The sequence below is a fragment of the Rhinatrema bivittatum genome, unplaced genomic scaffold, assembly GCF_901001135.1.
Source record: "Rhinatrema bivittatum unplaced genomic scaffold, aRhiBiv1.1, whole genome shotgun sequence".
Taxonomy (NCBI): Eukaryota; Metazoa; Chordata; class Amphibia; order Gymnophiona; family Rhinatrematidae; genus Rhinatrema; species Rhinatrema bivittatum.
The window spans coordinates 1,178-137,475 of NW_021820334.1; the positions used below are offsets into that span (position 1 = coordinate 1,178).

The window sequence follows — 136,298 nt, forward strand, 5'->3', positions numbered from 1 at the left end:
TGCACACCGGCAGCCAAGGCAGGTGAAGGTATCAGGGTCAGGAACAAGTTCTTTCAGAGACTTAGAAACGAGGTACATGGCTTGCATCATGAAGCGCCCTACTCAGCCCGCCCATGGGGCTGGTCACGGACCACGACATGGCTTGCCGCGAGGTACCAGGACATTTGAAGACACAAGAACAAGGTACTAGCTTTCAGGCGAATTCAGGAACAAGGTAAGGGCTTCTGGAGACTCAGAAACGAGGTACATGGCTTGCATCACGAAGCGCCCTACTCAGCCCGCCCATGGGGCTGGTCACGGACCACGACATGGCTTGCCGCGAGGTACCAGGACATTCGAGGACACAGGAACAAGGTACTTAGCTTTCAGGCGAATTCAGGAACAATATATGGACTTCTGGAGACTCAGAAATGAGGTACATGGCTTGCAACACGGAGCGCCCTACTCAGCCCGCCCCTGGGGCTGGTCACGGACCACGATGTGGCTTGCCGCGAGGTACCAGGACATTGGAAGACACAGGATCAAGGTGCTAGCTTTTAGGAGATTTAAGAGCAAGGTACTTAGCTTTCAGGCGAGTTCAGGAACAGGGTACAGGGCTTGCATCATCTGGGGCTGAACATGGACACCAGATTAGTTGACAGACCTCAAGGCAGGAACAGGAACAGGCAAACATCAGGACTGGAACAACTGGAAACATCAGGACTGGAACAACTGGAAACATCAGGACTGGACAGGACGAGGATCTCCAACAGAGAACATGAAACACTGGACCTTGCAGAAGGCTGGAACACAGGCAGCTCCTGGAATGAAGGCTCTCAGGAGTGACCAACTCCTTGCGAAGGCAAAGACAGACTGGACGCTGAGCCCTTTTGTAGGGCTGCGGTAGACAATGCCCAGGGAGGGGACAGCAGGGGGCCACACCTGGCTGGCCCTTGAAGAGGAGCAGAGAGGTGCGCTCCCGTACCCTACGAGGCTGGAGAGAGGAGCTGGAAGCTGGTGGCATCCCTCAGCCACTTGAAGGACCCTTGGAAGCCAGGCAAGCATGGGAGCAGCCCTGCCCTGAAGCTGGAGAAGTGGCAGGCTGCTGGAGCAAGTTCCAGCCGCAAAGACAGAAGCAGGAAGAAAGGTAAGGCTTGCTGCAGGGAGCTGTTGAAGCTGAGTAGGCTGCAGGCACCGGCAAGGCACAGCCCTCCCTGCTGGCCGAGGACCCAGACTGCAGCACGGGCACCGGCAGGGACGCCCTCCCTGCCGGCAGAGGACCCCAGAAAGGCGGAGGCACGTCGGGGAGAGCCAGGAAAAACAGTGGGGTTCCCGGCCGTGTGAGGGGAGAGCTCGCGGTGGGTTGGCCCCGCTGCATGGAGGAGAAGTCAGCAGGGAGGAGCCCGGACACCGCGGAGAGACCGCGGCAGCGGCAGGAGCGGGCCTCAACTAGCCGCGTGAAGGTAAGGGCCTGCCCGCGCTCCTCGCGGGCAGGATCACAACAGTACCACCTCCTCAAGACCCCCTCAAGCCACTGGTCAAGCTTGAGAGGAAGGCGGTATTCCATACCCATCGAGGGCAAGCGAGGGTCTAAGGATAAGCTGGTACTTCTTGGCGGGAAACTGTAGTGAGAAGAATGGTGTAGCAGAAGACAAGGCAGAAGTGGTCAAGGTTCAAGCAAGACAAACATAGAACATGGACTGCAGAGACAAAGGTCAGGCAGGATACAGAATGCATAACTGCTGGATGGCATCTTGGTTCTTGGTCAAGTGGTAGAGGCTGGAGTCCTTTCAAGGCTTAACTTTGAACAGATGGCCTTAACGCTACTTAAGGCTGATGCTGTAGTGCAGGCCTGGAGTACTAGGTGAAGGTTAGCTGTTGAGTTGATGGTTCCAGGAATTTAGAAGTTCAGTGACTCACAGTGGATGCAAGGAGTCAAGGTAGCTGTTTGAGCTGTGGTGAGTAGGGGTGTAGAAGTGTCAACACGGTGACCAGGCATCCCAAGGTAGTTCGAGGGTCATGGACGGTATTATACCTGACAATGGTCATTGGGTGAAGACCTCTGGTTGGTGAGGAGAGGATGTACCCGTCTCTAGGTATGGTTAACGAGCAGGTGTGAAATTCTGGTATGCATAGTTCAGGATGGGAAGTGGACTGCTAGTCATGGCTGGAATTGAGTTTGGCAAAGCAAATAAGCAGAAGTTCTTTGATTGGTAACAGAGTCTTTAGTGAAGACATGCAGCTGATGCACAGGTGAGTACAACTGGTCGCTCAAGTAACTGGTGGTAAGAATCAGGATCAGAGTGGTGCAGAGGATGAAGCCACTAAAGTTCAGTAACTCCCAGCTAGGAGTGAGCCCTAAGACTGGGCGGAATCTTGGTGCTGCTTGGTTTAACTGACACTCACACTCGAGTGGTCCTAAGCTCATGGTGAAGCTGCAGTGGATCCCCAAAGAGGCTGCTGGACTCCGCGCTCGGGGTGGTGAGCGAGACAGCATGTGGTAACAGAAGTACTGTAGAGGCTGAGCGGGAAGAGCGAAGACATCTGCTGGTTCAGCTGGAAGAGATGACAGATAATCCAGGCCCCATTGGACAGAGGACCACAGATGGGGTGCAGGCGCCTCCTGCAGGTTGTCTGGAGAGGTGTAACACTAGGTGGCGAGTAGTAGGCATCTGTTGTAGGATGATGATTTCAGTGAGCGAGATGTGCAGGAATTTCAGCAGAGTAAGCTCTTCTGAGCAGGTACAGCTGGCAGGTTGAACAAGCATTCTCAGGCGGAAAAAATAAAAAATACTGGACAAGATAGTAGTGCAACATAGGAACCAGATGCAGCAGCGTGGATGATGGTGGTGAACCTGGGTGCAGGCGCCTCCTGCAGGTCGTACAGCAAGTGTACCCAGGCTAAGCAAAGAGTCTCAAGCAGGCAGTTAGTGAAACAGGAGCTAGGCCTCTAGCGGTGTGGGAGAAATCAAGAGTTTAAGCAAGCTGGTGCCTCCAGCAGGTCGGTAAATACAGCGAAAAAACTAGACTGAAGTTTTTTCCTTTTTAAAAAAAAAAAATTATTTGGCCAAGAAAATCCAGAACTTGGCACAGGCCCATCACAAGGGCATGGACGCCGAACACATGGCCTTCGCAATCTGTTGTGGAGTGCTCTCCGAGAGCGATCCCACTCCTGGACGAAGTGTGTCCTTGGGCCACGGCTCGACCCCAGAGGACTCTGAAGAGGGCTGCGGGAGGCGTGGCATGCCCGAGCATGGGCTGGACGGAAGCAAGACTGGAGTGATGACCAGGCGACAGGCCCTCCTGCGGACCTGCACGCTTCAGAAGACCCAACAACGCAATGTTGGTCTTGTGAACAGTCCTCCGACCGTTCCCAGCCCTTTCGGACCTGCCGCAGGGTACGGCATGAAGCGGCAGGCCGGACAGAGGCCAGGACAGCGAAGACTGGAACATAGATTCAGACGAGACTCAGGAACGAGGTACTGGAAGTGCAGACGTAGGCTCAGAAGCAGTGTACTGGAGTGCAGACGTAGACTCAGAAGCAAGGTACTGAAGGTGCAGACGTAGACTCAGAAGCAAGGTCTGGATGCGGAGACGTGGACAGGACGAGATACTGGATGCACAGAGGAGGACTCAAGAACGAGGGCTGAAGGAAGACATGGGCACTGTCCCTCAGGGCGCCCTACTCAGACCACCTGTGAGACTGAGTCGCGGACCACCCTGTCCCATGCGCGCCCTACACTGCCTTGGAGGGCAGGTCGCGGACCACGCTGAGAACAGGAGAGTGCAGGGAAGATCCAGGCGAGTAGAACTCCGATGCTGGGACAAATGACATCCGAAGCCCCGTCGGCTGGCAGGAAGGGAAGCTCCAGAGCACAGGGACGAATCCCTCCTGTTGGCTACTCCAGGGCCCAACAGGACAGAAGGCTCAGGAGCCAGATGAAGACAAAGGGCAGAACATCCGGGACTGGATCAGGAACTGGATCAGGCACAGACATCAAGGCAACAGGGAAGAAGCAGGTTGCTGCGCATCAGGCAGCCTAAAGCAGGATTGCTGCACACCGGCAGCCAAGGCAGGTGAAGGTATCAGGGTCAGGAACAAGGACTTCTCAGACACTTAGAAATGAGGTACATGGCTTGCATCACGAAGCGCCCTACTCAGCCCGCCCATGGGGCTGGTCACGGACCATGACATGGCTTGCCGCGAGGTACCAGGACATTCGAGGACACAGGAACAAGGTACTTAGCTTTCAGGTGAATTCAGGAACAAGATAAGGACTTCTGGAGACTCAGAAACGAGGTACATGGCTTGCAACACAGAGCGCCCTACTCAGCCTGCCCCTGGGGTGGTCACGGACCACGACGTGGCTTGCCGCGAGGTACCAGGACATTGGAAGACACAGGATCAAGGTGCTAGCTTTCAGGAGATTCAAGAGCAAGGTACTTAGCTTTCAGGCGAGTTTCAGGATCAGGGTACAGGCTTGCATCATCTGGGCTGGAACATGGACACCAGATTAGTTGACAGACCTCAAGGCAGGAACAGGAACAGGCAAACATCAGGACTGGAACAACTGCAAACATTAGGACTGGAACAACTGGAAACATCAGGACTGGACAGGACGAGGATCTCCAACAGAGAACATGAAACACTGGACCTTGCAGAAGGCTGGAACACAGGCAGCTCCTGGAACGAGGATCTCAGGAGTGACCAACTCCTTGCGAAGGCAAAGACAGACTGACGCTGAGCCCTTTTGTAGGCTGTAGACAATGCCCAGGGAGGGGTCAGCAGGGGGCCACACCTGGCTGGCCCTTGAAGAGAGCAGAGAGCGCGCGCCGTGCCTAGGAGGCTGGAGAGAGCTGGAAGCTGGTGGCGTCCTCAGCCACGTGGAGGACCCATGGAAGCCAGGCAAGCATGGGGCAGCCCTGCCCTGAAGCTGGAGAAGTGGCAGGCTGCTGGAGCGGCTTCCAGCCGCGAAGTCAGAAGCAGGAGAAAGGTAAGGCTGGCTGCAGGGAGCTGTAGAGCTGAGTAGGCTGCAGGCACCGGCAGGGAGGGCCTCCTGCTGGCCGAGGACCCGGACTGCAGCACGGTCACCCAGGGAGGCCCTCCTGCGGCAGAGGACCCCGGGAAGGCGGAGGCACGTCGGGGAGAGCCAGGAAAGACAGCAGGGTTCCCGGCCGCGAGGGAGAGCTCGCGGTGGGTCGGCCCCGCTGCACGGAGGAGAAGGCAGCCAGGGAGGAGGCTGGACACCGCGGAGAGACCGCGGCAGTGGCAGCAGCGTCGGCGGCTCGACTAGCCGCGTGAAGGGGCGGATCGCAGATCGCAACACCATCAGCCATCAGGCACTTGTAAGAATTCATGTAGATATCATGCACACTGACATGTAATATTTAACACAACATGAACAGCTACTGAGCAGAACTTCACCAGAGCCCCATGCCATTATTTCACTAATGCATGTAAAGCATAAATACAGTCAAAAAGCACAGGGATGGAAAGTCCACATTAATGATCATCTACTGTGATGGTGTCAAACTTTGAGCAAAGCAGCCATTGGAATTCGACAAATGCACAGTATGTTAATCATTTACCAGACTTAAATATGGAAATGTTTTTTTTTACTTTTCTTTTCTTATTTGCACTTAAAATCTTGATAGCTGCTATATAGTCCATGTGAGTTCTCATCTAAATAATAACATAGTTATTTCTCTATGGGCAGTCATGTCATAAGACTGGTGAAACTGCAAATGTCTCTGATATTAGCCCGACTGACCCCTGATGTAGACAATAACCCTGTTGAAACACTGACAGTGTCGGGCAGTGGTCTTCATGACTTTGGTCAGATAACAAGATCACCCGAAACAGAGAACTAAGAAGCTAAGTATTATATAATGCAATACTGTTTTAGAGTACCAGTCATGTGGTTGCTGTGTATTAACTGACTTATTGGAGAAATAACTATTTCTTATTTTCACAATTACTCACAAGGACTATATAGCAGCTATCAAGATTTTAAGTACAAATAGGAAAAGAAAAAAAAAGCAATATTACAAGTATGTAAGTCTGGTAAATGATTAAATTACTGTGCATTTGCCAAATATCAATGGCTGCTTTGCATGAAGTATGATACCAGCAAGTAGAAATCATTCATGTGGACTTTCCATCCATGTAGTTTTTGATTATTGTTATTTGGAGGTACATTTGGCCTTTTTTTTATGTAAAGCATAACTACAGTACCAAAAGCTGAAGAGCAGATCTCCAGTGCCTCATTCTGATTTCTCACTGATACATAAAAAGCTGGAATATAGCATAGAAACGTGCTGAGGGGACATGGAAGAGACAATGGGAAAATTAGAAAGCATGGGGAAAGAAAGTATGAAGGAGACGGACTGACCTAAAAGTTAGTGAAATGGATTGAGAACCAAACTCCGCTTCTTCCACTGATACTCCTTATGACCTTAGGCGAGTCACTTTATCTCCTACTGCCTCAGGTAGCCACTTTGGCTGTTTGAGGCAGGGACTTCTTGTACCTGAAAAAGTATTAATATCATACAGTGCTGTGTATATCCAATAGTGCTGACAAAATAAGTTTATTAATTATTTGCCAAATAGCTCTATACATATAAATTAATGAATCAATTCCAACCGGTATTTAAGGCAGCTTTTGAAGCTTAGAGTAATATCTGGAACCAAAATATTTGTGAAAAGCATTGAAGACTGATATTTAAGGCAGCACTTGAAGCAATGAAATTATGATAGGTAGGGGGATCATTAACTATGATATTATTATCAAAGCATTGTCAAAATTGGGTAAATTAGAATATCGTTGTTATATGTCTCTTACTATTAAATATATATATTTTGCAATGGAAAATTAATGTATGCTTTTTTAATTCTTGAAAACCACTCTGATCAATGGAGATGTAATATATATATAATTTAAAAATAAATAAACAAAATAATATTAAAAGTGAATAGAAAATCACCAAGACAATGATATTCAAAAGATATGTTCAGCTACCTTTTGGAGTTAATCAGAAAATAGCTTGAGATTCATATTTTTCCCCAACAGCTCACACAGGTAATATCTTTCTACCTTGCTTAGGCAACACTGATAATTAGCACTATCCTGAGAAAGCTTCCTAGGAAATTTTGGTTGGATGAAGGTTGGCCTAAAGTTACTCTACAGCAGACATTCAGCCTGGCCACATTCAGGTTGAATATCTGGATAAAGTTAGCTGGGTAAACTTCTCTGAGTAACTAGCTGGTGAGGTCAGCTGAATATTAACCTCCAAGCATAATCTAAAATTAACATTGCTGTAATTATGTCATGTTAATAAGCTTCTCAGGAAATCTGATTTACCACTCTCTGATTTACCACAGTGATAACGTGGGAACTGTGGGAACTAATTTAAGTTTTTTATGATAAATATTAAAATAATAATTGTGGCATTAGGTTTACTCAAGCCAAATTAAATATTAGAACGAGATACTACACTTAGAGCTATAAATATTACATTTTAGATCATTTATTTATGTATATATTTATTTGCTTACTTAAAATTAATTCTAGCCTTTGCTCTCCAAAGTTCGGTGCAGATTACATAAAAGAACATACACAATTATCAAAGCATACATCAACAAATTATATCTGCTAATAGATAATTAACCTTACTTTTTTAGGATGTTATTTAAACCACTTTATGTTTTGGGGCTTTTCGGTAAGTTTCCTGCAAGATTATTCCACAAATCTGATTCCTGGGGTATAAGTGAGCACCGGCTGTATAGAGTCTGCCAGACTGAAGAAAGGATCCATCAGGGTCACTGAGCTCATGAAATCAGTCTCCCGTACTCTACAGAATACAGCATGAAACAGCACACCCTCCTCAATAGCAACAGAACTGGTAGGATAAAGAGACCGGACAGAATGGCACAAAGAAAAGTCTTAAAAATATAAACAAAATGAATTGTATTTAAGTTAACTGAATATTTACCTTTTTAATTATTTTTATTGAATAAGACAAGGAATATACAGCCAGAGAACAATATTCTCACTACCAGCAAGATCGTAATAGTAAATATGCAAACCGACATTAGCAGAACAAATGTCTTATATTCCCATTGTATATTTTACAAAATCACCACCTTTCCTTTCCCAAAAAATGTCCCTTCCCCTAACTGTCTCCACCTAGCAAGCTAGTTATCCTTTATAAAGAAAGAGATTCTAATTCAGAAATCTGGAATGCTTTGCTCTTTAAATGTTGGGACTTTTTTTGTGCAATCAACAAGTCCCCAGTATTCATTTCAGGCAATCTGACTCCTTGCATGGCCAGTGAGCCACTTCACTTTACTTCCTTGCTCAGTTGTGAGCAATCATGAAGCTGGATGTTAGCGCCTGCCTCTCTAATCCTAACCTGACTCTAAACGTCTATTGGAGTGATAGGATGAAGTTATCAACTACTCCAGGACATTATTTTTTTTAAAAGAAAACATTTTATACATTTTGCATTGGTTTAGATGAGAAGTGGACACATTTTCATCCATACTTGATGATGAATTAGTCAAGAAATTAATTAGTTACCATAGATCACAATTACATCACAACAGAAAATATCATGACAAGATCATTCACTATAAGAGCTTCTAAATATTCTGACTCATATAAGAAAAGATTTGTACCTGTTGCAAAGAGAAGGTCCGGTCCATAATGCACCCTCCTGGCCAATGGGTCCCACCTCTCTGGAATAAACAGCTTGACGAGCCTGATGTCTGTTTAAATTCACTTACACTTCCTCCATGGATTTGGACCCTGGAGACACAGAGATTGTTTTCTGTTTTGCCACATTTAAAAATAATAATGTTCACCTTAACCCATTCATGAAATAATTTGTAAATGTTCTATGTACTTTCCAGCAGAGGACCAAACATCCACGCATACTTTTGATCTTGCGCCCAGCTACGGCTTTGACATTCTGTGGGCACATAATATAAGAACGCGTTTCTCATGATTTTGATATTTATCTATAATTTTATCTATTTATTTATTTATTTATTTACTACTTATTTAACAGTTTTTCTATACCGACATTAAAATACACATCATATCGGTTTTACATGATAACAAAAGGTGGAAATACAAATAACAGGGGGGGAGAGCTAGGAGTAACTGGGGGTCGGAACGGGACCCCAACAAAAACAGAAGAAGGAGAGAAAACGAGAGGAATGGTAACATCTAAGTATCTAAGTAACACAGGTTAAATATAGTTCAAGTGGAAAACTATATATTGGTTAAATAAAGGTGTGGGGGTGCAAAAATACAAGGGGTGCTTGAGTCCAGAATTAGAATGTACACAAATATATGGAGAGATTAAATGTGGGAGTACAAATATATGCAGGGGGTGCGGGAGTACAGAGTAGTGATGAGAACCGGAGGGTCGTGGAGGCAGGTATGGAAATATACATGCTTAGTAAAAAAAAGTCACAGAGAATTTAAGATCATCCAGGTATAAAATCTATACCTGAAATCTAATATGAGAACATACCTTAGGCAGATCTACATTAAAAAGAAAACAGGATCTGTTTTATGCACATTCAGTATATTTTTTTTTTGTGTAAATATCTTTATTGAAAGAGGCAGTAGATAAAACAACAGAGATAGTAACAGTAAGAACATCGGTAAATAGCCTTGGAGATGGATCACCTTAGTTAGTAGCCAACAAGTAGGTCAACCATCCACTCCATACTAACAAACAACATGATACCGAATACACAATACATCTGACTGTCTCCCATTTTCATTTCTTAATACCCAAAGTGTAAACCCCCCTCCCCCCCCCCCACCCACTCGAAAACACTGGCATCAACTAGGGAGGAAAGAATCAAATGCAATAAGCATGGTGATGAACGAGGCATCAACATCAGGGAAGTACAAAGCCGTTGAGATACAGCTCGGGCAAAAAGAAGGCAGAAGGTTATGCAATCCTAACTTGGTAAGACTCCTGAATCCTCAGTTGGCAGAAGAGTTATATAGTCTTGCCACAAAAGTCGTACCTTCATATGTCTTGCTGAAGAAAATAGATTTGGCCATCCACAATTCCATATGCATAAGTTTATGAAATTTGGCCCTCCACACCTGATGGTACGCTGGGGTTGGTTGTATCCACTGGGATAGGATCGCATCCCGGGCAATGAGAAGAATCTTCCGAAAGAACCGATATTGGATACCCGTAAGTATTGAGTCTGTCAGCCTAGAAAACCCAAATAACCAAAGGAGAGGGTCCAAAGGGAGAGAGATTCCCCACATAGAATGAACCAACTGCTGTAAGGTAGACCAAAAAATCTGCACCATAGGACACAACCAGAAGCAATGGTAAAAATCAGGGCGCCCAATAGTACATCTCGCACAATGCTTATCCACCGTAAGTCCCATATAATAAGCTTGACACGGAGAGTAAAAAGCTTGGTGCAAAAACTTGTAAAACTGATCACGCAGTAGAACATTCGCTACCAATTGGGGTATGGAGAGAAAACATTCTTGCAAATCCGTAGGAAGTATATTTTGGGGGTAAGCTCTTATTCCATAATGCAACAAACCTTGTCCAGAGTCTGCGGTTGAGGTAACTTCGTGAAAGCCAGATAGTATTGCGATGCTGACTGACGTTTCCCATCCTCTCCTAAGAAAAACTCCTGCAGTTTATGGCCGTGAAAGAAAGCCGGGTTCGTCTTCTGCTCTTCTAACATAAAATGTCGGAGCTGTAAATAACCATAAAAGTCCTTTTTTGGAAGGTCGAACCGCACTATTAAATCTGGAAACTGCAAATCTGGAACTGATTGTTTTCTTGGGTAAGTAATTGTAGCATACTGTTTCAAGCCTTTGGATGACCACTGCCGAAAGATCAGTTGGGTCATGCCCGGGGAAAACAGCTTATAGCCCAAATAGGTAGACAGGATGACGATCCCCACGGTACCTGAACTTCTTACAAAGGGAAATCCATAACTGTCGCATAGGTCGCACCACCACACTGCCACTTATCAATTTAGAAAGGAAAACGTCTGGGAGATGCAAAGCGGCACTGGGAGCATGGGGCGATAACCAAGCTATGTAGTGGTCCAATGGAGTGTAGAAAGACGTATGACAAATCCAGTCGTGAAGATGGCGTGCTAGACAAGCGTGGTTGTAGCGTTCGATGTCCGGGCAATTGAGACCCCCCTGACCCTTAGGTAACATTAACATTTTAAGGGGTATGCGGGCCTTCTTGCCAGACCAGAGATATTGTTGTAATCCCCTGTTGATGTCTTTAATGTCCTGTTTCCTTAGCCAGACCGGTAGCATGTGAAAAAGGTACAACCATTTCGATATTTCCAACATTTTAACCAACAGGAGTTTCCCTGAAAGAGACAATGGGAGATCCCGCCAGGCCAAAAGGTGTTTAAGCATTTTCTGTTTCATAGGAATAACATTTAACCCGTACAACTGGCTAGGAGAAGCAGAGATATATATACCTAAATAATAATGTGTACCCTCTAATCTCAATTTAGTCTACCCTTTAATTTTTTTCTAGATATTTATTCTCGCTATAATCATGCCGAGCATTCACCTACGTCCTGTTGACGAGTTACTATTATTATTATTATTATTATCTATGTAATATTTAATTTAATCTATTATTAATATCCATATGTTATAGGTTATATGCTAAATGCAATATGTTATACGTTATATGTTAAGAAACGCTGTTCCATGTAACGCCTTTTGTGCGAAAGTTTTGTTATATGTAAACCGACCTGATTCGATACTTGTATTGAGAATGTCGGTATATAAAAATCCGAAATAAATAAATAAATAAATAAATACTTTAAAGAGGTTGTGACCCATTTTAATGGAAAAACCCCGTTCCAAGTGGATTTTAGGGTCCCCAGTATATCCAGGGCTTCAGATTTTTCCACATTAATTTTTAAACCCCGCAAATTCCCCGAACAGGGCTTGGAGGTGTAAGACCTGGGGCAGAGAGACAGCTGGGTTGCACAGGAAGACCAACATGTCATCAGCAAAGGCCGCTACTTTAAACAGCCCCTTCTTAAAATGAAGACCTTGAATGAGGGGAGATTCCGCCAATTTCCGCAATAGAGGATCTAAGGACAGAATGTATAGGAGAGGGGACAAGGGGCACCCTTGCCGTACCCCGCGGGCAACACTGAACGCTTCCGAGATGGTATCATTTGTTACGATATGAGATAGCGGCTGCTTATATAAAATGGAAATCGCTTGAATAAGCTGGTTGGGGAACCCAAAGCGTCGAAGGACAGAAAACATATAGTCCCAGGAGACCCTGTCAAATGCCTTTTCTGAGTCGAACCCCACAGCCATGGATTCAATATTATAATAGTGGGACGTTTCTATGGCTGAGAGCAATCTGATGACATGGCCCCCTGCATTTCGGCCCCCAACAAAGCACGCCTGATAGGAGGAGATTATAGAAGGCAAGACAGAGTTAATTTGCAGTGCCAAAATCCTAGCATACAATTTCAAATCGCAATTTAAAAGCGATATGGGGGGCTTTAGGAGGACGCTAAAGTGGCATCCTTCCCTGGCTTAGGTAATACAGTAATGTACGCCGTATTAAAATGCGGGGGGAAACTGTTCTTTTCGCAGGCCTGATTATAGAAGGCCGCTAGGGAGTCTACCAGGGAGGAGCTAAGAATTTTATAATATTCTAAAGTAAAACCCATCGGGCCCCGGGACTTATGAATCTTCCCGGCCTGAATGACCCCACGGACCTCACCAGCAGTAATGGGCCTACTAAGAAAATCCCATTTATCCTCCGGCACCTGAGGCAGTGTGAGACCCTGGAAGAATGCCTCTTCCTCAACCATTCCCCCTCGTCTGTCTTCCGTATACAATGTTTCATAAAACTTACATAACACAGCACAGATATCCTTACTAGAAGTACAGGATGGCCCAGATGGTTCCTAAGACCCCCAATAAACGTCTTCCTTCGCTTTATGGCCACCATGCGTGCCAACAGTTTACTGGATTTATTCCCATAAATGAAAGAAGAATTGGTCCGAGGCCTTAAACGACTTCTGCACTCGGACATGCAGCTGTGAATTAAGGGCAAGAAGGCACGCCTTATAGGCATCCTTATGAGACTGAGAGGGGGAGTGCGCTAATAAACGCTGCGCAGCTTGTAGTTGCGAGTCTAATTGCAGAATACTAGCATTAACTTTTTCCGCTGTGCAACCGAATACGCGATCACTTCCCCTCTGAGAACTGCCTTGCTCGCTTCCCAGAACAGAGTGGGATTGTTTCTGTGATGGTCATTCTCCTTCGTAAAATACTCCCATTTCTGTTGCAAGTAAGTATGAAAGTCCTTGTCCGTATACAAAGACCCAGGGAAACGCCACGGCTTTTTGCCCCCCTTAGAGGTAGATAATCAAAGATCCACCCACACCGGGGCGTGATCAGCAATCACAATAGACTCTATATTTGCGTTATCCACCCTATCAAACACGGATCTGGGAAGCAGTATGTAATCTATTCTTGATAGGGTAGCGTGCACCCTAGAGACATGTGTATACTCCCTATCAGCTGGATGGAGCAGCCGCCAAATATCCAAAAGGCCTAGGCGCGCTGAAAACTGACAGGACCCCAGAATCAGCATTGGATTTAAAACTTTTAGGGATATGAGATTTATCCAATTCAGCTTGAAATACACTATTAAATCACCAGAGAGAAGAATATCACCCTGTGCATTAGTTAAGATCAGATTAACCACCTTGGTGACAAATAGAGGATCTGGGACATTTGGGGCATACAGAGTGCCAATAGTTACCAGTTTACCCGCTAAGGTGCCTATTACAAGCAAGAACCGACCTTCGGGGTCTTTTACTTCCTGAACAAAGGTAAAGGGCACATTCCTGTTAACTAAGATTGCCACACCGCCTTTCTTTCCCTTAGCCTCTGAAAAATAGCAAGCAGTAGCCCCATTCCCGGCAAAGTTTCTTACTTTCTGCCACATTTAAGTGGGTTTCTTGAAGACAGGCTATCCCAACCTTTAACCTTTCAAATGTTGGAAAATTTTCTTTCTCTTAATAGGGGTGCCCAAACCATCTACGTTCCAGGAAATTATCCGGCATTTACTACCCATTATTGCCAGGAAAACCCATATACCATGAGAACATGTTAAAGCGCAGAAGGGTAAGCTCCCAGCCTAACTCACCCTCCCTAACCCGTGTTGGGACTCGCCAAGTGGAAAAAAGCCCGTACATCAACACACCCTAAGGAAAAAGAATAGAAAAGATGCAAAACATATACACAACTAGTAATACCAGTGCCCCCCCCCCCACCCCTTCCCCCTCATCCCCAACAACAAAGTAACCCCCCAGACACATAGGTCAGGGTAGTGGAGTCAAACATGAGTGCTCGGTCTCCCAGGACTCCTCCGCCTCCTCCATAATATAGGAACACCGCTGTGTAACATTATTTTCAAGAACTGGTATTCAAAGAATCAAGAAATTTTGTAGCTTCCTCGACAGTTGCACATGTACGCCATTTGCCATCATGATTGATTCGCAGCTTGGCTGGGAACTGCATGGTGAAACGCAGGTTTTTCTCAATTAACTTGCCACATACCGGAGCAAACGCCCGACGCAGGGCTGCCACTTTTGCTGAATAATCCGGCGCTACACGGACGCCTGCGCCCTGGAACTGCAAAGAATCACGTTTCCTCGCGGCTTGCAGAATCAATTGTTTGTGATGGAAATTCAGAATTTTCATAATGACCACCCTGGGCCGCGTCTGGTCCGGGCTCCTAGCTCCCATGCGATGCGCTCGCTCAATGTCCAACACCCCCTCCAGCTCCGGTAGGCCTAAAGCCTCAGGCAGCCATTTTAGAAGGGAGGGCCGAAGTAAGTTCTCTTCCACCGTTTCAGGGATCCCCAGGCCTTGGATATTGGACCTGCGGGCTCTGTTTTCTAAGTCATCAGTCTTAGCAATCTGGTCCTGAAGCAACTGATCAAGTGTACTCACTTTCCCTTGTAAGGTTGTGAGGTCATCCTCCATCGTGGACGTCCTTTCTTCCACGTGGCTGAGTCGTGGTGCAAAATCAGTAAGGACTTCCTGGAGAGCCCCGATTTGGTCCGAGATCCCTGTTAATTTGCAGTCCAGAGCTGCTAAAACCGCATCCTTTATTTCAATAACTGTTAGGGATGGCGCTGCGGTAATCGGCGATTTCCCGTCCGGCAGTTTTTCCGCCGCCGCGGGCGCCATCTTGGATTCGGGTCCCTTGCTCTTGTCCTTTGTCGCGTTTCGCCAGTTTAGGGAGGCATCGGTGAAGGCGATTTGGACATGAAGGAGGTGATCGACATATGCTACGTGGGGCAGGTCGCAGCAACGGCTGGGTGACGAATTGGAGCGGCTAAAGGAGGAGAAGAGGAGCCTGGTCGACCGGAGCGTGGTCAGAGACGTCCGATCCCGTTCACCACATCACGTGACTCCCCTCAGTATATTTTAAAGCATGCACGAGCAATTAGAATCACTATTTTGCTAATACCTCTCTACCAGTTCACCCCTTCTGATAATTGAGAATCCCCTAGTTCTTCACTGTGAACTCCCCACATTTCATCCAGAGCCCCCACACAACCAGTAGAATAGACTAGACTATCTGACAGCAAATACAGGAGATACTTAGCAGATGTAAACTTACTGTAAAAAGTTCCCAAATTTAAGCATTTCAGTGTCTTATAAAATAGCAACTTGCGTGCTTACTTTTTTTTTTGGCCCTGCCCCTTATTTGCATGTGAAAATGTGCATGCAAGATCAAAAATACACACCATCGACAGTAACTTTCAAACAGCCACACGGGTGCACATGTACACGCGTGTGCTGGCTCATGCCCAGAGATGTGGCCATTTGATAACATGCACGCATATATGTGTATCTGATATAAAATCTGCTATACGTGGGCACGTGGGCACAATTTTATAGAGATGCGTGCATGTGCATGCAAATATTGGCTCTACCATGTAAGTTGGGGGAATTTTATTAGATATGCACATTGATGTTTGCTCCCAGTTCACCAGTTATCCCCTTAGCCTCCCTTTTACCCTTTTAACCCCATCCCTTAAAACCACACTGACTTGCCTAGATTTTTAATTGTAATCCATCCATAATCTGCCATCCATAGCAGAAGTTAAGTTATGTGTAAGTGGACCCCAGTGCATGCTTGTGTGCATAAATACTTATGCTCACATTTCAAAAGTAACTTCCTGGAAGCCATATCCTGCCCATTCTCCACCGAGATCACGCCCATGCCCCCACCCCTTTTTAAAGTTTTTGATTTCTGTGCATATTGGGAGATACACATGAACTCAAACACTTTTGAAAATGTGCATGGTGCATGCCAGCCCAAGACACGCACATATCTCCTAATTTTCATGCACGTAGGGCATTTAAAATCAACCTTATAACTTTGATGTTTATAAAATATATGTGCAGTAGAAAAAAATTAATTTCACTTCAAAATTCATTTTATGGGGACTCCAATTTGTTTCTATAGTTTCAAAACAAAAAAAATATTTTTTGTTTGATTCATTTTCTGTTTGCCATTAAACTCAATAGGGACACTATAGCCCTAATTGGGCTTCAGAATAGGGGTTTTCTAATCATTGTCTGAAAGCTTGCAGCAAGAAAACAACAGAAGGGAAAAAGATATCCAAGATTCCTAGAAATACTGTGGATACTGGATAGAGGCACCAAAAGTGGTATGAACAGCCTAAGACTCCATAAAGGGGAAAGGGGATACCAGAATTGGTAGGGGTGTGCATCCGTTTTCCACGTATTTGTAATCCGCAACTTATTTTTTGCAATCTGTTGAATACATGGGGAAGCGAAACGCATCCACGACTCCCCCGTATTCAAAAGATATCCGTTGTATTCGGCCTCCTAAATAAACATTTAAACCCCCCACCCTCCTGACCCCCCCAAGACTTACCAAAACTCCCTGGTGGTCCAGCGGGGAGTCAGGAAGCCATCCCTGCACTCGTTTGTGGTTTCCTCACAGCGCCGATAGCCTGTGTCACAGGGGCTGCCGTGTGCCATTGGTCAGCCCCTGTCACATGGTCACTGGCGCCATCTTGTGCTCCTACCACGTCACAGGTCATGTGGCAGGAGGGTCGCTCCGGGACCCTGGTTGCACCCAACCGGAACTTTTGGACAGCTTGGGGGGGCCTCCTGACCCCCACAAGACTTGCCAAAAGTCCAGCGGGGGTCCGGGAGCGACCTCCTTTCACGCCGTCCGTCCGATCCCGATACTCAAAATGGCGCCGATCGCCGCCATTTTGAGACTCAAAATCGCCGTCCCACCAATACTCAAAATGGCGCTGGTTGGGTCCAACGAGGGTCCCGGAGCGGACCTCCTGCCACATGACCTGTCACGTGGTAGGAGCACAAGATGGTGCCGGTGACCATGTGACAGGGGCTGACCAATGGCAACGGCAGCCCCTGTGACACAGGCTATCGGCGCTGTGAGGAAACCACAAAGGAGTGCAGGGATGGCTTCCTGACTCCCCGCTGCACCACCAGGGAGTTTTGGTAAGTCTTGGGGGGGGGTCAGGAGGGTGGGGGGTTGTAGTTAATTTAGTAGTAACGTATTTACAGATCGACAACTTATTGAATTCTCCATACGTTCGCATAGAACGGAATTGACCCCCCACGAATACAGATCGCGTACGCAACGAAAACTTTTTGCCTGCACATCTCTAAGAATTGGCAGGATTTCACCAAGTCACTGTGAGAGGAGCAGAAAAGCAGACAAACATCCCAAAGCTCCAAAAGGTTTGGTTGGTCATCATAGTTAGGGATTCAATTATTAGGAATACAGATAAATGGGTGTCTGGTGGGCATGAGGTTCTCCTGGTAACTTGCCTGATAGGTGCAAAGGTCGCGGACAATCATGCATCACCTAAATAGGATTTTAGACAGTGCTGGGTAGGAGCCAGCTGTCGTGGTTCATGTGGGCACCAACGACATAGGAAAATGTGGGAGGGAGGTTCTGGAAGCCAAATTTAGGTTCTTAGGTAGAAAGCTGAAATCCAGAACCCCCAGGGTAGCATTCTCTGAAATGTTACCTTTTCCACGCGCAGGTCCCCAGAGGCAGGCAGAGCTCTGGAGTCTTAATGCAAGGATAAGATGATGGTAAAAGGAAGAGAGATTCAGATTTGTAAGGAACTGGGGAACCCTTTTGGGGAAGGGAGAGACTTTCCAAAGGGATGGGCTTTCACCTTAATCAGGGTGGAACCAGACTGCTAGAGCTAACCTTAAGGAGATAGAGCAGCTTTTTAAACTAGAACAAAGGGGAAGCTGACTATTCTGGGTTCAGACCATGCACACTGTCATTCTGCCCAGAGGCTCTGACCTGGGGGATAGGGATAATCTCATTGAGGTCTACACTGGGAGCTACCTGAGGGGCTTATCACCTGCATGCACACAGGAGTATTTTAGGGGCTTACCCAAGATACTCCCCATATAAATGCACACAATTACTGGGATTATACCTGGGGCTTGAACCCAGGAGCTTATTCATAAGAACATAAGAAATTGCCATGCTGGGTCAGACCAAGGGTCCATCAGCCCAACATCCTGTTCCAACAGAGGCCAAAACCAGGCCACAAGAACCTGGCAATTACCCAAACACTAAGAAGATCCCATGATACTGATGCAATTAATAGCAGTGGCTGTTCCCTAAGTAAAATTGATTAATAGCCATTAATGGACTTCTCCTCCAAGAACTTATCCAAACCTTTTTTGAACCCAGCTACACTAACTGCACTAACCCACATCCTCTAGCAACAATTCCAGAGCTTTATTGTGCGTTGAGTGAAAAAGAATTTTCTCCGATTAGTCTTAAATGTGCTACTTGCTAACTTCATGGAATTCCCTACACAAATAACCACATACAATCTTTTATCAGTAAACCATGTTCTGGGTACTTAGGATTGTAAGTTTATTTGAGCAATAGGAACATAGAACCAAATAAAATCAGACCATACAGAAGTAATGGTAGATAATAACAATTGCTACATATATATATATATAAAGCTTACATTTCCAAAGGATCAGCCTGTGCTATCACAATCCAGAAGTACACTCTCCCCCTTTCTGTAGCTATTATTACTCCTTATATACTAAATGCTTGGGAAAAAGCAGCGATGTTTCCCTTCAATTTTCTCAGTAAAAAAGGGTAAACAGTGGAGTGCCTCAGGGATCTGGTACTTGGACCGGTGCTTTTCAATATATATATATATAAATGATCTGGAAAGGAATACGACGAGTGAGGTTATCAAATTTGTGGATGATACAAAATTATTCAGAGTAGTAAATCACAAGCAGACTGAGATACATTACAGGAGGACCTTGCAAGACTGGAAGATTGGGCATCCAAATGGCAGATGAAATTTAATGTGGACAAGTGCAAGGTGTTGAATATAGGGAAAAATAAACCCTTGCTATAGTTACACGATGTTAGGGTTCCATATTAGGAGCTACCACCCAGGAAAATGATCTAGGCATCATAGTGGATAATATTTTAAAATTGTCAGATCAGTGTGCTGCAGCAGTTAAAAAGCAAATAGAATGTTAAGAATTATTAGGAAGGGAATGGTTAATAGAACAAAAAATGTCATAATGCCTCTGTATCACTCCATGGTGAGACCGCCACAGGGGCTATTCAGTGTCATTGGTCAGTCCCCTGTCACATGGTAGGAGCACAAGATGGGGCCCATCGTCCATTGCTCCTACCATGTGACAGGTGCCGACCAATGGCACCGGTAGCCCCTTTGACATAGTAAGGGCAAAGACTATCGACGCCATTTTGAATACCGGCAGCCGAAGGTGCTCAAGGTTCTTATGGTCAGTGAAGATGGTGAACTTGTGTTGCGCCCCTTCCAACCAGGGACGCCACTCTTGAAGCGCCAACTTGACTGTGAGAAGTTCACGGTCACCAACGGTATAACGTTGTTCTGTAGGAGAAAACTTATGTGAATAGAAAGAGCAAGGAATTAGCTTACCCTTGGGGGAATACTGGCTCAAAATTGTCTCCTGCGCCAATTGCAGAGGCATCAACCTCTACAATGAATGGACGTTGAGGGATCCGGATGCTGTAGGCAGGGCCGAACAGAAAGCACCCTTGATTGAAAGGCAGCTAGGGCTTGGGTGTCCATACTTGGGTGTTGGCCTCTTTCCTAGCCATTGCCGTGAGTGGGGCAACCAGGGATGAGTAATTAGCAATGAGCTCTGGTAATAATTGGTAAAACCAAGAAACCGTTGTAAGGCGTGGCAGCCTACTGGCTGAGGCCAGTCACGGATCCCCTGGACTTTCTCAGGGTCCATAGAAATCCCTGTCAGAAATGATATACCCTAGGAAGGGTAGGCGATTACACCTCAAACAGAATTTTCCAGTTTGGCATACAAATGGTCCTCTCCTCAGAGCGTTGAAGGACGATCCAAACATGATCTCGATGAGATTCAAGGTCCTTAGAGAAATCAGGATGTCGTCGAGGTACACGACTACGAAGGAATGACAGAATATCCCAGAAGATTGTTGTTCAAAAGGTGTTGAAATACTGCTGGGGCATTGGTATAGCCCAAAGGGCAATCACAGTGTATTCATAGTGACCATCCCTTGTATTAAATGCGGTTTTCCAAATGTCATCAGGCTGGATGCGTACCAAATTGTACACACCTCTCAGGTACAATTGGAAAAGATCCGTACCCCTTCAAGGCGATCAAACAGTTTACTAATGAGGGGCAGCAGGTACCCGGTCCTTGCGGTTATGGTATTGAGCCCCCTGTAATCAATACAAGGGCGTAAACCATCGTCCTTTTTCTTAACGAAGAAGAACCCTGCACTTGCATGGGAATCAGATGGGCAGATTAATCCTTTTTCTAGATTCTCCTTAATATACTCAGAAATAGCTTGAGTTCTCGTTTGAGACAATGGTAGGGTCCTGCCTTTGAGAGGTGTGGTGCCCAGCAGGAGTTCAATAGGACAGTTGAAATTACGTAACGGAGGGAGGGTATCTGCTTTTCTGCTTCAAGAAAGACATCACTGAAGTCAGAATACTGTGGAGGCAGCCAGGTAGGGTAAGAGACTTCAGGACAGGAACTACTGGAGAAACAGAATGCAAACAAGTTTTCTGGAATTTGGAGCCCCACTGCACCAACTTCAGGGGAATGCCTATCGAACTGGGTTTGTGGACCTGGAGGCAGGGCAACCCCAGGGATAACTGGATGGGTTGATTGCTTCAATATGTAGAAAGACATCTCTTCCTCGTGGAGAGTATCCACTGTGAGGCAGTGGTGAGTAATAAGTCCTGGAGATGATCTCCTTGGATGGAAGTTATGTGAAAAGTCACCTCCAAAGGCTGGAGAGGAATGTTCAGGAGTTTGACAATGTTCAATTCATAATGAAGCTGCCACTGGCTCCGGTATCAACAAGTGCAGTGGTAGCGAAGGTGTGGGCCTGAATACCCAGATATACAGGAAGTAAGAGTTGAGGGCCAGTACAGTTGCACCCAAGCTCGTGACCTCCGCCGGACTCAGGTGTAGCAGTTTCCCAGCTGCATTAGGCAGGATTGTAAATGATGTCCAGAAGTGCTACAGTAAAGTCAAAGGCCCTCCTTCTGCCTACGGAGATGCTCAGTCAGAAAGAAGCACCCACATTTAACCTCCAATAGGTTCCACCACGAAGGGAGATGGTGGTGATGCTGGAGTAGGAGGGCGTGAGGCCTTTTCTTCTAGGTGAATTTGCCGGAGATGATGATCAAACTTTTCAGCAAGGGATATCAGTCTTCTAGAGATGTGGAAGTCTCACGGATGTGTAGAATATGGAGGCAAAGAAGACACTTCAGGCAGCTTTCATGGTGGGCAGGTAAAAAGGACTTGAGCACTATTAAGCGCTGTCTTTTATTGTACATTCATACAAAGGCAGATGATGTGTCATTACATGATTGGCTACTTTCCCATAGCAACAGACGAGTCCCTACACTATTGGCTTTGGCTCAGGGGGTGTGCACGGATCATTTCATTGGCTGCTGAAATCTATACCTCCTGACTTTTGTCCTGCCTCTGACTAGGGAACACCCAGCCCTACTTTCAGGCTATCAGGATTAATTATAAGCCAGAGAAATACATGAAGTCAGGTATCCTTTCCTAGGCAGAGAGGCTTAAGCACAAGTGATGCTTTTATTCAGGCAAATGTCAGGGAGAAGGGAAGTTAGTGTAAAACCCTGATGAAATGGCTTGCAGGCAAGCGCATATTTCCCACATCTCACCCTTTCTGTTTTTGTTTAAGCAGCTCAGTAAAGCTTTAGACCCTTACTGAAATCTGTTATGTCTTGGTATGGGCTGGAAATAGGGGAAGGGGGATATGAAGAGAAGAAAGCTGATTCGACGTGGTGTGCCAGCTGCCGATGAGCTCCTGAATCTCCATATCACCCAGAGCTGGTGCAGGTGGTGTGCCAACGCTGCAGGGCTCAAGATTCCCTATTAAGCATCTTACAAGACATCTTTATATCTGGGCTGAGAGCAAGGTTTCAGTATGGATATGAGGTTGGGTATGCACTGAATACAGCATCACAGGCAAACAATTAAGACAAGTATGGTCATTATAATAGAAATCACCCCTTTTGAGACCAGAAATATCAGGGAGCCAGGACCATAGCCAGTCCCATGGAGAAGTAGGTATTCTGCCTGAAAATGGTGCATCAGCAACCATGGTTTCTATCTGCTCTATGGTATGTGTGAGGTTTGCTTTATAGTCTGATATGTACACACAGCAATGAGATCCAATTAATGCACAAACACCACCCTTTAAGGCTAAAATAGTGTCTAAGGTGTAGCTGTTCTGTAATGCTACTTCTCTAATCTGAGAAACTTCTGTTGTGAGTAGTTTTAATGCATGGACTGTCTGATTAAATAGGGCAGTCGTCCAGTTAGCTAGGACATGTAAGTCTCTGTAATTCATAGCTGTTCCCATTGGGGGAAACAGGCTTCTAGCTATCTGAGTTTCTGTATACTTTTCTATGGGATTATTTATCGCCTCCCTTTTGTTACGGAGCCTTGCTTTGGGTAAATTTTTGATTGCATAGTATGAGGGGAGGATGTAGCCTAAAGTGCATCTGTCTCTCCATCTTGGGGAAATGTACATATATGCTCTACCGCCCACATAACATCCATATGTTTCCTAACAGATTAGTGGACATGTCATTGGTTATCATTTGGGCTATATAACTACAAAGGGTAAATCCTTCATCCCCTCTATACTTTCTGTACTTGCTTGGGTCTCCCACTGCACATCCTGAAATCTGCCAATTGCATACATATATGTGGTATAATTATGTAAGTGTTCAGTGATTAATACAAAAGTTCGGTTACAATATGGATATTTCCCACCTGAAGTCCCTTTCCATCCCCTGTATCATAGTCCCAACAAAGAGCGGCAGTCTCTTGAATACGGCTGCCGATGTGTAGTATGGTATTATTAACTGGAGAGTTAATGAAAACCTCTCTGTAAAGGATAATTAGTCCATACTGTAAGGTTAAATGGTACAGCATGCATCAGTAGTTCTCCGCAGGTATGGGTTGGCATGTGTGGCAGATCCAACAGTCTGTTCGATTCAACAGGTGTGAAAAGTTCTGTGCATCGACGATGTACATGTTGTCCTGTCAGAGTCCTTGTTCTGAAATCGCCATAGCTGGAGAAATAAGGCAAAGGATGAGGGTACAGAACACAATTGTTAATGAGTTGGCATTCAGGCAAGAAAAGACGGCTAATAAGAAGTTTTCTGGAGTTTTCTCAAGGCCTTGCTGTTCTAAGAGTTGTGCAGATTGGTTGGATAGGGCCTTGATCTGTCCCCAGGTCATGTGGTGCTGCTTTTTGCAAGGAGTCCGGTCTCTGTCCTTCTGAGGGCTGTGGAGGCTCAGGGAGAAGTTGGGGATCGGGTCCTGTAGACCTGGACACCTTTCCATCTCTCCACGGCTTGATATACCTTTGGAAACAAGCAGAGAAACATATCCTCGTTCCCCATTTTAAGGGAACAGGACCGTACCAGACATTAAATATTCTATACAAAACTGATGGCTGTGGGTGACTAACCCTAGTCCCATAATGATTACTCATGGCTGTGTTCTTAAATTTGATATGTTTGGATGATTTAAAGTGATTTAAAACAATACTTTGATTTAAAACAATACTTTGTTCTTGTTCAGCCAGTCCTTCTTAGGGGAAAATCCAGGGGCAATCCCTCCTTTTTGTTTTTGTTTTCAAGAGCTCTTAAGGGTATGATTGGCTCTCTCCACAATGGCTTGCCCTGTGGTGTTGTAGGGATGCCAAATAAGTATTAATGTTCAATTATTGACAAAATTCATGTAAAGGAATGGCTGCAGTAAGCAGAGCCACAAACAAGTATTTCAGACATTACATTAAACATATGTTACACAAGACTGACACATATTCATCCATCCTGCAAATATTCATTCATAGTCTTCTTGACATCAAGACAGACAACAGATAACACATAATTTGAGCTAAAAATCTTATCAAAAAGTTATCAAAAACAAATTAGATCAAGGATCAAAAGTCAAAAGGTGTTAGAAAAATGTTTGAAAATGTTAAAATAAACTGCAAAGTGTTCATCTTCACATCTCTCATGGCAGGAAGGCTGTAAATCTGGAAAATATTAAAAACTGGCATACAGCAAAAAATTACTAAGGTAAGGATTAAAGTGAAATTCTTACTTTCTTAACCTTGGAGAATCAATTCTATCATTCAATTTAATAAAATCAATTTGGATTTGCAAGAAAAGGTTTGGGCGGGATTGCTTTAGATGTAGCAACCTCTGTCAGCAAAAATTTTAAGGTTCAGAATTCTGTATAAATTTTGTGGAAAAAAAAAAATAAAACTGAAGTTTCTTAAATACAGAAGGTCTGTAGGCCTAAAAAAAAAAAACTATTATACAACAGAATTATTAAAACAATAATATAATATAACTTGTAGAATAACATACTGCCTCCTAGTGGAGACCCCATCATTACTTTATAGATTGCAACTATTGTTCCAGGTTGCAATCAATAATACTCTGAGCTTACTTTCAATGTGGAATATCAGAATAGAATTTCTTCATAATATTATTAGAATAGGAAATTAAACATGCTGTTTGCTCTGCTCTGTCTGCTGCACGCTAAAGTTTGAAAGTATTAAAAGATTAACTAACATATAGAATCTAGAGAGAGAAACTGCAGGACTAAGTCCAGTTTTTTTCTTTTTCAAAAGTTCTCCCTCCCTCCCCCATGAGTGGCAAGCAAGAGTTATCAGAAAGACAGTAAAGGGGGGGGAGGAGCAGTGTTTCTCAAAAAAGAACTGCACCCCAAGGAATTAATCCTTCAGTCAATAGGAACTTAAAGATAGCTTTGTTTAACAATTTAGATAACATCGACCACAGACAATGGCTGGCGAGGCATTTGCTGATTCCTTGCAGACAGATTCTATTTTTTCTCCTGTAGGGAAAATTGCAATAAGAATCTGTGCGTTGGCAATTCAAGCAATTGCTTTAAACTTAAATCTCAGAGAAATGGAGTCATTTTAAATGTGAGCCAAATAAACTTTGCAAAAGGGAAACTTTCACATGTAATTTATACAGTATATTCAAATTTCAGTACAGTTTTAACATAAGGCTATGCATACTCTTTGTGGGGAAAATACTCTCAAAGTTTGCAGATTTTTTTGTAACTGAATTCAAAGACTAATAGAAACCATTTTTTCCAAATTTGTACTGTCTGCACAGTTACTTTGCCGCCTAATCTGGTCTGCAATAGGTCATTGAAGTGTATATGAAATCATTTTTTTTTTTCATAGTGATATTTTCTTTGCTTGTAACGCAGGAGTCTAATTAAATCCTTTTTTTCATAGTGATATTTTCTTTGCTTGTAACGCAGGAGTGCAGCTGCTTGGCCCAAGGTCTTACACGCTGATTTCTTTGAAGACCTGGGGGCATAGCCACTGCTCATGGCACTCAACTCTATTGCTGCCACACCTAGTTCTTTGTTTCTTTCTGTAATGGGAAAGGCTTGAATCCCTTTCAATAATTCCTCCCTTGTGAGATTTCCATGTTCTAGGTGAAATCCCATGCTGACCGCGCACATAAATTGTTACCGGGAGCAGTGGTTTGAGATGAAATTTACCTGGACAAATTGATGATGCAGAATTAATGACTGTCTCAGGCAATGGCAAATGGGGATACAGGGAGTGGTTGGTGGGAGAAGGGGGTTGCAGGTAAGATGGAGGAAGGCTAGTTTTTCTGACCTCAGTGTTTTCAGTTTCCTGGGGTCTTTCTCTGAGGTGGACGCAGAGGAAGCCACAGGAGCCATGTGAGTGTGTGTCCCCAGATGTTCTATTTCATTTTCTGTCCCCCTTTGTTCATGGTTCTTTTCTGTGATGGGGAAGGCTTGAAGTCCTTCTAATAATTCTTCTCCTGTAAAGTTTTCTTTCTGCGGTTTCTGCTGAAATTCAATGCTAATCGCCCCCCAGGCCAGGTTTTGGCTCAATTGTTCTCAAGGACTGCTTTTCTAAAGAAATGGAGAAGGTGTGAATGGGCTTGGGTGTGGGTATGGAGAGCTGATACAAAGAATTTGCTGTCTCTGAGGAAGACTGAGCATAAGATGGGGGAAGGGTATTCTGATTGAGTCTGCCTGCTTCTAAAAGCACATGGTTTGAAACTGCTGTCTTTAAACTTTTTTTTTCTATGTGTTCGATGGCCTCTGTACATTTTTGCCAGATTAATCTTTGCTTTATGGGAGCTCTGGGAGCCGTATGAAGACAATTGCCGATTAAAATCCAATCTTGGATATTTAGAGTTCCAGCCTGTAAATACCAAGGGCAACGGCAAGCTATTTCACTTATTAATTTTTCTAAGTCCCCCAGGCTGACTTGCGCTATTTTTCTTCTGGTGATGAAATAATGATTATTGATTATTTTCTGCAGCTCCCTGGCATGTAGCCTCTGCTGTACAGTCAAATCACTGCCCATGCTTACGAGTGTGGGGAACAAACTTGCAGAGAAATACTTTAAAAATTACTAAATAGTACTTTTTAAAAAAATATTACGATTGCAAAGTGTACCTTAAGCTATGACCAGCCGAAATAAGCATGGAGTTTATCATCACGTCGCGGGGGTCACCAGATGTAGAATATGGAGGCATCGAACACACTTGAGGCAGCTCTCATGGTGGGCAGGTAAAAAGGACTTGAGCACTATTAAGCGCTGTCTTTTATTGTACATTCATACAAAGGCAGATGATGTGTCATTACATGATTGGCTACTTTCCCATAGCAACAGACGAGTCCCTACACTATTGGCTTTGGCTCAGGGGGTGTGCACGGATCATTTCATTGGCTGCTGAAATCTATACCTCCTGACTTTTGTCCTGCCTCTGTCTAGGGAACACCCAGCCCTACTTTCAGGCTATCAGGATTAATTATAAGCCAGAGAAATACATGAAGTCAGGTATCCTTTCCTAGGCAGAGAGGCTTAAGCACAAGTGATGCTTTTATTCAGGCAAATGTCAGGGAGAAGGGAAGTTAGTGTAAAACCCTGATGAAATGGCTTGCAGGCAAGCGCATATTTCCCACACGGATGAAGATCTCATCTTTGAGAGCACAGGAGAGACCATCTAGGAAGATGGCTTACAGACATTCTTCTTGCCACCCATCTCCATTGCCAGAGTACTAAACTCCACCGTATACTTGGAGAGGGTCCTTGTCCCTTGACGGAGGTGGAGTAAATCATGACTGGCCACAGCCTGGCGGCTTGGGTCTCCGAAGGTCTGCTTGAAGGGACAATGAATTCCGGTAACTTGGAGAGGATGGGATCAGAACGTTCCCATAAGGGAGAAGCCCAAGCAAGGGCCTTACCTTCCAGATGAGACAGGATGAAGGTCACCTTGGTGATTTCCTTCAAAAACAACAAGGGTTGCAGTGCAAACTGCATAATGCACTGATTAAGGAAGCCACGACAAGAACGTGGATCCCCGTTATATCGAGGAGGTGCAGGAAGTGCCAATGATGCTTTGGGAAGCATTGTTGCCAAGAGGTCCACAGGATTGGCCAAAGCTGTATCTTGTAGCTGGGAACTAAGTTCTTCCACTGAAGAAGCCAACGTTTCCAAGCCTTGATGATGTTCTTTAACTGTAGCGGCCAAACCCGGTAGGGCCCGGGAGGCAGGAGACTCTGCCGAGTCCATGGCCTTGGCAACCTGTTGCACTCAGGGGTGGACCCTTGTCCTGAGGCAGTGGAGAAGTGCCTCCTGGTTGGGACCAGGAAGCAACTGACCCCAGGGGGTGGAGCACTGGAAGAGTCAGAGGTTAGGTAGAGCTTCACCACTGGAAGCCTGAGGTCCCCCCAGGAGGAGCCTATAGGGACTTAGGTGGGCCTTGCAGGGTCTCCTGGGAAGGTGAAAGTCTGGTGTGCCCACAGGCAGAAGGAAAGCATGGTCAGATTTGAAGTAGGAGGTCCGATGTAACAAGGAGGACCAGAAGAGCATGGGTGATGACAAGGCGAGGAACAGAGCCAGAATCTAGGAACGTGGTCAGGCAGGCAGAGGTCAAAGTCCAGGAGTCAGTCCGAGGAGTGGTCAACAAATCAGGGTTCAGGTTTTGGAGGTCAGATGAGGTCACAGGCAGGCCAAGGTCAGGAGGCAGGCAGCAGGCAGGCGAGTCAAGGGACGGACTGGAGTCAGGAAGCAGGCAGCAGACAGGCAGGCAGGTCAAGGAACAAACTGAAGTCAGAAGGCTCCTGGAACGAGACTTGGAACAAGACAGGAGCAAGCAACAAACTCAGTGACAGTCTAGTACAAATGCCAACCCAACTACCAAGGCAAGGAAGTTCAAGCAATGACTTCCTTATAATAGGGAATCAATCAGGGTGCGCCGTGGAGCTAGGCCCCACCCTTGGCCCTACAAGAGGCCGGGCGGTCTGCGCGCGCGTAGGGGCATGGCTGACACAGCCGAGGATGCCAAGCTTTGGTGTGAGGCCTGGTGCACAGTAGAAGGCCCAGCGACTGCCGCCGCAGGATGCTGGGGCCTGGAAGCGGTAGCAGCAGCCGCTAGGGAGGACGACCCAGGACCTGCCATGGAACCATGATGGTGAGTAGGCCCGGATGGGGTGGTAACAACCCATGCTTTTCAATATATTTATAAATGATTTGGAAAGGAATATGATGAGTGAGGTAATCAAATTTGCAGATTTACAAAATTATTCAGAATAGTTAAATCACAGGTGGATTGTGATAAATTACAGGAAGAATCGTAAGATGGGAAAATTGGGCATCCAAATGGCAGATGAAATTTAATGTGGATAATTGCAAGGTGATGCATACAGGGAAAAATAATCCTTGCTATAGTTACAGAATGTTAAGTTCCATATTAGGTGCTACAACCGAAGAAAGAGATCTAGGCATCATAGTGGATAACACATTGAAATCGTCGGTTCAGTGTGCCACAGCAGTCAAAAAAGCAAACAGAATGTTGGGAATTATTAGAAAGGGAATGGTGAATAAAACGGAAAATATCATAATGTCCCTGTATCACTCTATGGTGAGACCGCACCTCGAATACTGTGTACAATTCTGGTCACCGCATCTCAAAAAAGATATAGTTGTGATGGAGAAGGTACAGAGAAGGGTGACCAAAATGATAAAGGGGAATGGAACAGCTGCCCTATGAGGAAAGGCTGAAGAGTTTGGGCTGTTCAGCTTGGAAAAGAGACGGCTGAGGGGGGATATGATAGAGGTGTTTAAAATCATGAGAGGTCTAGAACGGGTAGATGTGAATTGGTTATTTATGCTTTCGGATAATAGAAAGACTAGGGGGCACTCCATGAAGTTAGTATGTGGTACATTTAAAACTAATCGGAGAAAGTTCTTTTTCACTCAACGCACAATTAAACTCTGGAATTTGTTGCCAGAGGAAGTGGTTAGTGCAGTTAGTATAGCTGTGTTTAAGAAAGGATTGGATAAGTTCTTGGAGGAGAAGTCCATTACCTGCTATATTAAGTTGACTTAGAAATTAGCCACTCCTATCACTTGCAATGGTAACATGGAATAGACTTAGTTTTTGGGTACTTGCCAGGTTCTTATGGCCTGGATTGGCCACTGTTGGAAACAGGATACTGGGCTTGATGGACCCTTGGTCTGACCCAGTATGGCATGTTCTTAAGTTCTTATGTTCTTACTTTCACCATCAGCCCCAGCTCCCTCTTTCTGATGCATCTGTGATTACCTCCTCTACTGAGGTATCACTGTAACCAACAGGAATGTTGAGGATTTATCAACCAGTGCCATATGCAGTTCACCCTTCAGGTGACTCTCTTCCCTACCAATATAAGCCAGGGTAACCTTCATTCTATTCCCGCTGGGAGGAACCACCCTTGCCTAGGATTTCCTGCTGTAGATGCAGGAAGATATGATTTTGGAAAATCTAGATCATTTTCTTCATGAATTTCACCTCATCTTCAATGAACCAGGATGAGTATCTTTAGCTAATTCTGACCTTTCACAGATACGTCAGGGTTCCTGAACTGTGGGGGAATATGCAGCCCAGTTTTGGACAATAGCCTCCGAAGTGCAGTTATGTGATGACACCTGGTGGCAATCTTTTGGCAAGGCCTATCAGAGGCCATCAAGGATGAGCTAGCAGGATTAGAAATACCTGAGTCCCTGGAGGAGCTCATTCACTTGGCCATCTGGCTAGACCTTCACTTCCATGAGCATGCTCTGAAGAGAAGCCAGACCCTTTCTCCTGGAGTGGCTAGCACCATAGTTTTAGTAACCCATGGTTCCTTTCTGAGCACAGACACTGTCTGATCCCATTGAGAAACTGATGCAGGTGGATTACCACAGACTCACCCCCAAGGAATGTCAGTGATGGAGAAGATTTAACCTGTATTTATATTGTGATTTTCATGGTCATTAAGCAGCCCAATGTCCTAGTGGTATCCTCCATCTCCAAAGAACCCATGCTTGGCTGCATCACCAAGACCACATCTCTGCTTCTCATGTGTTCTGGTCTTTTCATCAGGATAATATCTGCCTGCATGTTCTACCTAAAACTGTGAAAGCAGTAATCCTTGACCCACCTTCGCTCTCGACATCAACCCCACATTTAATGGGGATCTTTGCAACTCTCCAAGTTGCAAAATACCAACTGCCAGAAACAATGAATGTCAAGTATCCTGGTCTCTTCTCTTCAACTTTGTCACTCTACTCCTACCTTGCCTGGGTTGCCTGCTCCTTATCAAGACTTTGCAGATGCCTTCAATAAAAAACAGGCTGAAGTCTTACATCTATGTCAGGTCTCCAACTGTCCTGTTGGCTTGTGTCATTCTTTCTGACTTTCCATGGGTTGAGAGCACATTAAAATATTCCCCAACACAGCCAGTGCTTCAGTAAACCATTTTCCTCTGCAGGATTCTTTTATATAGCATGGCAACCTCAAAACACAGCAGATGCTTTAAACCTGTAGAGAGCTTAAAGACCGGGAGTAAAATACCTCCATCTACTATAACATTCCAGTTCATGGCAGGCTTCTGAGAATAGGTCTGGACTTCACTGCATGGTTGTTTTAGTAGAAGAAGCATTTCCCATATTAACACAAAAGGAACAGTTGGACAGCAAAGAAGAGAACTAGGAGAGAAACGTACAGAAAATACAAATGCTTCCAGACACCCCAATAGAATCTTGTTATTGAGCATGTCAAAAGCTGAGGATATATCTAACAAGACCAGGAAATACTTGACCCCAGCATCAAATGTCATGCAATACTGTCAAAGCTGGACAACAATAGAGATTCTGTACTGTGGAGTGTACAGAATCCAAATTAGGTATTATCCAAAAAATAGTTATTATTCAAGAATCTTTGCAACTGGCCCAAAACAATCTTTTCAACTACTGTAGAAAGGAGTGGTAGAGATGAGTTTGGGTGGTAATTAGTTGGATCTGATGACTCTAGGTTTGCCTTTTTAAGTAGGGTTGGACTTAAGAATTGCAGGAAGAAATCAAAGCCCTGGATGGGGTAGTTATTATAAATAGAACGGCTTTAGACATCTTATTGGCAGAAAAAGGAGATATGCCAAGTGATCAATGTCTCCTGCTGTGCATATGTAGACAATTCTGGACAAATAGCCAATTCTATAAATACTTAAAGATCTGTCCCATAAGGCACATGAAATATATGAACATTTGGAAAACAATGACTATGACTTCTTGAAAATAGGGGTGTGGTTTGGAGGTCTTGTAAAAAAGAATATTGGGTGGATATTGATTATTATAGTGGAATTAGTTGGTCCTATTTTTCTGTGTGGGTTGACAATGTATTCTGTCAATGTGTAGAAAGACTGTGACCTCTGTATTTCTTATCATGGCAATAAAAACTGATGAGATAAATACCGATTGTTCTGAAATGAATGAAGATATTGACATGGGAGAGATCAGGGAACATGGGGGAAAAAAATGAAGAGGATCAGTGTTCAAATTGTGGCATGTCAATATCTGGTTTAATTGAGCATTATGTTCATTGTGGGATATAGCAGTCCAAAGATATGGAGAACTAAGTAAAAGGAGAAACAGTAAAATTTATAATTGAAAGATCTTTATTTTGTGGGTCTTGAGGTTTCAATTTTCATAGGTCAGCTATATAGAATAAAACAGTGGAAAATACATACATATATTGTTTGAAGCTTAGCAAGTCTGCTGTTTACTAAGTTACTGATATCTTATGAAATGATGTTCAAATCTTAGAAATTGGGTTATTTTTATATCTGTACCTAGACCCATGGTCATAATACAGTGCTAGCAGTTTTGTTTTTTTAATATCATGAAAAACATTACAAAGCATTGCTTTATTATTGCATCAGACACACCAGCATAGGTTGGCTGATTAAATCTAGACTAGAGGGAAAAGGTTGTTGTTTCAGTATTAGGACATAAGTATATGGGGCAATTACTGATTGGGCATAGACCTTTGATTAGTTCTGTGATTGCACCAACTGAATGATATAAAAAATAGGAATGCAATGAAAGAAAGCTTGGTATCAAAGAATAATGTGTTGATTGGATATTTAATCTTTTAATAAGAAATTAGAAATATATTAGCCCCAGTTTAGTGGGGATAGAGCAACTTGCCATTTAAGCTTATTTTATTTTTCTTTGAATAAAATCCATTAAGATAAAGTATTGTTTCTTTTAAGTAGAATTACCTTTATTGCTAAATTAGGAGGCAATTTATCAAATTGCATTAGGGCCCTAACACCTGTAAAAAATACCATATATTTTGAGAGAGAGAAAGAGAGAAAGACAACAAATCTGTATAGGCTCACATATTAGTCAACTTTTTATTTCACTGTAAAAGGGGGCATTCAATACTCAGAGTAAGGGTTTGGTGGTGGGCTAGTTTTTGGGGTGCAGTTTTACATGCACTGTCAGAGGTATGAATAGCACAGTAGATATAAGTATTTATTTATTTATTTTATTTATTTAAGGTTTTTATATACTGGCAATCATGAGAACATATCTTGTTGGTTTACATGAAACGGGAGTGCATTAAATACAACAAACTAGAACTATGGTGATCGAAGGAAACAGTTACAATAACAAGGGTCGCAGAACTTGGAGAAGAAGGAAGATAGGAAGAATAAATGGTTAGGCAATGTACAAATTAAATAAAAAACTATGTACAATGGCATGGTTAATGGCTGAGTGTTTTAAGGAGTCCTTAGATTGTGTCCTTGGATTGTGTGATTAGATTGTGTCTGGGAAGGCTTGCTTGAATAACCAAGTCTTAAGTCTTTTCCTAAACGTTAGAGGCAGGGTTCCAGTCTGAGATCTGTAGGAATGGAATTCCATAGAGAAGGGCCAGCTGTGGAGGTAGCACGATCTCTTAGGGTAATGTGTCTGGTCGTTTTCGCAGGGGAACTTGGAGGGTTCCTCTGTAAACATCTCTGGTGGGTCTAGTCGAATTGAGTACTTGGAGAGGGATTTGTAGATCGAGGGAGGTGCGTTGATGTATAGTTTTGAAGATGACACATATGGCTTTGTACATGATGCGGAAGTATACGGGTAGCCAATGTAGCTCTTTCAGGATGGGAGATATGTGGTCTCTCTTTCTTGCGCCTGTTAGTAGTCGGGCTGCTGAATTTTGAACCATTTGTAATGGTTTGAAATAGGATGAAGGCAGACCTAGCAATAGGGAATTGCAATAGTCTAATTTTGAAAAAATGATTGCTTGGATGATCGTTCTGAAGTCTTGAGCATGGAAAAGAGGTCTAATCCTTTTCAGGACCTGGAGTTTATAGAAACAGTCTTTGGTTGTTTTGTTGATATGTGCTTTGAAGTTTAGCCGGTTGTCTATTATCACTCCTAAGTCTCTAACTTGTGAGTTAGGTAGGTTGGTAGGAGGAGTAGTGTTAGAGTTATTGTTCTCAGGAGAGATGAGTAGGATTTCTGTTTTGGAGGAGTTTAAGATGAGTTTGAGTGAGGCTGGAGACATAAGCGAAGAGGGCTTTGGCGTCAAGACCAAGTTGTGAATCTTAGATGCATAATCTTTTTTTGATTTTGAGGTGAGGGATTTGTACTGGTATAGTGTAGATTTGTATGAAGAGATGGTGGTGTCGCAAGGGGTTTTACGCCAAGTTGCTTCTTTTTTTCTTAAATTTTGTTTTAGTTTCCTGAGTTCATTGGAGAACCAAGGTTGTCTGCTGGCGGCAGCATTGGTGTGAGATTTTTTTGTAGTTGAAGGACAGAGCTTGTTGGCTATATTTTCTGTTATGTTATTCCAGGAACGAATGGCAGTGTTCGGGTCGGTGAAGTCTAATAGGGGGAGCTGTGAGACCAACTGGGTGTTAAGGTCTTCTAGGGAGCATCGCCTCTTGTATTGGAAAGAAGGTGAGGGGATGTTAGAAGTGTTGGATTCTTTTAGCGCGAAGGAGGTAGAGATGAGAGTGTGGTCTGACCATGGAACCTTTTGTTCTTCAAATTGGATGTAGTTGTAATGCCTTTGTTGATGAAAATCAAGTCCAGAGTGTGACCCGCTTTGTGTGTGGGTTCGTTGACAAGTTGTTGGAATCCCATGGCAGACAAAGCTGTGAGGAGGGTTACGCAGCTGTTAGATGGTGAGGGATTGTCCATATGCAGATTGAAATCCCCTAAGATGATTGCTGGAGTATCCAGGTTGATGAGCATGGTGGTGATTTCAAGGATGGGGGAGACATCGGATTCTAGAAGCCCCGGGGGGGCGTAGACAAGAAGGATTTGAAGATGTTGTGAGGTAAAGAAGCCGATTTCCAGTTTTGAGTTGGAGCTGAATGGATGTTGGGAGAAGTTCAGGCTTTTTTTGGTGGCCAGAAGGATTCCACCTCCTCTTTTTTTCAGTCTCGGGAGTGAGAAGACGTCATAAGTCTGTAGGTAGTTGGTTTATTAAAGCTGTATCTGAGGGCTTAAGCCATGTTTCGGTTACTGCACAGATATCTGGTTTGGCGTCGGTGAGATAATCATTGAAAATTAGGGATTTTTTTGTTAGGGATTGTGCATTGAAAAGAGAGAGTGAGAAGAGGGAGAGGCCTAAAAGCTGGGTGATTGGTGTAATCAAGATAGGGGTGAGGGTTTTTAAGTTGTTATGAAGGGCTCGTCTGGCAGATGTTCTTTTAGATGGGGATCGGTGTTGTACAATTGGTATTGGAAGAGCTAGAGACATTGTGGGTTGTGAGCTGGCAGGCACCGTGGGTAGGCTGATGGCAGAAGGGAGGAAAGATTGGGATTAGGAGGTAAATAATTAGTTGGTTAGGGCTCTGGATGAGTGCAGGATGGTTGCTTGCTGAGTAGGGCTCCGGATGGTTGCTTGCTGGATGTGAGCTGGGAGGAAGTGCGCAGGATGGCTGCTGGATGAGGTCTAGTGCGGTATTGGTGTGCTGCAGCTCAGTGCAGCGAAGGTTGAAACGAAGGGGCGAAACAAAGGGGCAGGCCCCTTTGTCGCGCTCCTTCGACGCGTGACGCTCGGCGCGTGACGCCTAGCTTAGTTTGCCTTTTATAGTTGACACTTTTCTTTCTTTGTCGCTCATCAATGATGTCATCCATATGAGACTAAACATCCAGCACAGAGATTTAGAGGTGGATTCGTTAGTCGCAGGGCAGGCTTCCAGCTGGGGAGGGGTTAACAGCCACGAGGTGGAGGAGGAGGAGGAGAGGGGTCCAACGGAGGGCTGACTGCAGGAGAAAGCTTAATCCAAGCCCTGGATTCGGGCTTGCAGAGCAGGAGCACAGACAGAAGCAAGTGGAAATGAAGTTCCTGCGCAGAGATTTAAAAGTACATTCGTTAGTCCCGGGCAGGCTTCCAGCTGGGGGAGGGGTTAACAGCCACGAGGTGGAGGAGGAGGAGGAGGAGAGGGTCCAACGGAGGGCTGACTGCAGGAGAAAGCTTAATCCAAGCCCTGGATTCGGTCTTGCAGAGCAGGAGCACAGACAGAAGCAAGCCAGAATCCAGGGCTTGGAGCGTGCTTTTTCCTGTACTCAGCCCTCCGCTGGACCCTCCTCCTCCTCCACTCGTGGCTGTTACCCCTCCCCCAGCTGGGAGCCTGCCCTGCAACTAACGACTCCACCTTAAATCTCTGTGCTGGATGTTACGTCTCATATTGATGACATCATTGATGTGCGACGAAGAAAAAGAGTCAACTATAAAAATCAAACTAGGCTAGGCGTCACGCGTCGAAGGAGCGCGACAAAGGGGCCTGCCCCTTTGTCTCGCCCCTTCGTAGAGCCCCGAGGAGGCCCCGAGCCATACCCGCGGAACAACCGTTTCTTTAACAAAGGCAACAGCCAGCAAAGATACAGATTTAACCGTTTCAGCCGTATGGAATAAAAGTCCGCCTCTCCAGCAAGCTCTCCAGCAAGCGTCCCACTCATCCAGCCTCCCAGCAAGCGTCCAGCACCATCCAGCCTCCCAGCAAGCGTCCAGCACTCATCCAGCCTCTCCAGCAAGCGTCCAGCACTCTCCAGTCTCTCCAGCAAGCGTCCAGCATCATCCAGCTCTCCAGCAAGCCACAAACATTCATACAACTAGACCCCACAAATGGCCCCATTTTTCACAATTCCAATTCTCCAACATAATACTCCACCTAAAAGAATTTCTTTCCGACATGCCCAACAACACAACCTTAAATCCCTCTCTTCAATTTTAATCACTCCTTCCACACAACTTCTAGGCCTCACCCTTTTCTCTTTAAGCCTCTTCAATGCTCAATCCCTTACGAAAAAGTCTGTAATATTGAATGACTACCTCATCGATGTGAAACCGGAGATATGTGCAATTACCGAAACATGGTTAAAACCATCAGACACAGCAATAATTAATCAACTACCTACAGAGGCGTACGACTTCTTCTCGCTACCTCGTCATAAAAAAAAGGGAGGAGGCATTCTCTTAGCAACTAAAAAGGACCTCAGATTCTCGCTACAGCAATCCAATTCCAACTCAAAACTTGAATTCGGCTTCTTCACCTCAGACAAGCTACAAATCCTTCTCGTATATGCCCCCCAGGACTCTTGGAATCAGATGCCTCACCACTGGTTGAATTAACCTCTCCCTCATCAACTTTGACTCGCCAGCCATCATTCTAGGGGATTTCAACATGCACGTTGATAACCCTACCCCCTCACCTAACTGTGAAACTCTCTCTCACAGCTCTCACAGCGCTAGGCTTCACTCAATTAGTTAATAAACCTACCCACAAAGCCGGCCACACGTTAGACCTGATCTTCGTTAACACTGCAATCAAGCCCGTATCTATACCTAATTGCACAAAGGTCCCGTGGTCAGATCACTACCTCATAACACTACTCTTCATTCTCTATAAAAGATACCAACCCGGCTTGCATTCCTTTGCCCTCCTTCAAATATAGGAAAACTTGCTCCCCAGAAGACCTTAATAATCACCTATCTCCACTACTCCACCAACTGGACCTTACAGATCCGAACGCAGCACTTCGATCTGGAACACAATCACCGAAACTATAGCCAACAAGCTATGCCCTCTTATTACAAAAAAACCACACCAGAATTCCTCCAAAAGACAGCCATGGTTCTCAGCAGAATTAAGAAAGCTCAAACTCCAACTAAGACAAAATGAGGCTAAATGGCGCAAAAACCCAGGAACCAACACCCTTTCAATCTACAAATCATCTCTGCATCAATACAAATCAAGCACCCTAAGATCCAAGAGGGACTACTACGCCTCGAAGATACACGACCTTGTTTTCGATGCCAAAGCCCTCTTCAGCTATGTAGCCAACCTCACACAAGTAAACCAACCAGAGATTACACATGACCAAGCTCAATCGAAAGCAGAAGAATTAGCTCTATTCTTCAACAAACAAAATCAATACTCTCCTATCGCAGCTCCCCACGAACCCCTGTTCCACTAACCACTCCTCAACCCTCAATCAACTACACTCGGTTAGAAGAACTTGACACAACTTCATCCGCGAGATCCAAGGAATTCTAAGGAAAATGAAACCATCTTCTCATCCCTCGGATCACATCCCAGCCAAACTACTACTAGCAATTCCAGAATCCATCTCCAAAACCCTGGCAGACATCATAAATTGCTCCCTCACACAAGGATTCTACCCGGACAACCTCAAACTTGCCTCACTCAAACCCCTTCTCAAAAAACCAAATCTCGACCCAAACGATCCTAACAATTTTAGACCGATAGCTAACCTCCCATTCATAGCCAAGATAATGGAAAAATTGGTAAACTCACGACTCTCAAACCACATTGAAGACAACAACCTTCTATTTCCATCACAATACGGATTCCGTAAAACCTTAAGCACGGAAGCCCTCCTCATCTCTATGACTGACCACATCATCCTAGGCTTAGACAAAGGACAAGCCTTCCTTCTGATACTACTCGACCTCTCGTCTGCATTTGATACGGTCAATCACTCCCTTCTCGTCAACCAATTATCAGCCATAGGTATCTCAGGCACTGCCCTATCATGGTTCAGAACCTTCCTCAGCAACAGAGGTTATAAGGTTAAGATTCATAATAAAGAATCCTCTCTACACCCTGCATCAGTAGGAGTTCCTCAGGGCTCATCCCTGTAGGGATGTGCAGAGCAAAATTTTATGTTCATATTTTTTATGTCCGAAAGGGGGTCCCACTTGCGGCCAATATGGACATAAAAAAAATCCAATGAGTTGGGTATATGTACATATGTGCAAAAAAAAAAATTAAACCCCCTCACCCTCCTTATTCCCCCCCCAGACTTACCACAACTCCCTGGTGATCGAGCGAGGAGTGAGGACGTCATTTCTGCAATCCTTGGCGAGAAGCATGTTACGTCGGTGGCACGTCGAGTGACGCGGCGTCACGTGATTCCCGGCTCGTTCGCGCCGGACGGCTCGTTCGGCCCAAAAAGAACTTTTGGCCAGCTTGGGGGGCCTCCTGACCCCCTCAAGCTGGCCAAAAGTTCTTTTTGGGCCGAACGAGCCGTCCGGCGCGAACTTGCCGGGAATCACGTGACGTCGCGTCACGTGATTCCCGGCTTGTTCGCGCCGAACGAGCCGTCCGGCGCGAACTTGCCGGGAATCACGTGACGTCGCGTCTGAGTGACGCGGCGCCACGTGATTCCCGGCTCGTTCGCGCCGGACGGCTCGTTCGGCCCAAAAAGAACTTTTGGCCAGCTTGGGGGGGTCAGGAGGCCCCCCAAGCTGGCCAAAAGTCTTTTTGGGCCGAACGAGCCGTCCGGCGCGAACGAGCCGGGAATCACGTGACGCCGGCGTCACTCGACGTGCCGCCGACGTCACATGCTTCTCGCCAAGGATTGCAGAAATGGCGTCCTCACTCCTCGCTCCCATCACCAAGGAGTTGTGGTAAGTCGGGGGGGGGGGATTAAGGAGGGTGAGGGGTTTATTTTTTATTTTGGCTCAACAATCGCGATTTCCCACATATCGAACATATCTATGTTTCGATATGTGGGAAATCCGATCGTTTATGTCGAATCAATTTTTTAAGTAAAAAAAAAATATGAGTTGCGTTTACTAATGCGGTCAATCGAATGCACACCCCTACATCCCTGTCTCCCACCTTGTTTAACATTTATCTGTTCCCTTATGTAAACTTCTCACTGACCTCAATCTCAACATTTCTCTCTACGCTGACGATATTCAGGTCCTGATCCCATCGAAGAGTCGCTCGCAAAAACACTGTTGCACTGGGAATCCTGCCTCCAAAATATCAAACAACTTCTCTCACAAGTCTCAACCTGATCCTAAATTCATCAAAACAGAACTTCTACTCATCACACCAGAAAACAGCTCCATCACATACAACCATCCTACCGTACCAAACACTACACAAGTGAGAGATCTAGGAGTTTCAAATTGACAATCACCTTAACCTGAAAGCTAACATCAACAAAACCACCAGAGACTGCTTTATAAGCTCCAAGTGCTGAAAAGAATACGACCTCTCTTCCACAAACATGACTTCAGAACGATTCTACAATCAATCATTTTCGCAAAGCTGGACTATTGTAACACCATCATGCTTGGTCTCCCTTCATCACACACCAAACCATTACAAATGGTCCACAAATGCCTCCGCCCGTATACTTACCAACACCAGGAGAAGAGAACACATAACACCATCTTGATGGACCTCCATTGGCTGCCCATCCACTTCAGAATAATCTACAAGGCCATTCTCACCATTTTCAAAACATCCATCAATTAGCCCCCAATCGATCTCCATATCCCCCTCCGATTACACCATTCCACAAGACCGACAAGAGATGCTTACAAAGGATCACTTCAAGTACCCCAGCCAAGACTACCAGACACATCACGCTTAGAGATCGGGCATTCTCCACAGCCGGTCCAACATTATGGAACTCCATTCCCCCAGATCTTAGAATGGAACCCAACCTCAACATTCAAGAAAACTCAAAAACCTGGTGTTTACGCAGGCCTTTCCTAACTCCAACTCCATCTAACTCCCTTCATTCAACACGCTCCGCTAGTATTAATAACACCTCTCACAATGTTATTTATACATATATATAACTATCTGATCTTCATTTCCCTTCTCATTCCAAGTTATTTATTTCCTTGTTACATGTAACTGCTTTTCTGCACTTTGTTTAAATGGTAAAGTTTTTTATAATTACACCCTGTTTCATGTGAACCAGCATGATGGGACCACCGTCTTGAATGTTGGTATATAAAAAAAGTTAAAAAATAAATAAAATAAAAATAAGTGAAGATTTATGTATTTGGAGTGATGAAAGGTACACAAAGATGAGATTTGTAGAATGTACTTTCGATCTAGCTTGATAGCAGCTAGATAGAGAGTACATCAAGCTAGGTTGAGATTATTTGTACAAATCTAATCTTTTTGTACCTTTATTCCTCCAAATCACATAAAATCTTCACGGATGTCTTCTGTGCTCTTCATAACTCTAACTGTGCATGTAAAGCTGCACCCTAAACATAGCCCACCACCAAAACTTCATCCACCCGAGCTAACAGTTGCCTATCTTCAGTGATATAAATGTTTAAATATAGGTGACCTTATAAAGATATCTCTCTCTCTCTCTCTCTCTCTCTCTCTCTCCTCTCTTCTCTCCTCTCTCTCTCTTCACTCTCTGTCTCTCTCGCTCTCTCTCACAGTGATGTGAAAATAGCATGAGTGTAATAAGTTGAACTTGTATTATGCTAAAATACAGTACCAGTAAAATTAGACTAACCACACCCATTTTTTAGCACAGGCACTATTTTCGTAAAACATATAGCAAAATGATAATTCTAGGCTTAAGTTCACCACAACCAGTTGCTCAATGGAGATAAGAAATACATTTCTGGTCCTCTGAAAGCTGCTATTAAGCTGCTGGTGTCTTTTTAGACCGTAAATCCGAGAAGTGCCTTTTGTGAAATGTTTGTCATTGTACTGCAAAATCATACTATTGTGTAAACTCTGCATGTGCTGCAAGTGCAAAACATGTGTATTCTGAAGGGTTTCTGGAGATATTCTTCCTCAATCCTTACATCAGTATTGCTCTTTTTTTAATGTATGGATAGTTGCAAAACATTAACTTGTGTTACCACCTTTGGATGCAAAGTGAAAACTGAACCACAAACTGAATCTTACAGAGACAGTAAAAGATTTAAGGCAGAAATTAAATCAAACAATGAGATGGTGAAAATGCTGAAATCAATTAACTATTTAAAAATACTTCTTTAGTCACATTAAGATCCCGAGTTTAGTCATATTTATACACTCACTAACCTTATGAAATTATCTGTCCTTCCCAGCTACTTTCTTGGAAATTTTAGAATTAAAATTAATTGGCAAGAGTAATAGTGTAGTATTTCACCCATGTCAACATTATCTTTTAACTCTATGTGACCACAACATGATTAATGGCAGCTTTCTCTTTGACAGAGTAGAACATTTAACAACATGCCATACTGGTTTCCACTGTTTCCAACACTGGCCAATCCAGGCCATAAGAACCTGGCAATACCCAAAAAGTAGTCTATATTCCATGTTACCATTGCTAGTAAGCAGTGCCTTTTTCTATGTCAACTTAATTAATAGCAGGTAATGGACTTCTCCTCCAAGAACTTATCCAATCCTTTTTTAAACACAGCTATACTTACTGTAACTAACCACATCCTCTGGCAACAATTCCAGAGTTTAATAGTGCGTTGAGTAATAAAGAACTTTCTCCGATTAGTTTTAAATGTGCCCCATGCTAACTTCATGGAGTGCCCTCTATTTTTCTATTATCTGAAAGAGTAAATAACTGAATGACCTCAAATGATTTTAAACACCTTTATCATATCCCCCCTCAGCCATCTCTTCTCCAAGCTGAAAAGTCCTAAACTCTTTAGTCTTTCTCATTTTGGTCGGCCTTCTCTGTACCTTCTCCATCGCAATTATCTCTTTTTGAGATGTGGCGACCAGAATTACACAGTACTCGAGGTGCAGTCTCACCATGGAGCGATACAGAGGCATTATGACATTTTCCGTTTTATTCACCATTCCCTTTCTAATAATTCCCAACATTCTCTTTGCTTTCTTGATTGCCGCAGCACACTGAACCGACTATTTCAATGTGTTATCCACTCACTATGACGCCTAGATCTCTTTCTTGGGTAATAACCCCTAGTGAACAAACTGAATAAGATTGCAATATTTTTTATTGGATGCTACAAAAAGATTCTCTTGTCAATACAATATTTATGTGGGTCTTATGTTCTGAGCATTCTCTAAGAAATACATATGCAGTTCCACCAAGCATTAAGCAAACAGATTCAGTTTAGTCCTGCAGAGTTACTAGAATCCATCAGGTGAGCAGTTCTTACAAAAGTATTTAGTGGCTCACAAATGTTGGCTTCTGCTTAAGGCTTTTTTCAGGGCTACTTTTAACCTCTTTGCTCTCAAGCTGTAAATCAGGGGGTTTAACAGTGGGAGAGTGAATATGTACAGTGCAGTAGGCAGCTTGTTTGATTTAGTAGAGTCCCTGGAACTGGGCTGCATGTAAACTCCTAACATCATCCCATATAAAAGAATGATGACTGTGAGGTGGGAGGAGCAGGTAGAGAAGGCCTTGCTTTTACCCTCCGTGGAACGATTCTCAGGATGGTGGAGATGATAAGCACGTAAATGTCAGGGTTAGGAGAAATGAGGAGAAACCTGAAATTATCACAGCAGCAAAAGTCATAGCGTCAATGACAGAGGTTTTCACGCAGGAAAGTTTCAGCAGGGCAGTGATTTCACAGAAGAAATGATTTACTTTTGAGTCACAAAAAGAAAACTGGGATATGACAATAGTGTGTGGCAATGGCTCTAATGATCCTGTTAACCCTGTGACAGCTGTTAGAAGAGCACATACCCTCTTATTCATGATCATGCTATAATGCAGGGGAGTGCAGATTGCAACATAACTATCATACGCCATGAAAGTGAGAAGCAGAATTCTGTAGCTATACAAATTATATTGCAGTACAGCTGCAGTTGCATCCACTGAAAGATATGTTACTGCTGCTTTTGTCAGGAAGATGAGCAGAAGTTTTGGCAGAATGGTGGTCAAAGAGCAGATATCTATAATGGATAAATTGACGAGGAGAAATACATGGGGATGTGCAGGTGTGGATCGGACATACAATGCAGATAATGAGGAGGTTCCCCAGCATGGCCATCAGATAGAGCAATAAGAAGAGAGAGAAAGAGGGAGCTGCAGCTCCGGGAACTCCGAGAAGCCCAGAAGCAGGAATTCTGTCACGCTGGTGTGGTTTTCTGGTTCCCTGTACTCATGCTCCATAGGGTGCTAAATTGAGGAAAGGTAATCCACGTTTATGTGATCAAGTTTTGGATTTAAAGAAAGAAGATTAATCATGTATGAGAAATAACAAAATTAAGCAATATACATCACAAAATATTCCCGTATATACTGAAGTAATATGTCAGAACCAGCCAGAACATAGAAAGGTAAATATGTCTGTTTATATCCATAGTAGCCAGCAAGATGCCATCGGGGTATTTCTCCTCTCTGTTTTTTTGGTATCGTCTTGTAATCAATCAATATATTTTATCTTTATTGAAGTCAATATTCAAAGCCATTTGGACAGATAACACAAAGGTTTTCAATCTAAATGGCAAAATTCTGGAATATTGAATTACTTGTTCAGTTAGATTTTACCCAGTATGTCACTATCGGCTAATATCTGGCATTACGGAGGCAATCTGGGGAGCAGTTAAGTTATACGCCTAACTTAGCTGATTTTTAACTATAACCATCTAAGGGCCATTGTGTGACTATGGGAAAAATACATTAAATGAGCTCCTAAGTTACCTGGATGACCTTAGACCAGTTTCAGAGCAGGCATAAAATTATCCAGCCTTAAGAGGATAAATTACTACTTAACTGGATATCTTCAAATAAATATCTAGTTAAGTACAGTGTAAAGAAAAAAAAATAAAGGGGACTACAGAATGAGTCTCTCCCTGCCAAAAAAAACCCAAAAAACAAATTATATTAGCCATGACGGGCTCCTCCCAAGCTACTCTTAAATTAAAGAAAACTGTTGTGGTCTGCATGTGGGGCCCACTTGTTCCCATTTTGAATTATAGCTTAATCCTGTTTCCTCCCTGGACCATTCCATCAAGGCGTGGCCATTTTAAACATCTCTGATGTGGCATGTGGATACTAGATAACGACACTGATACTTCCTTTAATGCCCATGGTGCAGATTCAGATGAAACATAAAGTAATGTTGGGTGTGGGTGCATAAGGGACAAATTCTTCTGCTACTGCCAATGCTTCTAATTATTAAGGGAAGTTCCTTTTTTTAATGCAGTTAAAAACAATTTTGAAAAAAATTAAGATTTATGTGGCACTTTATGCATATCTGAAAAATGGACTTATGATTCTTTATGACCCGGGCATTTCATGCAAGAAAAATCATCTGTACATATGGGTGTTATGACGGTCCTTCTGCCAATTTTTCTGTTTGCAACGCTTGTGTCTTCTCTTGTTGAACTTTCTATAAATTGAGATATTCAATTATATTGAGACGTATAACAAAAGCCGCATTGTATTCTATTTGGCTGATTGGACCATTGCATCAACCCACAGTCCCAATTGCCCAGATTTCTGACAGAAAACTCGCTGGAGCACCAGAAGCAGGTGAGTTTAGACCTCGCTCCCAGCAGGGGTGGGGTGTGGTGCTTGGTATCCTGGGGATGGGATGAGGGGAGTCGGGAGGTGGGAGGTGGGTAATTGGGTTTGCAGGTGAATGGGAGGGTCCAGGGAAGAAGCAGGATAAAGCCCACAATTCAAAATTGGGGAATGAGTGTGTGAGAGAGGGGGAGGGGAGCAACCTGCAGATCACAATAGTTTTCTTTAATTTAGGAGAGGATATGGAGAGGGGAGTTCATCACCTGACAGAGCTCTGTATAAATGTTGAACTAGGACAGATAATCAGGTGTCAGGCCCATCTCACTTTTGTGTTTTGTTGTTTTGACAGTGCTACTTGACAGCAAGTTATCCGGCCTCACAAGGATAATTAAAAAAGCTTCAGAAGATACAGTTATTATAATTTTCAGTTATTCGGCTTCACGCAGCCAGAAAACTTTAGGAAATATTTTCAGCAGCAATTTATCTCATTGAATATCTAGGACAAGTTATCCGGGTAAACTTACCAGGATAAAGTATTCATTCATCAGCTGAATGAATGTTACCCCCATTTTGTCCTACCTGTTCTGATTATTAATCCAAAAGTGGGAAGAGTGCATAACTCTACAGCTCATGAGTTTCTCACTTCTTTTGAGCACTGCCATTAACCTTTTCAGTCTAATTGTGATCACAGGGACGTTATGGATTTGCAGGGATTTTTCCTTTATTTCCTTTCATTTGGGGGGCGGGATTGGGGATTTTTTCATTATTTTTTTCAAGACAATGAAACAATGCTCTTCTGGCATCAGTAGCAGGGGATCTGTATAATATTGGGGTCCTGCCTGGTACTCGTGACTTGGATTGACCTCTGTTGGAAACAGGATGTTGGGCTTGGTGGACCCTCGGTCTGACCCAGTATTGCAGATCTTATGTTCTTATGAAAAAGCCTCCTACCCCCAGCTCCAGGCTGAACAGCAGTTTGTTCTGAATGAGGATTGCTCTGTTCACTGTCAGTGCAGAAAATAAATGAATAATTAAGAACGATAGGCTCTTATCATGCTGGCCTATAATATTCAGTACGTGGGGGCAGAGGAGGTAAGACTGTGTCCTTCTCCTGCTGGATAGGGGGATTTTGCCACTGCACAAGGGGGAAGGAGTTTGAGAAGGGAAGGGAATGGACTCCTGCACTTAGGAATTTATTTTTAATGAAGATGGGGAGGGGAGAGGAGGTTTTGGCTGCTGTATTTCGGGTGTGTGTGTGTTTGGGGGGGGGGGAGATAAGAACAAGGATAGGGGGCTCAGGAGGGGGTGGTTTGGGATGTAAATGCAGGGGAGTCAGAGGGACTGCTGACTGGTTTTCCTTATTTAAACAAATGGTTATTCCTGTTTTTCAGTGCCAACTGACTAGAATTGCAAATCTGGCCAGGAAGTGCACTGGAATATTCAATTAAGAATAACTTTCAAATTAGTTGGTTATCTTATCTGTAAAGCAGGATATTGAATATTGATCTCTTTGTGAAAATTAGGGGGACTCAATTTACCCATTCAGCCTTATCAGATTTTCAAAAGCTTTACTCTTACCAAATAATATGGATGCGCACTTGTTTTTCACAAATTAGGCAATCCCAATGAAATTGCCTAATTCGGAATGGTTCGGGAGAACCGAAAAATGATTTAATTTTTTCCAAAATTTCAGAAAAAAATAATTTTTGAGTTAGTGAGCACTAACTCCCGATAGTCCACACTAACTCTGCCAGGATAGTGCACACAAACCCAAAAATCGGGCCCCTGAAAAAAAAAAAACCCTGAACCGCGGAAAAACGAAATTCCTGCAGGGGAGGGGGGGGGACCCGTAACGAAGCCCAACATTAAATAAGTCCTTCCCTAGTCATCTAAATCCCTTTAGGAACTGATTCCTTGAGTGATTTCATCAGCTTCCCATGCAATCATCACATCAATATATGGACTCCATGAAGTTAGCAAATAGCACATTTGAATCAAATCAGAAAACATTACCATTCATTCAATACACAAATAAGCTCTGGACTTTGTTGACAGAGGATCTGGTTAAGGCAGTTAACTTAGCTGGGTTTAAAAAAAGGTTTGGGCAATTGCTGGGGGAGAAGTTCATACACTGTTATTAGTCAAGATGACTTGGGGAATAGTCACTGCTTATTACTGGCATTAGTAGCATGGGATCTATTCAATGGTTGAGTACTTACCAGATACTTGTTTCCTGGATTGGCCACTATTGGAAACAGGATGCTAGGACTGATGAATCTTTGGTCTGAATCAGTATGGAAAATTCTTAGGTTTTTATTTTCTTATGACTGCATGAATACGACATGAAGAGCTGATGTTCATCAGACCCCTTGCAGGTATCACAGACACACTGTATATGCAAAGCATGAAGAAAGCTTGCACAAATGAAGAACAAACATTAATCAGAACCCCAAACAGGAATCACACTGATACACGAAAAGCATGAATACAACATAGAAAGCTGAAAAGTGAAAGTTTACCAAGACATTGTGGAGATGCCAATCCAATACATGAAAAACAGGGATACTAACTGGGCAGAGTGGATTTTAATCAGCATCAAGCATCACAAAGATGCTATAGCGCAGGTATTCAGGAGAATTCAAGCAGGTATCACTCATATTGACATGAACATTGCATGAACAGCTGCTGAGTAGATATTCATCAGAGCCCCATGCAGTTATTGCACTGATGCATGTAAAAAATGAATTTAGTACCAAAATCTGAAGAGCAGATCATCCCGGGTGCCCCATTCGGAATTCACACTGATTCATATAAAGTAGAATATAGAATGGAATCCTGGGGAGGGGACAGGGGAAAGACAATTGTATTAATTAGAAAGAATGTGAAGGAGGATTTCCTGTAAAGGATTGAGAACTATTAAAATCAGAGTTCAAATCCTTCTTCTCCCACTGATATTCCTTGTGGCCTTAGGCAAATCAATTTACTTCCCATTGTTTCAGGTACCTACTTAGACTAATTGTTTTAGCAGGGACTTATTGTACCTGAATACTTATTACTAGAGATGTGAATCGTGTCATCGATCGTCTTAACGATCGATTTTGGCTGTGGGGGGGAGGGAATCGGATCGTCGCGGTTTTGTTTTTTTAAATATCGTGTAAATCGTAAATCGGGGGAGGGTGGGAAAACCGGCACACTAAAACAACCCTAAAACCCACCCCGACCCTTAAAATAAATCCCCCACCCTCCTGAACCCCCCCAAAATGTCTTAAATTACCTGGGGTCCGGGGGGGGGGTCCCGGTGTGATCTTCCACTCTTGGGCCACGGGTGCGTTGATAGAAATGGCGCCATTTTGGTTCCTGTCCCCCGACGTCACGAGCATAGGAGATTGCTCCCGGACCCCCGCTGGACCCCCAGGGACTTTTGGCCAGCTTGGGGGGGCCTCCTGACCCCCACAAGCCTTGCCAAAAGTCCAGCGGGGGTCCGGGAACGACCTCCTGCACTGGAATCGTGTTGCCGTAATGAAAAATGGCGCTGGCCATATTGCCGTATTGCAAAATGGCGCCGGCCATATGGCCGGCGCCATTTTTCATTACAGCAACACTTTCTGAGGATTAATAAGTGGTTCATTCTTAATATTCTTTTCACTAATCTTAAATTTCTCTCTAGTGGGTCATTCTTTCCTTGTATAATGTTCTGCCTTTGCTCGGCTATCCCAAAGGCACAAGAAACAAGGCAATTTTGTGTAACCGTTTTGTTGTCCTAGAAGCATCGCTATAACCTTCTGATTGCCACATTAAATCCAGCAATGATCATTATATTTGATTTTTTGGAGAATGATTCTCATGGATTCATAAGTTTCTTTCATATTTACTGATTTACCAATAGGAAAGGAAGCTAATTTATTAGAGATGTGCTTCATTTAAAGCTTTTGGGTCGGGCTTTGGTTTGGGCGCTCCGCGGAAAATTTTGTTTTCCTAGGGGGTTGATTTTTTATTCCGGCAATTTTCGACGAAGTGCATTAGTGTGCACTAATGGGCCTTACTGCACACTAACAACCAGTTACTGTGTACTGTCTCAGCATTAGTGTGCAGTACACTAAACGAGATAGTGTGCACTAACTAGATGTTAATGCGCATTTAGGCTCATTTGTGCACCCTAACAAGTTAGTTAGTGCACCCTAATAGAACTTACAGTGCACTAAGAGGCTTATTTTTTTAAAGCCAGTGCAGGTGAAAAGGGATGTGTGATAGCTAGCTCAGGGCGGAGTTGGGGCAGAGTCATCCCCAGAAGAGGAGTCGGGGCAACACCAGGGCCGATGTTGCAGAGACATTGCTTGCAGCGAAAGGTAAGCTTCTTATCGCTGCCAGTTTCGTGCCGAATAACTATACCTTTTATGGTGTAGTTATTCGGTGCAACGCCAGCAGCGATCGCACATCTGCAATCACTGCCGGCTATCGCAGGACTATTCCCCACCTTGCCACCCTGCCCCCCGTTACCACAGGATTTTCTAAGGTCTTCGACCTTAGAAAATCCCGGCCTAAGTATGTAGTAGTGTACTGTAACTAATGTTAGTGCGTACTAAAAAATGCAACGTAAAAATTAAAAATTATTAATTTAGAGGAGTTTGTTAGCTAGAAAAACAATGTGTACTAATTGGTATTACTGCACACTGATATGTAATGCATAGTAACTCCGTTAGTGCAAACTAACGCAAAATACACTTCATTTTTCGGGGCTACCAAACAATAACAAATTAGACAATATGGTTGTCATTGTCTAATTCATGAAAGACCAATGCACATCCCTATAATTTATTGCCATTGTGAAGCAACACACACTTTAGACTTCTCTTTGAACTGTCAATAAACAGCCTCTATTCGTCAGCTACATAACTATCATATCCCATTAACTCCTTTGACATCAATGCTGTATACAAGCTCCTCGTCCATGTGGAAATATTTCAGAAGATCTTTCTCTCTGTTACAAAACATAAATGTGGTACCGGGAGCCAACAGGTTCTTTTCCTTTAGCCTTCAACCCAGTAACTCTGCTGATGACTTCGGCAGATCAAGATCTCGTACCAGGTTATTCAACTCAGCTTGAGTGAATGGCTGGCACATTCTGGCATCAACTTCTGAGGCCATGAAATCTTCATCATCAGATCTTTGGAAAAATTGGAATGACAGAATTTATCGTCAGAGTCTTTGGAAAAATTGGAATGACAGAATGTATTTTTGTCAGAATTTTCCAAAGTACTGAAGATAGTTACAGGGACTTTGTCGCAGTGTGCAACCGGTCTTATAGCTGAGGGGAGATTTGGGTACTGGATGGAAGATTTTGTCTTTGTGTTCATGCCTGTAATAATTACCATGCAGAAGTAGCAGTCATCAACATGGTTTTGGGGCTCTCACCACACCATTGGAGCTCCAAAGCTGAGACTTTTTCTTTGACCTTTAGTCCACTGTCTCAGGTTTTCAACACATGTCCTGCATACTTTATGTGGTGCCCAAGGTTTGTCCTGGACACCCAGTTTAACCCTGAAATATACATGATAAGCTTTTCATACAAAGTCAGATATATTTGTCCTTTGTTTGGGTGTTGTAAAACAACCACAAATGTTACAGAATATATCAGGATCATTCTAGCACTGTCCATGAACTATTTGAGTGTTGGATGACATATTCAACAAAACAATTTTAACATAATTAAATTTGCTACAACTTCTAAGCCTATTGAACTACTGAATGCTGCCATCTGTTTTCATGCTACTTATATAGCCATAAAATGCCAATGTCAGCAGATTTAAACTGTTTAATAAGAAGTCTTTCTATTGGTTATACGAATTGCATAGTCAGCATTTCTTTTTGCGTATTCAGCATGTCTTTCTGCGCATTAATTATCTTTTTGCATATTCAGCAGCATATCTAAATAATGTTACGTTATTTCTATAAGATTTTATGAGTAGACAGCATTTTACAGAAAAACTGGATGTGACTGGAGAAAACGGATGCAATTTTTGGATTTAGCACACTAAAATACATAAAGATCACATGTTATCTTGTAGTCAGCAAAATTGATGTAAACCAGTGTAATAAGTACTATCCAGAGAAAGGTAACTAGGTTGGCCTAAGGCTAGCAGTCAGGCTGAATATCTGGATAAAGGCAGCTGGGCAGAATTCTCTAAGTAACTAGCAGGTGCAGACAGGAGAAAATCAACCTCCAAGTATGCAAGATGATATTCTGATTAGTATAAAGTTCCATTGCTGGTATTAAACAAAGTTAATAAGCTTCATAAGAAGACCATGTTATTAGTAATCTGCTGTCTGATTTATCACAGTGGTGCAAGGAGAACGTAGGGACACATACTAGTTTTCTATGATAAATATTGAAAAAGATTTTGGCATTAGATTTCCTCAAGAAGCGTTAATTCTAAGTCTGAAGACATTAAAGAGATCTATAAATATTTACGTTTTAGATAAGAAGTTAATAGATAACTTCATTTGCTTTGTCTGTTATTTAAACAACTTTTGGATTTTGGGCTTTTAGGTAAGTTTCCTGCAAGACCACTCCACAAATGTATTCATCTAACCACTTGTGTGTAAGTGAGCACCCGCGACACAGAGTGTGCAAAACAGCAAAAATGATCCCCCAGTGTCACCAAGCTCATGAAACCAGTTTCCCATACTTTGTATACTTCAGAAAGAAACATCACACCATCCTCAACAGAACTGGCACAAATCAAGATTAGTTCATTGATCAAACTATAAGATGAACTGTAGTTTACTCAAGTGAATATTTGCCTTTAGGATTGGCATCATTATAATAAAGACAATCTAATTCAGAAATCAGGAAAGGCTTGCTCTGTAAATGTGCAATCATAATCTCAGTTTTCTTTTTCAGGAGATTGGAAATCATTGCATGACTAGTCAGCACTTTCCTTTCCTTACCCTCTAGAAATAGAAGCTGCTGATTTGTGCTGATGTTCTGTTGAATGTTTTCTGGGTTAGTTGTGAGCCACGAGGATCTACAAATCTGTTAATGACTCTTTAGTCCTTACCTGATTCTATTGTTTACTGTAGTGATGGATCAGTTTGTCAACCACCCCCAGGACACTACTTAAAACACAAAGCAAAACATATTTTACAAATTTTACCTTGGTTTAGAGGATAAGGGACACATTTATTCTGATCTCTGATGTTCAAGAAATTAACTTGTTACCACAGATCATCTTTATATCAAGTTTACAATCACAACAGAGAATATCATGATAAGAGCATTCACTATGAGCTTCTAAATTATATATCTCACTCATATTAGAAAATATTTGTGCATGTTCAGTCTAAAGTAAACAAAGCTCTTATCACATCACTTACCTTCTTGGCTAATGAGCTCTGCATCTGTGGAATGAAGAGCTCGGTGCCTTAGGTCTGTTTAAATTCATTTACTCATTCTTTTGGGATATGAACCCTGGAGACATAGCTTGTTTTTGAAAAATGTTCAATAGCAGCCAGCTGATTGGGCTCAGTCATTATTAGAAGACATCATTTCTTGATGTTTATCTGGTTAAGTTAGTTGGAGAGTTGACTCCATCCTGGAATGCTTTCATTCCTCTCCTGACTTATCCAGCTAACATTTTAGCCAGATAAAATGAAAGCTGGATAATTACACACTGCTGAGCATGGCCACATATTGAAATGGTATAGTTTGCCTAAGACTTAGCTTAGCTGGATAAATGGCACTGAATATGGAGCTCTGAATATTGTGCAAGAATTATTGGCTTGTGTCTACTCAAATAACATTAGTGCCAGATATATCTTTTGGAAAGACAATTGCAATCTATTCAAAAACTCAAAAAATGAGAGAAAGAAAGAGAAGGATGGGTTTTCTGCATCATAAACTACTATATTTATCCAACAATCTGAGGGAGTCATCATGAGATAGAGCAGTGGTTCCTAATCTGTGATCCCTGTACAGTTTTAGGTCCACCAGACTATAACAGGGGTCTGCAAAATGTGGTAGGAGACAGGGAAACCTGTGCCTAGAAGAGGCCCTGCAAGCCCCAATAGACCCCATTCCACAGTGGCCATGAAAAAGATGACCCAATAGGCTGCCAGCAAATCTCATCCCACTGGTGTACCCCATCTCACCAATGACAAAATACTGCAGGAGACTGCGGGGGCCCCCGGCTCACCCCATGCCGCTGGTGGCTGAGGAATGAAGAAGGTCACATGGCAACCACTGTACCCCATTTCTTGGCATCTGAAGACTGCTGCAGCTTCGGGGCCACTGGTTCACCCCATCCTGCTGGCAGCCTGAGTGAAAAGGAGGCCAATGGACCTCTCGTCCCTTGCAGATTGTAGGACAAAGAGAGGGAGTGGCCTGGGTGAAAGAGAGGGTGTGTGAGCATGTAAGCCTGTGTGAATTAGAGCGAGGGAGCTTGTATGTAAATGTGTGTGTGTGTGTATGAGGGAGAGAGAGAGAGAGAGAGAGAGATGAATCCTGTGTGTGAGAAAGGGTGCATTCATATGTGTGAGAGAACATGTATGTATGAGAGAGAGGGAATATGTGAGATCATGTGTGCATGAGTGAGAAAATGTGCTTGTGTGTGTAAAAGCATGTATGTATGAGAGAGAGAAAGAGAGTGTATGTGTATGTGTGAGCTTGTGTGTGTGACAGAGAGAGTATGGGTTTCAAGTTGTGAAAGAGGGCCCACTTGTGTAAGGCCACAGATAGACCTTTTCTGAATGCAACCTTCAGAAGCAGCTATAAGAAATAAAGTGGCATTACTAGAATTATTTCACATCAAATTAGGGCTTCAGTGAAAACCTCTTTGTGGTTTTCACTGAAAAAGAGAGAGAAAAAATAGGAAATGTTAGCAATCTCTGCTCTTCCCTTACAAATCCAGACAGACAATAGTATACATTTCACATATCATTGGAGGCATGTAACAGATAGTGTATGAAACCTACCTCATCCCATATTAAAATTTATTACACCAATAGTGGGTGGGGTATTGTGGAGTAACATATTGGGTTCAATATTTTGATCTCACCGCGAGTGGAGATTTTTTTGAAAGATTATTGTAAGAGAGATGAAGCATAGCTGTGAGTATGAAATAGAAAGAGTCTGTGTGTATGAGAGAGGGAGCATGTGTGTTTTTGTGTGTGTGTGTGTATGTGATAGCATGAGTGTAAGAACATGTGTGTGCATATGTGTGTGCGAGAGAGTATATATGTATGAGAGAGGAAGGATATGTGTGAGCGTGAAAGAGAGAACCTGGGTGTATGTGGGAGGGAACCTGTGTGTAAGAGAGAGCATGTTTGTGTGAGAGAGACCATTTATTTATTTACTTAATTTATATACCGTCATGCCAAATAAAGATCACAATGGTATAAACATAACATACATATAATGGCATGACTTAAACAATGACTAAATGCATGACTAAATTTAATCACTTAACATTCATAATATACATAGGCATGATCACTGTTCTCTTGTTACAATGTAAAATAGGGCAGCTCCGGCTCTATTCAACCTGTTTTCTGGAAACCGATGTGATATCTCGATCGAATGTCGGTATACAAAAGAAATAAATAAATAAATAAATAAAATGTAATCAAGTGAGATATAGGTCAATGGTATGTTCTAGAGTTTTAATTAAAGGAATTGGAATAAGAGATTAGTGGTTTATAAGATAAGATTTTGATTTTTTATTTTGATGCCATTGGGGTGTGATGGACTGTTTAGTTCTATTGTTGGTTTATTAATGTCTTTGACCTTATTAGTGCTTGTTCTGAGCACAGGTAGTTTTAAATTGTCCTTATTGGTGTTTGCTCTGATTTCAGTTAAGTTTTGTAGATTATAGGCATTTTTACATAACCATGTTTTCAGTTCACTTTTGAATTTCTTTATTTCTGGGGACAGTTGTAGTGTCTCAGGTAATGAGTTCCATAGTATTGTGCCAGCAATGGAGAACACACAATTTCTTATTTTGTCAGAAGAGTATTCAGTAATGTTGGCATAGCTAATAATCTTTATTCTGAGATCTTCGTGATCTCTGTGGCTTGTATGGTTGTAGTCCTACGGTTGCCAGACCTAGGTTATCAGAATGGATGTATGTATGTATTAGTGTTAATACTTTGTAGTGAATTTGGGATTGTACAGGTAGCCAATGTAGTTATTAGTGAGTGCATGATGTGATCACATTTTCTTGATCCTATTAAGATCCTTGCTGCGGCATTTTGTAGAATGTGTAGCTTTTTTAATAAACAGGTGCTCCTGGTAAAAGAGAGTTACAGTAGTGTATGTTAGAGAAGATGAGGGTTTGCAAAACCATGTAGAATTCTTCATGAGTCAGCAATGTTTTCAGTTTATGTGTGAATGTTTTGCATAGCCTGTTTTAATTCATTTATTTATGTGCTTTTCCATTGTGAGGCTTTCATCTATCTGCATTCCTAAGTCCTGTACTTGGTCAGAGGGTGTAATTTTAAAGTTACCGAGGTCTAGTGGCTGGGGTGTAACTGTGAGTGTGTTTCTTCTTAGCAGTATGATTTCAGATTTTTTTGTGTTTAAGGTTAGTTTGAGTTGGGATAGTTCATGCTGTATTGCCTTCATGTTTGTCGAGAGTGTCAGTGCTGTATTTTCAGCAAATTTGGTGCATAGTATATAGAACTGAATGTTTTCAACATATAGGTAGAAGGTGTTTCCTGATAGTAGTTTGCATAGAGGAAGCATGTAGATGTTGAATAGAATTGTCGAAAGCGCTGAACCCTGGGCGACTCCTGCATTGATTTGGAGGTGTCAGACATATGGTTGCCCAGTTTGACTTTGAAAGTTCTTTTTGATAGGAAGGAGGTGAACCCCTTGATAATATTGCCACTAATCCTGATGTTATTCAGCTGATGGCATAGGAGTATACGTTCAACAGTATCTAAGGCTACTGTTAGGTCAATTAGCATCAGGATATTTGATTCATCATTGTTAAATCCTCATAATAAGGGATCCATCAAGGATATGAGTAAAGTTTTGGTTGAGCGATTGTTCCTGAGCCCAAATTGGTTTGAATATAGAATGTCAGCGTCATCTAGGTAGACTTCAAGTTGAGATAGAACAGCTTTTTCAAGGACTTTTGAGAGGAAGTCCAGGTTGGATATTGGATGGTAATTCTCCCAATTGTTAGAACTGCAAGTTTTATTTTTTAGAATAGGTTTTATCATTGCTTGTTTCACCCCATATGGGAGTACTCCTTCTGAGAGTGATTAATTGATTATGGATGTGATTGTTGGAGTGATAACGTTGTGTATTAGTTTTAAGGAGCTAGCTGGAATTGAGTAACGTGGGTGATTTGCAGGTTTTATTTTAGAGATGATTTGACTGATTTGAAGTTTGGATACTCTGTCAAATGTGGACCATTTAGGTAGTTCATGTTTTTCTTCTAGTTCTATCTTTGATGAGCTGGAAAGAAATTGTATTTTTTTGTCTAATTTTTCTAACAAATGAATGGCATATTCATTGCACACATTGCATTGCAGTTGTTGTTCGAGAATGAGGAGGATGGGTTTTTGATTAGGTGTTCAACGACATCAAATAGGAGTTTGGAGTTAAGAATTACTCCATGAATCTCTTTCTCATAGTATTCTTTTTTGCTTTGTTGATTAACATCCAGTATTGAGCTAGGACTGATCTGTATTTTCCAAGTGATTCTGAGGTCAAGAATTTCTGCCATATTTTCTAAAATGTTCTCAGAGATTGTTTAGAGCATCTTAATTCTTCATTTTTCCATGATTTCTTTTGTTTAGAAGTATTTTGTTCAAATTGGATTGTTTTAGTCTGGACTGGGCTTAGGTGATCAGTTATTTCTTTGAAAATATTTTCCCAGGCATCATATGCTGCAGCGATGTTAGCATGGTTGGAATTGATTAGTTTATTTTTTATTGATTCAGCAAGTGTAACTGTCTCTATCATTTTTCTGAAGGTAAATGCCTGGTTGTTATTAATGTTTTAAAATGTTGAGTTGAGGAAGGATATGTCAGCTTTTATTAGTTGGTGATCAGACCAATGCAGTATAATATGAGAGGTATTTATACTACAATTATTGTGATTGTCAAATATAAGTGTTGCATCCATCGGTCTCCGACAACTTCAATCTCTGTGCCTCTCCTTTCTGCCTTCTCTCTCCTCAAGTCTTGGGAAGACGGATGCCTTAGCATCTAAATGCTGCTCTCTCTAGCGTCCCTGGACTGGCAACGGTAATGGCGTTCATCATGTTTCTTCAAAGGGCCTCCTAGGGTGTGCACGTGCGCGCCACCCACGTCTATATCCACATCAGGGAGGGAACCTCGGGGGCGTCCCCTCCGAGTGACATCACCACATCCGGGTATTTAGCCTGCCCTTCTTTTGCTAACAGTTTGAGTTAGCAAGGATTGGATTCGCTCCGGTCTAAGCTACTCTGCCGCTTCCAAGCTTCCGCTGAAAGCTCTCTCTGCCCTTCGGGGTTCTGCTAACTTGGGTACCCCCTCCTCGGGGGGCCCTATATTCTCTATTTCAGGTACTATCTAGGATAACGGGTACTCGCTCCTCGAGGGCCTGCTCTTCCTATCTGGTGCCTGCTAGGGATGTGAATCGTTTTAGGACGATTAAAATTATCGTCCGATAATTTTAATATCGTCTTAAACCGTTATGGAACACAATACAATAGAGATTCTAACGATTTATCGTTATAAATCGTTAGAATCGTGAGCCGGCACACTAAAACCCCCTAAAACCCACCCCCGACCCTTTAAATTAAATCCCCCACCCTCCCGAACCCCCCCCCAAATGACTTAAATAACCTGCGGGTCCAGCGGCGGTCCGGAACGGCAGCGGTCCGGAACGGGCTCCTGCTACTGAATCTTGTTGTCTTCAGCCGGCGCCATTTTCCAAAATGGCGCCGAAAAATGGCGGCGGCCATAGACAAACACGATTGGACGGCAGGAGGTCCTTCCGGACCCCCGCTGGACTTTTGGCAAGTCTTGTGGGGGTCAGGAGGCCTTCCCCAAGCTGGCCAAAAGTTCCTGGAGGTCCAGCGGGGGTCAGGGAGCGATTTCCCGCCGCAAATCGTTTTCGTACGGAAAATGGCGCCGGCAGGAGATCGACTGCAGGAGGTCGTTCAGCGAGGCGCCGGAACCCTCGCTGAACGACCTCCTGCAGTCGATCTCCTGCCGGCGCCATTTTCCGTACGAAAACGATTTGCGGCGGGAAATCGCTCCCTGACCCCTGCTGGACCTCCAGGAACTTTTGGCCAGCTTGGGGGGGGCCTCCTGACCCCCACAAGACTTGCCAAAAGTCCAGCGGGGGTCCGGAAGGACCTCCTACCATCCAATCGTGTTCGTCTATGGCCGCCGCCATTTTTCGGCGCCATTTTGGAAAATGGCGCCGGCTGAAGACAACAAGATTCAGTAGCAGGAGCCCGTTCCGGACCGCTGCCGTTCCGGACCGCCACTGGACCCGCAGGTTATTTAAGTCATTTGGGGGGGGGGTTCGGGATGGTGGGGGATTTAATTTAAAGGGTTGGGGGTGGGTTTTAGGGGGTTTTAATGTGCCGGTTTTGCGATTTTACGTTTTTTCGATTTTTCACGATTTTTCACAATATTTTACCCCCCCTAACGGCAACAATACGATTCCCTCCCCCTCCCAGCCGAAATCGATCGTTAAGACGATCGAGGACACGATTCACATCTCTAGTGCCTGCCACTATTCAACTTCTGCCTGCCAGGATTTCCATCATTAAAGCTCCTGCCTCAGTGAGTACTAACTGCAGTTTATTCTCTCCAACTTCAACGCTCTACATCCGGGACTTGTCCCTTCTTCATTGCGCTGTCCAAGCATATACTCTATATAAGGATCCCTGGATTACAACTGCTGAGGTCATCTGCCACTGCTGCCTGCTCTGCGGGCATACCATCAAGCTGTATAATAAAACTCAATCTCCCTGTGTTTGCATGTATAAGAGTCTAGCCTGGTATGGTGGTTTCCCATGGGCCTTTTCCCTGTGGGAGTGGCCATCACCACAGTACCTAGAATTCACCTCATGACCACAACAGATTGCTAATTCCATGGATTTGTCTCAGCTCACAGCTTTGCAAGCCATTCCGGGCCTGGCCCAGCGAATCTCAGAAAAAAAGAATTTGCTAGACAATTTGACTGTTGCCTTTAATCAGCTACACGCACAGATGAACTCACCGACTACCACAGGTAAAGAAGTTGCACCACCAGAAGTGACGGTCCAGTCTACAGTTCCTCTGCTCCAACACGCTTCGTGGGAGAAGTGTGGAAATATAGAGGATTCATTAATCAATGTTGCATGCACTTCACTTTGCAACCTAACCATTTTCCTACAGCATATGCCAAGGCCACTTACATCCTTTCGTATTTGGACGGAAGAGCTTTGGCTTGGGCCTCACTGCTGTGGGAGCGCATTGACCCTATCCTAATTGATCTTGCCGGGTTTCTTGAACTGTTTAAGTCAGTATTTGATGACCCTGCCCGGTACTTGAGAGCAGGATCAACTTTGGTTCATCTAAAACAAGGTAACAAACCTTTACCTGACTTCGCCATAGAATTCAAGACATTGGCTTCTGAATTACATTGGGACCCTAAGTACTTGAAGACCCTATTTTTTGAAGGCCTGAACTCCCAGTTGAAAGATGAACTGGTGACTCATGAGATGCCTGAGACCTTAGCAGAACTTATGAAGTTAGCAGCGAAGATTGATCACCAAATTTGTGACAAAGTCCAAGAGGTCAAGAGTCCCAGAAGACCAGTCCAGGGAGAGGTTCGTGCCAAGCCTGTATCCAAGCCTACACCCCTAGGGCTTGTTGCTGGTGAAGAAGAACCAATGCAATTAGGCCACAGCTGTCCGACCTCTAAAGAGAGATGATACAGAAAGAGGTTGGGACTATGTATGTATTGTGGACAAGCTGGTCATGCTATATAAAGATGTCCTATATGTCCGGGAAACTGGCAGACCTAATTCCTGTGGGAGGACTCTCCTTAGGTCTAACTGCAGCCTCTTCTCCACTCTCTCTTCCAGTATCTTTAATCTGCGGGCCTTTGGAATATCAGACCCTTGCCTTAGTGGACTCTGGGGCAAGAAGAAATTTTATTTTGAAATGTTTAGTGGAACAAATGCAGATCCCTACCACTACTATGACATCTCCATTATTACTGTCTTCTATTCATGGAGAGCACTTACTGGGTGAAGAAACCCTACTTACGGAACCAGTGAGCCTGTGCACTGGGGCTCTTCATATAGAGACTATTCCTTTGTGCTAGAGAAGGCCATGCACCCTTTGGTACTTGGACTACTGTGGCTACAGGAACACATGGACTACGTTGCAGCTTTCACGTTGGGATTGCCATCCCGATTGTCATGGCAAATGCCTGAAAGAGGTCTGCCCATTACCCTGCATGCCTACAACTCCATCGTTGCCTGGGTTGCTGCCTCAATATGCAATTATCAGATGTATTTTCAAAGGAAGCTGCTGTTTGCCTACCTCCGCACAGATCTTATGACAAGGGGTAGACAAGGGGTAGACCCTAAAGGAAGGGTCTACCCCTTGTCCATAGTGGAGAATAAGGCAATGTTGGACTACATCCAGGAGAATCTCCATAAAGGATTCATAAGACCCTTTAAGTCTCCCGCTGGTGCAGGATTTTTCTTCGTGGGAAAGAAGGATGGAACATTACGTCCGTGCATTGACTCCAGAGGTCTGAATGAGGTCACAATAAAAGACCGCTACCCTTTACCACTCATCTCAGAGCTATTTAACAGACTACAGGGAGCCAAGATATTTTCTAAGCTCGTCCTTAAAGAAGCATATAATCTAGTTCGCATCCACTCAGGCGATGAATGGAAGACTGCTTTCAATACCTGGGATGGACACTTTAAATACCTGGTGATGCCATTCAGCTTGTACAATGCCAGCTGTCTTCCAAAATATTATGAACGACATTCTGCGGGACTTACTCTACCAATGTGTCATTGTCTACCTAGATGACATCTTGATATTTTCTCAGGACTTGCCATCTCATCATGAAGATGTCAAAAGAGTTCTGCAGAGACTTTGTGAGAACTGTTTGTACACCAAGTTGGCTAAATGTGAGTTTCACAAGGAATCCGTGCTTTTTCTAGGCTACACTGTCTCTAACAAAGGTTTCTAAGATGGTGCAGGCCATCCATTGTTCCTACCATGTGACAGGGGCTGACCAATGGCATCGGTAGCCCCTGTGACATAGTAAGGGCAAAGGCTATCGGTGCCATTTTGAATACTGGCAGCTGACGGCCCAAGTGCAGGAGGTTGCTCCAGGACCCCCGCTGGACCACCGGGGACTTTTGGCAAGTCCTGGGGGGGGGGGGGGGGGTCAGGAGGGGGGGGTTGTTCTTAACTAAATTTAAAGGGATGGGATGGGGTTTTGTTTTCTTTTCCCAACTTTAATGATGGACGAATCGGGATTCCCCCTATGAAAACGAATGCAACGTATTTGGCTCCCGATGAATACGAATACTGAATCGGACAAATCCATCCCTTCTGCACATCCCTAATACAGAGGCATTATGACATTCACTGTTTTATTTGACATTCCCTCCCTAATAATTCCTAACATACTGTTTGCTTTTTGACCACCACCCTCCTCAATAGTCACAGATTTAACCAGATAGAGAGGTCAGGGGACACAGAAGAACCAACCCAGCCTGATCTCTTAAACAAGGTTTCTAGGATATCTCTAATGAATATGCATGAGATGTATTTGCATGCACTACCTATGTATGCAAGTATTTATCACACATGTTCATAGTTGTATCCTAAAAACTCAAATGGCTGGAGGAGGGGGGAGTCAGGACTGGTGTGAGTTCCCTGTCTTACACATAAAAATGTGATGGCAGAAAAAGTCCATATAGCCTAAGCAGTCTGCCCATTCTCAGCAATTATTTTAAAAATGACTCCGAAGGGGCTTAGACCCAAACTTTGAATCACTTCAGCCTGCTCTGAGCTCAATGCATTATTCATTGCACCACAGAGATTCAAAAGGATCCTTTCCCTTTCTGTGTCTTTGGCATCACTTCCTTGATTGATTGTTACTTTAAATTGTGATTAGAGCAATGGAACATTTGCCTATATATTTAAGCAGCACATTTAAATGAACACCAATTCTAGTTCCAGTCCTCCCTCCATCCCCAAGCAGTCCTTTCCTCTTTCTTCCCTTCCCCCTTTCCCTAAATGTTAAATTACAGTTCTATTCTATATATTGGAATTCCTCATCACTGCTTTGATGGCAGCAAGGCAGAAGATATGAGACTGCAAATGGATCAATGATCCCCAGGCTCTATCCTGGAAAGGAGTCATGGAAGGCACTGCAGGACAGACACTGCACTTCTCGAATGTCAAGTACGATTGTCTCTTATTGGTGAAGGACCTGCTGATAGCAAAAGTCCGTGAACAGGAGCACCAAAGGCAGAGACAGATTAGGCGTGAAGCAGAGTTGGAAACAGCGGGCACTTCAGAGAGTTGTGCTGCTAGCTCAAGCAGGAGCAGCACTGTGTCAGCGACAGATAGTACCTCCTCCAGAACGCCAAAGGCATGTTGCCCATAAAGATTCATCTGTTGTGCAATAGGCGAGAGAGAAAGCAGCTGGTATGAGTAACTCTTAGCCAGCCCAAGCAAAGGAGACACCAGCACAGCTGCCAAAGACACGGTATCACTCAGAGACGACAGAGAACATGCAGACAGATCCGCTGGCATATTGGGCACACACGTCCACTGTCTGGCCACACCTAGCCAAAGTGGCTCAACGATATCTGTCATGTCCAAACCAGTGTGCCCAGTGACTGTGACTTTTCAAAGACAGGGGATATCATGAGCCCTCAACGCTCAAGGCTGGCACCAGAGTTGATGAAAATGCTAGTGTTTTTGACAGTAAACCTGACTTTGCTTGGGTTTCCAAAATTTCCATTTGAAAGGCAATATGAATAAAAGCAATTGAAAGCCTAGCTGCAGCTCCAACTGCCGCCTATGCTCCAGATAGTATAAGCACTGTACCACATGTACCTGACCTGAAACGTTGTGCCTGACCGTCCACTGTCCAGGCCATTCGACCCTAAAAGGGCCTTACCTCAAATGCTGTGCCTGTCCATCCACTGTCCAGGCCATGTGTCCCTACAAGGGCCTGACCTCAAACACTGTGCCTGTCCATACAGGCCTTATGTCACTATATAGGATTCACCTTTGTCATTGACTGCTTTGCCTGTTCATCCAGGCCTTATGTCCCTACAAGTGTTTGACCTCGATTGCTGTGCCTGTCCGTCCAGGCCTTATGTCCATACATGGGATTCAGCTCTGTTTTCGATTGCTGTGCCTCTCCGTCCAGGCCTTATGTTCCTACAAGTGTTTGACTTTGATTGCAGTGCCTGTCCATCCGGGCCTTATGTTCCTACAAGTGTTTGACCTCAATTGTTGTGCCTGTCCTTCCAGGCCTTATGTCCCTACGTGGGATTCACCTCTGTCCTCGACTACTTTGCCTGTGAGTCCAGGCCTTATGTCCCTATAAGTGTTTGACCTCGATTGCTGTGCCTGTCCGTCCGGGCCTTATTACCCTACGTGGGATTCACCACTGTCCACGATTGCTGTGCCTGTCCATCCAGGCATTATGTTCCTACAAGGGTATGACAATGATTGCTGTGCCTGTCCATCCAGGCCTTATGTTCCTACAAGGGTTTGACCTCGATTTCTATCCCTGTCCATCCAGGCCTTATGTTCCTACAAGTGTTTGACCTTGATTGCTGTGCCTGTCCATCCAAGCCTTATGTCCAAAGGTGGTATTAACTCTCTCCTGTATTGCTGTGCCTGTCTGTCCAGGCCTTATGTCCCTATGTGGGATTGACTCTGTCCTCAACTGCTGTGCCTGTCCGTCCAGCCATTATGTCCCTAGGTGGGATTGACTCTGTCCTGTATTGCTGTACCTGTTCATCCAGGCCTTATGTTCCTACAAGGGTTTGACCTCGACTGCTGTGCCTGTCCATCCTGGCCTTATGCCCTAGGTAGGAATGACTCTGTCCTGTATTACTGTGCGTGTCCATCCAGGCCTTATGTCCCTACATGGGATTCATCTCTGTCCTCAATTGCTTTGCCTGTCCATCCAGGCCTTATGTCCCTACATGGGATATACCTCTGTCCTCGACTGCTGAGCCTGTCCGTCCAGGCCTTATGTTCCTACAAGGGTTTGACCTCGATTGCTGTGCCTGTCCATCCAGGCCTTATGTTCCTACAAGTGTTTGACCTTGATTATTGTGCCTGTCCATCCAAGCCTTATGTCCAAAGGTGGTATTGACTCTGTCCTGTATTGCTGTGCCTGTCTGTCCAGGCCTTATGTCCCTATGTGGGATTGACTCTGTCCTCAACTGCTGTGCCTGTCCGTCAAGTCATTATGTCCCTAGGTGGGATTGACTCTGTCCTGTATTACTGTACCTGTTCATCCAGGCCTTATGTTCCTACAAGGGTTTGAACTCGACTGCTGTGCCTGTCCATCCAGGCCTTATGCCCTAGGTAGGATTGACTCTGTCCTGTATTACTGTGCGTGTCCATCCAGGCCTTATGTCCCTACGTGGGATTCATCTCTGTCCTCAATTGCTTTGCCTGTCCGTCCAGGCCTTATGTCCCTACAAGGATTTGACCTTGATTTCTGTGCCTGTCTGTCAAGGCCTTATGTCGCTACGTAGGATTCACCTCTGTCCTTTGACTGCTTTGCCTGTTCGTCCAGGTCTTATCTCCCTACAAGTGTTTGACCTCGATTGCTGTGCCTGTCCGTCCAGGCCTTATGTCCCTACAAGTGTTTGACCTCGATTGCTGTGCCTGTCCGTCCAGGCCATATGGTCCTACAAGGGTTTGACCTTGATTGATGTGCCTGTCCATCCAGGCATTTTGTTCGTACAAGGGTTTGACCTCGATTGCTGTGCCTGTCAATGCAGGCCTTATGTTCCTACAAGTGTTTGACCTTGATTGTTGTGCTTGTCCAATAAGGCCTTATGTCCATAGGTGGGATTGACTCTGTCCTGTATTGCTGTGCCTCTCCATCCAGGCCTTATGTCCCTAGGTGGGACTGTCCTGTATTGCTGTGCCTGTCCGTCCATAGGAAAATGTGGGAGGGAGGTTCTGGAAGCCAAATTTAGTAGGGATGTGCAGACCAAAAGTTTAAGTTCATAAGTCCATAAGTCGAAAGGGGGTCCCATTTGCGGTCAATATGGACATATGGAGAATTCCATAAGTTGAGTCTATGTCCATATGTGCAAATAAAAATTTAAACCCCTCACCCGCCTTAATCCCGCCCCCCCCAAGACTTACCAAAACTCCCTGGTGGTCCAGCGGGGTCAGGACGCCATTCCTGAACTCCTTTTCAAGGAGCACGTGACGTCAGCGTCACGTCGGAGTGACGCAGCGTCACGTGATTCCCCTCGGGTTCGCTCCCGGACCCCTCGTTGGGCTCAAAAGGAACTTTTGGCCAGCTTGGGGGGGGCCTCCTGACCCCCCCCCCCCCCAAGCTGGCCAACGTGCCGGCATAAACTGATCATCAGGTGCACACAAGGAAGGGATTTTGATTTTGCAAAAAATAATTATCTCTAAGATGACTTCACAGCAGCAAAGGCAAAACCTGCCAAGGCTATACATTTTAGGTATAATGTAAGATTGTATTTGTTTTGTGAATATTTAATGCAATCAGTTATATGTATTTCCTGTTTATGTGCTGTAATTTACTTAGTATGGTTTTTCCAATATAGATGGATGATAAGTATTTTAATAAATGGAAAAAATAAATAAAAATTAAAGGCATGAGCCAACATTTATACTGCCAGAAAGAAAATATCTAAACAGACTGACTGTAGCCTATCTAGGAACATTTGTTAATGAAAATAATGATGCAGGGAATTGAAATGGAATGAGAAAACTGTTCAGGTGCTTCATGGCAAGGGAAAGAAAGCAAGATCAGGCTGCCTTGGATAAACTGATTCTACAATCTCAGGAAATACGATGGAGCTGGGAAACACAATGTTTGAAAGCAGAGCTTCTGTTGATAAAAAGAACTATCAAATAATTAATGTTTAATGATTCTGCTTTAAGCACGACTAAGACCCTGGGTTCAGGCAATGTCAGGGATCTTAATCCCACAAAAACCATGCGTCCTTAAAAACCCAGCTAGGTTCTCGGATATCTTGGTGAATGATTTAATGCTCAGAGCAGAGGTAGATTAATGATTATAATGATAAGCAAACAACCAGGGTCAGCAGGATTTAAATCCCACTTCTCCCACTGACATTCCTTCAAACCACTTCATCTCCAAGTGTCTCAGGCACACACTGATAAGTATTTTGGGCATAGGAACTTATTGTTTCTGAATTCTAATAATGCTGTTTCCTGCCTGTTATGATTTACCTAATTCTAGAAGCAAAATATATTAATGGTAGCCATTTACTATGCTACAAGATTGTTTTTTTTGGGGTTGGTGAGAGCATAAAAAAGAGAACAATCTATTTATTGGACAATAAAAATCTATACTCTCAGAGATAAAATATTTCAGGCAAGTCTTGGGTTATGAACTTTCTCCAAGAAATATGTGTGCGGTTCCAGCTTTAGAAAGTAAATTTCCTGTATTCCTAGGAAAGTCTTTAGAATCCAAGGTTGAACAGGTATTTTAAAAATGTTAATGTCTCATAAATGTTGACTTCCTGCTGAAGGCTTTCTTCAGGGTCCCTTTTAACTCCTTGCTTCTCAAGCTGTATATCAGGGGGTTTAAGAGTGGGAGAGTGACTACACACATTGCAGTAGGCAGCTTGTTTGATTTAGTAGAGTCCCCTGTCTCAGGATTCATATACACTCCTATTATAGTCCCATATAACAGAAAGATGACTGTAAGATGGGAGGAGCAGGTGGAGAAGGCCTTGCTTTTCCCTTCCTTAGAACGGATTTTCAGGATGGTGGAGATGATGAACACATAAGATGTCAGAGTTAGGAGAAATGGGGTGAAAGTTGCAAAGATCCCTTCAGCAAAAGTCATAATTAGAGTGAAAGATGTGTCTGTGCAGGAAAGTTTCATCAATTCTTCAGTTTCACAGAAGAAGTGATTGATTACATTGGAGTCACAGAAAGAAAACTGGGATATAATGACAGTGTGAGGCAATACCTCTATTGAACCTGTCAACCATGAGGCTGCTGCCAGAAAAGCACAGACCCTCTTATTCATGATAATGGTATAATGCAGGGGATTGCATATTGCAACATATCGATCATAGGCCATGGAAGTGAGAAGGGTACATTCTATTCCTAGAAACATCATATAGCACTGCATCTGCAGGATGCATCCACTGAATGATATGTTACCATTGTTTGATAGGAGGATTGCCAGCAGTTTTGGCATGATGTTGGTCAATGAGCAGATATCTAGGACAGATAAGTTAGCCAAGAAGAAATACATGGGGGAGTGCAGGTGTGGATCAGCACATACTATGCAAATAATGAGGAGGTTCCCCAGCATGGCCATCAGGTAGAGGAAAGAGAAGAGAGTGAAGAGAGGGAGCTGCAGCTCTGGGAACTCCGAGAACCCCAGGATCAGGAATTCTGTCACACTGGAGTGGTTTCCTGGTTCCCTGGTTTCAAGCTTCATGGAGACCTAATGAGAGAAGAATCAAAAGAATAGCAAAAAATGAACCCAATTTAAGCAATTCAAAGTCTGAAAAATGACATCACAGAATATTTCTAAAAATGCTGAAGTAAAAAATCAATGGAACCAGGACCAAGTATAAGAAAATCATTTCTGTTAGAGGTGGGAAAAAGAAAAGATTTGTTTTGTTTTTCATTTCATTTTTGGAGGTTTGATTTCCCATGAATTTTATTTTGTCTAATGTTTATTTCATGTATTTAGTTTAAAAAAATGAAATAAACTTTAAAACAAATAACAAAAGGTAAAGAAAAAGAAATTGGGCCTTCGAGGCCACTCATCACCCCACCCATCTTTCCATCCAAATAAATATCAGAGCCAGAATACAACTTTCCCCCACTTATCCTGTATTGAGGGATTGAATACCAAGGAATTGGCTCAGACTGAAGCCTTGGCTTTGCGCAGGCCTAGGTGGCAGTAGGTTGCTGGGACCTCAGTCTAGGCCTTAAGCAAGGCCCATGATTCAAGGCCTGGACCCAAAATCTGGGCCTTGACATAGTCCATGGCCCGGGCCCAGGCCTGATACCATGACCTGGTCTGGAGACCTGGTCCCCAATGATAGGGTCTCAGCCTGAATACAGGCCCAACATTGCAGCCCAGTCTGGAGACCAGATCTGATGCCAGAGCTTCGGCCTGAACCCAAGCCCAATCCTGTACCTGTCCCAGAGGTTGTGTCCCACTGCCTGGGCCTCAGACTGACACCATGGCCTGGTCCAGAGACCGGGTTCTTGCGCTGATCTCTCAGCCAGGCCCCAGGCCAGACCCCAGGTTCTGGATCAAAACCCTGGCACCAGGACCCAGTCTCTGGACCAGGCTGAGGCCTTCGAGTCAGGACCTGGCTTTGGCCCTGGGCCTAGTTCCTATTGTTTTCAAAATAAAACATGAAAACTGAAAGATTTTCAACGGATTTCCAATCATTTTGCTTTGAGAATGAAATGAAATGAAATAGGAAATTTTGTCTCATTTCCTATTTTGTTTCTCCCCAGTGTCCATCCCTAAGTGTGGAAAGATGTGGGGTTTTTTTTTATTGGACTTTAGATTTTTGCTTCTCTTGGGCATTACTCTTATCTTTTTGAAATGGGAAAAGCATATATTCAGCTTTTTGTGCAGAGTTCATAGGCCCTTGAGAAATCTGCAACATTGAGACCCAGAATCTCATTTTTAAAGAAAACACCCTGAAGATGTTTCCCTTTGAAATGTTTTGGCAAGCAAAGGAATGAAGCTGCCCCAAATACAAATTATGTGCCTAAATGTGTCCTTTCACTGCCCAATCTAACTCCCCCCTTTTATAAGCAGAAAAAAGATTGCCTTTTGTGAAAGAGTGCACGCCAATGGAGGGTTAACCATGCATTTTATCTGTGTAGAACATATAACGGATATAGCCTGATCACTCTTCTGTGTTAGTGGATCACGTGGATGAAGATTGACACATTTAAGATGCAATATTCAAAATTCTAGGACAGCAGTGGAGTCTGGGGACACCTCTTGGCTGTACTACTTACTCCAATTTTCACAGCAAAAGCACTTTCGCTGTGAAAATTGCAGTGAGTTCAGAGTATCTTCAGACATTTATGCTGTATTTTCTGAGGATAATTATTTATTTGTAATGGAAACTGCACATCTAGATGCCATCTACAGACAATTGTCCTCCTTTGACCTGAACACGTCCATGGGAATATCTCCTCTTAATATCACAGCAGGCATGCCTGCTATGGAAACCCCATGGACAATAATAAGACACATGCAAAATTAAACAATGAGTCACGTACAGAGAGTTACATGGACCCAAAGTCCTGCAGGATGATAAAATTAAACAACGAGACACATACAGAGAGTTACATGGACCCAGAGTCCTGCAGGATGATAAAATTAAACAACGAGTCACTTACAGAGAGTTACATGGACCCAAAGTCCTGCAGGATGATAAAATTAAATAATGAGTCACTTACAGAGAATTACATGGACCCAAAGTCCTGTAGGATGATAAAATTAAATAATGAGTCACTTACAGAGAGTTACATGGATCCAAGGTCCTGCAGGATGATAAAATTAAATAATGAGTCACTTACAGAGAGTTACATGGATCCAAGGTCCTGCAGGATGATAAAATTAAATAATGAGTCACTTACAGAGTTACATGGACCCAAAGTCCTGCAGGAAGATAAAATTAAACAGTGAGTCACTTACAGAGAGTTACATGGACCCAAAGTCCTGAAGGATGATAAAATTAAACAATGAGTCCCTTACAAAGAGTTACATGGACCCAAAGTCCTGCAGGAAGATAAAATTAAACAATGAGTCCCTTACAAAGAGTTACATGGACCCAAAGTCCTGCAGGATGATGTTGACAGTGACCCCCCTCCAAGGAATCTCTCTTGTAAATTCCATGGCAGCTGTATAGCAGGGGTTATTTCTGTACCTGCCTTAAAAACCCTGTGCTTACCTCTGTGAGCCTGCTCAGAGCCATCACAGCTTTGCCCCTTTTCCCTGTGGGTCAAATTAAATGCATTGCTGACAGCCTGCATCCTCTGCCCTGTGCTGCTGGAAGAACAATTGTAAATCTTTATTTTTTTCCACCCTCCAGATAAACACCATTTTTTCCATAATAATTCCCTTGAAAAATGTCCTCTGTATAAAATGAATAAGTAGGACACAGCTGAGGAGCAGTTTTCCCTCAGATCCCCGTTTAGACATTCAGACTCAAACGTCAATTTGGAATACAGCACTGACCACTGATGAGTGGATATCGGAAGAGCAATAGTAAACACTGAATGCATGAGGAGACAGGAATATGGATCTTTGTCTGTGAAATAAATCTGGAAATGTATAGATTTTTATATCAATGACAACTGGACAAATAAAGTGAGCAGAAAGTCAAGTTGATATTTTGAATAATCTGAAGTTTTCATTGCTGATACTAAAATAATGTTATTAACTTTCTGAAGGAGTCTTTCTTATTAGCTCCCTGGTGTCTGACTTAGCACAATGGTAAATTATAAATTGCCAGGGTATGCTCAGGAGTTTCTGTTGTAAATACCATCATTGTAATAGATTGTGGTCTCAGGACTCCTCTCGGAGGATGAAGCATAAATTCTGAGGCACCAGATGACACAGCTATGAATGTTCAATTCTTAAATCATTTCCTTTTACAGAAAGCAATTAATTGTCTTTGGGATTATTGAAACAACTGTTGGATTGGGGGATTTTTGGTTTGTCTCCTGCAAAACTGTTTCACAAAGGCATTCACCTGATGACTCAAGTGAATGAAAGCATAAGGTGAATGTTTAAATATAACATACTATTGTAGCAATGTTCAAACTCCATTTAGGCTACAAAGGGGCCGATGCAATACAGTGCACTCAGCCAAGCGCACTGTATAACCTGCAGTCAGACGCAGGTTAAATAGGCGCTAATCCAGCCCCTAATGCAATAGAGGGGATTAGCGCCTATTTAACGAGCGTCCAACGCGGAGTGAATGCATTAGTGCTCATCACCTGCACGTCAGTGAGGCTATTCCTCATTCACTCTGTATTCCCAAAACAAAAGTGTGCATCTCAGACGCACATTTAGCTCTTAATTATGGAGCAGGCGTCTATAGCTGAGCGCATGTAAAAGAAGTACAGAAAAGCAGAAAAAACTGCATTTCTGTACTTCTTAAGTAAAAAAAAAAGACAAAATAATACCTCGGCAGAACGCCAAGTTAGGAAGACCGGTAAACTCGGCGTCCATTTTCATTACTGGCACCGAGTTTACTGGTGCTGTTTTTCGTAACCGACAGCCACCGCGGGTTCGTGTAAGCAAGGAGGCTCTCGGGGAATGCAAGTGACACTAGCGCCTCCTTGCTAATGTGACCCCCTAATTACAATATAGAATGGAGCCCCCCTTGCGGGTGCCATGTGTGTGTTAAGAAAGCGGGCGCTGAATTTTCAGTGCCCACTTTCCGCGCTTTTTCTTGCATCGGCCCCTCAGTGCACTTACACAGGTAAATCCTATTGACATTTCAATGGCACATATTGCAGCAATTTTCAAAAGCCCACTTACATGGGTAAAGTTCATTTACACTTGTAAAACCTAATTTTATGTGTGCAAATGCTTTTGAAAATGAGGCCCATAGAGGTTACAATTAGGGATGTGCAGAGCAAAATTTTATGTTCATATTTTTTATGTCCGAAAGGGGGTCCCACTTGCGGCCAATATGGACATAAAAAAAATCCAATGAGTTGGGTATATGTACATATGTGCAAAAAAAAAATTTAAACCCCCTCACCCTCCTTAATCCCCCCCCCAGACTTACCACAACTCCCTGGTGATCGAGCGAGGAGTGAGGACGTCATTTCTGCAATCCTTGGCGAGAAGCATGTGACGTCGGTGGCACGTCGAGTGACGCGGCGTCACGTGATTCCCGGCTCGTTCACGCCGGACGGCTCGTTCGGCCCAAAAAGAACTTTTGGCCAGCTTGGGGGGGCCTCCTGACCCGTCTGAGTGACGCGGCGCCACGTGATTCCCGGCGAGTTTGCGCCGGACGGCTCGTTCGGCCCAAAAAGAACTTTTGGCCAGCTTGGGGGGGTCAGGAGGCCCCCCCAAGCTGGCCAAAAGTTCTTTTTGGGCCGAACGAGCCGTCCGGCGCGAACGAGCCGGGAATCACGTGACGCCGGCGTCACTCGACGTGCCGCCGATGTCACATGCTTCTCGCCAAGGATTGCAGAAATGGCGTCCTCACTCCTCGCTCCATCACCAGGGAGTTGTGGTAAGTCGGGGGGGGGGGGGATTAAGGAGGGTGAGGGGGTTTATATTTTTATTTTGGCTCAACAATCGCGATTTCCAACATATCGAACATATCTATGTTCGATATGTTTGAAATCCGATCGTTTATGTCGAATCAATTTTTTAAGTAAAAAAAAAATATGAGTTGCGTTTTACTAATGCGGTCAATCCGAATGCACACCCCTAGTTACAATGTTGTGCAAGGGAGTCCCCACTCCCCAGTGTTAATGTAACCAGTCTCCTGTACTCTAGATGATTCAATAGGAAACATTACACCCAACTCAATAGCAATAGTCCTGGCAGGATAGATTGATCGGTTGCAGAGCATCACTAGATCTCTCTGATTTTACCTGAGCGTGTCCCTGACGCAATCTAAAAACCATGCAGAGTCCCAGAATTCACTGAGCTTCTCTGTCCAGTGGCTGCATCTCCTCTTCTGTGTCTGCGTCACCAGATAACTGAATATTAAAATAAATTGTGCTTAAGGCAACTGAATGTTTCTCTTTTCAGTAAAAATCTTCAGAAGGAGAGCCCTGTTAGTCTGGAGTAGCAAACATGGCAGGCGTCGGGGGGGACCTTAGGCTTCAATAAATTGATTAGTCTGTAAGGTGTCACCCGACTCCTGTCTTCTTTTCTGATAGGCATCAACTTATAACAAATGGATTCTTATCCAGAAATCTGAAAAGGCTTCCTTTCTTAATGTAATCACCTTTTATATAATTCCAGATACTATACTACATTTACATGAGATATAAAATCATTGTATAGTCAGCGAGCCACTTCCCTTTTGTATCCTAAGCTGCTGATGAGTGCATACAGTGTGTGCTGTTGGGGTTCAGTTGTCAGCCATCGGGAAGCATAGTTCATATCTTAGCTCTTATTCCCAGATCTGATTCTAATAATCTACTCATCAGCTATTCCAAAGACATTATAAAAAAAATCAAAGCACCTTATTGTGAATTTTGCATTGGTTTTGATCACAAGGGGAAAGAAACATTTTTGTCTGCAGCTGGTGATGAATTAGTCAAGTTGCAACAGATCATCCCCACATCAGTTTTACAACATATCAAAGAATTTCATGATAAAGAACATTTACCGTAAGAGTTTCTGAAGAATAGGTCTGACTCTGCATCATACTGGAGAGCATTAGTACAAATAATAGTGTAAAATAAAGAAAGATCTGATCCCATCACTTACCTTTTGCACCAATGGTTCCTGTCCCTGTGACATGAACCGCCTGATGAGCCAGGAGTATTTATTCATTCATAGGTCCTTTTGGGATCAGATCCCTGGACACACAGGCCATGTTTTTGTTTTGTAATGCCAAAGAATAATTATGTTCTCATTAATACATCCATGAAATAATTTGATAAATGTTCTGTTTAATTTATTAGTGATATTGTGTAAAATGTATGGACTTGTGTCTTCTAAGATAGCATTAGTGCCTGATATCTTTTGGGAAGACCTTTGTAATCTGTGCCAACAGTGAAAGAATGAGAGGTAAAGAGAAAGAAAGAGAAATAGGCTCAGGATGTGGTGCTGCTTTATTCCTCTTTGAGGTCTTTAAGCATTTGGGTTTCTGCAGCATAAACTGCTGAATTCACCCCACAATATCTGAGGAACTCATCAAGAGATAGAAAATTGATAGGGACCTTCATTTTCAGTGTTTATTTTATTGTTCCTGAGAATTTCAATGTAATAACAAAAATATCAGTGCAAAAAATGGCTCTGTTATAAGAAAAAGGAGAACATTATTGGGAAAGCAATTTTTCCACTAATTTTTTTGTTGTAACATTGAAATTCCCAGGAACAATAAAATGAAAACTGAAAATAAAAGTCCCTAATAATTTACATAATGTTTCACTTTTGGGGGTTTCAGGGAGGGAAACTTTGCCACCTCACTAGGGGAATCTTTTGAGGTAGGGAAAGCAGAAAGAAGGGTTGGGAGCCTCGACTGCTAAACTTGGGATTTCTTTTTTATGAAGAAGGAAAGGATATTGGGCTTGAAAGACTGGGTGCTTTGGTTATACATTGTCTTTACTGATCTGTATCAGCTAAATTAAGTCTATCACGTCTAGGGTTGCCAACTGGCTCCAAATTTTCAGGACAGGTTGATCCAGTCCTGGTTTTACCCCTTTGCATGCTAGGATTTATTTTGATTTCCCTATTGCATTTCCTAAGAAAAATAAGACTATAAATACCTGCATGCAGGGGAATAAAACCAGGACTGGATCAAGCTGACATGAATACCTGGAGTCAGTTGGAAACCATAATCTAGTCATTGATGATCAATGAGAACCAATGTGGAAAGTGTGTATTCTCATTGAAATTTCTAATGGAAAGGTCATACTTTTTGTTTTTAATACAGCTAGAAGTAGTCCATGGAATAGAAAATGAGCAGAGAGTACTGATCTATAAAGTCCAGTCCTACTGTTGCGTCCATCGGTCTTCGACAGCTTCTCCTCGCCTACACCTCTCTACTTGTAGCTCTTTCCGCTCACCTTGGACTGATGGCCACTGCGGCGTCTGCTTGCCGACCTCTCCAGTGTCCCTGGACCAGCTATGGTGCTACCTCCCGCCATTCTCCTTCAAGGTACCTCGAGAGTGCATGCGTGCATGCCACCCTCAGCTTTATTTCCACGTTCACACGAACCTCAGTGGCGTCCCCCTGTTCTGACATCACGACTCCAGGGTATATCTGCCTACCACATTTGCTAGCTCGTTGATTTAGCAACAGGATTCGTACGGATGGGATTCACTCTCTGTTCCTAAGCTACTCTACCACTCCAGCTCTACTGGAACTCTTACTACCCTTCAGGGTCACTAACGGGAACCCGCTCCTCGGGGGCCTCTCTGCTTCTTTCAGGTGCTATCAGGAGACCGGTACTCGCTCCTCGAGAGCCCATGTTCCCTGTGTCACTGCCTGCAACCTCTATCTTCTACTTGGAAGAACTAACTACAGTCACCATCTGTGAGTACAGAAAACATATCTCTCTCTACAGTACTGCTTCGCCGGAATCAGGTACTCGCTCCTCGAGGGTCTGCCCTCTGCTCCGGTGCCAGACCTCTCGTCTAGTGGAATCTCTGCTACTGCTAGTGAGTACAACGCTACTGAGTCTCCCTGCTCTAAGGGATCAGGTACTCGCAACTCGAGGGCCTGCTCTCCCTGTCTCAGAGCTCTCCTGTTCTACTTGGGAATCTGAATGCTAATTCTACTGTGAGCTCATAACTCTCAGTTTCTGTTCCACTACAGCACTGCCTACAGAGGATCCGCTGTTCCAGCATCCTGTGAGAGACACGCCCAGCCGGGCTCTTGTACATAATATTCTGTACTGAGGGCCAGGGACACAAGAACACTTAGACTCAGTAAAAGGTATAAAGTATATTTTATTTGGCATTATAAGTGTTCTTGGGAGATGCTGGATACTGGGTGCCCTTAGTCTTTCAAAACTGACCAGCATCTCATTGAATACAGGAAGTGACCCTTCTTTTATAGTTAAACATACAGTATTGTTGAAACTTCTAGACTTACGTGACTGCCCAAAGACTCATTTACAGAGTCACATCATGCTGTTGACATGAAAACCAATCCCTGAACTGCCCTGACCAGTCTTCCCAGAAGTAGCCCATTTGCCCTCACTCTCCAGATAATCCTTTTGTTCTGTTAATTATCTTGTCCAGTGAGATTTCAACAGAATAGTGCCTGAAGCTCCCGCCGTTGGTTTCTCCTTTGTGACCCAATGACTAGGCTCACCTTTCTGGTGCCAGCTTGTCTACCTGCTCAGGGACATTCTGCAAGTCATGCTCAGAAAGTCACTCAGAGTTCATTCAGCTCTGACAGGCCAAAGAACAGCAGAGGCGTCTGGGTATTTTCTTCTCCATACTGCCACCTCTGGTGGTTCCATATACTGTTTAATAAAACATTCAATCTGTTTGTCTGTCCGCAATTCATTTTAGGAGATTAGAAATGATTGCATGACCTATGAACCACTTCACTTTCCTTCCCCTCTATAATTTTAAGTTGCTGATGTGTGCTGGCATTGTGTTGACTGTTTTCTGGGTCAGATGTGAGACATATTGTAGCCTCTCTAATCCTAACCCAATTCTCATGATTTTTGGAGTGATAGAATCAACTTGCCATCTACCCCAGGACATTAGTAAAAAAAAAATAAATCCTAAAGCATATTTTAAATAATTTTCACTGGTTTAGATCAAAAGGAGACACATTCATTGTCATACCTGCTTATGAAGTAGTCAAGAAATGAACTAGTTCCTATAGATCATCTAGTTCCTATAGATCATTTTTGTATCACTTTTACAATAACAGTGAATATCGCGTCAAGAGAATTCACCCTAAGAGCTTCGGAATATAATATCGGATTCATATTGTAGAATATTTGAACATATTCCAATCTAAAATAAATAAAGATCTGATCCTATATCTTACCTTCTTGGTCAAATGTTCCTGCATCTCTGGAATGAAGAGCCTACTGACTCAGGACTGATTGCATTCCTTTATATATCATTTGGGATGTGATCCCTGGACACACAGACATTGCTTTTTTGTTTGCTACAATTAAAATTAATAATGTTTACCTTATTCCGTCCATGTGCTTTTTTAATGGTATTGCATAAGAAATATTGACTTTTTTTTTCTACTAAAATAAACAGGGCCTGGTGTATCTTCTGGAAATAAAATTTGTAATCTATGCAAAACTCAGAGAATGAGAGACAAAGAGAGGGATGAATTCAGGATTTGGTCATTCTTTCTCTCATTGTGAGATCGTTAAGCATTATGGGTTTTCTACATTATGAACTGCTGCATTCATCTCATAATGTCTGACAAACTCATCGTGAGATAGAAAATTAACTAAACTTACACTTTGGGGGGGTTCAGTGAGTGGAAATTTGCTAACATACCAGGATGTTTCATAGGTAGGGAATGGGGAGGAGAGGGAAGCAGGGGCTTCTATCCTTGAGGATTTTGTTATGAAGAAAGAAAGGTGATTTGTGGGGCAGGGGTGCTTGGTTATACATTGCCTTTATGAGTTTATTGCTGATCTGAGTCAGCTAAATGAAGGTTATCATTGATGATAAGTCAGAACCCATAAGAAAAGCATATATTTTCATTCCAATTCCTAGTAGAAAAGCTGTATTTAAAATAGAGAGCTAGATGTGACCCATGGGATAAAAATTAATATGGAAAACAGCAAAATTACATCAAGAGCTGCACACACAATCCAAACTTTTCCACTGAAATATTCAAACAGCCATGTACTATTCCATGTGTTGCCTCTCTTAATCTACCTGAAAGGCCCTCAATAGCCTTCTTAAGTGCTAGATCAAAGACTTTATGCACAAATTCAATTTTATCAAATGGGAGTCCTTGATTTCATCATCTATAGCAGAATCACCTGGCATGCTCATAAAAATGTGATAAAGAAAACATATATTTACTAAATAGAGACAACTTTATAGGTAGAATTTCTGATATTAGATACACTACAGAGATAGTGAATGGTAATGGAAATCAAAAGGACGAGGGATAAACACCAAAGATCCCTAATGGCTAAAGGATGGAAATAAAGAAATGGGATTACCTGTGTTACCTAGAGGTTACCTGCAGTTACTACCATTAGCAGAAGGCACGGAGAGTTACCTGCATAGAATGGCAGTAATTACCCTTAACAGAAGGCATGGGGGAATAACCTGCGTACGGTGGCAGTTACTACCTATGAAATAAATCTTGCTGGGCAAACTGGATGGACCACTCAGGTCTTTTTCTGGTGACATTTATTATGTTACTATCTGGGTCATTTATCAAAAAGCATTAGGGCTCTAACGTGTCAAATGGGGTCTATCGCACAATGCAAACGTGATGAATAGTAGAGATGTGCATTCGTTTATCATGAATTAGTCAATTTCAATTAAATTGCCTAATTTGTAGTGAGTCGGGGGACCTGAACTATGAAACGGATTTTCCCTGAACTTTGGGGAAAATTCGTTTTTTGGGTTAGTGCGGGGGGAGGGGGCACATTTATTTAAAATAAAAAAAAAAACCAACCCTTCACATTTACTTTCTTACAACTCCCCCACCATCCCGATCCCTCCCCAAGATATACTAAAAGCCATGGTGGTCTAGCGGGGTCCCGCGAGCGATCTCTCCCTCTGTGCCGACAGGCTTTCAGGCCTGCTATGAATCAAAATGGCGCTGATGGCCATTTGCCCTTACGATGTCACAGGGGCTACCAGTGCCATTGGTCAACCGCTATCACATGGTAGGAGCAATGGACGGCCGGCACCGTCTTGTGCTCCGAGCTTGGGAGCCGATGGCAAATATCCTGGACAAAGAGATGCTTCTTCAATTTCATCAGATGCATCCTCACAAACCTAACCCTGGTAAAAGGGCTGGAGGCCGTCCTTTGAAGGGGGTTACTGTTGCGTCCGTCAGTCTTCGATGGCTTCGCCCCGCCTACACCTCTACTTGCGGCTCCTTCTGCTCACCTTGGACAGATGGCCGCCACGGTGTCTGCTTGCTGACCTCTCCGGTGTCCCCGGACCGGCTATGGTGCTGCCTCCCGCCATTCTCTTTCAAGGTACCTCTAGGGCGCAACGTGCACGCCACCCTCATCTTTATTTCCACGTTGGCACGAACCTCAGGGGTGTCCCCCTGTTATGACGTCATGACGCCAGGGTATATCTGCCTACTACATTTGCTAGCTAGTTGAGTTAGCAACAGGATTCATACGGATGGGATTCGCTCTCCATTCCTAAGCTACTCTGCCACTCCAGCTCTACTGGAACTCTTACTACACTTCGGGGTCACTAATGCAAACCTGCTCCTCGGGGGCCTCTCTGCTTCTTTCAGGTGCTATCAGGAGACTGGTACTTGCTCCTCGAGGGCCCATGTTCCCTATGTCACTGTCTGAAACCTCAACCTTCTACTTGGAAGAACTAACTATAGTCACCATCTGTGAGTACAGAAAACATCTCTGTCTACAGTACTGCTTCGCTGGAATCAGGTACTCCCTCCTTGAGGGCCTGCCCTCTGCTCCGGTGCCAGACCACTCATCTAGTGGAATCTCTGCTACTACTGGTGAGTACAATGCTACTGAGTCTCCCTGCTTTAAGGGATCAGGTAATCACTCCTCGAGGGCCTGCTCTCCCTGTCTTGGAGCTCTCCTATTCTAATTGGGACTCTGAATGCTAATTCTACTGTGTGCTCATAACTCTCAGTTTCTGTTCCACTACAGCACTGCCTACAGAGGATCCGCTGTTCCAGTGTCCTGTGAGAGACATGCTCATTCGGGCTCTACAACACTACTCACTCCTGCCAACTCTGATGGTTCCATATACTGTTTAATAAAAGATTCAATTTGTGTTTGTCTGTCCGGAGTTTAGCCTGACACTGTGGTCCCTTACGGGACTGCCCCCCATGGGTGTGGTCTGCTGCCACAGTGTCCAAGGATCCACTCAAACACCAATAATCATAACACCTACAGAGCAAATACTGCACCAATCAGTCAACTATTATTACACAAGTTGCCTCTCCAAAACTATCTTCGTGGACCCTTAATAGTCCTCTTAATTTCTTGATCCAAAATTGGACAAAATAATTCCAATTTATCTAATGACAGACATTGATTTCATCAACTTCAGCAGAATCACTTGATGTGCCAATGAAATTGTGCAAAATACATGTTTAATAGATATTGGTCACAAACTTTATAGGTAACATTTCTCAATTTAGTTTGCTGGGGAACATTCCAAAGGCATTGAATTTAGGTGGCCATTTCAGCTGGACGCAGAACCAGCTACTTTTTGTTTTAAGGACTGCACGTCCTGCAATCTGGAAACACAATCAGTTTTTCCTGCCAAAGATGTAGAAGCTCTGTTAAATTTCTGTTGTTACAGTTATCTCTTCCCACTAGGGGTATTTTATTCAGAATATCTTTAACTCAGCCATGAGCCCACAGACATAATCAGTTCAATATAGAGACATGCTATTTTTAACCATGAATAAGGCCCTAGAAAAATGAAAGAATGAACTCTAGATATTTTTGGTGAAAGAAAAATTGTGGAACGCAGGCATGAATATTTCAAATGCTCACCCTGTTTGACTGGGCTTCATATAGTACACTGCTGACGTCAGCTTACTCAGCAGCAGCATGGCAGTAGAACTGCATTGCATCAGAAAATGAAGTAATAAACTCTGGATGATGTGTGCATGATGGTATTATGCAATATTACATCATTCTAGGCTTATTTACAGTCCTACTGGATACATTTACATGACTAAACATAGAAAGTGAACTATATTAAATATCTTCAAAATAAGAGCAATAAAAACTTTTTATGGTCATATTTGTGTTCAGCACATCAAGATACTACAGAGTAGGACCTTTTTAGGTCAGTAACACTTTCATTGTTGCCCAGTGTAATTTGACTTAGGCCATGCATTGAATAATCTATTGGAGTTGTTGATGTAAATCTGCTAGGAGTTAGCAATCTGATGTAATGGATCTGATGCTAGGAGTTAGCAATCTGTTAGGAAAGCTCTGTGATGGAGCTGTGAGGTAGCAATATGATGTAATGGCTCCTAAAGGTGGAGGAGCCAGCATTCTTGTAGTGTCTCAGATATTGGCTTGCTAAGGAGTAGCAATCTGTAAAGAATCTGATATAGTTGTGGGTGGATCCCTGGGCCAGTGGCAGATAACCATGCCCCCGGGAGGATATCCCGAGAGGGACCATCGGCCAGGCTTGAGTATGGAGACAGACACACATTAGCTCTTTTATTAAACAGGTTTTTGAAACCACCAGAGGTGGCAGTAGTGAGCTGATATGCCCGGCAGGGCTGTAGTCCTTCAAGTACTGGAACAGCGATCCCAGGATGGCTGAGCTGTTGAGAAACTGTAGAAAGTGAGTAGGCAGAGTAGTCAGAGTTCATGAACAGAACTAGATGACAAAACTCACATAAGGTCTCAAGGAAGCTCAGGAGCTGGAAAGGTTTAGACCCTCGAGGAGCGAGTACCTGGTTCCAGGGAAAGCTCTGAGAGAGTGATGGAAATTCACAATTGTTTGTAGCAGCGATAGCTTCCCAGCAGTAGCAAATCTTCAGTGTCCAGGAACATGAGCCCTCGAGGAGCGAGTACCAGTTCCTATCTGTAATCCGAAAGAAAGAAAAAGAGTGAGGCCCCTGAGAAGTGGGTATCTCTGGTAAGTCCGAGGAGGCAGAGTAGCTTGGGAGGTGTAGCCGAAGCAATCCCCAAGGCAGAGTAGCTTGGACAGCCGAAGCGAGTCCTTGCTAACTCAATTTGTTAGCGAAATAGAGACCTTTAAATATTGGAAGCGGATGACGTCATCTCAGAGGGACAGCCCTGAGGTTCGCGCTCTCTCTGGTACTTCAATCAGAGCGCACGCGTGCCCCCTAGGTCTTCAGGCAGCATGGCGGATCTGCAACGTCGAGCCGGTCCGGGGACGCCGGAGGGAGACGGCTTGGAGACGCCACGGCAGCCAGCCATCCATTAGACCCAGAGGGAGTTGCCACAGAGGTAAAGAGGGCGGAGTGAGAGCGTTGAGCAGCGACGGTCGCAACAGTTGTTTGAGGGATCTAGGAACAAATAGATAGAGGTGATCATACTGTTGGAGTTCCAAAAATCTTTTGAATAGGTCCTTCAACAAAGGCTTTGCCACTACTTAGCTGGATAAATTGGAATTTATCCAGATAATTGCAAAATGTATTCATGCATCATTTTTACATGTCTGCACATGTTGCAGGGTGCATTTACGAGTATGTAATAACCTGGGTATATCTTATATGTACAAGTTATAAAATACAGGAGTAGATATCTGCTCATCCTTATATGGGTGCGTGCACATGTTGAAAGTTATCCTCATGGGATAACTTTCAAAACTGCTCACGTGTGACCATATGTGTGTATGTATATGGGTGCACGAAAAGGTGCTACCATATTTTATAACCTGTGTGGAAATGATATGCTCAGTGTTTGAATTGTGAGTTTGCAAAGATTACTTACTATCTAAGAAGGTGAGAGGACTGGTTCCTGGGCAACTAGTCACTAGTTTGATTCCTACCCTGCAATCCACCCCTATCTCATTTTTGCTATATAAATTATCCTCCCTCTAGGAGGAAAGCCTTCAAAATAGTCACTTAAAATAACATTGAATTAACCCTGATTTATATTGATTGATTAATTTTAGTCCTGCTACTAGTCATTCACTAGCATTAATCAACCATTTAACAATTTAAAATACTATAGATTTAAAAAAAAAAAAAAAACCTAATAAATAAAATTAAATCCTTAATCATATGCAGCAATTCTTAAATTGAGACATATCTACTCCTTACCAGCTTTTATCATTTCAACAAATTAAGAAGCAAAGAAAAGCCCAGCAATCAGAAGGGGGCTATCCAGTATTTTGTAGAGATGTGAATCGTGTGAGCGATCGTCTTAACGATCGATTTTGGATGGGGGGGGAGGAAATCGGATCGTCGTGTGATTGATCGTCTTAACGATCGATTTTGGCTGGGGGGGGAGGGAATCGGATCGTCGCGGTTTTGTTTTTTTAAATATCGTGTAAATCGTAAATTGGGGGAGGGTGGGAAAACCGGCACACTAAAACAACCCTAAAACCCACCCCGACCCTTTAAAATAAATCCCCCACCCTCCCGAACCCCCCCAAATGTCTTAAATTACCTGGGGTCCAGTGGGAGGGTCCCGGTGTGATCTTCCACTCTCGGGCTACGGGTGCGTTGATAGAAATGGCGCCAGCGCTACCTTTGCCCTGTCATATGACAGGGCAAAGGTAGCGCCGGCGCCATTTTGGTTCCTGTCCCCCAACGTCACGAGCATAGGAGATCGCTCCCGGACCCCCACTGGACCCCCGCTGGACTTTTGGCAAGTCTTGTGGGGGTCAGGAGGCCCCCCCAAGCTGGCCAAAAGTCCATGGGGGTCCAGCGGGGGTCCGTGAGCGACCTCCTGCACTCAGGCCATCGCATGCCAGTATTCAAAATGGTGCCGATAGCCTTTGCCCTCACTATGTTACAGGGGCCAACGGTCGGGGGGGGGGGGGGCAGGAGGGTGGGGGGGTTGTACTTAATTCAATTTTAGCTGGGGAACGAATATGAAATAACACATGTACGTACCGGGGGCCCCCCCTTGCCGAATGCAATGTATCTGCCCCCCCAACGAATACGAATCCCGAATGCAACGTATGGCGTCCCTCTGCACATCCTTAGCTGAGACAGAAGAAGAGATGAACTAGACAAGACTGAGGACCAATCAAAGTAAAGCTGTCCCGCTCCTGAAGATGCACCTCGGGGACTTGAGAGAGGTAACAGCAAGGACAGAGCTGACTCAGAAGAAGAGAGCAAGTAGACAAGACTGAAGACCAATGGAAGTAAAGCTGCCCTGCTCCTGAAGATGCACCTTGGGGTCTTGAGAGAGGTAACAGAAAGAACAGAGCTGAGGCAGAAGAAGAGAGTAAGTAGACAGGACCAATCGAAGTAAAGCTGTCCCGCTGTTATTGATCTGCTCCTCCAGAGGGGAGGAGTCAGCAATTGGTTAAGGATCTTGCAGGGAGTCAGCAATATGTTATTGATCTGCTCCTACAAAGGGGAGGAGTCAACAATCTGTTAGCAATCTGCGCCTTCATAGGGGAGGAGCTAGCACTCTGATATCAATCTGCTAGGGAGTAGCAATCTGATATTGATCTGTTCCCCCAGAGGGGAGGAGCTAGCAATCTGTGATACTCCATAGGCGGAGTTATAAGTCTGTTAGTGGACTCTGCTATGAGTTTGCAATCAGATAGAAAACTGTTATGGGTAACTATATGGTTCCTGTTGGAAGTAGCAATCTGTATGATACAGTTCCTGAGGAAAGAAATGTTAGCAACAGTTGAGGTTAAGACTGCAAGGTAGCAGTTACTTGTGCTCAGCTCTTGAAGTGTGAGGAATGAGCACTCTAATAGGAATTGGTGAATCCTTGGGCCGATGGCAGATGACAGCGCCCTCAGGAGGATACTCTGAGAGGAACCACCGACTAGGCTGGAGTATGGAGACAGACACAGATAGTTCTTTATTAGACAGGTAGTAGGACACCAGAGATGGCAGTAGTGAGCTGATGTGTCCAGCAGGGCTGAAGTCCCTCAGATACTGGAACTGCGATCTCTAGGTTGCTGAGCTGTAGAGAGAGACTACAGATAGTGAGTAGACAGGGTATGCTGGATACATAACCAGAAGTAGATGGTACACTCACAATTGTATATCTCTGTAATGGCTTCTATGTAATGGAGAGTATTCAGTATATTCAGGAACAGGAGCCTCTAGGCGAGTACTGGTTCCTATATGCAATCTGAAGTAAGGACTCAGAATATCTGTGCATGTGATAGCCTCTGAAATAGAGAAGAGTCTTTGGAGGGTTTTAGGAACATGGGCCCTCGAGGGGCGAGTACCGGTTCCTATCGGCAATATGCAATAGTAACTCACAAAGATATGGATATGCAATAGCTTCTGAAGATAGAAGGGAGTCTTCGGAGGATTTTAGGAACATAGGCCCTCGTGGAGCGAGTGCCGGCTCCTATCTGCAATCGTAACTCACAGTCTCCATACCTGTGATAGTGTCTTAGACAGAAGAGAGTCTTCAGTGTTCTAGGAACATGGGCCTTCGAAGAGCGAGTACCGGTTCCTATTGGTAATCTGAATAGAAACTCACAATGTTCACGTTTACGATCGCTTCAGGCAATAGGGAGTCTTCTGAGCATTGAGGGTCATAGGCCCTCGAGGAGCGCGTACTGGATCCTGACTTAGCAATCTGAAAACAAGAGAGAGCGGGGCCCCCGAGGAGCGGGTACCCCTGGTAAGTTCGTGGAAGCAGAGTAGCAGGTGAATGAAGCGGGTCGAGATGATCCCCACAATCAATCCCTTGCTGACTCGATTCGTAAGTGTAAGCGAAGACCTTTTGAATTGGAAGCAGATGACATCACTACGGGAGGATGCCCCCGAGATTCATGCCGTTGCTGGTACAAACTTCGGAGCGCGCGAGCGCATCCTACATCATCAGGAACATGGCGGATCTGCAGCATCAGGCCTGCCCGGGGACTCCAGGAAGAAATGGCGAGGAGAAGCTGCGGCAGCATCTGTCCATCAGACCCAAAGGGAGTTGCCACAAAGGTAGAGAGGGTGGAGCGAGGGAAAGAGCAGGCACGAACACAACACCCACTCCTGAAGATGCACCTCGGGGTCTTGAGAGAGGTAACAGCAAGGACAGAGCTGAGACAGAAGAAGAGAACAAGTAGACAAGACTGAGGACCAATCAAATAAAAGCTGCCCCACTCCTGAAGATGCACCTCGGGGTCTTGCTTGCACTTTGCCTTGCTGCAGTGGCCTTTATGCTACACTCGCGAGGACTTCCTGCCAACCTCCCTTGCTGCTATACTCCTTATGCTACAGCTTGGCGGTCTTGCTGCCACTATGAGGCAGATATTCAAAGTGTAATTAGCGCTAGATAATCCGGATAAGTATAACTTATCCAGCTATCTAGTGGCCACTGAATATCCAGTTAAGTTCAGTGGCCACTAAATAGCCAGATAACGTGTCAGCAGGCAGTGAGCAGATCCTGGCAGTGCTACTTATCCTATTACATTAGATCTGTCATAGAGTAGGTCTGGCTTAGTTGGATGTAACATATCCGGTAAAGTTCTGTAGCCACTAAATAGCCAGATAACTTGTCAGCAGGCAGTGAGCAGATCCCGGCGGTGCTACTTATCCTGTTACATTAGACCTGTCTTAGAGTAGGTCTGGCTTAGTTGGATGTAACATATCCAGTAAGTAGCATCTTGCACAAGGATATTCAGTGGCATAGCCATGTCTTGCTGCCTCTCTGCCTTGCTGCCATACACAGAATCCCCACCAGAGGGTGCTCGCCTTGCTTCTCTCATGCTGTTATTTGGTCTTCATGCCCCCTTGTGCTTCTTTGTCCCTATTTCAATGCCTGGGGACATTTCTGCACCTTTGCTGCTGTGTTTCCCATTCATGGTGCCTTAGGATGTTCAGGCCTCTCTTGGTGCACTTTGCCCCATCTGTGCTGCCTTTGGGGATTCATGCCAATGTTATCAGTGCTCTCCTTTGAAGCCTTGGGGTATTCATGACATCTTGCTGCTGCTTTGCCCCTCTGATGTTGCTTGAATACCTCCTGCCACTGCTGCTACAATTTTGCCTTTTACAGTGCATTAGGCTATTCAGGCCACTTTTGATGTCACTTTGCCACAGTCCAGGTGCCTTGGAGTATTCTGCCCCTTCTGCTGTCATCTACACACAAATCTCATTATAAACTGATTAGAAAACCAAAATTGTAATGCTCAAAATAGGCTGCATTGCTTCCCCCTTTGATTTTAATGGGAAACAAATACAATATATTCTGGTGTCCAATGAAATGAAATTAACATTTTGCCTCTGCCCATCCCTTTTCTCTGAATAACCCCTCAGCTCACTGGCTGACTGAATATTTCTATTTATTTCATTTTTAATTGAATTTATGTATGTAATTTGCATTCTGCTTTTTCTGCCACTTTGACCTCCTACAACTAGTTGTGTTGGCTGCTCAGCAGTTGCTTGAAAATGTTCCATTTTTCCTAAAGGCATCTCGGGTGTTGATTCTGTCTTAGTAGCCACTCAATAAATCTTGCACAGTATCAGATATGAAGCGTACAGAGCATACATCAGAACATTTCATGGATGAATCAAATAACAATTAACTGTATAGGAGTTAGCTCAATTATCTTAGTCAAGATTCAGAAAACAAAAACATGTTCTGTGATGTATCCAGGGATCAAATCCCAAATGGCTCTATTAAAGCCTGTAAATACTCCAGACTCATCAGGCTCTTCATGCTACAGATGCAGAAACCGCTGGATAAGAAAGGAAGTGATGGAATCAGGACTTTGGGTTTGCAGAAAACCCTGGGCTAATACTCCGCAGTCTGATGATTCTTCAGACACAGATTGTAAGAGCTGTTATGGTGAAGCTGCTTGTGCTGTTATTTTTTGGAATGACTAAGGCAGAAGGAAGGATCATTTATTGTATGTAGATCATTTCCTCACTAACTCATCTCAGGTACAGAACAATAATTTTATAGTAGGTCATTTCCATTGGTAAAGCACTGTTTTATCCATTGAAATGACATAAAATTACCATTTTATAGAGCTTACAATTTATAATTAAACAATTACATTTCCTGTATCTACTTTGCAGCTCTCTGTGCTGTTTTTATGTTTTCTGTGTATCCTTGTGATATCTGCATGGGTCTTGGATGCTCTCTGTTGTATTCAGGATTTATCTCCATTTCAGAGTTTTGCCTGCATAGGGATCTGAGAAAACAAGAATATCGGCACCTGCCAATAATAGCCTTTTATTTCTATCCTGTGTTTAGGAGGAAAGGAGCTTAGTAAATCAGACCCTTAGAATGATAACGGTTGGAAAAGGTCAATAAGAGGAAGCAGGAGCAGGAGGAACATGGAGCAGGTACAGTTACACCTTAATATAAGTGAGAATGATTTGACAGATACTGAATATAGAGGTGGTCGAAAGAGGGTTTAGAGGTAAAGAAAAAAAAAACATGGCATGGATGGAACTAGTTTTGGTTTAAATATGGAATTCCCATACCCACAATGATAGAAAATTAGTGTGTAATACAACTGGTCATTCATTTTTTTAACTTAAAAGCATAAGAACACAAGATATGCCAAGCTGGGTCACTGCAACATCCCCTTAGCCCAGCATTAGGGGTGTGCATTCGTTTGCAATGTATTGGCAATCCACAATGTATAGGGCTCTATTCGTTGTATTTGTTGCGTCGCGAAACGTATCGCGATTTCCCACGAATACAATGAATCTTCACTGAATTATTTGGCCGCCTAAAGGAGCGAATTTAAACAAAACCCCCACCATCCTGACCCCCCCCTCCCCCAAGACTTGCCAAAACTCCCTGGTGGACCAGCGGGGGTCCGTGAGCCATCTCCTGCACTTATGACGTCGGCTGCCGGTATTCAAAATAGCGCCAATAGCCTTTGCCCTTACTATGTCACAGGGGCTACCGGTGCCATTGGTTGGTCCCTGTCACATGGTAGGAGCAATGGACGGCCGGCGCCATCTTGTGCTCCTAACATGTGACAGGGGCTGACCAATGGCACCGGTAGCCCCTGTGACATAGTAAGGGCAAAGGCTAGCAGCGCTATTTTGAATACCGGCAGCCGACGGCATGAGTGCAGGAGATGGCTCACGGACCCCCGCTGGACCACCAGGGAGTTTTGGCAAGTCTTGGGGGGGAGGGTCAGGAGGGTGGGGGGTTATAGTTAATTTAATTTTAGCCGGAACGAATAAGAATGGAATGCATGAACAGATGGGGGGCCCCCTTTGCCGAATGCAATGTATCTGCCCCCCGACGAATATGAATACCGAATGAAACATATGCAGCCCCTCTGCACATCCCTACCCAGCATCCTGTCTCTGATGGGGGCCAAATCAGACACTAATACCCAGCAGATCCTAAAAATTAGCTCTGTTTCTTGTTACTCCCTTTCAGGGCTAGCAGTGACTTTTACCAAGTCCACCTGACTAATCATTGTTTATAGAATGTGCCCAAACCTCTTTGCAACCCCTCTATGCTCGCTGCCTTGACCACCTCCTCTGGATCAGATTGTGTACTGAGTGAATCAATACTTTCTATGATTTCCTTTACATCTGCTGACAGTTTCATGATCTTTCCCTTCTTTTAAAATTATTTGAAAGGGTAAATAACCGTCCTTTACCTACCCTTTGCACCCCACTCCTGATTTTCTAACCTTCTGTCATATCCCCTCTCAGTCATCTCTTTTCCAAGCTGAAGAGCCCTAACCTGTTCAGTCTTTCTACACCGGAGGCCATTCTGTCCCCTTTATCATATTTACTGCCTTCCTCTCTGCCTTTTCTAGTGCTCCTATGCCTTTTTTCAGATGGGGTGATCAGAACAGCACAATATTCATGGTACAGTTGTACCATTGCTCTGTCTCCTCAGTGCATTTTTATGCTTCTTTATTAAACTGCCTCGCTGTGTCATTTTGTGACATTGTTTGGCTTAGATTTTTCTGCTGAGTTTAAGTCCTTTACCATGATGAGTTATTGTAAGCTGCTGTTTGTATATTTTGAACATCCTAATTAGATCTGCTCTGTTCTGCCCCTCTCCCCCTTTGTATTGGTCCTTGACCCAAAGCATCCTGAGACAGTTTATTACCTGGAGGGATTTGCTGTTGGGGAAAAGGCTATTGGCAAGCTAACAGCTCATTCTGAATCCTTAGCCACAAGCTCCTGAGAAAGGCATCGTTTTTCAGCCCTCATTCATCCACAGATTCTGTCATCGGCACTTTACCTCTCTCAGACTGAACTGAGCTTCCAGACACAGCTCTTCACAGCTGTTCTTGTCTCTTCTGTCTGTGTGGCTACTCTTCATGTTTTCTGAGGTTGGGAAGAGGATTAACTTGCTGTCTGGGAACATAAACTAGAGATCGTGCTCTGAGGAATGTGCAGCCAGGGATTGATACAGAAGCATTGTGATAGTCTCAGTTTTAGGGGCTGTTCCTTTTCAGTAATTCTTAGCACCCTAGTTCCTTTTCTGACATCTACGCGCTGAGCTGAGGGTTCCAAAATCTTGTCTCTGAGAGAAGGAGCAGCCTAGTGATTGTAAATCAGGGAAGAAGGAGGTCAAATTATGCTGCTGCTCCTTGGACAAGTCATTTTATCCTCAGTGCCTCTGGTACAAACTTAGATTATAAACCCTGTGGGGACAGGGAAATACCTGCAGAACTTGAATGTAATCTGCTTTGAAGTATCAAATGTAGAATAAAAAATATTCATGAACCACTGAGACAGGAGCCCCTTGCTAAGAAGTTATCGCCTTAGATATTATGCCTCATACAAAGAGAAAGGCCACATTAAGGCCATCTTTGAGCATGACAGATATTGATCCTAAGCAGAGGTCTGTTTCAGAGTGGATTGGATCCCCTTTAACAACCCCCGTGAGACAGACTGCCTTAGGGGAGGAAGTAGAGCAAAATACTCCCCTTATGGTCACTGAAACAACTCTGAGTCCGGGGGCACCAGAAACACCATCACTACCAGGCATGATAGGGTTTTCCCCTACAAGAATGTCTGGAATTAAACCAGGAACATCTAATGAACTGGAATTAATAGGAGACAATCTGGAAGATCATAAAGGTGCAATGGCAGAAGAATTAGAATTATAAACACCCCTATGTAAAACATTGGAAGCAGTTGGAAATGGAAATGTTTTGGTAAATGTTATAGCTGAAAGTACTCCCAAATCATCTGGACTGATAAAAAAAAGATATGATTAAAACCATTGACTTGAAACCAGGCAATATAACATTAGAAATTTTACAGGATTATATGGTAAAAATGGATAGGTCCATAAGAAAACTAACTGAGGAAGTTAGGGAAACTAATAATTCATTAAAAGAAAATAACCGTAAACTAGAATTTCAGAAAAAAAAGATAAATGAGATAGAAATGAGGGTCTTACAAGTTGAAAAGGTGCAAGATCAATTGGTTAAAACTGAATCAGAAGTACAAAAAAAGGATAGAAAATCTTGAAAATACCGTAAGGTTCCTAAACATAAGAGTAACTAATTTTCCTATTTCAAAACATCTAGGGCTGATAGAATTGTTTAAATCCTATGACTTGAATGTTCTTAAAGTACCAGAACAATGTTATCCGACTATAGTAAGGGCTTTCTATGTAGGAGAGAAAAAGAAGCAACAGGAGGAGGAAAATAGAAATTAGGATTCTCTAAACATTTCTGATTTACTTGAGAAATCACAAGAGGAGTTAGAAATAAAAAAGAGAGGTATATGTCTTATACAATTTGCCTTTATAACGGATAAAGACAATATACTGAAATATATTTTTCGTAACAGGTTAAATAACTTTTACGGACAAAAAATCTGGATGTTTCCAGATCTGCTTAGATCTACTCAATTACGTAGAAGGGAGTTTCTAGGGTTAAGAAAGTAAGTTTTGGATAAGGTTGGATTTTTTCTTTTAAAATATCCTTTCCATTGGATAGTTAAATTTGGGGAGAAAGATTATTCCCAGATAAACTTAGAAGTCTCCTGGGATTATAAAACCGGTAGAAAATAATATAAGGGTATCATCAGCATTTTTCAGTATGATTTTGGAAAATATTTATAGTTATAATTGCTCAATATTTCAATGGAGGAGTCTCTTAATTTGCCTGTAATTAGAATAGAGCAAATAAGATATATGTTTTTCTGGTAAAATAATCTTTGTGTATGAATATTTGCAAAAGTTATTTGCTTTATATATTACATATATACAGGAATGTTCTTGTAATCATTTTTGAAATTTATAAATTAAAAATTAAAAAAAAAGAATAAAAAATATTAAAATCAATATGTAAAATTCCCAACACCCTCGACAGAGAGCATGACATCCTTCATGCAGTAACTCCAAGTCCATCAAGAACATATTGATTTGATTGGTTAACAACTAACAGGATGATTTTAAAAGCACTGCTGGTGCAAAAATGCCCACATACGCACATATATGAGCCACGCAAGAGCAACACAGATTTCTAGAAGCTTCAAAATACCCAGGTATTGGAATGCTGGGCTTGATGGACCCTTGGTCTGACCCAGCATGGCAATTTCTTTTTTTTTTTTTTAATTTTTTATTTATTGAATTTTCAAATATTTCAATTTACATTGATGATATATAGGAAAGATTTGGTAGTTATACAAAGAAAATTCTCAAATTCCAATATATCAGGAAACAAAACATCAGTATAACATTTCCCAAATATTATAGGAAAAAATGGGGGAGACCCAAATCTAAGCGGATTAATAGGAAATTACAAACTTAATATGCTGAACACGAGTGAGAGAGCAGTTAACATACATATTTAGCCATTCTTACTAGACCTATATGGAGTGAGAGTCCAAGTAAGCTCGTAGTTGTTCCATCTCTGTAAAAATATATCTATTATCTTGATAAATCAACACACAACGACAAGGGTACCTAAGGTAAAATTTGGCACCTCTGGACACAATCTCATTCCTCATTTTTAGGAATTCTTTTCTTTTCTCTTGAACTTTCCTTGTTATATCTGGGAAGACACGTATTTGGAAACCATAGAAAAGTTCTGTTTGCTTTTTAAAAGCTCTTCTAAGCATTTCATCTCTTTCAGATGTTTGAAGAAAAGAGATACAAACCGTTGCTCTTTCTTCTATTTTTGCTTCATAGGACTTCTCTAGAAAGTCTGTTAAATTATCTTTAGAGGTAATATTTTCCATGGATTCATCACATTGCTGCTTTTCTTCTTTATCTTTCCCTTTTTCTTGTCTCGCTGGTAGATAGTATAATTTGGAAAAAACAGGTACCATTTGTTCTGAATAGGCCAATATGTTAATAAAATAACTTTTTATCAATTCTTTCAATGGCATCCATTTTGTTCTTGGAAAATTTAGTATTCTAAGGTTATTTCTTCTCATTAAGTTTTCCATGACATCCATCTTTCTTTCAACAAAGGATTCTGATTTTATAAGATTAGTTTGTACTTCTTTAATCTGTTTAATTTATTTTTCATTTTCTACCAGTGATTTTTCCACATTAATTATTTTTTCCTCCAAAACGTTAGTCTTTCCCATATTTTCTTTAACCACATTGGTCAAGTCAATTATAGCCATATTTATTGTGGTCAGGGCCTTCCAAATTTCTTCAATCGTTATTTTTTCAGGCACTTTTAGAGGATAGTTCAACATTACTTGCACACTTTTTCCTCTATCTCCAATGTCTAGAAGACCTTTAGTGCCCAATGCTGGAGACCCAGATTCTGCTATTCCCTCCCTGGAGTCTGAATAAACAGAACTCGCCGAAGTAGGCCTGGAATCCATACCTCTTCTCTGAGAGTCCTCTGATTTTCCTGTAGGCAGTATCGATGTTTCCTGCATCTATTGTTCAATCTCCCCTTCCTCCGGGGGTCTACTGGGCATCAAAGGAGTTGTTGGCTCGCCGGGGCTTAACGATATTTCCTCGGACAGGGTGAAGGGCAGCCGCTCTCTGCTTACTTCACCAGCGGCCCCGCTTTCCGGCGTAAACTGCCCTGCTTGAAACGCTTCCTCGATCCGCGTTTGTCGATAGGAAATCTCTGGCGTAGAAGCAAGGACCTCTCGGATCCTTGCTTTTCGTTTAGTGTGTGGCATGGAAATTATTTCCAAAAGAAAAGCAGTCTTAGGAAATATTAGGAAATTTTGTTAGGCAGACGAGGAGCTCGGTCGCGTTCGTGCTCACATTGCGGCGGCCATCTTGGATCTCAGCATGGCAATTTCTTATGTTCTTAAAATTGACCGCTAAGAGTTCAAAGGACTTGCATTTAAGTACTGGTCAAATGGACTTGTATGTGATCATTGTGCATTTTTCTTAATGTGTCTTATGCTGAATGAATTTAGCAGAAACTTATCTTTCATTTACTGTATCATCTCTGATATGGGATTTCGGAATGTGCTATTAGTTGTTAAATATGTTGTTTTAATCTTTTGTATTACCTTTTAATCAACATACAATATGCAGAAAAGTGTCAATTATTTTAGAAGCCTTTTGTTTAGGACAAGATATGTTGCAGATGAATAATGTTAGAGTAGGTTTTGTTACATTATGGTAAAGTGGGGTGCAATTAAAGTTTTAATTTCATATATATTAGTATTGCCTAGTTTCTTATCATTTTCCCTCATTTAATCTCTCCTTACTCCTTTCAGCAATCCAAGAAGTAATGAATACAAGGAAATCAGGAAATCACAGCGGAGTGACAGAATTCCTGCTTCTGGGGTTCTTAGAATTCCCAGAACTGCAGCTCCCTCTCTTTGCTCTCTTCTCTCTCCTCTACCTGATGGCCGTGCTGGGGAACCTCCTCGTTATCTGCATAGTATGTGCTGATCGACAGCTTCACACCCCCATGTATTTCTTCTTGGCTAACTTGTCTGCCTTAGATATCTGCTCTTTGACTTCAATTGTACCAAAAATGCTGGCAGTTTTAACAATCAGCAAGACCATATCTTTTGGAGAATGCATTCTGCAGATGTGCTGTTGTATAATGTGTGTATGCACAGAATTTTCTCTTCTAACTGCTATGGCCTATGACCGTTATGTTGCAATATGCAATCCTCTGCATTACACCGCTATCATGAATAAGAGGGTCTGTGCTCTTCTGGCAGCTCTCTCATGGGTAACAGGTTTCTTAGAGGCATTGCCATACTATTTTATTTCATCCCAGTTTTCTTTTTGTAATTCCAATGTAATCAACCATTTTTTCTGTGAAACTATTGCATTGCTTAAACTTTCCTGCACAGACACCTCAGTCATTCAAAATATGACTTTTGTAGCAGTGGTGCTCTTTGGCTTCATTCCATTTCTCCTAACCTTGACATCCTACATCTTTATTATCTCCACCATCCTGGAAATCCATTCTGCACAGGGGAAAAGCAAGGCCTTCTCCACCTGCTCCTCCCACCTTACGGTCCTCATTCTGTCATATGGGACTGTAATAGGAATGTACATGCAGCCCAAGTCAGAGGACTCTCTTAAATCAAACAAGCTGCCTGCTGCACTGTACATAGTCACTCTACCACTGCTGAACCCCCTAATATACAGCTTGCGAAGCCAAGAGTTAAAAGTGGCCATTAAAAAAGCCATAAGTAGGAAGTCAACGTTTTTGGCCCGCTAAACACTTTTGTTCCTAGCCCTGGCAATATTATCAGGAGCTGCAAAGTATTGCAGGACTTCCTCCTAAATTCCCCTTGTTGTAAAACTCGCTGTGATGCAGAGGCCCTCACTTGTGCTTTATGCTGTGACTTTAAAATACCGAGGCCCCCAGCATTGCAACATCAGGGGGCGTGTCGGGGTGGTGTGGCATTCGGGGGCATTTCATGGGCGTGGCTGTGGGCATGGTGCCAGCCCGGGGCATTCCAGGGCCTTGGCCAAGGCCTCCGGACCAGCCCCCGGGCCAGGTGAAGGAACGCCGGCAGCCAGCCGCCACGCGCAAGATACGCCTGCCTCGGGCAGGCGTATCTTCTGAAATAAGGTAGGGGGGAGATTTAGGTAGGGCTGGGGGGTGGGATAGATAGGGGAAGGGAGGGGAAGGTGGCAGAAGGCGGAAGGAAAGTCCCCTCCGATTTCAGAGCGGCCTTGGAGGGAACGGGCAGTGCACGCAGGGCTCAGCGTGCGCAAGGTGTACAAGTCTTGACCACCTTGCGTGCGCCGACCCCGGATTTTAAAAGATACGTGTGGCAACGCGCGTATCTTTTAAAATCTGGAGAACTCTTGTTCACGCAGGGTTGTGCGAAGAAATGTACGCGCGCACACTTCTCTTAAAATCTACCACAATCTGTTCTGAGTTTAGTTTCCGAGTCAGAGGAAAGAGGATTCTGAGGCAGAAGAGAAGTAATTCTCCCTTTCCCATCCTTCCCTGGGTTGTAGCATGAAAGTTCCAGCCTAAATTTATGACTCAAAGGCTGAGCTGTTCAACACAGCCCCCCAAGACTGATCCATGAAGCAGAAATCCTGAATTGCCCCTCTCCTGGTTTCACTACAGCGGCCTGGCTACCAAAGGAGTGAGAGAGTAATAATCAATAATCATTGCTAGAGATGTGAATCGGAACTGGAATCGGTTCAGATTCCGGTTCCAATTGACATGTGTTTTTTTTTTCATTGGGCCCGATCGCGTTTTTGTTTATCGGCTGCGCCCGAGCCAATAAACAAAAAACCCACACGACCCTTTAAAACTAATACCTTAGTTTCCCCACCCTCCCGACCCCCCAAAAAACTTTTTACAGGTACCTGGTGGTCCAGTGGGGATCCCTGGAGCGATCTCCCACTCCCTGGCCGTTGGCTGCCACTAATCAAAATGGCGCCGATGGCCCTTTGCCCTTACCATGTGACAGGGTATCCATGCCATTGGCCGTACCCTGTCACATGGTAGGAGCACTGGATGGCCAGCGCCATCTTGTGCTCCTAGCATGTGACAGGGGCTGACCAATGGCACCGGTAGCCCCTGTGACATAGTAAGGGCAAAGGCTATCGGCGTCATTTTGATTATTGGCAGCCGATGGCCCGAGTGCAGGAGATCGCTCCCGGACCCCCGCTGGACCACCAGGGGCTTTTGGCAAGTCCTAGGGGACCCTCCTGACCCCCACAAAACTTGCCAGAAGTCCTGCTAATTAGCCGGATATACTTATTTGGCAAACTAGCGCTGTATATTCAATTGCATAGCCGCACCGCTGAATATGCCCGTTATCTTAAAGTTAACTCGATTAGAATATCTGACTAACTTTAGGAGAATTATATGGCCAAGCAGAGTTAGCCGGATACATTGGCTAACTGAATATCGAGATAGCTGCTTAACTTATTCGGCTAAATTGACTTCTTCCCAATCTGCCCATTCCCTTGCCCTTCACTTAGTTGACTAAAAACATAGCCATAGCCAGATATTCAGAGGTGCCATCCAGCTAGATTAGTAGCATTTATTTATTTATTTGCAAATTTTATATACCTTCGTTCAGTAGTCCATCACAATGGGTTACAAAATAAAAAACAAGGTGTTATAAAAGAAAACCTGAGTACATTTGAATTGATAGAATAATTAAAATGAAATTTAAATTGTAACAATTAAAATAAAAGGAAATCAAAAACTATTATTATATAAATTGAAATTACAGAGATAATGTAAAAAGGTAATAAAACAATAATTAAAAAATTAAAATAAAAAATTGCTAAAATATTGGAAAATAAAATAAATACATGGAAAATCTGCCACTGCCTACATATTATTTTTTATTTTTCCTGTTCCCAGCCTGCAGATTATTGTTGTCCTGTTTCATTATAGGCCTTAGTAAAGAGCCAAGTTTTTTGATCCTATTTTAGGTCTTAAAGTTTGATTGTAATCTCAATTCAGATGACATGGTATTCCATAGCTTAAGTCCTGCAACTGAGAAAGCCCTTGCTCTCTCCTCACTCAAATGTGCAGTTCAGATTGATGGAATAGTTAGTAAACCTTTATTTGATAACCGTAAATTTTGATGAGGAGTGTAGAGATGTATTGCTGCATTTAAACATTTGTTTTCTTCTTCATCCATTGTTTTATGTAGAAGGCAGAGCATTTTAAAATCTATGTGAAATTTAATTGGTAGCCAGTGTAAGGATATTAAAGTGGGGATTATGTGTTCAATTTTTCTGGTTCCAGTTAAAACTCTTGCTGCCACATTTTGCATTATTTGAAGAGGACGTAAAATATTATAAAAATCAGTGTTTAAAAAAATCAAAGATTGCAAGACAGTTCAAAAATCTTCTTGAGTTAAAAAGGGCTTCAAATGCTTAAAAATTGAGAGTTTATAGTAACCATCTCTTATTTTCATAGTAATATGTTTTTTAAAATTTAACTCACTATTGATTATAAATCCTAAATCACGAGTATATGATCCCAGTTGAATTTCAGTTTCAGGATTATTGATTTTCAGAACTGGAAGGTCAGTAATTGTTGTGCTTCAATTTAATAAAATATCTGTTTTTTGTGAATTAAAAACTAACTCATGTGTCAATGGTTGTTTTATAATAAAAATGTACACAGATACTGTTTTTAGAGTAATTTCTATTATATCTTTAACAGGAAACTGAATGCCATTAGTGTACATGTAGTGAGTTATCCCTAAACCTGCCAACAGATGACATAATGGTAATATATATATATATATATTAAATAGAGATGTGCATTGGATTCTGTTTTCATTTCAGGCTTCATTTTAAGGCCCCCGCAGGAAACTTCATTTTTCCCATGGTTCGGGTTTTTTTTTTTCGTGGGCCCCCAATTATCAGGTTAGTGCGCACTAACGGGAGTTAGCGCACACTAAGCCCCGTGGGGTAAATTTAAAAAAAAAGCGCGATCGCGTACTTTTGTTCGCGCCTGCTGCGCGAACAAAAGTACGCAGGATTTTATAAGATACGTGCATAGCTGCGCGTATCTTATAAAATCCTGGATCGGTGCACGCAAGGCTGCCGATTTTGGGCAGCCTGCACGCGCCGAGCTGCGCAGCCTGCCTCCGTTCCCTTCCCCTACCTAAACCACACCCCTGGCCCTATCTAAACCCCCCCTTACCTTTGTCCCTAGATTTACGCCTGCGAGAAGCAGACGTAAATCTATGCACACCAGCGGACTGCTGGCGCGCCGTCATCCGACCCGGGGGCTGGTCCGGAGGCCTCGACCATGCCCCCGGGCCGGCGCCACGCCCCCGGTCCCGCCCCCGAAACGCCGCATCCCGCCCCCCAAACGCCGCGTCATTCGGCGACGCCCCCGATATGCCCCTGACATGCCCCTTTCAGGAAGCCACGGGACTAACGTGCATCCCGGGGCTTTACGCGTGCCGGCGTGCAAGGGCCCTGCGCGCGTACATCCGGAAGGATGTACATGCGCGGGCCTTTTAAAATCCGCCCCCGTTAGTGCATGCTAACCCAAAATATGAACTTTTCTAAAATTTTTGAAAAATTCTTTTCGGTTTTTGTTGCCACCGAACCATGATGAATTAGACAATTTCATTGAAATTGTCTAATTCGGGAAACTCAAATGCACATCTCTAATATTATATAATGTTGCTGATAAAGAGGAACCCTGTGGGACACTGGAATCTAGAGGCATTTTTTCAGATATTGTTGTATTAATTTGGACTTGAAAAGTACAGTTTTGTAAGAAGGATGTAAACCATCTTAACTTAGTATTAACAAGACCAATCTCGGAGAGTCTGGTTAATAGAATATTGAGATTAACTGTATCAAATATGGCAGATAAATCTAAGAGAATAAAAAAATAGGATTATACACTATCAAAGCCCCTAAGAATTGTATCAGACAGGGCAAATATTAATGATTCTGTGCTATAATGTTTTTGGAATTGAAATTGTGAAGGATAAATAATATTGTTTTGTTCAAGATGTTCCATTAATTGAATATGAACAACTTTTTCTAATATTTTAGCTAAGAATGGAAGTTTTGAACTTGGTCTGCTCAAATTTGTTAGAATCTAAATTTTGTTTTTTGAGAATGGGTTTTACTATTGTGCTTTTTAATGAAGTAGGAACATTGCCTTCTTGTAAAGAAAGATTAATCATTTTTGCAATGGGAATAGCTATTAAATGGAGATAGTATTCAGTGTGACTATGGGGATGAAATCTGAAGGGTGAGAGGCAGGATTTGATTTTTTAATTACAGATTCAATTTCTATTGAGGAGACACTGTCAAAGTTTGACCAGGTAGTTACTTCGTGAGGAGCTAGGGTGATAGATTGATCGGAAATAGCTGGTAATGTAAGAATTAGGTTGTGCATTTTATTTTTTAAGAAGATTGCTAGATCATTGCATTTATTTTCAGGCAGAGATGTATTAACTTAAATTGAGAAGTCAAATTATGGACCATGGAAAATAATTTGCTTGGATTAAAACTGAAATTCTGAATTTTTCCAGTGTAGAATTTCTTTTTTGTATAATTAAGTGGAATTCTATATTTAGAGAGATAGGATCTGTAGGACCCTACTGTGATGGAACAAGGATATTTTTGCAAGACTTTTTTTCTTTTTTCTTAAAATTTGTTTTGCTTGTCTAATCTCAGTATTGTACCAGGGATTGTTTTTTTTTTTTTTTATTTACATTTCAAATTTCACATACAAGTATAACTGTAAACACAATAAGGGATACTTTTACAATCATTTCCTGATAATCCAGAAAATTACAATAAATAGCAATATGAAAATTAAAGTATCTCATATTTTAGAGGAAAATAGGGGAAGACCACAAAAGAATATGGAGCGATTGACAACAAACAATCTTCTAGAGGAAATAGGTTCTAGGTACCCTTACAATAACTTCTTTACTCCCCCATACAATCCTCAGAACAAATTTTAGGAGTGTGAATCTACAAACGCATGTAATTGAGCTGTTTCAGAAAACACATGGGGTAGAATTTCAAAGGTTTATGTGTGTAATATATGCACGTATCCTTCGAAAACCTACCCCTGCGCACGCCGAGCCTATTTTGCATAGGCTTGGCAGCATGCACAAGCCCGGGGACGCGCATATGTTCCAGGGCTTCAAGAAAGGGGCAGTCCGGGGGTGGGGCCATGGGCATGGCAGCAGTCTGGAGCAGTCCAGAGGGGCGGGGCCGAGTCCTCCGGCACAGCGGCCTGTGATGGGGGATGGCACGCCGGCAGCCGGCATGCGTGCATAAGTTATGCCTGTCTTGGGCAGGCATAACTTAGGAAACAAAGGTAGGGGGGATTTAGTTAGGGCTGGGGGGTGGGTTAGATAGGGGAAGGTGGAGGGGACCAGTTTTGGAGTGGCCTTGGAGAGAGCCACCGGGGCTCCCCTCGGGCTCAGCGCGCGCAAGGTGCACAAGAGTGCACCCCCTTGCGTACACCAACCCTGGATTTTATAACAAGTGCGCGGCAGCGCATGCATGTTATAAAATTGGGTGTACATTTGTGCGCACTGGGTAGCGTGCACAAATGTACCCTGCACACACTCCTATAAAATTCTGCCCCATAATTTGAATTTTGATAATGTATTAAACATTTACATGGCTATTTCAGTATAAACCTAGCACCTAGTGCTAGACTTCAGCGCTCATATTTCAAAATTTGTCAGATTTTGGAGCCCCCCCGAAACAGATATGAAACCCCGCAAATGGTTCGTGTGGTTTTCTTATGGTTTTGGGGGTAGGGGAGAAAGGGAACACATAACCCCCCCAAACCCACCCAAACTCACCCCGACCCTTTAAATATAATTCTTTAGCATCCCCCCCCCCAAACTTTATTAAAATACCTGGTGGTCCAGCGGGGGTCCTGGGAGTGATCTCCCACTTTCGGGCAATCAGCTGCCAGTAAACAAATTGGTGCCAATGGCCCTTTTCCCTTACCATGTGACAGGGGCTACCAGTGACATTGGCCAGACCCTGTCACATGGTAGGAGCAATCGATGGCCCGCACCATATTTGGTTAATGCAATATTTGCCTACAAACCATTAGAAATGATGGGATCCATATTCAAAGACATTTAGCCAGAAAACGTGTAAGTTGTAAAGTTAAAATCCTATTTTTTTAATATCAAGGATGCTTATCTGGCTATTGTGCCTAAAATCTAGCTAGGTAACATTGGGGATTTCTGGGGGAGTTTCGGAGCAGAACTAAGTTATCTAGCTAACAGCCAATTTGCAGTTGTATCCAGCTGAGTTACTTGGATAATGTTAGGCATTAGAGATGTGTATCATACCGGCAATCATTTCCAGTTTCGTTTTCGTAGAACCGCGATCCGAAAAAACCCCCACCCCAATCCTTCAGATCTAATTATTTATAATGCACCACCCTCCTGATCCCCCCAAAACTTGCCTAAAGTCCCAGGTGGTCCAGTGGGGGTCCCGAGAGTGATCTCCCACTCTCGGGTCATCGGCTAACAGTAAACAAAATGACGCCGATGGCCCTTTGTCCTTACTATGTGACAGGGGCTATCGGTGCCATTGGCCGGCCCCTGTCAAATAGTAGGAGCAGTGGATGGCCGGCGCCATCTTAAAAAATGGCACGGGCCATCCATTGTTCCTACTATGTACTAGGGGCCGGCCAATGGCACCGATAGCCCCTGTCACATAGTAAGGGCAAAGGGCCATCGGCGTCATTTTGTTTACTGTTAGCCGATGGCCTGAGAGCGGGACATCACTCCCGGGACCCCTGCTGGAACACCAGGGACTTTAGGCAAGTTTTTTGGGGGGGCGGGAGGGGGGGCATTATAAATAATTAGATCTGAAGGATTGGGGTGGGGGTTTTTTCGGATCGCGGTTCTACGAAAACGAAACTGGAAATGATTGCCGGTTGATACACATCTCTAATGCCTAACATTATCAAAGTAACTCAGCTGGATACAACTGCAAATTGGCTGTTAGCTAGATAACTTAGTTCTGCTCCGAAACTCCCCCAGAAATCCCCAATGTTACCTAGCTAGATTTTAGGCACAATAGCCAGATAAGCATCCTTGATATTCAAAAAATAGGATTTTAACTTTACAACTTACACATTTTCTGGCTAAATGTCTTTGAATATGGATCCCATCATTTCTAATGGTTTGTAGGCAAATATTGCATTAACCAAATATGGTGCGGGCCATCGATTGCTCCTACCATGTGACAGGGTCTGGCCAATGTCACTGGTAGCCCTCTTGAGTGAACAAACTTAGGGCCTCATTTTCTAAAGTATCGCAGGCCTGCGATACTTTAGGTAATGAGGGGCGGGGGGCCGAAATGGGGGGCGGTCCTGCGCTAGCCAGCAGCGATCGCACCTCCACGGTGCGATCGCTGCCGGTTTCGCACCCAATAGCGCCTCCATAGAAGGTGTAGCTATTGGGCGCGAAATAGGACGCGAAAAGGCCGTTACCTTTTCGTCGTCCATGACGTCTTCACGGAGTCGGCCCGGTGACGCCCCGACTCCTCCTCTTCTGGGGCCGACTCCGCCCCCATCTTGGTATCGCACGCGATAAGGGACGTTTCGCATGTGAAACGTCCCTTATCGCGTGCGATCCATCTGGTAAATGACCCCCTTAGGCTCAGATATCAGTTTTCAGCAATTTTAATCCCCCCAGGCACTCACAGCACTATCATACCTCTGTCACTCACCCGCATAACCGTTCATGCAAACGATGAATCTGGCAGGAAGCCCGTGCTACATAAGAGCCAACAACAGACCACCTTTATGCTTTCCTTAAAACATTGTTCCATAACAGAAAGTAGCCCTTGAGAGCCTTAAATGCCTTTTTAAGGTGCAAGTCTTTCTGACCCAAGTTCTCGTCTTGCACAGGGTTCTGCATTAATTCTTTCCAATGCATAAAAGTAGGAGCAGCACTGGTTTCCCAGCATAGCAACACAGTTTTCTTAGCAAGCAACAATGCTGAGGCTAAAATCACACTCCACCTTGCAGTAGCTGAACACTCCTATCCACAATATGCAAATAGATAATCCTCCCAGACAGCTTAAGGCTTGAATGGCCATATTCAAAAGAAAATAGCTGGCAAAAGTCTTTATAAAATGAGGCACCCAGGCCTATTAGCCTGATTTCCAGCCCTCCAGCTCAATGTTTAAAAATGTGCCCAGCTGGGCCAAACCACCCCATCCCCTCCTTTGGATGTGAGGACTAACAATGTCTTAAAACTCTTCAGTGGAAAACAGCCTGAGATCCTGCAGTGTTGTAAGGACACTCCAACCTCATTTTCCCATTGGCCTGTTTTAGATTTTCAGAGTAAAATATTACTGCTTAACTTTATAATATCTCATAGTAAGCTGGGGACCATGGGAATCATCTAGATGCAGGAAATAATTTACATGTATAGATGGAATAAGAGTTCTTGAGTAAAAGCAACCTTGTCCCTCTCCCATTTATTCTTACAAAAGAACATAAGACTTGCCATACTGGGAGACCAAAGGTTCGTCAAGCCCAGTATCCTGGTTCCAACAGTGGCCAATCCAAGTCACAAATACCTGGCAGGATCTCAAGGGGTAGATAGATTCCAAGCTGCTTATGGTCCCAGACTTTTTTTCTGTCCCCTTCCTAATAAAGCCTGTGTGCCTTGTCTTTTGCTTTGCTGTAGAATTTCATTGGCGGTTGACATCACTGCTGATGATAAAATTTGCAACATGGATTTTTGTCCTTCCACTGAAGAAACCTTTAGTTCTTCAATGTAGCTGGTAACTCAAATGGCATGGGAAGCCTTTTTCTACAAATGGGGAAGTCATGGCAGGTCTTTTCTAACAGATATTTTTATTATAATTCGGTCACTGTCCTAGAAACACAGAGATCCATATTCATAGGAATATAGTAACCTAGTAAATGTCAGCAGAGAAAGACCCATCTAGTCTGCCCAGCAGTGCTTTTATATGTAATTACCTAAAGTAGATACAATTCTCACATGGAACTCATTCCCATAGTCTCTCATTTAGAGTATCAGCTGCTGCTTTATACAGGTTTCTTCATGCCTTTTAGGAAGTGCAATGCAGCTACAGTATATTACTGCAGCCTTGCGGTGCAACTGTTGTTCAGTGAAGGTTTCCTAGCGCCTTCAATACTATTCACGTTCCATGCTTTTTTGTCACTGTCCTTGTCACCAACACTTCTCTGGAAGGGCATTCCAGGCATCCAAAAACAGGCCAATGAGCAGTAAAGTTTGCTGGATTTCATTTATTTATTTATTTATCCCGTTTTATATACCCTCATTCGGTTTCGCCATCACAACGGTTTACAAATTTTCGATGTTTAACAGAGTTTCAAAAGATTCATGTGATTGTCAACATAACATATTGTAGGCATTCTAAACGTAAATTGTTTTTCAAGTTATGTGATTTCGGTTATGTTTGTATTACGTGCTTGCGTTGGTTCCACATGTTTGCGTAGGACCAGTCGGAGTGAAGTAATATCTGAGAGTCATTGGGTGTTTTGGTAGGCTTTGGTAAACATCCAGGTTTTTAGTTCTTTTTTGAAGGTTTTTAAATTATGCTGAGTTCTAAGTTTGGTTGGGAGGGTGTTCCATAGTTTGGGACTTCCTAGGGATATGGCTCTCTTCTGAGTTGAGGTAAGTTGTTTGGAATGAGAGGGTGGAATCTTTAAAAGACATTTGTTTGCTGATCGGAGGTTTCTGTTTGGGGAGTGTAGTTTTATATATGTACTTAACCAGTTTGTTTGTTTTTCATATATTATTTTTGTGCAATATGGATAGTATTTTGTATTCTATCCTGAATTTTATTGGGAGCCAGTGTAGTGACATAAGTGTGGGAGTAATGTGATCATGTTTTTTAGTTCCAGTGAGTATTCTGGTGGCTGTATTTTGGAGTATTGTAGTGGTCGGATGGTGGTGAAAGGTAAATTGAATAGCAGGGAGTTGCAGTAGTCCAGGTTGGAAAAGATGAGTAGTTGGAGGACTGTTCTGAAGTTGTTGGTGGATAGGAAAGATTTTAGACGGCGTAAGATAAGGAGTTTGTGATATCCGTCTTTGATTTTAGTAGTTATGTGGTTCTTGAAGGATAGTTGATTGTCAATTATGACTCCTAGGTTGCGGATAATATTACACATATATTCAGCAGAATGCAGCTGGTTATGCATTCCTCTGAATATATCTGAATAAAGTCCAAGGGATTTGGAGAAAGTTATCTAATCTTAGGACTGACCTTACTTACCTGGATAACACTGAAAGTCAATGTTATAAAGCTAAGTTATCTGGATTTTACCATACTGAACTCTGATTGCCCGAATCAACCTGCTATATATTTCTCGCCATGCCTCCTTCCATTGTTCTTCATCTCAGTCCTATGGTCTGGTGTACTGATACACAGATATAAGTGAAAAAGCACAGGTCTGCTTCTAAGGCCAAATCCATTAGCAAAACATGTCATTATGGTCTGAATTATCAAGAAGGCTCATCACCCAGTAAATGTTTGCTAGCAGTAAAGATATTATGGGTTATCACAAGGCTTGGGAATAACTGCATGGAGCGGCAGTTGCTAACCTTAAGAGAAACATGGGGTAACCTACATGGCGTGCCAGATAGTGGGTAGAATGGATGGACCATTTGGTCCTTTTCTGCTATTATTACTTATTATTAATTTTACAACCATTTTTCTTCTTCCTACTAGTCTTTTACAGATCTCATAAGAACATAAGAACATAAGAAATTGCCATGCTGGGTCAGACCAAGGGTCCATCAAGCCCAGCATCCTGTTTCCAACAGAGGCCAAAACCAGGCCACAAGAACCTGGCAATTACCCAAACACTAAGAAGATCCCATGTTACTGATGCAATTAATAGCAGTGGCTATTCCCTAAGTAAAATTGATTAATAGCCATTAATGGACTTCTCCTCCAAGAACTTATCCAAACTTTTTTTGAACCCAGCTACACTAAATGCACTAACCACATCCTCTGGCAACAAATTCCAAGCTTTATTGTGCATTGAGTGAAAAATAATTTTCTCCGATTAGTCTTAAATGTGCTACTTGCTAACTTCATGGAATGCCCCCTAGTTCTTCTATTATTCGAAAGTGAAAATAACCGAGTCACATCTACTCGTTCAAGACCTCTCATGATCTTAAAGACCTCTATCATATCCCCCCTCAGCCGTCTCTTCTCCAAGCTGAACAGCCCTAACCTCTTCAGCCTTTCCTCATAGGGAAGCTGTTCCATCCCCTTTATCATTTTGGTTGCCCTTCTCTGTACCTTCTCCATCGCAACTATATCTTTTTTGAGATGCGGCGACCAGAATTGTACACAGTATTCAAGGTGTGGTCTCACCATGGAGCGATATAGAGGCATTATGACATTTTCCGTTCTATTAACCATTCCCTTCCTAATAATTCCTAACATTCTATTTGCTTTTTGACTGCTGCAGCACACTGAGCCAACGATTTTAAAGTATTATCCACTATGATGCCTAGATCTTTTTCCTGGGTGGTAGCTCCTAATATGGAACCTAACATCGTGTAACTACAGCAAGGGTTATTTTTCCCTATATGCAACACCTTGCACTTGTCTACATTAAATTTCATCTGCCATTTGGATGCCCAATCTTCAAGTCTTGCAAGGTCCTCCTGCAATGTATCACAGTCTGAATAACTACTCTGAATAATTTTGTATCATCTGCAAATTTGATAACCTCCCACAGTCAAACAGTTAAAAATGTTAGGGCCAGCTCAGTGTCTCATAGCAAATGACTGTACAATGCATTCAGATGTCTTTGGTTTAATTTCTGGGCCAGATTCTGCAGACCCAGCATTTATGGTCCCTTGGACAGATTCCAACAAGTGGTTGGGGAAATAGTCTACGATTAAGAGATTCTAGAAAGGTGCCTGTTGCATGGTCTCTGGCTAAGGATTGTTCTAAAATGGCTGAGCTATGTGAGTTGGGAATCAGAAACAAAATTGAAAAGCAGAATATAAATCTTAATTAATTAATCAATTCAAATGGGGGAGTTGTTGTGAATGATGCCTTAAGATGTAATAACTCAGTGGGATTTAGTTACAATTTGAGGAGGAAGCCCAAGGAGCAAAAGGAAACTACTGGGCCAAGAAAAATGTTCCTTTTACTTCTTACAATTGTTGTGTGGATAGTGGCCATGTCAAAGGGACCCAATTTAGTTCTTATTTCAGATGGGCTTCCAAAACTATTGTGGCTGACAATGTTGACTTCCTGCTTATGACTTTTTTCAGGGCCATTTTTAAGTCTTTGCTTCTCAAGCTATAAATCAGGGGGTTTAGCAGTGGGAGAACGACTGTATACACTGCAGTAGGCAGCTTGTTTGAATTTATAGACTCTTCTGACCTGGGCTGCATGTAAACTCCTAGTATAGTCCCATATGACAGAATGAGGACTGTAAGGTGGGAGGAGCAGGTAGAGAAGGCCTTGCTTTTCCCTTCTGCACTTTGGATTTTCAGGATGGTGGTGATGATAAAAACATAGGATGTCAGAGTTGGGAGACATTGGACAAAACCTGTGAATACTAGGGATGTGAATCGTGTCCTCGATCGTCTTAACGATCGATTTCGGCTGGGAGGGGGAGGGAATCGTATTGTTGCCGTTTGGGGGGGTAAAATATCGTGAAAAATCGTGAAAAATCGTTAAAAAATCGAAAAATCGAAAAATCGAAAAACCGGCACATTAAAACCCCCTAAAACCCACCCCCAACCCTTTAAATTAAATCCCCCACCCCCAAATAACTTAAATAACCTGCGGGTCCAGCGGCGGTCCGGAACGGCAGCGGTCCGGAACGGGCTCCTGCTCCTGCATCTTGTCGTCTTCGGCCGGCGCCATTTTCCAAAATGGCGCCGAAAAATGGCGGCGGCCATAGACGAAAAAGATTGGACGGCAGGAGGTCCTTCCGGACCCCCGCTGGACTTTTGGCAAGTCTCGTGGGGGTCAGGAGGCCCCCCACAAGCTGGCCAAAAGTTCCTGGAGGTCCAGCGGGGGTCAGGGAGCGATTTCCCGCCGCGAATCGTTTTCGTACGGAAAATGGTGCCGGCAGGAGATCGACTGCAGGAGGTCGTTCAGCGAGGCGCCGGAACCCTCGCTGAACGACCTCCTGCAGTCGATCTCCTGCCGGCGCCATTTTCCGTACGGAAAATGGCGCCGGCCATACGCGTATGGCCGGCGCCATTTTCCGTACGAAAACGATTCGCGGCGGGAAATCGCTCCCTGACCCCCGCTGGACCTCCAGGAACTTTTGGCCAGCTTGTGGGGGGCCTCCTGACCCCCACGAGACTTGCCAAAAGTCCAGCGGGGGTCCGGAAGGACCTCCTGCCGTCCAATCTTTTTCGTCTATGGCCGCCGCCATTTAATGGCGCCATTTTGGAAAATGGCGCCGGCCGAAGACGACAAGATGCAGGAGCAGGAGCCCGTTCCGGACCGCTGCCGTTCCGGACCGCCGCTGGACCCGCAGGTTATTTAAGTTATTTGGGGGGGGTTCGGGAGGGTGGGGGATTTAATTTAAAGGGTCGGGGGTGGGTTTTAGGGGGTTTTAGTGTGCCGGCTCACGATTCTAACGATTTATAACGATAAATCGTTAGAATCTGTATTGTATTGTGTTCCATAACGGTTTAAGACGATATTAAAATTATCGGACGATAATTTTAATCGTCCTAAAACGATTCACATCCCTAGTGAATACACCTTCTACAAAGGTAATTGTTGTAATGACAGAGGTGTCTGTGCAGGAAAGTTTCAGCAGTGCTCTGATGTCACAGAAGAAGTGATTGATTACATTGGAGTCACAGAAAGAAAACTGGGATATAATGATATAGTGTGGCAATGCATCTAAGAAACCTGCTATCCATGAGATACCTGCCAGAAGAGCACAGACCCTCCTATTCATGATGATGGTGTAACGCAGAGGATTGCAGATTGCAACATAACGATCATAGGCCATGGCAGTGAGAAGCAGAAATTCTACTGCAGGACCAGATAAAAAGCAAAACATCTGCAGAATGCATTCATGGAATGATATGAGATTACTCTGTGTCAGGAGGATTGCCAGTAATTTTGGCACAGTAACGGTCAGGGAAGAGATGTCTAGGACAGACAAGTTGACCAGGAAGAAATACATGGGGGTGTGCAGGTGTGGATCGGCACATACTATGCAGATAATGAGGAGGTTCCCCAGCACAGCCATCAGGTAGAGGAATAAAAAGAGAATGAAGAAATGGATCTGTAAATCTGGAAACTCCGAGAACCCCAGAATCAGGAATTCTGTCACATCGCTGTGATTTCCCGTTTTCCTTGGATGCTGAAAGAAGGAAGAGAAGACAGAATGAGGGGGAATGAATAGAAATTAGTCAACACAGAGATAAAATAAAAATAATCTTGCTAAAGTTTTTGAAGACAGTACTTGGCACAGACAGAACAAAACAGAGCTTAAACTGACCTCTTATTATTATGTCATGATTGATGATTTTGAGCTGAGTCATGAGTGATTAAGAAGATGTCTGGTTAAAACTTAGCCAATAATCTTCAGTACATTTAAAGCCAAGCACAACTGTGGTTGAAAATGAGCCTTTCATTTTAACTTATACCTGCCATTTTGTCAAGCTGAGAGGGAGAAAGGTTTTCCCCTACAGGATCAAGTCACTTCACTCCTAGACACATGGCTGATATCCCCACAAATTATGTTTGCAGTAATCAATGAAGCAACATGAGGGGTAATTGTTCTCTCTTTTCTATCTCCCTGAAATGATAAAGGATGAATTTAACTACATTTTTGTCATCCTGGCCATTCTGCATTATTACTTCAGGAAATGTGGGAAGAATTGTGAGGCCCATATTAGAAAAGTTTGTCCAGATGAGTCTGGGACTGTGGGTTTAAATAATACCTTCCTCTCTTTGTGACCAGATCTGTCACATCTGGCTAAAACGTATCCTGATATTAAAGAGATGGTTGGGGATGTTCCAGGGGTCAGGGATCACCAGGTAGCGATGATATTTACTGCTCCCCAGCTGGTTATGGTGGAAAGCAGGTCTAAATGCATCCAGGTTTGTTTATCGGAATAACTTTGAAACTAATAGTTTATGTTCATCATATTTTCAATTAAGTAGTAAAAAAACCCCAAAAAATTTCTCAGGCCAGCAGTGGCTGATCCCCATCCCTTCCCATCCCTATTCCCCCCCAAATAATTCCCTCCTGGAAAAGAATTATAAAGAAAATGTAGTAGGCATCAGGTGGGACTGCCCTCCCATCCCAAAGAATAATTATAACGCATAGCAGAGAGGAAATAATTTGCAATGAAATAGAAAATACCAGCTATATTTCTTATTTCATTCCATTTGTGGATCTAAAAAAATGGGAAAAAAAGACACAACATTTTGTGTGGTTTTTTTTCTTCATTTTTTTTATTGGCTCACTATTAATAAAACAAATACCCATTCCCAATGGCACCGATAGCTTCTGTCACATGATAGGGTCAAAGGGCAGCTGGTGTCATTTTTAATAATGGTAGCCATTGGGCACAGGAGTGGGAGGTCATTCTCGCACCTCCTGCTAAACTGCCAGGGACATTTTGGTGAGTCCAGGAGGGCTTGGTAGGATGGACTGGGGGAGCTCAATTGGTCGAGGTTGAATCCTTTAATAAAAGGGAAGATTTGGGGCAGGTTCTACATGCAAATATATATTAGGGGTGTGCATTCGTTTTTACCGCATATGTAAAACGCAACTTTTTTTTTTTTTTTACTTAAAAAAGTGATGAGGCGAAAACGATCGGATTTCCAACTTATTCAACATAGCTATGTTATTCCGGTTTATCGGATTGTTGATCCTAAACAACTTTTGGCCAGCTTGGAGGCCCCCCCAAGCTGGCCAAAAGTTCCGGTTGGGTCGAACGAGGGTCCCGGAGCGAACGAGCGGGGAATCACGTGATGTCGGCGTCACGTCGGAGTGACGCGGACGTCACGTGCTCCTCGCAAAGGAATAGAGGAATGGCGTCTTGACTCCCCGCTGGACCACCAGGGAGTTTTGGTAAGTCTTGGGGGGGAATTAAGGAGGGTGAGGGGTTTAAATTTTTATTTAGGGAACCGGTGCACGTATGGACATAGACTCAACTTATGGAATTCTACATATGTCCATATTGGCCGAAATTGACCCCCCCTTTCGACTTATGGACTTATGAACATAAACCTTTTGTCTGCACATCCCTAATATATATATATATATATATATATATATATTTATTTATTTTTTGTTAAACAAAATAAAACAAAAAGATCCAGTGATGGACCCAAATGGCCCCCCAAACAATAGTTAAAATGATATTTTTTTAAAGTACCACTCTAATGCATGGTGCTGGCATATTCCTCTCACATCTTAAAACATTACAATTTTAAAACTTTTTCCCAGTCCCACCCTCACCCCTTCCAAAACCATTCAAAAAGGGCCAAAAGGCACAGCAGGAGGAGAAGTGAATCCTACTGTTAGGATTTGGGGGTTAGTGGGCCCTTGGCCTGAGGTGAGAGGTGGATCCGCCCATGGGCAGGAGCCCCACTGAGCCTCACCGTCTGGAGGCGATGTCTTGGCCAAGTGTAGTACAGTCCAATGGCACAGGAGAGTAGAGACTGGAGACTGTATGAAGGTTGGACAGTCAGGATAGCTCCTCTAGTGGTGGGAGATTGAACAGACCCCAAGGAAGGGGAATGTATGCAGAGAAAAGAGAATGCATGAGAGAGCGACCCGCCCCCCCCCCCCCAGGGGTGGAGCCACCATGAGTGACAGTACAGGTGGAGGAACATAGGCTGCCTGGGATACGGGTAAGCCTAAAGTCTCTGGAGAACCACGCACCGCTGCCCGAGGGACAGGAAAGTGTGGCACAGTCTCTGGTCCTAGCGCAGGCAATGATCCACATAGTGGGATACACCAGCATAGGTAACAGGAAGCCTAGCATTGAGCTAGTGGACCCCGGGAGGGGTTCTTGCCTGTGGGTCTCTGAAGGTAGTGGAATGGTAATGGCTCGCAGTGTGGGGTACACCAAGTAGAGACTCACTGAAGCATAGTGTGGTGAAGTTCCATAGAGCAGGGTACATCGAAGTAGAGCTTCACTAAAGCGTAGAGTGGTGAAGGTCCGCAGTGCGGGGTACATTGAGGCAGACTTGCTGCAGCGTGGAATGGCAAAGGTCCACGGAGTGAGGTACACCGAGGCAGAGACTTGCTGCAGCGTGGAATGGCAATGATCCATGGAGCGGGGTTCACCGAAGTAGAGAGATGCTGTAGGGTTGTGCTAGGGCTAGCCCCAAGGAGCGGGTGTAGGAGGTAGACAGCGAAGAGGCAGAGGGCGCTCCGAGGAATGGATAACCATAGACAGGAACAGGGCCCCCGAGGAGCGGTTACCCGAGAGTATCTCACGCCAACTGTCGCAGGAATAAGCATCAACATCCGTAGAGCAAAGAGCAGGTATCAGCAAGGAGGGAACTCGTTGCCAAGTCGATTTGAGTCAGGCCCCGATGGTGCTTAAGAGTCCAGGGCTAGTGATGTTATCAAGGGGAAATGTCCCTGAGGTTCCTGTCCTGGCGACCTTAAAGGAGGGTCATGGAGTGCGCGCGTGTGCTTAGGGAGGCCCAGGGGAGACATGGCGGTCAGCGGCGTCTTCACTGCCCTGAAGAGTCCTGGAATGAAGCCATGAGGGTCAGAAGTGGCTAGCTACCACCACAAGACTTCCAGGAGGAGAAGGAGCAGAGACACATGAAGTGAGTAATAGCGGTTGCAGCAGTCTGCGACTGACAATCATAACATTACCCCCTCTCTAAGGGCCCTCCCCTGGTGTTTTGGGTTTCCTAGGATGTGTAGCGTGAAATTGCCTGATTAGATCCTTGTCAAGGATGTTGGCCGCAGGCTCCCAGCTGTTTCTTCAGGCCCAAAGCCCTCCGATGAGAGGAGATACTCCCAGCGCCTTCCATGCTTCCTGACATCCAAGACATCTTGCACCCGATAAGTAATGTCTGCTTCTGAGGACAGACGATGGGATTCCGATGGCTTCTTAAAGAAGTCAGACAGTACTAGCGGTTTGAGTAGAGAGACATGGAAGGCATTATGGATTTTGAGAGACGTGGGCAGGCAAAGGCTGTAGGTAACTGGGCTTAGCCGACAGAGTACCGGAAATGGCCCAATGTGTCTGGGGGCGAAGCGGGCCGATGGCAGCTTTAGCCAAATAAAGCAAGTGCTGAGCCACACCTTGTCTCCTGGGTTGAATTGTGGAGCCTCTCAAAGATGGGCATCATAAAACCTTTTAGCTCTTTGGGTGGCTTGCTGAAGAAGTTGCTTAGTGTGATACCAGAGTTGATGCAGTTCTTGTGCCGCTGGAGAGGGTAAGGACAGAGACAGTGGAAGAGGAGGCAGCAGCTGGCACCTGTAGACCACTTGAAAGGTGAAGACCCAGTGGCTGTGGACTGGTGGGAATTTAGAGCAAATTCAGCCCATGGCAGACACAGAGGAATTGTTTTAAGGTCCGGTTCATTCCCTCTGTCTGACCATTGGCCTGAGGTTGGTAGGCTGAAGTGTGGTCCAAGGTGATTGTAAATTTCCTGCATTGGCATCTCCAGAACCTTGTGGTGAATTGCACTCCTCGGTCAGAGAGAATGTTTCTTGGGAGTCCATGGAGGCAAAATATGTGGCAGACAAACAAGTTTGCTAGTTCCGGAGCTGAAGAGAGACCAGGTAGTGCCACAAAGTGAGCCATTTTTGAGAACTGATCCATGGTAACCCATATGGTATTTTTGCCACTAGACGGAGGTAGGTCCACAATGCTATTTGTGACTATATGCGTCCACGGTTCGCTGGGTACGGGAAGCAGTTGCATGAGGCCCAAACAAAGACCTGTAGGAGGCTTATGTTGAGCGCATGTGGGAAAAGATGCCACAGGAGCTCGGGAGTCCTTTTTCATCATGGGCCACCAGTAGAATCTTTGGAGGGTCAACAAGATTCTAGACTGACCCGGATGACCATCAGTTAGGGAGTTGTAGGCCCAGTGAAGTATTTTCTGTCAGAGTTGTTGGGGAACTACCGTCTTCCCCGGTGGTACAGTGAACGTGGCAGAGAGAAGAACCTTGGCCAGATCTATAATGTGACATGGAACGTCAGGGACATCCTAAGGGATGAAAGACAGGGAGAGCGCATCGGCTTGAGCGTTCTTACTGACAGGGCGATATCGTAAGAGAAAATTAAATCGAGTAAAAAAAAGTGCCCAGCGGGCCTGTCGATTGTTCAGACGCTGTGAACGGTGCAAATACTCGAGGTTCTTATGGTCTGTGTAAACTGTAATCTGGTACTGTGCTCCCTTGAGCCAGGGATGCCATTCTTCAAAAGCCATTTTTAAAGCTAGCAGCTCCTTCTCTCCTATGGTGTATTTATGATCCGCCGGAGAAAAATGTTTAGAAAAGAAGGAGCACGGGTATAAGGTATGGAAGGCTGAATACTGGCTGAGTACTGCTCCAACGCTGACGTCGGAAGCATTAACCTCAATGATGAAGGGCCGTCGAGGGTCAGGGTGGCACAAGCATGGCTCCTGAAGGAAGGCATCTTTCAGGTCCAAGAAGGCAGTCATGGCTTCGGGTGACCACTGCGAAGGATCGGTGCCCTTATGTGTCATGGCTATGAGCGGGGCAGTTAGTGTAGAATAGTGGTGAATGAAAGATCTGTAGTAGCTGGTGAAACCAATAAATCTATGCAGTGCCTTGAGACCAGTTGGTTGGGGCCAATCGTGGATGCTTTTGGTTTTTTGGGGATCCATCCAAAAGCCCAGGCTGGAGACCACATAGCCAAGGAAGGGAACAGAGTCCTGTTCAAAAGAGCACTTTTCCAATTTGGTTTACAACTGGTTGTCTCACAATTGTTGAAGGACCCTGCAAACATCTTGGCGATGACTCTGGAGGTCTTGGGAGAATAGCAAGATGCTATCCAAGTAAACCACAACACATCAATATAGCATATCTCAGAAGATTTCATTCATCATATTCTGAAAAACCGCTGGAGCATTACAGAGGCCAAATAGCATCACAAGGAATTTGAAATGGCAATCGCGCGTATTAAACGTGGTTTTCCATTCGTCGCCGTGGTGGTTGCGAATCAAGTTGTAGGCCCCTCTGAGATCCAACTTGGTAAAGATTTTGGTGCCCTGAAGCCTATCAAAGAGTTCAGAAATAAATGGTAGAGGGTAGCGATCTTTCAGGGTGATCTCATTTAAGCCACAGTAGTTGATGCACGGCTGAAGAGAGCCATCTTTCTTTCCCACAAAGACAAAACCAGCTCCAGTGGGAGCTTGGAAGGCCGAATGAAGCCTTTGGCTAAGTTTTCCCGTATATACTCAGGCATGGCCTCTGTTTTGGTCAAGGACAAGGGGTAAATCCTACCCCGCGGACTCTCGGTATCCGGCAGCAAATTTATTGCATAGTCAAATGAGCGATGCAAGGGTAGGGTGTCTGCAGCCTTTTTGAAGAATACATCCGCATATGAGGAATATTGTGGCGGAAGACCCGGAAGAGACAAAGAGGTTGTCAGGCAAGGAACTGGTGATATGACCTCCAGGCACCTGTTGGGGCAAGAATCGCCCCATTAAGATAGTAATTGCAAGGTGACCCAATGAAACTGTGGGGTATGCAGCTTTAACCAAGGTAACCCCAGGACCACGGGGTATATGGCTTTGTCCAGCATGAGGAAGGATATGGTCTCCACATGTAGAGAGTCGGTACGAAGCTGGATAGGTACCGTGGAGTGAGTAACTTCACCTGGAAGAGGTTCGCCATGAATTGAGGACAGTAATAAGGGCACCAGGGAGCAGATGGTGGGAATTCAGAGATGTTCCACAAGTTGTCTCAGAATAAAGTTTCCCCTGGCCCCCGAGTCCACTAGAACCAGTGAATTAAACTCTTGGGCATCTAACTTGATGGAAACTGGCAGGGTTAGTGGAGGAGAGGGTGAGGTCAGGCCTAGGAGGAGTACTCCTGCAGAACCTAGGCCTGTACATTTCCGGGACAAACAGAGCAAGAAGCTATGGCATGTCCGGGTTGGCCACAATACAAACAGAGCCCTGATTGTTGGCATCAGCTTTTTTCTTTTAGAGAAAGTCTACTTCAACCCATCTGTAAAGGTTCTTTTCCATCCTTCTAGTGAGTGGTGTTAAGCTTTGGTGAAGGCGTACATCGCATATGGGGTGTGACCGAACCCATCCTTAGGGATGATCTGGCCTCTTGAGTACGTTCTCAAAGGTGGTGGTCGATATGGCTGGTGAGGTCTATCAAGGAATCCAAGGAGTCAGAAAGTTACCAAGTTGCTAGTTTTTCCTTGATTCACGGGCTTAGACCTTCAATGAAAATAGCACATAAGCAGTCTGTGTCCCAGTGGAGTTCAGAAGAAAAGGTTCTGAATTCAGTGACAGTCAGTGATCTGGAGCCTTGGTGGAGGTGAAGAAGAGATGAACTGGAAATGGCTTTTTGACCTGGGTCATCAAATACAGAGCGGAAGAGGGAGAGGAAGCCAGGCAGATCTTGCAGCATCTTGTCAGCTCGCTCCCAAAGGCGTGACGCCCAAGACAAAGCCTTCCCTTCCAGGAGGGATAGGATGTAAGTGGTCTTAGTAATTACATCCGGAAAATATGCAGGCTGTAGACAGAAGTGCAATTTGCACTGGTTCGGAAAATGGCGCCGGAAGGAGATCGACTGCAGCGAGGTTGTTCAGCGAGGTTGTTCAGCGAGGTCGTTCAGCGAGGTCGTTCAGCGAGGTGCCGGAACCCTCGCTGAACGACCTCCTGCAGTCGATCTCCTGCCGGCTGTAGACAGAAGTGCAATTTGCACTGGTACGGAAAATGGCGCCGGAAGGAGATCAACTGCAGGAGGTCGTTCAGCGAGGTCGTTCAGCGAGGCGCCGGAACCCTCGCTGAACGACCTCCTGCAGTCGATCTCCTGCCGGCGCCATTTTCCGTACGAAAACGATTCGCGGCGGGAAATCGCTCCCTGACCCCCGCTGGACCTCCAGGAACTTTTGGCCAGCTTGTGGGGGGCCTCCTGACCCCCACGAGACTTGCCAAAAGTCCAGCGGGGGTCCGGAAGGACCTCCTGCCGTCCAATCGTGTTCGTCTATGGCCGCCGCCATTTTTCGGCGCCATTTTGGAAAATGGCGCCGGCTGAAGACAACAAGATTCAGGAGCAGGAGCCCGTTCCGGACCGCTGCCGTTCCGGACCGCCGCTGGACCCGCAGGTTATTTAACTCATTTGGGGGGGGGTTCGGGAGGGTGGGGGATTTAATTTAAAGGGTCGGGGGTGGGTTTTAGGGGGTTTTAATGTGCCGGTTTTGCGATTTTTAGATTTTTAGATTTTTCACGATTTTTCACGATATTTTACCCCCCCCAAACGGCAACAATACGATTCCCTCCCCCTCCCAGCCGAAATTGATCGTTAAGACGATCGAGGACACGATTCACATCCCTACCCGAGAGTGTCTCATGCCAACTGTCGCAGGAACAAGCACCAACGTCCTTAGAGCAAAGAGCAGGAATCAGCAAGGAGGGAACTCATTGCCAAGCCGGTTTGAGTCAGGCTCCGATGGTGCTTAACAGTCCAGGGCTAGTGATGTCATCAAGGGGAGATGCCCCTGAGGTTCCCATCCTGGTGACCTTAAAGGAGGGCCATGGAGCATGCGCATGTGCTTATGGAGGCCCGGGGGAGTCATGGTGGTCAGCGGTGTCCTCGCCGCCCTGAAGAGTCCTGGAATGAAGCCATGAGGGTCAGAATCGGCTAGCTACCGCCGCGAGACTTCCCGGAGGATAAGGAGCAGAGACACACTAAGTGAGTAATAGCGGTCACAGCCATCTGCGACCGACGGTCATAACACCTACATCCTCATGCTTGACTGAATAGTGAATGCCTGTATAGTCTCACTCCACTGCCTCTGAACAGACAGCTGTGGTTGCTTTTTACTGACAGCTGTCACTGAACCGACCAATGCCTGTTCAGGACTGGGCAGGAGAGAGCAAGAAATGGTCAGCCGTACAGTTTATTTATTTATTGGGGAGAGAATCAGCTGCTGTTGGCTCCCTTTAGGTTTTTGTTTCTTTTTTTTTGCTATATTTAGTGAGCTGGTGAGTGCAAGGTGGCATGGATAAGACTGTCGGGTACCTTTATCTGAATATATTAAGTGAGAGGCTTCTTCTGAATATTCAGCTACATTTGTCTGGGTAACTTTAGCCAACATCTTTGTAAGTGGAGCTTCGGCTTTAAGCGCTCTCACCAGACCCATTTTTCCACGTTGATGTTGCTGTGGTGATTGCCATGGTTAGATGTTCCTTCCTCAGCAGGAAACTGGGCTTCCCTGGATTGGGCAGATTTACATTTTCTTTAAACTCTATAAGAATATATATATGCATAGAAATGTTTCTATGTAGGTGGCATATAAGGTTGCAATATCACCTCAAACATCCCCTCTCTTCCTCTTTTAGTTATGTTCAAGATAAGTAGAAGCTTATTTTTATGTCCTTCCCGAGTGGCGAAGCTTGATTACTGTGCATGAGTCTGTTCTGCACTCACATTAACAGAGGCCTACATGCTAAGCAGTTTTCCTGTAGACACAAATTAACAGAAAACGTTTGGTGCATCTGAGCTGTTCATCAGTACACAGAGCAGCAGAATTCAGTAAAGTTCAGTAGCATAAACAAAAGGAGAAGAGGGGAAGAAAAGGAAAGAAAAGATAAATATAAACATAACTATATCAATTAATATTGATAGAATAAAATTAATGTAAACAGATTCCCATATCAACTAAAAATATATTTTATTGTAATATCTAATATAATAAACCTTGAAATCATATATATATTTTAGAAAATGTTCTATGATTTAAGATTTATTAAGTCATATAACAATTATGATTTGTATTATACAGCCTAATGATTTCAATGCTTACACATTTCAACTCCGGGACAGTGCAAAGCTAAATGTTATACAAAAAATCCCAGTTATGCAATTTAATAAATCTTAAATCCTAGAAAATGTATATATGCAGGTCCTACATACTGTATATTTATTGATAGAAAGTTTCTATGATTTAGGATTTATTAAGTTGCATAATAACTGGGATGTTTGTATAACATTTAACATTGCACTGTCCATGAGTTGAAATTTGTAAGCATTGGGCTTTGAACAGGATTAATACAAATCATATACAGACCAGTGAGACTTCACATGCAAAAGGTTCATTCTCTGAATTACTCATTAAGAAGCCTTTAAGACATTCAGCATCCAAGCCAACCTTATGCCACAAGCTTGTGTTTGTAGCTGCAGCTAGAATTCCTTTCCTTGACACCAAAGCCAGATATTACCTCCTACACAGAGAGGGTGATATGCAGCAGTGATAGAGCGGGCAAAGTTAATGGTTACATATGTGACTACATATCTGGCTAAATCTAACACATAAAACATTTGTGTGTTTGTAGAGGTTGATATTCAGCTGTATAAGTGCCTACATTCAAACTTACATTAACCAGATAAGTTAGACCTGCTGAACAGGAAATGTGAAGTTACCTGCGTAAGATTTATCTGACTAGCTAGCGATTTATTCAGGGATATGAGCTGCCAAGCTGTGCTGATGAATATCCATGGTAAGTTAGTCATTCAGCCGGATAATTTATTTAGCCATTCAGCTTTGAACATCCAGCCACAGGATCTTCACACATCCTTAGCTGGATAGCACTGGTTTTCATGCTAACTGGATAAATTTGTTAACCCTCACCCTTACTCCTGTTTCACTCCAACCTGGCTACTTTTTTCCCAGCTAAATGCATTCACAGCACATTTATAAGGACAGATGAAAAAGGAAATATCTGGTAAGAGAGAAGCTACTATAAACTAATTTAATCCACACAAATCTATTGAATATTGAAATCCCCCTCCTGAAGAATTTAGTGAAAATCCCACAATGGGATTGCTTTTGATCATCTGATATTAGATCATGGAATTTGTTCTCAGAGCATTATTATAGGACTATTGGATTTGAGGCAATTACGGTAAGTCCGTTTCCTGAAAAATGTTCCAAATTCATTCAGCTAAGCACTTGCATGTGGCAGGATCAGCTGCACAGAGACTGGAAAACTGAATGAAAGATCCTAATTCCAGGAAACTGATCTATATGATTCCAGACTTCCGTGCTCTATATGAATCCTCTCTTCCATGTGCTTACCAGATTGACAGGAAACAGCATCTCCATCCCAGCAGCAACAGAACTGGCAGGATAAAGGTTCTCGCACATATAGGATTACAAAGCTAGTGAGAATTTCCATAAACTTTGCAGATTGACAGGAATCTGCACCTCCATCCCAGCAGCAACAGAACTGGCAGGATAAAGGTTCTGGGACATACAGGATTACAAAGATAATGAGAATTTCCATAAACTTTGCAGATTGACAGGAATCTGCACCTCCATCCCAGCAGCAACAGAACTGGCAGGATAAAGGTTCTCGGACATACAGGATTACAAAGTTAATGAGAATTTCTATAAACTTTGCAGATTGACAGGAATCTGCACCTCCATCCCAGCAGCAACAGAACTGGCAGGTTAAAGGTTCTTAGACATACAGGATTACAAAGCTAATGAGAATTTCCATAAACTTTGCAGATTGACAGGAATCTGCACCTCCATCCCAGCAGAAACAGAACTGGCAGGATAAAGGTTCTGGGACATACAGGATTACAAAGCTAATGAGAATTTCCATAAACTTTCCAGATTGACAGGAATCTGCACCTCCATCCCAGCAGCAACAGAACTGGCAGGTTAAAGGTTCTTAGACATACAGGATTACAAAACTAATGAAAATTTCCATAAACTTTGCAGATTGACAGGAATCTGCACCTCCATCCCAGCAGCAACAGAACTGGCAGGATAAAGGTTCTTAGACATACAGGATTACAAAACTAGTGAGAATTTCCATAAACTTTCCAGATTGACAGGAATCTGCACCTCCATCCCAGCAGCAACAGAACTGGCAGGATAAAGGTTCTCGGACATACAGGATTACAAAACTAATGAGAATTTCCATAAACTTTGCAGATTGACAGGAATCTGCACCTCCATCCCAGCAGCAACAGAACTGGCAGGATAAAGGTTCTCGGACATACAGGATTACAAAGATAATGAGAATTTTCATAGGTTTGCTGTTAAGGCAGCCTTGAAAGATTCAGAGTCCTTGCTTTCTTTGGCATCAATTACTGTATCTGAATGACAGCTGGAATAAATTGTACCTCAGGAAATATTTTTTATTTTTAAGTTAAGTATAACCTTACAATAAACACTGGTCCTGATTTAGAAATCTGAAAATGTGTTCTCTTTAAGTGTCATGATCTTTTTTATAAGCACAAAACTACTTTCTATACTTAGGGTTAGAGTGGCAGTATCCAAATGGTGGTTGCAAGATGGCTCACAATTGACCCAATGAGCCTGTCCCAGAATGTCTGCATATTTTTGGAGCTTAGAAATACATAGTATGAGCCACTGTTCCTTCCCCACTGTATTTTTTAATCTCCTCATTAAACTCCGCACATTTTAGCACAGGTTCACTGGCTCAGTTGTGAACTGTCATGGATCACAGTTAAGATTCTGCCAATCTAATCCTGAGACAGTCCTTATCCTTATTACTAATGCGATGATGGTGTAAACGTGTTAACTTCCACCTAAACCATAATAAACCATAAGGATTTATCAGTACTCTAGGATATAATTGTGCTACACATTTTACAATGAATGGAATCATACAAGGATGAATTTAAAACTGCACCCTACGAAATATCAGTCCAGTAATGCTGTAGTTAGGGTGGATAATCCTTCAGGCTTATAGTTACACCAAAGACATGAATAATATGACAAATATATTCACAAAAGATCCTTTGCAAACTGTTCCTGCAGATGCATCATATTATAGGACATTAGTACTAAAGTCAGGAAAGTTGGATCTCATCACTTACTTTTGTGGTCAATGATTCTGGCATCTCTGGTATGAATAACCTGACAAGCTAGGAAGGTTTAAACTTTTGATGCATCCATTTGGGATACAATCTCTGGACACACAGACCTTGTTACTTCTTTTCTAAATGTTAAGTCTAAGTTTGTACATATAATAACTCCTGTTGTGGTGTCCCAGGGTGACAAAGCCAAAGGAATGCTAGGATGCAAAGACATAATCATACCCAGAAGGAAAAAAGAAGTAACATTGCCTCTGAACAGGTCACCAGTGCAGCCTCATGTGGCATAGTCTGTCCTATCCAGGAGGTCATTTCTCTTAAAGAATTGAAACAGAATATAATAACACATTCCTTGGATTAATTAATCATAGTCAGTATGGTCCAATTCAAAATTTATAGGGTTAAGATTCACAATACTAGGAAATACAGAATTTCCATCAAAGTAACCCAGTAGGAAAATAGGTGGATGCAGAAAATCTATGATAACATCTTGAATATTCAAGGACATTGAGGATTATTGGATAATTTAAGAGTGGTGCTTTGAGAAGGTTTTCTGTGAAGCCAGACTAGTTTGGTGGTGGTGATGAAATAGAAAGATTGAGGGTTATACCAACAGTGCATATCTGAGGCCCACAACACATGAGTAGTACAATCAGCCTACAGCACATCCCATAAATAATGAGGAACTATATCCTTTACACTTTAAAAACTAATAGGAATGTGTATTTATTTGAAATGAAATAGGCAATTGCAACAAAATTATCTGTTTCGTCTAATTTTGTGGAGCCATCAAAACTAAATTAAAATCACCTACATTTAATAAAAAATGATATTTCATACTACTGCATGATAACAGAGTTACCATACAGTAATGGAGCTTATTGAGCAGTTATTAGAGTTACCATGCAGTCACTAAAGTTATTCTATGATAATGGGTGCTACAGAGCAGAAACAGTAAATGTTACAAATTAGGTTAAAAAGTGACATTTGGGGAGCAGTTCATTAGATAGCAGTATGGTTCAGTATTTCCACTGGCTATCTCCTTAGTTACATGTTTGTGTTGCCAAGGTTGCAAGGTGGTGTGTGTGATGGGATAGTGTGCCAGCTGTCATGGTGCTTGGTAACAAATACATGTTTACATTGTAGTAATAAGGTGAAGCAGCCAGTAGCAGCATAAGCTAAAACATGTAGGGGTAGATTTTAAAAAAGTGCGCCTTCGCGTACTTTTGTTGGCGCATCAGGCGCAAACAAAAGTACGCTGGATTTTAGTAGATACGCGCGTAGCCGCGCGTATCCGCTAAAATCCTGGATTGGTGCGCGCAAGGCTGCCAATTTCGTGTAGCCGGCGTGCGCCGAGCCGCGCAGCCTACCTTCGTTCCCTCCGAGGCCGCTCCGAAATCGGAGCGGCCTCGGAGGGAATTCTCTTTCGCCCTCCCCTCACCTTCCCCTCCCTTCCTCTACCTATCCCACCCCCCCAGCCCTGTCTAAACCCCCCCCTACCTTTGTCGGGAGATTTACGCCTCCTGGAGGAAGAAGTAAATCCCCGCGTGCCAGTGGGCCGCTAGCGCGTCGAGATGCGACCCGGGGGCGGTTCCGGAGGGCGCGGCCACGCCCCCGGACCGCCCTGGGCCGAAACCACGCACCTGGGCCCGCCCCCGAAACGCCGCGTCCCGCTCCCAAAACGCCATGCCGATCGGCCCCGCCCCCAACACACCCCCCCCGACACGCCCCCCTCGAAAAACCCCGGGACTTACGCAAGTCCCGGGGCTCTGCGCGCGCCGGCAGGCCTATGGAACATAGGTGCACTGGCGCGCAAGGCCCTGCTCGCGTAAATCCGGGCGGATTTACGCGAGCAGGGCTCTTAAAATCCGCCCCGTAATATATTGCAAGTGCATATTTTGTATATGCCAATGCCTGAGTATTTTAGGAAAGGGGCCCTGGCATTTTGGGATATGCATACTTTGATTTCCACAATCCTGCTTAATATTTGTAAGAGATAGATGGTTGCAGCAGGTGAACTGATTAATTTATTTTATTTAAAAATTTTTCTATACGTCGTTAAGTTAAATATTATCACAACGGTTTACAGAAGGGCACGATAAAGAGAAATATGGGTGGTATAGATTACAAATTACTCGTGTGCCATCATAGTATGATAACAATTTAAAATAATAAACTAGGTGTGTAAATTAAACCTGATTGTTAGGAACAAATTAGGCAGTTTGATTTTAACATTAATATGCATATGTAGGTTACTAAAAATGTCTAGCTTGGTGCATCCTTATCGCTCAACTATTTTTCTCCTTTTCTTTATCTTTATAAAATGCTTGTTTAAAAAGCCAGGTTTTCAGATTAGTTTTGAATAATTTCAGATTTGTCTGTAGTCTTATTTCGAGAGGCATGGTATTCCAGAGTACAGGACCAGCCAGTGACAGTGCTCTTTCCCTTACTTGCGTGAGATGGGCTGATTTGACAGAGGGGACAGTTAGTAGAACTTTATTTGCAGATCTCAGGTTTCTTTGTGGTACATGCACGCGCAGTGCCGTGTTAAGCCAGTTGGCTTTATCATTGTGGATTAGTTTATGGATTATACAAAGTGCTTTATATTGTATTCTTTGTTCAATTGGAAGCCAGTGGAGTTCAGCAAGTGTTCCTGTAATATGGTCACTCTTTATTTTGCCTGTCAAATCACTGGCAGCAGAATTTTGCAATATTTGCAGAGGCCGAATTATAGATTGAGGTAGTCCTAAAAGCAGGGAGTTACAATAATCTGTGCTAGCGAATATCATTGCTTGTAAAACTGTGCGAAAATTGTTAATCGTTAATAGAGGTTTTAGTCTTCTTAGGATCATTAGTTTTGCATAACCTTCTTTTATTTTCTGTGAGATGTGTTGTTTCATGTTTAGCTCAGGGTCAATTATTACTCCTAGATCCCTAACTTTTATTGCTAACTCGGTGGTTTGAATATTTTTGATTGTGAATTCTGGTTGTGTGTGGTGAGTGTTTTTACGTTCAAGGTGTAAGACTTCAGTTTTGTCAATGTTTATTACAAATTCCATCTGGATTAGGAGCTGTTTGATTATTTCTAGGTACATATTGGCTAGTTTCATTGTTTCTTCAATGGTGTTTGGAATGGGTAACAGTAATTGTATATCATCTGCGAAAATGTAATGTATGATTCCCAGTCCTGCTAGAAAGTGACATACTGGGAGGAGGTAGATGTTAAAGAGTGTTGCAGATAGGGCTGATCCCTGTGAGAGACTAGTTAGCAGTTTGACTTTGTCTGAAAGTGCATTTTTGATTTGTACCTGAAAACATCTATTGTTTAAGTATGACTCGAACCATTTTAGTGTTTTGTTAGTGAGTCCTATTTCTTTCAATTGATTAGTATTCTGTGATTTACAGTGACAAATGCTACAGAGAGATCTAATTGAACCAGAATGTAGTGTGTTTCTGTATCAAATCCTCTTAAGATATTACCTGATAGAGCTAATAGCAACGTTTCTGTACTGTAGTGTTTGCGGAATCCATGTTGTGCTGGATATAGTATGTTGTTATTTTCAAGGTGGTTCAATAGTTGTTTTTGAACTGATTTTTCAATTAGTTTGGCTATTAGGGGTAAGTTGGAGACTGGTCTGTAGTTGCTAAGATTTAAGGGGTCAAGGTTTTTTTTCTTAATAATTGGCTTGATTATGGCTCCTTTCAAGGTATCCGACATTACTCCTTCGTCTAGTGAGAGGTTGATGATTTTAGTTAAGGTTGGGGTTATTGTGTCGGCTATTTTTTTAAGTTCTGTAATGGGTATGGTGTCGCTTTTGATGGACTTACTTTTAGTGTCAGTTTTGGGAGAAAGATAAAGCTAGTGCTACTACTAGCCACAGCCTAGAGATGTGCAGCCAAAAAGTTTTCGTTGCGTACGTGATACGTATTCGGGGGGGGGGGGGGGCAATTCCGTTTCAAGCGGAAGTATGGAGAATTGCATAAGTTGTCGATCTGTAAATACGTTACTACAGTGAGTTAAATTAGTGTCCCAGCTAAAATTAAAATTAACTACAACCCCCCACCCTCCTGACCCCCCCAAGACTTACCTAAACTCCCTGGTGGTCCAGAGGTGGGGTCCGGGAACTCATTCACACCCTCGGTGCTATTTTCATCATGGTGCCGATAGCCTTTGTCACAGGGGCTACCGATGCCATTGGTCAGCCCCTGTCACATGGTCATTGGCGCCATCTTGTGCTCCTACCATGTGACAGGGGCTGAACAATGGCACCAGTAGCCCCTGTGACATAGTATGGGCAAAGGCTATCGGCGCCATTTTGAGTCCTGGCATCGAACGGCAGGTCTCTCCGGGACCCCTGTTGGACCCACAGGGACTTTTCGCCAGTTTGGGGGGGCCTCCTGACCCCCACAAGACTTGCCAAAAGTCCAGCGGGGGTCCGGGAGCAACCTCCTTGAACGCCGGCCATCTGATGCAAATACTCAAAATGGCGCCGATCGCCGTCATAGTAAGGGCAAAGGCAATCGGCGCCATTTTGAGTATTGGCATCGGACGGCGATTTTTTGAGTCTCAAAATGGCGCCGATCGCCGTCATGAGGACAATAATCCCTGGGGGTCCAGCGGGGGTCCGGGAGCGATTTCGTTGTCGGCTGCCAGAAATCAGAATGGCGCTGATAGCCTTTGCCAATACTATGTCACAGGGGCTTTCGGCGCCATTGGTCGGTTCTCCTACCATGTGACAGGGGCTGACCAATGGCACCAGTAGCCCCTGTGACATAGTAGTTTAATGGCTGTTCGGCACCATTTTGAGGAGCAAGGCAGACAATGGCGCACATGTGCACGGAAGAGCAAATGGCACCCGGGACCCCGCTGGACCACCAGGGATGTTCATAAGTCATGGGGAGGGATCGGGATGGGGGAGGGGGTGGTTGTGTTATAGGTAATCTTAATGTTTGGGGTGGTTTTTAAATTGAAAAAAAAAATTTTGCCTCTCTCCCCATGCAAACCCGAAAAACGGATTTTCCCCGAAGTTCGGTGAAAATCCTTTTCGGGTTTCGGGGCCCCCGAAACACGACGAACTAGGCAATTTCGTTGTAATTGCCTAGTTCGTGATAAACGATTGCACATCTCTAGAAAATAAGCAGCTTTGACACCAAAAAATGTATCACAAAACATTCCCACAAACAGAATAGCCAGGACAAAATTAAAGGTGAATTTTAAAAGCCTGGCTTGCTCATTAATTAGGGGATGCATGAATAAGTTAGGTTCGAGTAAGCTGAGCGGATTTTAAATGCTGCCCGGATACACGTGTATCTCCCATGGGCATTTCAGGGTATTAACCAGAAATGTGTGTGCAAATACTTATGCGTTTGAATGTGCACCCAGATCCCCTGCTGTGTAAGTTTACTTTCACTATGGAAGAGATGTAATTATAAAATTAAAGAAAAATAGGCAGATCTGTGGGGTTTTGAGGATTGGGGCTAACTGGGGAGAGTGAAGGCTATTAAATCAGGGGGGTTTGGTAGACATATCTCTTAACTGGGTGAACTGGGGACAAACTGGTTTAACTGGCAATGCTGTCAGCATACACCACTTTTAAAATCCCCCAACTTATGCAGTAGAAGTTGGATTTGCATGCACACGTCCACTTAACCTTTGATGCAAATATGTGTGTGGCCAGATTATTTTATATCCTGCGTGAATAACCATGCGTATGTTATAAAATGGCCACGTCCCTAGGCGCAAGCTGACATATGAGTGCAAATGTGCACCTGCGAGCTGCTTTGAAATGTTCCTTCCCTGTCTAAATAATTATCTATTATTCTACCATAGTGCCCAGTGAATGGCATCAGGGCCGTTGGTCTTTTATCTGCCTGACTTACAGATACTACATTTTACTTCTAGCACATTCTCCATTTCTAGCCTATTACTTCAGTAGATTGGGGAAAAGGATGTGGTTCCTTTCTATTTTCTTTTAATTTTTATTTACCTAATCCAAAGTAGAGATGTGCAGCCCTCATTTTTTGTTTTATCTATCTATCTATCTATCTATCTATCTATTTATTTATTTATTTATTTAAAACATATAGGGGCGGATTTTAAAAGGAGCGCGAATAGCCTACTTTTGTTTGCGCTCCAGGCGCAAACAAAAGTACGCTGGATTTTAGTAGATACGCGCGGAGCCGCGCGTATCTGCTAAAAACCTGGATCGGCGCGCGCAAGGCTATGGATTTTGTATAGCCGGCGCGCTCCGAGCCGCGCAGCCTACCTCCGTTCCCTCCAAGGCCGCTCCGAAATCGGAGCGGCCTCGGAGGGAACTTTCCTTTGCCCTCACCTTCCCCTCCCTTCCCCTACCTAACCCACCCGCCCGGCCCTGTCTAAACCCCCCCCTTACCTTTGTCGGGGGATTTACGCCTCCCGGAGGGAGGCGTAAATCCCCGCGCGCCAGCGGGCCTCCTGTGCGCCGGGCCGTGACCTGGGGGCGGGTACGGAGGGCGCGGCCACGCCCCAGACCGCCCCGGGCCGTAGCCACGCCCCGTACCCGCCCCCAAAACGCTGCCGAAACGCCCCCGAAACGCCGCGACGACCGGGCCTGCCCCCGACACGCCCCCCTCGGAGAACCCCGGGACTTACGCGAGTCCCGGGCTCTGCGCGCGCCGGTATGGCCTATGTAAGAATAGTGCTTCCGCGCGCAGGATGGCCCTTGCTCGCCTAAAATCCGCCCGGTTTTGGGCGGATTTACGCGAGCAGGGCTCTTAAAATCCGCCCCTTATTTAACACTTTTATATTCTGCTTATGAGCACTCTGTCATGCTAAGTGGATTCCAGATATTTTTCATTTTTGGTTGGTTAATTGTTTTTTTGGGGGGAGGGGTTGATTTGGCAAATAAAACAAAAAAAAAATAAAATAAACACATAAAACAAAAAATCCTGAACTCAATAAAACAAAAATTGGCCTCACCAGGCTCCTTTGAGCCTCATTCTCCATCCAAAAACCAGTAAAACTGGTGTCAGGGCTGCCCAGAATCAGCCTAGAGCCAGGGCTGACCCAGCCCTGGGGCCTGCTCTGAACAAGCCTGGCCCCAGCCCTGATCCTGGACCTGATTCTGTCCCTGCCCCCAACCCTAGGCAGGATCCAGTGCCCAGCAGGTTTCAAAGCTTGGCCAGAAATATGAAAATATGCCCAATCTGTGGGGTATTTTCAGAGCAGGAACATTTGGAAGAAACTGAAATTGGCCTCACTCACTACTTTTTTGAACAAATGAACATTCCCTTCTCTATCATTAAAGTCCAAAGCCACCTGAAACAGAAACAGAAGTGCAGATAATAAAATAGAAATGAAGCAAAATAACAGTATAACTTGAGATGTGCATTCGTTTTTCCCAAATTACACAATTTCAATGAAATTGTCTAAATCAGCATGGTTCGGGGGCAGCAAAAACAGAAAAACATTTTTCCAAAATTTCAGAAAAATTTGTATTTTAGATTCGTGCGTACTTCAAAATGTTAGCGCGCGCTAACCCAAAAATCGGGGGCCCAAGGAAAAAAAAACCCAAACCGCGAGAAAAACAATTTATCCCACGGAGGCCCAAAACAAAGCCCGAAATGAAAAAAAACAAAGAAAAAAAATAAAAACAATGCACATCTCTATTAAAAATCTGCATGGGGCATATGGACTGCTTAAAATTACTATCTTGGAAGCTCATATAAAATGCATTCCATAAATCAAGAAATGTCAAAAGAAGAACAAGCATCCCCCATATTGACTAAATGATGCTGTGAAAGAGGCAATTAAAACCAAAGAGTCATCCTTGAAGATGGAAAGCAGGACCTAATGAGGACCATCGTAAGGTCTATTGTGGACTATGCTGATAGAAATCCTCAGCTCAGTGTGGGGCAGAGGATAAAAAAGCCATAGACTGCTAGGAATTATTCTGAATGGAAAGGAGAAGAAAACTGTAAATGTCATATTGCTTCTGAATTGTTTTATGGTGCGTCCATACCATGAGCACTGCTGGAGATATTATGCTGGGCTTGATGGACCTTTGGTCTGGCACAGCATGGAGATCTTTCTATTCTTACATTCTTAAACCCTTTTAGTTATTGCTTTAATTATAAACTGTCTATCCATTTAGAGGCTTTAGGTGGGTACAAAACATTGAACTGAAATATAGATAAGAAAGAATTGGTACAACCTTAACTCACCTTGAGCTACATCCAAATAAATATATTTTAGAAAAAATAATATAAATGTAATAAAAACACAATCTGAGGAGCAGATCTGCATCAGAACCCTATGCAGATATCACACAGATACAATGATAGGGGTTTGTTCCTGTCCAAATCTTCCCTAATGTTTCAAGGACAAATTTCACCCAGCTGCACAGTCTAACAGTATTTTTTTTTTACCCCCGTGTCTTCTAGTTAATTTTTCCCTGGGATAAGGCCCCCGATTGAAAAACATCTACTAGCACCAAGATAAAAATTAGGTACAGTCTTTGCACCTGCATTTTCTGAAGGCAGCAGATTTTTACTGGAAGGCAAATGCATAGGTTTCCAACATTGCCCTAAAAATTAGAGATGTGCATTCATTTATCACAAATTGAAATTGCCTATTCATCGTAGGTTGGGGGCCCCGAACCCCGAAACTGATTTTCCCCGAACTATGAGGAAAATTAGTTTTTCAGGTTTGTATGGGTGAGGGGCACATTTTATTTTTTTAAATAAAAACCACCCCAAGCATTAAAATTCACTGTAATACAACCCCCCCCCCCCACACACACACACACACACAATCCCGATCCCTTCCTAAGACTTACTATCATCCCTGGTGGTCCAGCGGGGCCCCGCGAGGGATTTCTCCCTCCATGCTTTTGGGCTGTCTGGCCTGCCTTGATCAAAATTGTGCCGATAGCCTTCAACCTACTATGTCACAGGGACTACCGGTGCCATTGGTCAGCCCCTGTCACATGGCCATCGGAGCCATCTTGTGCTCCTACCATGTGACAGAGGCTGACCAATGACACTGGTAGCCCCTGTGACATAGTAAGGGCAAAGGCTATCGGCGCCATTTTGATTACTGGCAGCCGACGGTCCAAGTGCAGGAGGTCGCTCCCGGAACCCCGCTGGACCACCAGGGACTTTTGGGAAGTCTTGGGGGACCCTCCTGACCTCAACAAGACTTTCCAAAAGTCCAGTGGGGGTCCGGGAGCGACCTCCTACACTCAGACTGTCGGCTGCCAGTAATCAAAATGGTGCCGATAGCCTTGCCCTTACTATGTCACAGGGGCTACCGGTGCCATTGGTCAGCCCCTGTCACATGGTAGGAACAAAAGATGGTGCGGATGGCCATGTGACAGGGGCTGACCAATGGCACCGGTAGCCCCTGTGACATAGTAGATCAAAGGCTATCGGTGCCATTTTGATCGAGGCAGGCCAGACAGCTCGAAAGCACATAGGGAGAACTCTCTCGTCTTGGGTAGGGATCGGGATGGTGTGTGTGGGGGGGGGGGTTGTATTTAATGTATTAAAGTGAATTGTAATGCTTGGGGTGGGTTTTTTTTAGCTTCATTTCCCGTGTCGTTTTTTGGGCCGGTTTCATTTTTCCCTGTTTAGTTTTTGTTCATTTTCCCAAAAAACTAACAGAGGAAAAACAAACTTTACCCCGAAGCGTCCAACTCAAAAAAATGACCTGGTAGAAAAAAACAAAGCTCATCTCTACTAAAAATGTGCCAGGAATGCCCCCTAAAATTGGCATCACTCAATATCAATTTTGTATGAAAACTAGTAAAAGAGAAAGCAAACATGTTAAAACTTCTTTTTTGTGGAACAAAAGTAAAACTAGGAATGTTAAAATGACACGTAGCATGAATCATCACACTAAAATTGATTTTAAAGCATAACTCAAATTAGCAAAGTTCACCATTGTATAATACATCAGCCTCCTAGTTGTAAACCCCTTGGAATCCAGCAGGAAAAGTCAAGAACAAAAATGAACCCAGCATGCTAATATGTATGTTGTGTATGCTCACTCTGGGTAACATCTCGGTAAGTAGCATATTTCACACTACTTAGACAATGTATTTTCAGGTTTCCATGCATGGGAACAGCATGAGCATGGAATTTCAAACATTATTTACCACAAGCACACTAAAACCTTTTGCATTGCACTTTATGTGGCTGACGTCACTCGGGAGGGCGGGTCGTTTGGAAACAACCGTCGGGGCTAGGTTAAGCAACACTTACCCCCGGACAGGCAAATCAGTTCTTTTGCCTCCTTTTGCTAGAAAGCAATGAATTCTTTCTCCCAAATTAGAAAAAACAGCTCTGGCTTTATGGTTACTACCAGGCTGACGTCACTCGGGAGGGCGGGGTCTTTGGAAAACACCGTCGGGGCTAGGTTAAGCAAACACCTTACCCCCGGACAGCAAAGCAGTCCTTTCGCCTCCTTTTTGCTGGTAAGCAATGAATTCTTTCTCCCCCCAAGTGCCTTTCTTGTGTCTGAGGTCTTGCTTCATCCGTTTTAAGTTCTGGTGAGAACCAAGGTTTGTTTTCTTTTTTGTGTCCAATTGATAGTTTTTGTCACTTTGGGGCAAAGTTTATTAGCTATTGACTCCGTGATATTGCACAAGGATAGAGGAGCTGCGTTGGGTTTGTAGATATCCAAGTTAGGGAGTTCCTTGGATAAGAGATTTTCACTGAGCATGTCGGAGGCACATGGTTTCCTGAAGGGGATGGGGAGATGAGGTTGAGGTTGAATAGGGTTTACTTGAGTCGTGAGAGTAGCTGAAATCAGGGAATGGTCGGACCAGGGGACAGGGGTGCAGTCTGGAACGTTGTTGTATGATAGGTATGAGTTTTAATAAGATGAGGTCGAGCGTGTGTCCTGCTTTGTGGGTGGGTTATGATAATTTGTTCAAAAGCCCATTGCCCGAGTGTGGAGAGGAAGGTTTCACAATTGGGAGAGAGCGGGGAGTCGTCGACATGCAGATTGAAGTCCCCCAGTTTCATAGCTGGTGAATCTATGTTGATGTGTTTAGCAATGGTTTCTATGAAGGGTGAGGCATCAGAGTCCTATTAACCCTGGCGGGGCGTATACTAGGAGAATTTGAAATATGTTTTGACTTGAACAGACCTAGGTTCCAGTTTTTTGGAGGAGGGTCTTGCCTGGTGCTGGCAGAGATTGAGTTCTTTTTTGGTGGCTAGGAGCAGACTGCCCCCTCTTTTTTTAAGTCTTGAGATTGAGAAAAGTCATAGAGGTGTATCGGTAGTTGGTTCAACAAGGGGTGTCAGAGCTTTTTAAACCAGGTTTCCGAGATGGCACAGACATCTGGTTTGGAGTCCGCAGATAATCGTTAAGGATGTGGGGTTTCTTTGTAAGGGACTGAGCGTTGAAGAGGATTAGAGAGAATATCGTGAGTCCTAATAGCTGGGTGAGGGGGGAGATCATGATTGGGATGAGTGATCTCGTTGTATGGCTCGGGGATTGTTGTGGAAACTTCAAGTGGTGGGAGTGGTGATGATAAATGATAGGGATGGGGAAGGTTTGCATGGTGCCTTCTTGGATGGTGTGGAAAGGGAGGGTTGTCATGTGTATGAGTTGTTGATAGTGGACTTTGTGTCTCCTGTCTTTGTGTCAGTCTTAGAGATGGTTGCTGGTACTTGGATGGGAGAGTTGGGGATTCCTTGTGACTGGGGAGATGTCTGTAGAGAGATGAATGAGTTTTTGTCTGGTTGTGGTTGTCTGGAGTCTGAGCAGGAGCGGTATGATGCTTGAGAGGGTTGAGAATAAGTCGGTCTGGGAGATGCTGGCAAATGAGATGCTGGCAAATGAAATGCTGATGGATGCTGATAAATGCTGGGGAATGTGGATGAATGATACAGATTTTTTAAACAGAATAGATATCCACTGACTGTGTGGAAAGACTAAATCTATTTTCCTTTGCTTTCCACAGGAATTCCATAATTGTCCTTTTCACTCCTTTAATTTTTTTTTTTTTAATTATTTATTTATTGAACTTTTTTTTTTTTTGCATAGACAATTATATAAAATTATCAATGAACCAGTCAGATCAGAAAATGTTTCTCATTACATAAGGATATTCATAAACATATAGAAACAAACATAATAGTCCGCCACATTATCCAAATTTACTTTGAAATCACATTTGTGAAACAAGAGAAAATATGACCTGTCTGACCTATAAAAGGAAATTAGGTACCTCAACCGGATTCTATTTGAGCACATTTATATTTATGAAAAAACAGGTAATTTTGCAAACTATTATTTTACATCTCCAGTTTTTGAGTGGGATCCTACACCAGCGGGAATCCTTGCATTGATAAAGGATCTCAATTGAATTGGATCAAAAAATATGTACCTATTGTTATTCAATTTAACAACGCATTTGCTTCGATACCTTACTATAAAAATCTGCACCAAGGTCTCTAACTTCTGATACATTGCAAGAAACATTTTCCTGGCCATCTGTGTTTGCCCCTGGCAATATCTGGGTATATCTATCAACACATAAGGACATACATATGTTTATTCTCACAAATATCTCATATCCTCTTGTACTAATTATTTTTTCATTTTTTATATAATTAGTTATATTTATGGAATTACTTAATCCTATTTCTTAATACATCATATTCAATTCTCAAAATAGCATAAATTAATTTAAACAATATTCCAAAAATAATGTTTGCTAAAAAATGATATATTAACCATTTGAATTAAATAATTTCAAATTTATTTATCTTCATTTGCAAGCAACTATCTTAACATGTGGATACCCTAAACATCCCCAAAATATTCATACATATACATAACATATACCCATAAAATACAAATATCCATTCATTCATACCATACACACTCACTTAAAATACCCACCCATCATATTGCACATTTCCCATAA

General features: G+C 43.6%; 1 protein-coding gene across 1 annotated transcript; it reads right to left on the reverse strand.

Moving 5' to 3' along the window:
• Positions 1-50,793: 50,793 nt before the first annotated feature.
• On the reverse strand, positions 50,794-113,621 carry LOC115081499 (olfactory receptor 1J4-like). The gene is made up of 4 exons (XM_029585953.1): positions 113,430-113,621; positions 110,077-110,689; positions 108,733-108,826; positions 50,794-50,923 (listed from the first exon to the last, which is right to left on the reverse strand). The coding sequence occupies exons 1-4, from the start codon at positions 113,619-113,621 to the stop codon at positions 50,794-50,796; spliced, it is 1,029 nt and encodes a 342-aa protein (XP_029441813.1).
• Positions 113,622-136,298: the final 22,677 nt, after the last annotated feature.

Coding starts and splice junctions, on each gene's coding strand:
- LOC115081499 (XM_029585953.1), bottom strand. CDS start 113,621: ATGGATCATTGCCATTCCACGCTGCAGCAAGTCTCTGCCTCGGTGTAC. Junction 108,827..110,076: donor AACAATTACCTTTGTAGAAG/GTGTATTCACTA, acceptor TCCAAAGTGCAG/AAGGGAAAAGCAAGGCCTTC. Junction 50,924..108,732: donor GGAGTTTACATGCAGCCCAG/GTCAGAAGAGTC, acceptor ATTTTTCCAAAG/ATCTGATGATGAAGATTTCA.